The sequence below is a fragment of the Schistocerca nitens genome, chromosome 2 (assembly GCF_023898315.1).
Source record: "Schistocerca nitens isolate TAMUIC-IGC-003100 chromosome 2, iqSchNite1.1, whole genome shotgun sequence".
NCBI classification, from domain to species: domain Eukaryota; kingdom Metazoa; phylum Arthropoda; class Insecta; order Orthoptera; family Acrididae; genus Schistocerca; species Schistocerca nitens.
The window spans coordinates 764,057,411-764,185,749 of NC_064615.1; the positions used below are offsets into that span (position 1 = coordinate 764,057,411).

Consider the following 128,339-nt stretch of genomic DNA (forward strand, 5'->3'; position numbering starts at 1 on the left):
GTTAATGAATAATCTTAGTGATGTATGTCTGTTATACGAAATTTGTACATATAGAAATATCTGTGAGTATATTGTTTATGAATATGTGCTAATCAATACTGTCGCCACAGTGGAGGAAATCCAGAAAGATTCATGATAGTTTATACATAAAGAAATTATTTAGAGAATCTGTTCTTTTGTATGTCACTGAAATTTTGTGGCAAGAGAACGTGTTTCACTCTGGGCGACAGCCTGTAGTCAGAAGATACTAGTGTGTAGTATATACAATAATATTTTTAGTTGAAGATTGAAGAAGAGCATTGCTATATACTTATAACTAGCATTTTATAGTAAACTGTAGGCTTTCAAACATTGCATTAGGACAAAGCTATAGTTAATGTTGTTGGAAGCTGAGTTGATTCATTCTGGAGAAAGAAATCGTTATTATGATTATTTACTTGCAAATGGGACTCATGTAACATAGGATTCATATGACACATATTGTGCACCCGGTAAGATGAAGAAAAGCAATTTTAATTTTTTTTATTTTATAAGATTATAAGTTTAGCAGATTAACATAAGTTAGGTGGAATCCACTTATTCAGCGTTCATCTCTGATGTTGATAATTCTACCATGTTAGCAAGTTATGGAGTCAATAGCAACTTTAATGAGTCTTGGTGCAAGATTGGTCATAGACAAGGAATAGGTAACGATGTATGATGTAATGTATTACTGCCTGAGCTCTGTATACAAAAGATTTATATACATAATTATTTGTAACAACAATAGTAAAAGCTACAGATTCACTAAAAATGGGTATGATTCATCATATGTTAGCACTTGATAGCAGCTATAAATTGAGCATACTTGATATATTTATAAACAAACTATCTATTTATTATAAAGGAAAATATTTGTATTATTATCGCTGAATTCCAAAACAAAATAGATCTCCACAGTTACACAAGAAGTTAGCAATAACATGAATTGAGTATACTGTTGCATCTAAGAGTCTATGTACATTTAATAAGAAATTTGTGGATCAACAGTTATAAGAAAGTTATTGGAGTACCATAGTGCACAAGTAGCAAGAAAAAATAAAAAAGGCCATTTGATTATAAATCGCTGTTAAAGTTTGTGCAGAATATAAAATGTAATTTATGTTAGTAATTTAACGAAAATCAAATGATTTTCAGTTACCGTCGTTCAAATATGTGTATTGTACATATGTTGAATATCTGAAGGACTGTATATAATTGTATGTGGAGTAGTAGTCAGGCATTCAGTAACTCTTTTACTAATGATGTCAGTCACATGAGATACTTGAGAATGGAGCAGCCACAACTGGTATCAGGATAAGTTGGCCACAATTATTGATAGGGTAAAGTAATAACAGGTAATAGGAGTTGCACCTGTGGCCTAGGTGTAGCGTCTTTGACTGATGATACCAGGTTCTAACCTTGCCACTGCTTAAATTCTGAATAAAAATGCACTAGCTATCGCGGCCAAAGAATTCTGGCATAACAAGTCACCCTCGTTCTACCAATGACTTTGTCAAAGAGGGCAGAGGAGCGGGCAGAGACTCACGATATTCTGTTGCCCATCACGTGGGAACAATCAACAATGATCATTGGTATGAGGAAGCAGAAGGCAATGGACAACGTTGCATTAAAGACATGTAATGTATATCCACAGGCCATTTCGCCCATAATTGAAAAAGTTTCGTAAAGATCTCTCGGTCGGCACAGTTCCGGCCTAGTCCTCCACTCAGATCTCCGGGAGGGTCTCTTCCACATCACGGACGAGACTTCCTGGCAAACGTAACGATTGAACACTTGAATTCTTTCTCGCATGCTATCTCCATGAGGGGCTCCATCACCCACCTAACACTGGACCTCCCAATGACAAGCATACCCACCCTCTGTACTTGTCCGGACTGGGCAGGAAAATCGACCTCTGGCCCAACAGGAGAGGCATCCCGTGCTGGCTCAGAGTTATCATCAACACTGGGTAGCACCTCGTACCTGTTGCTAAGACGTAGGAAGCCAGCGACACGGCCTGCTCCCTCCTTCACCTTGCGCCCAGTGGCACGCGAACCCACCACTGTCTGCCACCCACTCTGGAGTCAGGAAGGACCGGTCAGATGTTGCGTATCAGAAGCCGCAGCTACGTCCAGGTTACCAGGGGTTTCCAGTGGCACCAAAGGTGTCGCCGGTCTCGTCACTGGCGCCACGACATTACTGCAAGTTCAAGCATTAGCCAGCGGTAGCCAACACAGCTTCCAGCTGTTTACGGACAGAAGCCAACTCTCCTTGTGTCCGCACAGTCTCTAGTAATATCGTACTGTGTATAAGATAGATGTAAGGGCTCAAATGTCGCTACTGAATTTGAAATGTATACAAAATATACCACAGTAGAATAAAGTAGCACAAAAATTGCTGTGCAGATTTTTAGCTATAGTCTGAGACCGCAAGCTATTAAATAGAAATAAATTTGAAACTTCCTGGCAGATTAACACTGTGTGCCCGACCGAGACTCGAACTCGGGACCTTTGCCTTTCGCGGGCAAGGCAACGGTCCCGAGTTCAGGTCTCGGTCGGGCACACAGTTTTAATCTGCCAGGAAGTTTCATATCAGCGCACACTCCGTTGCAGAGTGAAAATCTCATTCTGGAGAAATAAATTTCTGTATAGAAGTTGATGTATTTATAGATACCTGTTATTAGAAACACTGTTTACCGAAAAGTTAATGCACGAGATAAATATTCAAACTAGAATGCACTGATCTAAACTGCAGGCTGTCCAGTAGCGCAAAATTAAAATTTAATGGCGTGAGGGAGTTTCTGGCGACGGGAAAATTTACACTAGGAAGCCGAACTACACAAGGATACTCACAAGACTTACGCAGAAACAAAACTACGATTAATTTTCTAACCACCAATCTACACAGTAAGGTACACACGTATTTTAAGATAGATTGGTTAGGTTTAAGTAGTTCTAAGTTCTAAGGGACTGATGACCACAGCAGTTGAGTCCCATAGTGCTCAGAGTCATTTGAACCATTTTTTTTGTTCTCAGTTTTCATTTCCATTCTTCTGTAGATTGTTCTTGTCAGTACCTTCCACGCATGAGATGTTAAGCTGATTCTGCGATAATGTGGATGACATTTTCCCGAAACTCTGATGGTACATCGCCAGTCACATACATTCTACAAACCAACGTGAATAGTCGTTTTATTGCCACTTCCCCCAATGATTATGAAAATCCCGGTGGAATGTTTCTGTTCCCTCTGCTTTATCCGATCATAAGTCTTTTAATGTTCTTTTAAAATCTGGATAATACTGGATCCCCTCTCTCTTCTGTATCGAACCTTGTTTTTTCTTCTATCACGTCATCAGACAGGTCTTCCCCGTCGTAGAGGCCTTCAATGTTCTCTCTTCTCCTCTATCCGTTCTCTTACCTGCAAATCCTATTTACTCGTATTTCATTCCTAAGTCACTTTTATTTCTGATTTCCTGAATCGCCATATGGCTTCTGTTAACCATGGTTTCTTCGCATTTATATTCTTGTATCTATGCTTTCGTTTCCAACTCCTGTAATTGCCCTTTATACGTTTGTCTGTGCCTATTAAACTGAACCGCCTACTGACTCATTCGTTATCGCAGTACCTATAGCCTCCGAGATTTTTAACCGTATCTCTTCATTCCTTAAGACTTCCGTATCCAACGTCTTTGCGTATTGATTCTTCCTGTCTAGCCTCTTAAACTTTAGACTACTATTCGTAATTAATAAACTGATCTCAATCTATACCTGCTCCTGGGTGCGCCTTACAGTCTAATATCTAATTTCGGAAGCTCTTCCTGAGCACGATGTAATCTAACTAGGAACTTCCAGTATCTCGAGGGCTTTTCTAAGTGTCCCTCCTCCTCCTGTGTGAACGAAGTATTCGCTATTACTAGCTGAAATTTATTGCAGAACTCAATTAATCTCGCTCCTCTCTCATACCTACTAGCAAGCCCATCCTCTCCTGTAACCCTTTCCTCTACACCCTCTCCTACACACACATACCAGTCGCCCATGGGTATTAGATCTTTATATCCATTTACATACTGAGTTACCCACTCAGCATTGTCATATACTTTAACTCTTCATTTTCTGCATGCTATGTCGACCTGTGTTCCTAAACTACTGTTATCAATGTTGGTTTGCTGTCAGTTTTGTTGAGGACAACCCTATCACGGAACTGTTCACAGTAGCTCACTCTCTGCCCTACCTTCCCGTTCATAACTAATCCTACTCCAGTTGTATCATTTTCTGCCGCTGTTAATATTAACCTATTACTTGTCCGACCAGAAATCCTCGTCTTTTTTTAATTCTGTTAGGGAGACAAATGATATAAGTTTTGGATGGCAACAAATAACGACTAGGTAATAGCAAGGGATAGCTCGCGTATTACGTTAGTGTTAATCATGATCAGGACAAAACAGAATATACTGTACGATAATCTAATGCAGATAGTTTTTAATGGTTCATACTGGCAAACTGAGATGGTACTTTACTAGGGAAGGAGGTTTAGTGAGATAGTATTTGGAGATTTCCAAGGACTTCCATTATTAACTGATAATTAGAACCAGTGTCAATGAACATTTAACACGAAGAAAGAGTACATGAAACTCTTTTATTTGCACTATGAGATTACCACATGCGTTAATGGAGTGAGGACGGGCTATGTGGCAGCACACAAAAGGCGTGGGTCATTCGTGCGTTCATCAAAAGTTCACGGTCAAAAGGTTTCTCTGATAAGAGTTTCAGAAGCATGCTCGACAGAGACGTAAACGGTGTCCACAACAAATATGTACCGTAATTCATGAAGACATGTGATCAACCCAAGAAATGAGTAACTTAGTGAAATTCACCATGCGTTCCGCAGCGAACAGACTTTGAAGGTGCAACTCTGTTCATTAATAACATCGCCGAGGTCTAAGCAGTGTCTGAAGGGCACGTGTTTGGCCACGAGTGAACTCAAAACTCATTATCCACATAAGCGGATTTTAAATGAAGCCCTGAGCTGTAAACAGTTGTAAACGACATTTTAGTTGTTTCGAGAAACTGTGCAGTAAAATTTCAATAAATTCTCATAAATAAAATACTGCATTTGTATATCCAATGTGATTTTCTTATTCAGATACATCAACGTTACCACAAATATCTATCGTAACGACGTATTTCGAAAATGGTAAATTCTACCCTCAATTCTGCTCTTAACACGTTGTCCTGGATTACTTAACAATGCATTGCTGCAAATCGAGCGCACTTAGTATCAGTTATTATTGACTCACCAACTAAATGTTACAATGAAACCTGTCCAAAATAAAAAAAAAATTAAGAGGTCTTTTTACAGATAACGCTTTTTGATCGTGACCAACTTGTAGGTATACATCTGGCATAGCATAGAAATTCTGCTGGCAGAAATTCTTGTATATGTGTCGTTTGTCTTCTTCACTTATGTGCTCGATACACTATACTTTCGTACAACACCACCCCCCTACTCCTGTATGACCTACATTCCTCTCCTCAATTTTTCTTTTTCTTAATTTGTAACTGGATGCCTCCAAGTTTTACCTTCTTCCGATCTCTACCGTCTCCACTGATCTTTTGCGTCCGTTGTATCTCCAGAATGTCACCACCTGGTAAATCTTCGGAAGGAGGTATTTCTGTGATGCTCCCCTGACCCTATAAAAATTCGGAGCTGTAAGCTTAACATCCTTCACATATCTTAGAATAATTTCAAAGGGAAAATAGATGCATCGACAATTTGTAATACGAGGGCTATTCGCAAAGTAAGGAACGATAGGGAGCGAAATGGAAACCACAGTGAAAATCAAAGTTGTTTTATTTGCAACAGTTAGCTACAACTTCCAGCTACTTATCTCCATAGTCGCCGATCAGACTTAGACGTTTGTCGTAGCATTGTACCAACTTTCCAATACCCTCGTTATAGAAGACAGCCTCCAGCGCTTTCCGCCAATTCTCTACGCTGGCCTACAGCTCGTTGTCTGTGCCAAAATGTTGTCTTCATAGCCAGCGGTTCATGTGAGCAGATATGAAACTCAGAGGGGGACAATTACGGGCTGCATTGTGGGTAATCAAACATTTACAACTGAAAACGATGCAGGAGCATCTTCATTGACCCTGCAGAATGCGACTGAGAATTGTCTTGAAGAAGAAAACGCGCAACCGTTGTGTAATGTTGGCTGCATAGCTTCAGGAGGAATTTCTCACCAGAACTTCGTACTTGCCGGGAGACACTATCGTTCTAGGTATCTTTATGTGCTCCGTGTGTGCTCAGAACTGAAAATAACGACGTAATGCGATCGACGGGCATACTAGAGACACAACCCAACACACCTGTGTAAAACTTCATCGGATTTTCACTCTGGTTTACATTTCGAGACCGATAGTTCCTTACTTTCCGAATAACCCTCGTATGTACTCGTCAACACGCAACACGCGTAGTGCAGTAATGACGTCCGTAAGCAGGTAAATACATAAGTGAAAATTGTGTGCATGATCCCCAAGGTATGGATACTGCTGCAGATAAAGCTTTATAAGAAACTAATGCAAGCACCTTACTACAGCACATCCACTGGATTGTCACGTAAATGCACGCGAACTGTGAAAAGCGATGCGACGTAATATTGTGTACTCGCTAAACGAGATATGAAAATTTACCTGACCAGTAGTGGTGCATGCAGACTGCATGTAGATTGTCGCTTCCCATTGTTTACAGCCGTAGTTTTCAAGTGGGGTTAGAACGAAACTCCTTGGCAGATTAAACTGTGTGCCGGAGCGAGACTTGAACTCGAGACCTACCTTGAAAGGTAGGAGACGAGGTACTGGTGGAATTAAAACTGTGAGGACGGGTCGTGAGGCGTGCTTAGGTAGGTCAGCTGGCAGCCGCACGGTAGCTCAGCGTGGTCGGTCAGAGGGTTAGCTGCCCTCTGTAATAAAAAAACTGAGTGAACGGATCAACGATGAATTGGAACGGGTGTCATGGGACGTCTGCCCCGAACAAATGAAACGAACAATAACGAACAAATTGAGATAAAAAGAGTCGGTAGAGTACCTGTACGTGAAAGGCAGAAGTCCCGAGTTCGAGCCTCGATCCTCACAAGGTTTTAATCTGCCAGGAAATTTCATATTAACGCTCACTCGGCTGCAGAGTGATAATTTCACTGTGGGGGGTTGGAGTGTATTGTTCTGCTTCATTAACACAGAGGCCTACAAAGTGTCTGAAGCAAACGTGGTTGATCATGAACTAATAACCACAAAGAGTAGACCAAGTATTCCAAAACAAAATTCCATACGAATTTGAGCATTAGACACAAATTAAATAACTGAACCAATCATTAATGATTTAAAATCACTCGGTATGACCTCTAATGCTACACACACGTGAACATGAGATCGACACCAAACACAACGTCTTAAGTCTCCTAATCCACAAAATATCAATAATTTCGATTTGCGTTGATCGTCTCAGAGTGAGAGCGAATTTAGTTTGATAATCTTTAAGGAAAAGTGCGGTTCCTTTGAGTAATCGAAAACACTTCCGTGAAAATGGTAAGAAATGGTTTAGTTACAGCATCACAAATACTTCAGCAGTAGGGAAGATGGCTAATCAGAATATTAGTTTGTTTAAATAGTATTATAATTCCTTGTACCCCATAGTGAATGGGAAACACATCTGTCTTACCTCGAGTCCTCCGGAACATTGTTGGTTTAAACCGTCTACAGTTACTTGGCCTCTCAAAGGCGGGGAAGGGGAAAGGAGGCCCTCCGCACCCTCGCCAGCACAGCGGGACAATCATCAACCGCTACACGTATCGTGCCAGAACAGCTAACCACTTTGTACACACACTAGCACCCGAAAGACTGGAGAGGATGAGTTAGTAAAAACAACTAGTGAGAGGCAATAACAAGATAAATGCAAGATTAATTGTTAATAAAGCTATATAAGGGATACCTTCCATGAGGAGGTGCCAACTAGGCCTCTGTAAAGAGAGCAGACGCAGAGGGACGCAAAAACTGATCGAAAAATGGGAAGATGGACGGTTCAAGAATTAACCGAGAGACGTTGTGGGTTTTACTACCCTTAGCTTTCCAGTCTGCTTCATAAGAGAAGACGCCTTTTCCTTGGTACGTTACTTTCAAGACACGTTGTTATCAGTGTCATTTGTACAGTGCCATTTAGTAGAAATAGAGTATAAAGATACGACAACAACTAAACCGTCGTCCATCGCTAAAGTGATTCATATGGCAACAGTGCGCTTGGTTCAACCATCAGCCGCCCATACCGCACACGTATCAGACTTTGGAACACTTGTTGCTACATCGCTACGTTGTTTTAGTCTCTCAAAAGCGTGTGCTGAAATAAATATTCCATTTGATCGAAGGCTTCCGCTTTTTGCCGATTTCTGCCGACTGAGGACTAGAGCAAGACAAGACGGTTGGGGAAACAAGCATAAAAAGTTGAGGGGATATGTAATTTTCATGTCACTCAAACCAGTATTTTTGCTGCACCCACGTTTCAGCTGGTAGGGTCAGTTGTATAAATAAAAAAAATCAAGAATACGCTGTTTGTGGATGATTAATAATGTTACAGGAGTTATAAATCGTTAACTTTTCCGGCCGGAAATATCACAGTTAATAAAAGACCCGAGGCTGGTATGCCGTGGTCGGACGGATTTAGCATTAAAACCCAACGTTTCGTCCTCATCTGCGGTGGACATTATCAAGGGTGATCGCAGTTTCTTTGACTGTCCTATTTACACCCTGGCTAGCTCTTGACTGCAGCAAAATTCCATTTACGCGTGCTTCGGAGCAATGGGATGACGTCACATGCTTTGAATACCCGGTCGTGATTTTCCGTTGTCGGTTGCCGTCGTCCGCTGATGCTATCATCCCGTGGTGGAAGACTCGTACACATCTTCTTCCGCACTTACCGAAAACTCGCGCACGTAGACCGTTACCCAGTATTTGACCATCACTACACGCAACAAAAAGCGAGGAACCATAAACACGTTGGTTCGTAGTGCAAGGAACATTTGCGAACCAAAGCTACTTGACGCGAAAGTAAAACACTCCACCAATGCATTGCTCCAGAATCGTTGTTCGTCCACTGCCGTGAAAAGAGCGTTAAGACCGCCTACTAAAACCATCGCGATACACAGGCGCCTGTGATATCTAAAAAATTTTTGCCTTTGATTAAGGATGTTACTGACCGCATAGGGAAAATCTTGACAAAACGGAACAAAGATGCTGGCAAACCGCTGCAAAAAGCAGGAACTTAAAGGATTCCATGTGTTTATCGGGAAGTGTACGAGGGTACTACAAAAAGAACGGTCAACAAACGAGAAGAGCACAACAGCAACTGTAGAAGGTGAGAGACTGACAGATAGGCTTTCGCAGAACACGCTTTGCAGCAAGTAGACCACCACATCGAGTAATAAGGAGGAGAGCGTGAAATTGAGCGACACCCGGATCCTAGTGATGAAGATGTGTACAAGTCTTCGCCAATGTGCAGGAGGAGACGTAAACGGAACTTTGCGAGACAGGGTGTGAACCGGACACTCAAAGAAGCTACGATCCTCCCTGAAAACGACCTCCGCAGATAGGAATGGAACATTGGATTTTAATGTAAAATACACCCGACCTCGGCTTAATAGCCGATATACACTCCTGGAAATGGAAAAAAGAACACATTGACACCGGTGTGTCAGACCCACCATACTTGCTCCGGACACTGCGAGAGGGCTGTACAAGCAATGATCACACGCACGGCACAGCGGACACACCAGGAACCGCGGTGTTGGCCGTCGAATGGCGCTAGCTGCGCAGCATTTGTGCACCGCCGCCGTCAGTCTCAGCCAGTTTGCCGTGGCATACGGAGCTCCATCGCAGTCTTTAACACTGGTACCATGCCGCGACAGCGTGGACGTGAACCGTATGTGCAGTTGACGGACTTTGAGCGAGGGCGTATAGTGGGCATGCGGGAGGCCGGGTGGACGTACCGCCGAATTGCTCAACACGTGGGGCGTGAGGTCTCCACAGTACATCGATGTTGTCGCCAGTGGTCGGCGGAAGGTGCACGTGCCCGTCGACCTGGGACCGGACCGCAGCGACGCACGGATGCACGCCAAGACCGTAGGATCCTATGCAGTGCCGTAGGGGACCGCACCGCCACTTCCCAGCAAATTAGGGACACTGTTGCTCCTGGGGTATCGGCGAGGACCATTCGCAACCGTCTCCATGAAGCTGGGCTACGGTCCCGCACACCGTTAGGCCGTCTTCCGCTCACGACCCAACATCGTGCAGCCCGCCTCCAGTGGTGTCGCGACAGGCGTGAATGGAGGGACGAATGGAGACGTGTCGTCTTCAGCGATGAGAGTCGCTTCTGCCTTGGTGCCAATGATGGTCGTATGCGTGTTTGGCGCCTTGCAGGTGAGCGCCACAATCAGGACTGCATACAACCGAGGCACACAGGGCCAACACCCGGCATCATGGTGTGGGGAGCGATCTCCTATACTGGCCGTACACCACTGGTGATCGTCGATGGGACACTGAATAGTGCACGGTACATCCAAACCGTCATCGAACCCATCGTTCTACCATTCCTAGACCGGCAAGGAAACTTGCTGTTCCAACAGGACAATGCACGTCCGCATGTATCCCGTGCCACCCAACGTGCTCTAGAAGGTGTAAGTCAACTACCATGGCCAGCAAGATCTCCGGATCTGTCCCCCATTGAGCATGTTTGGGACTGGATGAAGCGTCGTCTCACGCGGTCTGCACGTCCAGCACGAACGCTGGTCCAACTGAGGCGCCAGGTGGAAATGGCATGGCAAGCCGTTCCACAGGACTACATCCAGCATCTCTACGATCGTCTCCATGGGAGAATAGCAGCCTGCATTGCTGCGAAAGGTGGATATACACTGTAATAGTGCCGACATTGTGCATGCTCTGTTGCCTGTGTCTATGTGCCTGTGGTTCTGTCAGTGTGATCATGTGATGTATCTGACCCCAGGAATGTGTCAATAAAGTTTCCCCTTCCTGGGACAATGAATTCACGGTGTTCTTATTTCAATTTCCAGGAGTGTAGTTTATTAATTGTGATTTACGGGAGTTGTTAAAATTTGTGTCTATAAACAGTTATAATCTCGTGTAAGCAAACGTGTGCCTGCCACTGGTCATCAGCGGCATTGCTCAAACATCTGTTGTTGTAGAGCCACTAGAAGCTAGCTTGACTTCTGTGTTAGGTGTTTTGTTATTATTCTAGCTCGAATCAAACCTAGACACAAACTACTGGATCGAAAGACTTCATATTTTTTTTACTACACCTTGAACCCATACAGTTCTCGTAAGAAATTTCACTGGATCCAGTGGCTAGGTTTTCATTGGGGGGTGGGATGGGCGGGGGTGGGGGGGGGGGAGAGGGGTATATGGAATAAGCTACAAGTACGAATGAACCGACAATAACCACTAGAAAATTTTGGAGACTTAAGTCTGAAAGCTAGATTGCAAAGAACTTTTTCTAGGAGATTTAGAAGACGCAGGTGCATTTTTTGAGTGGGGCTGAGGGAGTGGGCGTGCGGTCCTCTATGATGCATTTCGCTTCTGTTTTAGACGTATTACACAGAGAAACAACCCCCTTGTATTGTGACAGTAATTTGAGTAACCATACAGACGACACTGAAGGACTCACAATGTAAGTGGAGTGCACATCTTTGTGGTACACCATGTAATACCAGAATTGTTCATGTCGAAAATTTCATTCTCCTTGAATAGGTTGCTTCTTGATATACTGCGTGTGACTTAACAAGCGACTGTTGACTATTATGAACTTTACTCGTAAACGTAAAATTACGATACCGATGTGTATACCACAGTAACTGCAATCACTACTCTCATGCCCACGTGATGTGTTGCGTAGCAGCTAACAATACAGCATTCTGTGACTGCTATATATCATGGAAAAGTTCTTTTATACCGTCTACAATTTCTCATCATAATAGCGGAAGAAATTTTCATATTAGGCATGTGGGATACAACTTGTCGAAAAGCCGGCCGAAGTGGCCGTGCGGTTAAAGGCGCTGCAGTCTGGAACCGCAAGACCGCTACGGTCGCAGGTTCGAATCCTGCCTCGGGCATGGATGTTTGTGATGTCCTTAGGTTAGTTAGGTTTAACTAGTTCTAAGTTCTAGGGGACTAATGACCTCAGCAGTTGAGTCCCATAGTGCTCAGAGCCATTTGAACCATTTTTTGAACTTGTCGAAAGGTGGTACGTTCAGTTGATGATTACCCGGTTCCTGCACTAAATTTCGGATTCTTCTGCATTGTGTTGTTCAGTAAAGACAGGATAGAAAATACACTAAGGAAACAGGGAATACACATTTCTTACAGATAAAGAAACACATTGCAGTCACATTTGCAAATAACAGCAGACAAACAGCATAAATACCAAGGAACAGTCAATTCTCAGTTGGAATGCCAAGAACGTGAATCATTGAATCTGATGCTGACAGGCTGGAATTTCAAAACTAGATACAAAGAACGTATAAGAAGCAGGGAAATGAGATATCCAACGTGAAGCATGACATGAAAGTTATGAGAATGATCAATTCCGTTAGAAAACTCCTCACATTACAGAAAAACTCTCTCTCTCTCTCTCTCTCTCTCTCTCTTTCTCTCTCTCTCTCTCACACACACACACACACACACACACAAATATACAAATATCCGTTTCCACAAAGAATGATGTCCCACAAATTAAAAAAAGCGTTTTCTCAAGGAATGAAACGTTTACATATAACAAAATACAAAAACAGACACATACACATAAAAGTAATGAAAAATATCAAACCACACACAGAAACAAACAAAAGACGGAAGATAAACACGCAGCGACAGTTGGCAGCACTGCACACTGTAAACATACACATGTTGATCGCACAATGAAAAGTTCAAGTGATGTGTTGCAATAAATGTGGGTGGAAAACGACGGAAATCGGCCAGCTGAAGTGTGGGGACCGAATGAACACGTCTCCAGTACCACAATCATGGATTAGCAACACTTTAAATCGTATGTAACGCTAAACAGTAATTTAACCACACAAAACCTGTCCTCCAAAAGAAAAAAACATGAGAAAAAATAACATAGTAACATATGTGCAACTACTTCGTAACACATTTATGATATATATGCAAAATTAAGAGGGTGTAACTGGCCACTGAAAATGCTTCATAAATCAAAGAAGCGGAACGCGTATGGGAAAAAAACAAACAGATCGTCATCTAATTGCGAATACGAAACATGCCTCCATGAATTTTGAAGCAATTAAAGAACGACGGAAATCGGAAAGAATGAAGAAAAGACATGAGAAATTATTAACGAATATGCGTCCACGATAAGGAGATGTTAAATTCAGAGGTAGCAGTGCGTTGTGTGTACTGATAAAAAATTTTGCCATCTCATTCTCTTCCACCTCCATAACAGTACAGCATACAATACCAAAAGTGATGCTTCATGAAACCCTAAAACAGACAGCTACACTCGACCCAACACTTTGATTATATCAGTATGTCTCACGAATAACCATGCAAATGGGAGACCATTGACTTCACCTAACAACTGATAACAAAGGCTTGTATTTGTTGGTGTTACACTGGTGTTAGTTCCTCGTTTACATGTTCTGTGGATCGCATTTAAGACAACTTGCTGCGTCGTAGAATGTGCCAGTAGGTTTAGAAGCATTCAGTGTTTTCTTGGTGAAAATTTTTGAACATACTGGCCATTTACATAGCTAGCTTTTTCACTTAATGTTCATATAAATGGAATTTGATGAAGATAATGCAACCATGCAAACGTATTATCCATTCAGGAGATCATTTACAGAGCACAACGAGTTGTCAAGAAGAAGTTATTTACATCGTACGTCATCCTCTTCAGTTCACAAGGGATGAGATCAAATATTTTAGTGGTTGCATACTTTGTTTCCGTGCAAGTGCGCAGAGCTATTTGTTGGGTAGCCAAGGCCATATTTATTCCTAGTTTTATATTTGTAAATGACAATACTTTAAATGGTGTCTGGTGTATCACAAAAAAATCACAAAAAGCAAATGTGGCATATTAGTATGTCCAGTGTTTTAAACTGTTGTCCATATTAAGTTGGATGACGGTCAGCAGATATTATCGGTTGTATCCAATTTAGATCTGTTGCAGTAACTTGTGCCACTGGACGTTAAAAAACGAACATAAGAAAATGAAACCAAATTTCTGGCCATTTGACCTCCATTTGCGTATCCAACAGATGTCGCTGAATGCAAACGTTGCAGACCAGTAATACATGATTTCCGCTTCAATTTCTCAGCTGCATCCACTCAAGGATTTTCGACATTCAATTTTACCTATTTCATTTTACTCGGACTATATTGTTACTGATGATGATATATGCTGCCTTGCGCTAAACTGAGAACGAATAAATAGCATATATTTATAAGAGGAAATCGTTCTGATACCTCCGACAGTGGAGTGCAGGTGCTGCTGTTGCCAAGAGTAGGGTAGAGAACTTTCAGAGGTGTTAGTAAGGGCCAAAATAAGAAAAAAATGTCTAGTAAACATGGGCTCTAAAAGGCATACCTGAAGAACTATGGGCACTTGTTCATCTTTCCTACTGTGAAACACATCTCCTCTACTGAACAGGTGCTTATATCTCTTAAGTTATGCATTTTAGAGCCCACTTTTAGTACACATGTTTCTTGTTTTGGTCCATACACTACTACCCCTGGAAGTTTTCTCCTCCAAAATCTTAGCAACAACAGTACCGGTACAAGTAGCCCACTGTCAGAACTATCAGAAGGATTTTCACTTGTAACATTTCCGGCCCAGGATCTGTCACAACAAATTGATACATTTATCCGTCTCCATGATCCCTGAAACTTTGTAGCGTCATCACGGAATGACCCTGTAGCTTCGACGCTCTGTAGCGTCGTTGGATCGTTGGATGACGTTTCTGAACACGGTGATCTGTCCTCATTTTGTTCTTCAACACACCTTCTATACCCCCTCGAAGTTTGTTGGTGTAATTTTGAAACATTATATATAGCGTCCCAAAAAGACACTGATAAACTTCAGGGTCAAGTTCCTCGTAAAGAAAAATGTCTAGTAAACATGTTCCCTAAAATACATACTTTAAGAGTACACTTGAATGTGGCACGAGAATAAGATAATACTATTAATAAATTAAAATGAAACTAGTGTACTGTAAACAATGAATGTCTCTGATAGGCTCGATAATGTGGATCGCTGAACCACAGAGCCAAAGATACTATCCTGCTTTGTTGGAGTAAGAGAGCTCTTGGCGCTCAGTCGTAGGCAGCTGTTTGTGAGGGAAAGGCGATGGAGTAGGCAGTTTCTTTGGTGTGCTGTGTGAAGCCACTAACAGTTAGATTAATTTAGGTATGTCAGTATTGTTGAACATGGAAGCAGATGTCTTCAGGCAATAAGGTAAAGATTTAAATAATTATGATGTTTATTTTTGCCAGCGCGTTAGTATAAATGAATTAGCTGATATTTTGTAATTGTTGAGTAACCGCAGAATGAACGTAAACAGTTTTGATATAAGGGCTAGTTAGATATTCCATTTTTGTAATGCTTTTAAGATTTGTTAACAGAGCTATGTGTAATTTGATGATTTGCGTTTATGTTGTACAAATGAAGTTAGATAATACTTGCTGTTTAAATCTCATTGTTTGTGAATCACTTGTGAGTAATGTATCTACAATTGTCAGATGTTTTTGAAAAAGACAAACATTACTTGAATTATAACATTGCTAAAAAAAATGAGTGTTAGTAATTCACCATAATCACTACCGTCTCCTGGCCCAGGTCATGTATTTTTTAAAGACGTTGGGTTTTCTTAAATGTTATGGTTTATCAGCCAAATGAATTTCATGTGCATTTCAAGTATTATGGCCAGCATTGCACACTGCTTAGCATGAAGCTAGCATTCATAATTTTTATGAGAGACCAGAATATATCGCGTTACTCCGTTGACATAAGACAATTTAATTTATTTGTTATGTGAACAGGACCGTAGTATTCAGTACTTAAGGGGCTGAATGTATATTTATTTATTGGTAGTGTGAGTTGTATTGCCCAATTGATTCGTAAAGTTTTGCTAACAATAAGACAGAGAAGCACACCACTTCAGTTACAACACGCCACACGACAATTCGAGTGTAATATCCTTTCCACAGTTCAGACAATCATTCAAAGTAATCGTAAAGATTATCATTTTATATATCTTCAAAGAACGTTACACATGGTGACAGCTCTACCAGTCGTTCACTTCGTGAAATCTTTGATATTTAAAGTAGTCAGATAAATATATTCTGTTCCCTCAACCACTCTGTAGAAATAATAGTAGTTAGATTTTTTGGCGCAACACAGTTCACTAACTTGTATAAAATTTTTCAACAGTTCATCGGCATTGTTACGCTCCGCCTTGTATTTTTTCATTGAGTTGAGTGTTGAATTTTTGTCTTTGGATTTGTGCTCTGTATTTGATTTACGATGCCGCGAAAAAGTGTCAAGATACCGAAATAGTCGATTTTTCTATTATTTACTACAATGTTGAGATTGATAGTGACTAGTCTGCGGTGCAACAGTTGCAAAGCACCACAGAAAACGTGAATTCCGTTTCTAAAAATCATGAACAAATTCGTGACACTACAATTTCTTTGACTAATTGGACTAGTAATCAGACGGTAAATTTCAGTATTGCGGACTCCGCTGATTTGCACGTGGCTGATGTGCACAATTCAAAACTTGATTGTTACCGAGTGAGTTCGGTGATTTGCCTACTTCTCACACAATTGGTCCGATTGGCAATAGTATGTCAGAGGAAGCAACAGTGCAAAGTGCTCCGTCTTTTCATGGAAATCCGTCGGATTTTATTAGCAGTAGTTGCGCAGGTGATGCAACAAACGAGACGTCCATGGTTGTAAATGATGTCTCCAGACCACAAAACGCAACACAGGTGACACCCGACGCATTAATTGAAAAGAATACGGAAGGGATGCTTCAAAACCTCATGCAAATGATGGTTAATCTGAATACTCAGTTCAGTAAACAACTTTCCAGCATACGAAAACAACAAGATGAAGAATTTTCCAGCGTACTATAAAAACAAAAGACAACTCCATTGTTCAATGAACGATTTAATAAAAATGATGAACAATTTTCCATCAAACGCGACGAGCTTAAATCGTACACAGAAACGACTGATAACCGTTTTAAACAGGTTAAGGCCAGTGACAAACGTCTTTGCCATAAAATTGAAGCGATAGCCAGACAATGCGCAGACAGTACCAAATCCTTTTAGATGACATTAATACTTTAAGTTATCAATGTAGTGAAACCTATAAAAAGCTTACGGATGAAATCCAATCAGTTAATGAAAGAATAGATCAATAAGACACTCGACTAGATGCACATCTTAAAGTTCACATTGAGACCTCAGAAAAGCAATACAAAGACTTTATCCGTAAACACACAGAGCAAAATAATCAGTTGTTACAGTCATTAGCACCACAAAGACGTGAAGTAGAACAGCAGTTGCTCACTACTCGTACAACCCATGTTAACGCTAGTATAAATTCCGTTACAGACGAGCTTAACACAATAAAGCAATCACAGAAACAAATACAGACAGTTGCAACTGATTTCAAAACCACTGTTGACCCATTAATCCATGAAGTTGAAGGAAAGTGTACCGATGGTATCGAGTCGTTAAGCTCCGGTCTTGAACAAATAGAGCTGGTGCAGGACCCTCACACAATTAAAGCAGATTTAGAAAAGATCAACAAAACTACACGCAAACTGCAGAAGCAAGTCGACGCTTTAGATTCAAACAATTCCACACACATTATTATGCTCAGGAAAAGATGTGATGATAAGAGGCACCCACATGCCTTGCTCATACTGTGGCATCAAGCAGTCAGGCCTGCAAGTTGAGTGGTCCACCAAGCGAGTGGATTTATTGTTATTTCTCGAGTAACATCAATGACTAATTATGAGCTCTAGTACCCACAATTAAGCTACAAATTATTCTCCTGTTTGAATATTACGCAACGGAAACGGATACGCACTTCTGACTATTAGTAATTTACACAACTCTGATTGTTCACTACGCTCTGGCAATACCACATTTTCTTTCTTACCCAACGGCTTTGACCAACACGTGGCCATCGCACTGAATATGAATGGCGCACACATTATAAATTCTGGGTATCATGACGACACACTATTCGAAGAACAAGGTCACCAATCTTTTTCTTTTCACTTTCTTTTTTATTCCGATAAATTCTATTATGATTCAAAGATAACCTAAACACACCATTACATTTTATACAACAATTACACATGCGAAATTCCGCCCAGTGGGCATGGCTTTACATTGGTGATTCTCTATCTTATGGTCTAGTAGTTATCTAATGCTACAGTGCACTTTCTGGACAGGATGGTGGATCTTTTGCTATCTCACACTTCGACTCTCACACCCATCATCACGAAAATTTACTCCAGACCGAGCGGTACAAAAAGGAACATGCATAACCCACTGCCTCTGAACCTGTCTTGCTACTCTCCCATGCAAACCACACATACTTAAATTAGATGAAATACATCATACTGGCAACATAGAATACAATCACAAAGAATAGTCACAACGTTAGAATCACTTCACTTTCATCTTTCCAACTTCAATTAGTGTTCATCCCAGTTTCACACGACACTGCCCCACTTCGTAACTTTTCTTTCCTACTACGAACTCTGGAGGATATATGCACGTCTTCCTGTGCAATGCAAGCCAAGTGGCGTTGCTGGATAGTCGGATGACTCACCTTGCTTCTCTCTCGGAGTATTATAGTTTGAATCAAGGGTTACACGGAAACATAACACGCAAAGTAATATTAAGATTATATTCGTCATACACGCGAATCCTCAACTGATACCGTGTACGAGTACTTCTCTTTATCCTTTGTCTCATACACAGATTGAGACTCACACAGTACTCACCACGTGGAAGTGCTCGTCTCTAATTTCAAGTCCTGCACACACCATTTCTTAAATATTTCCAACTTACAGTACACATGCCAGTAATTCAGCTTCACTTTAGTACTCGGAAGTATTTCAACTTAGTACTAGCACTCGTAAGTATTTCAACTTATTGCAATACGTGATTTCATTGTGACCGTTGGTAACTTCTGAACGTTACTACAATCCCCTTAATATTACCTACCTGTCATTTAATTCTCTCCCCAAAAGTTCCTGAAATAGAGAAATTATTATTCCAAGCTACTCTTAAGTATTTCACATCCATACCATTCTCTCCACTCTTTTGTCTTTACGGAACACACCTATGACAGATCTTACCAACACAAGATCCAGCGCCAGAGTGCTGAAACATGGCCGTTCTTCAGGTCATCTCGCACCTCCGCCGAGGTGGGGGAGCACCATGCTACCGTATTGGTCAGCCTCATTTTAGGTGCTCAAAGCTCAGGTAAATTTCATCTCTTTGGTTCCACTAAAGGTGACCAAAGGACCGTCTCAAAGATGATAGTATATTGCACATTCACTATCTTTGGTTAGCAGACGACCATACATTCATTCATTTCACAGATCTCACCAAATTGGATGTAGGGATTTATTTTGTGTGAGTGCACATGTGATCAATTAGATAGATAAATTGTGCTTCTTTCCTACACGGCTTCGGTGCATTAAGTGAAACTGAGTTATTATTACAGAAAATATGATGTTCTGACAAGAATAACGAGGAATGTTGTACCTATTTTCAATGTCGGGCGGTACTGTACCCTTTCAATGAGACCGAAAATAAATCAGACCACACAGCTCCCATTCCGTTCACCGAATCTCAAGAATATCAGTACAGGCAGCAAACTTTAAACCAACTTGGTGCACATAATAGTTGTCTACATCGGAAAGTTAACAGTTTACGTCAGGAAGTGGACAATATCAGAAAATTTTCTCCACGTAATCAGTTTCAGACTGACGGGCCACGGCAACAGTCGCCTACTTTTCAGCCTCACAATAATATGAGCCGACTACAAAGAGTGCGTGACTTTGATACAAGCCAGTCATCTCACAGTCAGTTCTTTTACGGTGCCGAACCCTCTCAAAATCTACAATGCGAAGGATTCTACTATAAACATTTCCTATCGGTAAAGAAATTCAGGGTGTTTAGAAATAACCGTACAGATCTGCCTCCCCTTGAAAGGATGCAGCAATTTTCATTTTCGCTACCACCAAACTGGCCGGTGACACACAAGCTCGAATTTATCTCAAACTTTTTAGAGGGAGAACCTTCGATGTGTATGAGACCCATAGCAAGGCAATGTCACTCCGTCGAAGAGTTCTAAAATGCTTTTCTATCTTCGTATTGGTCGGACATGACTCAGTGAAGCATTAAAGACCAGCTAATCAGTTAACCCTATTTTGAACACTTTAGTATTCCAAAAATCACCCAGTTTTTTAATATCCAGTAAAGCCAATCTGCGCTCAAACAATTATGTGTCTCAAAACTTCCGCGGTCTTAACGATTTTCCCTTCTCACCGGACAGAAAAAGGAAAGCATTTCAGCTTTCAGGGACTTATTACAATTATTAGAAATTCAGCAATCGGATTATTCATTGGTCAATACTTACTTTAATATCAGTCATCAAGGTAACAATTCATTCGGTTACAATGAGCAATCTCGCCATTACATAGCAAAAGAAATAAAAGATTTGGTTCCGATAACGAATTTCATGAACATTTTAATAAGAGACAACATTTTGACAAGCAGTATATTCAGCTGCAGCCACTACATCAGAATTTCGACGCCAACAATCACAGTTTCCAGCCGCAATTCTTGGCGCAGCTGCAGCAGCGCGGAAATATCCAACATCATTACGGTCGAGAAGCACAACCGAATGTTAAAGTGCCACCGCCCAGCTATGCCAGTACAGCCCATTCCAGTAATTTTACGCAACCACAAAAACCAATGGTCGCAGTCACATCGAAACCATCAGCAGCAAAGAAATTTTAACCACAAGTATGAAGAGAATCATCAACAATTTAAGCGTAATTTTGGCAACAGCAACTTCCATCACAATCAGCCCCAGCAGTCTCAGTTCATTCTTAATTAACCTAATGTTCGTTTCCACCCACCGCAGCATTCTACAGACCAAAACAACCGTACAGTACATATAAATGAACCATCACAGCAATCTTCTGCCACCAGTCAGCCCACCAGTAATGCATGACTAGAAACTACCGACACTGTTCAATCGTAAAACGTGCAATCCGATTCTTCTACTCATAATACTGTTCCGCAAAACGTCGTAACCTTCGACGACATTAGGGACACATTATTACAAGAGAAATACCAAGCTCAAAAGAAAATTTCTCACCCCGTTGTTGAATTTCAATTTGGTTTGTATTTATTTTCTTCAGTGATCGACTCTGGTTCACCAGTAACAGTAATAAATGAAACAGCATGCCAAAAATGTAGCGCTCACAATACCTGTCCTATCTTTCCACTTGGTAAAACGAAAGTTCGGGGCGCAGTCGCTAACAAGGGAGCATATGTGAAAGTACAAATCCACCTATCTTTTATACTTGCTGATCACACATTTCATGTCAATTTCTGGATCGTTCCTCTCTTAACAACCGACGTCATCCTTGGTAGGGATTTCCTTGTCGAACATGAGGCTGTTATCAACTTTAAGAAGTGACTACGAAGGCTTTCCCGGCGTAATAATTGATAAAATTCTTCTCGGGTATGCAGCCGGATCATGACGTCTTCAAGACACAATATTTCTGCGGTCCAACTGGCCGCCATCATCAGGTGAGAGCGCTGGTGCACAATCTCGCCGGAACTGACTTCCCAGCGCAAGCGGCAGCCCATATATAGGCCGCAGAAGGCCCACAACGCGTGCGCGAAAAGGTGCCGTAGCTGCCCTCCAGTGCAGTAAACATGCCGCGCCGCCGGTGGTGGAAAGAGGCGAAATCGAGATATCGCTGTCAAAAATAAAAGAAATTTAAAAAATTCTATTCCGACGATTGAGACGCGGACCGTTGTTTTTTAATGTCGGATAACACCGGGTCCCAAGTCTTACTTAAAAGATAGCCTTTGTCTGGGACACAGTGTTTATCGAAAGCCTACGCACACGGACCGTTACCTGCATGCTTCTAGCTGTCATCCATCGTTCCAGCGTACAGGGGTCCTGCGAACGTTGGCGAGAAGAGCTTATGCCATTTCAGATGGAGAAAGCTTGACACAAGAATTGGACCACCTTAAGGTTGTGTTCAAGCAGAATGGCTATACAGATAAACAGATCCGTCGTGCTTTCCAGTTTGGACCATCGCCTGAACCACCAGAAGATACCTGCAAATCGGTGGCTTTTCTGCCTTTTGCTGGGAGCATTTCCTCGAAGATAGGAAGAATTCTAATAAGATATCACATCAAAAGTATTTTTCGTCCGCCGGCCAAGCTTAGAGCGTTTCTTGGCTCTGTTAAGGATGACTTGGGTTTGAGGAAGCCCGGTGTATACAAGATCCCTTGCCACTGTGGGAAGGCTTACATTGGTCAGACGATCCGGACCATTCAGGACCGATGTGTTGAGCATCAGCGGCACACACGGCTCCTTCAACCCGAGAAATCCGCAGTGGCGGAGCACTGTCTCACCCAGGGACACAGAATGCAATATGATGCGACACAAATGGTTGCCCCTGCATCTCGCTATTGGGACTGTGTTTTAAAAGAATCAATAGAGATTCATTTATCTGACAATCTTATTAATAGAGACAAGGGCTATCTTTTAAGTAAGACTTGGGACCCGGTGTTATCCGACATTAAAAAACAACGGTCCGCGTCTCAATCGTCGGAATAGAATTTTTTAAATTTCTTTTATTTTTGACAGCGATATCTCGATTTCGCCTCTTTCCACCACCGGCGGCGCGGCATGTTTACTGCACTAGAGGGCAGCTACGGCACCTTTTCGCGCACGCGTTGTGGGCCTTCTGCGGCCTATATATGGGCTGCCGCTTGCGCTGGGAAGTCAGTTCCGGCGAGATTGTGCACCAGCGCTCTCACCTGACGATGGCGGCCAGTTGGACCGCAGAAATATTGTGTCTTGAAGACGTCATGATCCGGCTGCATACCCGAGAAGAATTTTATCAACTTTAAGAAGTCATTGCTTATACTGAAATCCGTTGAGCAACAGCTATCTGTCTCTTTTCAGAATACTCCGTCAGCTGAGGAGCAAGACATTAACACAGTAGAGGTGATTTCAGCATGTAAGAATACTAATTTGCATACAACATTCATTACAGACATGTATCTCCTTAGGAAAAATATCCCCGAGGAAGTAGATTATGACATTGTGCAGACGATCAATAGGATGTTGAGTGAATGTAAAGCTTCGATGGACGAAGAGCGCCAACAGTTGCAGGATATTCTTTTACAGCACATTGAAGTATTTAATAATGTACCAGGAAATATGTCCAGTTTTGTTTACGAATTTCAAGTAAAACACTATGGCACATTCAAGGCAAAACATTCCATTCCGTTCACATATCGAGATCAAGTCAAGCAAGAACTTCAGGCTATGTTAGACCATCACTGAATCAGCCGCTAGTCAATATATTAACCATCTTCACGTCGTTAATAAGAAAGATGGCTCAATTCGCCTTGTGTTGAATTCAAATCAGATCAACGAAATCATCATTACTGAAACCGATCGTCCGCAAACGCTGGAAGACCTCCTACAAAAATTTCATGGAACGTCAATCTATTCTACTCTGGACCAAAAATCTGGATTCTGGCAAATTCACCTGCATCCTACTTGCAGAAAATACACTGCTTTCCTTTGTATCGGTAACTGCTACCAATTTTGTAAATTGCCTTTTGGTTTAACAATTAGCTCCGCTGCTTTTATCCGTGCGATGAATACTATTGTTCCAAATGAATTAAGAGACAGAATTACCACTTACATCGTCGATATTTTAATATCAGAACCTTCTTGGTCGAAACATAATTCTGTTCTTCGCATTCTATTGCAAAAGGTGTTACCGTGAACCTCAGTAAATCTCATTTTGGCAAGATTTCCATTAAATTTCTAGGTCTCGTAATTTCAGCTGACGACATTACGCCCGATCCCAACAAACTACAAGCCATCCGTGACATTACAATTCTTTCTACCAAAAAAACATTTAGCAGCTTCCTCGGTCTGATCAATTTTTTTCGCTGTTTCACACACCACTCTGCACTAGATACCCCTTGATTGTGTCATCTTACAGGTAAAAATACTATCTGGTCATGGGAAGGCCAAGCACAGTCCGAGTTTTTTCAATTTAAAAAATGCTTTACTTAACGCTCCAATTCCATCACATCCTGATCCGACAAAGAATTTTTCGATTGCTGCTCTTGGTCCATGTATTTCAGGAAATAGAAGAAAATGGTACAACTATCAAGAAGAATAGCGCGTTGGCTAGTCGCATCCTCCCATCGGCTGAAAGTATTCTATCACCGAATTCGAAACGTTGTGTGTTGTTTGGGCTTTCACTAAATTTCGTCACTTTCATATGGCAGATACACAACACTATACACGTATCACAGAGCTATTCAATTTCTTTTATCTGCTAAATTCACACATGACGGACTCAATCATAGGAAACTTTATTTACAGGAATTTGATTTTACCATGTCCACATCGCAAGAACCCAGAATACTGTATGAGGTGCTCTTTCTCGCTCACTGTGCAGTAAACAGCAAGAAATCGCCGCTAATTTTTGTCAAACTAATTTCAGCCTCCTGTATATTAAACAGGTAGCTTTTGAAAATTTTGTTTCGGCACCGTTAAAAGACATCGCCAGAAAGCAAAGCAAAGACGATGTCTGGAAAGAGATCAGACATCTGTGGCGTGACACGAGCTCGACAACAATCAGAAATTACTACACAGTGCACAATAATTTCGCCGCGCTCGCTCTGACAGCGATAATTGGACTCTCTGCGTACCTGAAGAACTTGTCAATAAGTTAATCTGGTATACACACTTGAGTTACGCTCATTACGGTGCTCGCAAATGTTTTTTGATACCATGACAGAACTGTTATTTCACAAACATGGAGAAGCGTATTCGACGAGTCTTGGCTACTTACAAAATTTGTCAAAATATCTTCTACAATATCTCACATTATCCCTCTGTATCCCATTGTATCCATGAAATTAAGATATATGGCAGCTGATGATTTATTTGGACCCATTCTACGAACTAATAGAGGTTTCCGTTACATTTTCGTTGCTGTAGAATTAAGTACGAAATTTGTATCTTTCACTCCCTTACGAAAAGCCACTGCTACAACTGTTTCTAACACTTTTACTACGCAATTTTGCCTCATGTTGGACATGCTCGGAAGGTAATCTCAGCGAATGGACCGCAATTTCGATCAGTAATCTGGAAACGCACACTGCGATCTAGAAATATTACACCCATTTTTATTTCCAGATACCATGCTTCTTCCAAACCATCAGAGCGCATGATGAAAGAGATTGGAAAACTTTGTTGTATCTGTTGTCATAAAATACACATTGATTGGGACAAGCTCATTTCAGATTTTCAAGACATCATCAATTCAATACCAAACGACTCCACCATGCTTTCCCCGCATCTTGTGTTGAAAAATATAAATTCACCTAATAAAATTCGTAAAATTGTGTCTTTTCCTACTATAAGAAGATTACGTCACCATGAAATTATAGACATCGTACTTAACAATATAAAGCAGACAGCACAACGCAACAAACGTCAACAAAAACAGGTGAGTAACCTCCAGAAATTTCGCATGGGACATGTAAGCTTTTAAGTAATTATGATGTATGTTTTTGCCAGCGCGTTAGTATAGATGAGAGTTGGCTGATAATTTGTAATTGTTGAGTAACCCCAGAATGTACGTAAAAGATTTTGAAAAAAGGGCTAGTAAAATACTTAACTTTGGAGTGCTTTTAAGATTTTTTAACAAATCTATGTGTTATTTGATGATTTGCGTTTCTATTGGATTAATGAAGTTAGATAATACTTGCTGTTTAAATCTCATGGCTTGTGAATCAATTGTGAGTAATGTAACTTCAATTATCAGATGTTTTTCAAAAGCCAAACTTAACTTGCAATAACTTTGCTAAAATAAATGAGTGTTAGTAATTCACCATAATCAGTACCGCCTCGCCTGTAACCGAGCGGTTCTAGGCGCTTCAGTCCGGAATCGCGCTGCTGCTACGGTCGTAGGTTCGAATCCTGCCTCGGGCATGGATGTGTGTGATGTCCTTAGGTTAGTTAGGTTTAAGTAGTTCTAAGTCTAGGGGACTGATGACCTCAGATGTTAAGTCCCATAGTGTTTACAGCCATTTCTAAGTACCGCCTCCCACTCCAGGTCATATAGATTTTAAAGAGTTGAATTTTCTTAAATGTTCTCGTTTATCAGCCAAATGAAATTTACGTGGGTTTCAAGTATTACGGCTGGCATTGCACACTGCTGAACCTGTAGCTTTTGCATTCATAATTTTTATGAGAGACCAGAGTAGATCACATTACTCTGTTGCTGCTTTAGAGGTAAGACAATTTAATTTATTTGTTACGTGAACAGGGCTTTAGGATTCAGTGCTTAAGTGGCTGAATGTGTTTTGCAGAGACTGTATTTCTTTATTGGTATTGCGAGTTGCATTGCCCAATCAATTCGTAAAGTTTTGCTTACAATAAGACAGAGTAAGCACACCACTTGCAGTTACAACACACCACACGACAATTCGAGTGTACTATCCATTCCACAGTTCAGACATTCATTCAACGTAATCGTAAAGTTTATCATTTTATATTTTTTTAAAGAACGTTGTTTATCTTTGGAACTGTGAAACAGATATCTTCTGTTGCAAAGTCCCGCAAAAAGGTGGTCTAAAATGCATACTTTAGGAGTTGTGAAAAATTGTAAATGTTCACTAGTGTGAAACACATCTCTTCTACTGAACAGGTGCTCATAGCCCTTTAGGTAAGAATTTTAGAGCCGAGGCCTTCTCCACATTTTTTTCTTCTTTTATTCCGTACTACTTCCTCCCAAAATGTGGAAAGCAAAGAGCTTGCACTAGAAGAGATCTATTTCGTAGTATCGAAAATGAACAAATTTTCGTAGCTCTTAAGGAATGGGTTTTAGAGCCCACATTTAGTAGACACTTTTACGTGTTTCTGTATAAGGAAACTGTCCCTAAAGTTTCTCGGAGTTTTTTTGGGGGGGTACGCTGTATATGTAATATACAAGACCAGGAGCTGTCTCAATATTAAACCCTGTGGAGAATCAGTAGTAATGCGTTTGCACCCACATGAAGATTCAATGTGAAAATAGTGCGAACTATCAAAGTGACCGTTTACTCTCAACAAGTGAAATACTTTATGAACCTGTTACTCAGTATACCTGAAAGCTACTCTCGGATAGATTCATCTTGTAAAACTAGAATGGGTGTTGAGAGTTAAGAAGCGACCCAGTCGCAGTTTAGGCCAGACGGACCATCCGGAAGCAACGAACGGTGGAGAGGGAGAGAAGCGAACCGAGTCTATATAAGTGGGCGCAGCTGGCTGGAGAAAGTGCTGCCCGCCGAGCAGCCCGTGCAGACAGACACAACGTGGACCGCCAGCATGCTGCCACGCCGGACACCCGCGGCTGCCACTCTGCTCCCGCTGCTGCTGCTGATGTTCGGTGTCGCGTCCGCAGCAGACGTTTACGGCCGCGAGTTCGGTGCGTAACACTGTGTCCCTATCACTATACAACACGGTATACGGGTATACTCTGTGAAGTCATTTTATTGTGACCTGCTGTACTGTCTAGCGTATAACAGCAGGTTTAGCTAACCAGAAGCGTTAATTTCAAGCGGCAAGTCTCATTGCGTGTTCAGAGTCACAGTGTATATGGCGCATCCTGCAGCGTATGCAGATTCACACGGTGAAGATGGCGACTAAAGTGATTCCTAAGAAGACCCACGCCTTTTGGGCTACCGAAAAGTAGTTTTTTCAATGTTTCATCGTTGTCATGCAGCCGACGACTGTTCTACCCGTGATACAGGGAGCGTCATCTTGCTAACAATGAAGACGGCTGTTTTCAGGTGAACGTCAGCTCTGAGATTATTGCCAAACCGTTCAACAGTGCCTTTAACATGGAATATGATTCCAAACAACGTCACGAAAACGTTCCATAGTTCTTCCCGTTTGCACCGCCTTGTTCTCGTTGAACACCGTTTGCAGTTGTTTCCTCCATGTTTCACGCCAGTCGACTAGTCCAGTTAAGGAGGAGGTGTGGCTCGCAAGACTAGCCTATACGGCACCAGTCTGTTGACGTCCAGTTGCGATATTGCCCATTAAGTCATACTGTATCACGGTTGTTACATTCGAAGAGCCATAAGCAACGATGATGGGAGAAGAGACTCATATACCATACTATAAAGATTATCGGTCAATACTCACACAAGCTTTATTAGCTACGCCAGTTTTTAAATTCTGGTCATTTTCGATATTCCATAATGCGGCTTGGCCAATGGCTGCGTCAGAAAGTGGTAAGAGTGAGCATCCTTTCAAGGCTCATATAAGATGACGATTTTATGGGCTACTGAAAATGCTTTAAGTGTTAGAACTGCTATACAACTTGCGACATTGTCACGAAAAAGTTTCCAGTCATCCACGAAAATATATGCTTTATTATGTTATAGATCATATATTAATCCAGTCTTGGATCACAATGTTTATTTGCAGTCACGTTATTACTTTCGATATTTAATGACCATCCTCAGACTTGAGTAAAAATTTATTGGAATTACCGATCGAAATTAATAACCTGATCACGAATAACCAATGTGATCCGAGACTGGAATTATAATGACGCAAAAACTGGTATAGCCAATGAAGAAAATTTGTATCAGTGTTTCTGATAATCTTTATACTGAAATTTCGTGAGCTCACGGTCGCCCTCCACTAACAAACAACACGGCAAATATGTACTTATGCCAGGAGTTTTTAATGAGTGTTGTCTTTCGTGAATTCCCGAGTTTATTATCGTCTTGGTCTATTCTAAGTGCGATTATTTGGTTATTCTTACATTTGCTTTGAATTGTAGAAAGTGGCTAGTTTTACGGAGCAAAATTAAAGTCAGTCTCTAGCTTCGCTGAGAGTAAACACCCCCATATCAGTTTCGTGAATCTATTTAATACTATTGAAAATATCAGCTCTAGTGCTTTGTTTGAATCAGAAACTTCTTATAGAAACTGAACAATACCGTTTAAACTGATCATCCAAATTAACTGGTGGTTTCTCTACCTCTGGCAGAGTTATCATTCTCGTCCATTCTTTGTTTCACAAGGTTTCTTTGTTTCCTCTATGGTCCTCCGTGGTTAATTTGTGTCGCGTCAATAACTTTACTCAACACTTCTCCGACACATTTTTCCTGTTTGTGAGTTTTCTCCTTTAGACTAGAAATATAACAACTACTTTTAGGGATACTTACCATTGAACCAATTATTAGGCCATCTTCCGGTTCTATGTGCGTATAGAGTGCGGCAAGAATGATGGTTTAAAGCCACTGTGCGTGCTATATCCGCCGTCCCTACAACAGTAATGTGTAGGGGTCGTAGTGTGTTCCTAAATACCTCACTTAAAGCTGGTTCTTGAAACTTCGGAAGTAGACGTCGGTGGGATGGTTATTGTTCACGTTTAAGTATCTGCAAGTACAGTCCAACATCACCTCGACGTATCTGCTGCCCTCCTTGTACACTTCCAGTATCCCCTATTAGTCCTGTGTCCTGTATGTCTCACATTTACTCGATATTCTAGACGGATCGCACGAGTTTTGTTAAGCGTTCTCTTTTTTTGACAGACTGTATTTTTCCAGAATGCTACCAACGAACCGTAGTCTGACACGTCTTTTACCTTCGACTGAGCGTATGAAATTTTTATGTGTTGACTGAACCCAATTGCGAGTCATTAAAAGAGTAGTTGGATGATACTACGTATCTGCATGTTTTAAAGTGCACAAGTTTACATTTATACATTTCAGAAAATTTGAAGCAAGTTGCTAATATTTGCATCACTCTGGGGTCTTATCAGTCCTCGAGAGAACATTTGTACAGATTTTTTCAGATTGTACTTAATTATAAATAAGTGTATCATGTGCGAAAAGTCTGCGGATACTATTAATATAGCCTGTCAGTCCAGTAATATAGAAAATGAACAGAAAAAGGTCCCAACGCTGTTCCCTGGTCGACGCTTGAAGTTTTACTTCTGTCATCACAGTCCATCCAAGATAACGGGCTGCGTCCTAACAGCCATGAAATTTTCAGTCCGGTCACAAATTTCGCATGATACCACTTATAACTGAACTTCTGTTAACAAGCGATGGTGAGGTGCCGAGTCAGATGCGTTTCGAAAGTCAATAAAAACAACATGAACCTGTCATGATCCATGGTCTTCAGGACGTCATGTCGGGAAGGCGCAAGTTGTGTTTCGCATTTCCGATGTTTACGGAATCCATGCTGGTTGGCATTCTGTTTGAGATAAGTCACTTTATAAAGTTTTATTCTACAGCAAATGGATGTCAAAGACATTGGGTGATAGTTTTGTCCATCAGTTCTATTACGGCTGTGACCTGTGCCTTCTTCCAACTGCAGGGAAGATTGAAGTTTTTTCTCGAAGTACCTAGGGTGATAGCGAGTAAGAAAGAGGCGCAATCAACTGTACATCTTGTGCATATTATGATAAGTATTTAAGTATTACATCGGGACCCGTAACTTTGTTCTATTTTAAAGAATTAAACATTTAATGTTGGAGTTCAGCATTTCTGTTTTAGCTTTTAGTGCTTGTGTCATCCATGAGAGTCTGCGCACTAACTTTAGTTCCACTGGAAAAATTTACACATGAAAAGAATTTCTTTCGGGTTTTTCGATGGTTATTTCTATAAGATTACGCCACATCAGTCCTTTGGACAGCCCAACATGTTGCTTCAGCATTCCTCAAGTTATAGTCCTACGCTTTTCATCTACTGTGTAGAAGTCGTTATTCCTTTAGAAGTTTGGTAGAGAGATTGTATGGCTTGGACGGTCTTTTCCATGACGAATTGTTCTACTAGGTATGTATGTTTCCACTGATTAGTAAACTATTCTGCTATGCTACAGCTGTAGTTCCTATACGTGCTCCTGCTCAAAGCTGACTGTTACAATTTCCTCATTCAGGTATGACACTACATCCTTTTTATCTAGTTCGTTAAACTTTTAAATCTTTCTGTTTATTATAGTTGGATTTTAAATTGCTCCTACAAGTGCCTAAAGGTCAATGATACCAGTTTAAAAGTCGACACCCTATATGAGATCATGTCTATTCGTTGCCATTAGATCTAATATATTTTAGTCAGTAAATGGACTTTCATTCAATTTGTTCTAGGTAGTTTTCACAGAAGTCATGGTATTGTTCCGCAGGAGGTCATGTTACGCCACCACTTTCAAAATAATAACTATCCTAGTCGACTATTGCATGACTGAAGTCTCCTCCAATTATGACACGATGATTGGCGAACAACATACTTGCGAGCTATGATTTTCTCTGAAGTATTCGGTTACATCTGTCTATGAGTCTAGTTACCGATAAAAAGATCCAAGTGTAAATTTATGCCCTCCCCCCCTCCATCCCACCACCATTGGCACTGAGAATTTAGATCGCACTTTCAATTTCTATTTGCCTATGGCGTCTGCAATTTTATGCATCTTTATTCGTCCGTGAGAGGATGTCAATTTCGTGAATACTATGGATGTTCCAGTAACTCGCTCATCACTGAACTCCCAAGTATTTACATCTTGCTGAAGGACATTGCAGGCGGTTCTGTTAACCTAATGAAAGATGATTCACTTTTCCAATAAAGGTTCGTCTCATCCCTTTGGTGCAGAAAGCTTGCGTATAATTCATCTAAATCCTTGTAAGGCCATCGGTGAGAGCAATACACTCTGCATTCCAGAAAACACAAGCTGGACGATGAAAGCGACTTCGCATCTTTTGAGGCTGTGCCTTCAAACCACTTACGTGATTTCAGTTTCGTCTCTGCCTTGAAGGTGGGTTCATATCACATCTACGATAACACACCGACAAAGATAATTACATGGAATCTTATTAAATAGGTCAAAATATTGACGAGAAATTCGTTTTGACCAGCGACAAAGCGATAATTCTTCCGCACTGCAGGTTCTAAGGTGAGGTACTTGAAACTGCCACACTGTGTTTAGAAGTAAATACACTTACGGAAATAGCAAGTATTTATCAAACTTTTTGGAGATGTTTACAAAAGGTATTAAAGAATTAAACTTAACATTTTTCCGGAACTGACGTCTATCACGTACCATTCAGTGTGACGTGAGACCACCAAGGCCTTGAATAGACTGTTGTGCTCGTTGTGGGATGGATGCAAGCAGACTCAGAAAACCATCTTGAGGATTTTCCTGCCACTCCTGAAACCTGTTGATGAGGATTATTCACTGGAAATGGTATGAAAGCACACATCTACCCACTGCACCCCAGATATACTATTTTTCTTTTTTAATTCATCAGTCATCTAACTGGTTTGAAGCTGCCAGCCACGAATTCCTCTCCTGTGCCAACATTCACCCTTTTACTGTCACAGTAGCACTTGCAACCTACGTCCTCAGTTATTTGCTGGGTGCATTCCAATCTCTTCCCTCCTCTACAGTTTTTACCCTCTATAGCTCCCTCTTGGACCATGGAAGTTATTCCCTGATCTCTTAACCGATATCCTATCATCCTGTTACTTCTTCTAGTCGGTGTTTTCCATATATTCCTTTTTTCACCGATTCTGTGGACAGCTTTCTCACTCCTTACCTCATCAGTCTATTTTAATTTCAACATTCTTCTGTAGCACAATATATCAAATGCTTCGATTGCCTTCTCTTCCAGTTTTCCCGCAGTATATGTTTCACTACCGTACAATGGTGTACGCCAACCATAGATTGTCAGAAATTTCTTCCACAAATGAAGGCGTATATTTCATATTAGTATTCTCTTGGCTAGGAATGCCCTTTCTGTCATAGCTAGCCTGCTTTTTATGTGCTCCTTGCTCCGCTGTCTAGGGTTATTTTGATGCCTAAGTAGCCGAATTCCTTAACTTAATCTATTCGTGATCACCAATCCTGATGTTAAGTTTCTCGCTGTTCTCATTTCTGCTACTTCTCATTACTTTCGTCTTTCCTCGGTTTACTCTCATTCCATATTCTGTTCTCATTAGACTGTTGATTCCATTCAACAGATCCTGTAACTCTTGTGCCCTTTCACTGAGGATAGCAATGTCATCAGCGAACCTTAACACTGGTATTCTTTCACCCTGAATTTTAATCTCACTCTTGAACCTCATTTCCATTGCTGCTTCTTCGAGATATGGAATGAACAGCAGGGGCGAAAGACTACATCCCAGTTTTATACTCTTTAAGCCCGTGCACTTCGTTCTTGGTCTTCTACTGTTATTGTTGCCTCTTGGTTCTTGTACATTTGTACGTTACCCTTCATTCCATATATGTTGACCATATTTGTCTAAGGATTTCGAACATTTTGCACCATTTGACATTGTCGAACGCTTTTTCCTAGGTAAAATCCTATGAACGTATATTGATTTTTCTTTAATCTTGCTCCCATTATCAGCCGCAACCTCAGAATTGCCTGTGTAGTGCCTTTCCCTACCCTATAACGAAACTGATCGTCTTCTAATAATCTGTGGGTAACAAATCAGAGGACGAGACTGGCCTCTCAAGCATCCGCGCATTCCTATGGGGATTTTAGTTACATCTACATCTACATCCATAATCCGCAAGTCACCTGACGGTGTGTGGCGGAGGGTACCCTGAGTACCTCTATCGGTTCTCCCTTCTATTCCAGTCTCGTATTGTTCGTGGAAAGAAGGATTGTCGGTATGCTTCTGTCCGGGCTCTAATCTCTCTGATTTTATCCTCATGGTCTCTTCGCGAGATATACGTAGGAGGGAGCAATATACTGCTTGACTCTTCGGTGAACGTATATTCTCGAAACTGTAACAAAAGCCCGTACCGAGCTACTGAGCGTCTCTCCTGCAGAGTCTTCCACTGGAGTTTATCCATCATCTCCGTAACGCTTTCGCGATTACTAAATGATCCTGTAACGAAGCGCGCTGCTCTCCATTGGATCTTCTCTATCTCTTCTGTCAACCCTATCTGGTACGGATCCCACAGTGCTGAGCAGTATTCAAGCAGTGGGCGAACAAGCGTACTGTAACCTACTTCCTTTGTTTTCGGATTGCATTTCCTTAGGATTCTTCCAATGAATCTCAGTCTGGCATCCGCTTTACCGACTTCATATGCTCATTCCGTTTTAAATCACTCCTAACGCGTACTCCCAGATAATTTATGGAATTAACTGCTTCCAGTTGCTGACCTGCTATTTTGTAGCTAAATGATAAGGGATCTTTCTTTCTATGTATTCGCAGCACATTACACTTGTCTACATTGAGATTCAATTGCCATTCCCTGCACCATGCGTCAATTCGCTGCAGATCCTTCTGTATTTCAGTACAATTTTCCATTGTTCCAACCTCTCGATACACCACAGCATCATCTCCAAAAAGCCTCAGTGAACTTCAGATGTCATCCACAAGGTCATTTATGTATATTGTGAATAGCAACGGTCCTACGACACTCCCCTGCGGCACACCTGAAATCACTCTCACTTCGGAAGACTTCTCTCCATTGAGAATAGCATGCTGCGTTCTGTTATCTAGGAACTCTTCAATCCAATCGCACAATTGGTCTGATAGTCCATATGCTCTTACTTTGTTCATTTAACGACTGTGGGGAACTGTATCGAACGCCTTGCGGAAATCAAGAAACACGGCATCTACCTATGAACCCGTGTCTATGGCCCTCTGAGTCTCGTGGACGAAAAGCGCGATCTGGGTTTCACACGAACGTCTTTTTCGAAACCCATGCTGATTCCTACAGAGTAGATTTCTAGTCTCCAGAAAAGTCATTACACTCCAACATAATACGTGTTCCAAAATTCTACAACTGATCGACGATAGAGATATAGGTCTATAGTTCTGCACATCTGTTCGACGTCCCTTCTTGAAAACGGGGATGACCTGTGCCCTTTTCCAATCCTTTGGAACGTTACGCTCTTCTAGAGACCTACGGTACAGCGCTGCAAGAAGGGGGGCAAGTTCATTCGCGTACTCTGTGTAAAATCGAACTGGTACCCCATCAGGTCCAGAGGCCTTTCTTCTTTCGAGCGATTTTAATTGTTTCTCTATCCCTCTGTCGTCTATTTCTATATCTACCATTTTGTCATCCGTACGACAATCTAGAGAAGGAACTACAGTGCAGTCTTCCTCTGTGAAACAGCTTTGGAAAAAGACATTTAGTATTTCGACCTTTAGTCTGTCATCCTCTGTTTCAGTACCGTTTTGGTCACAGAGTGTCTGGACATTTTGTTTTGATCCACCTACTGCTTTGACATAAGACCAAAATTTCTTAGGATTTTCTGCCAAGTCAGTACATAGAACTTTACTTTCGAATTCATTGAACGCCTCTCGCATAGCCCTCCTCACACTACATTTCGCTTCGCGTAATTTTTGTTTGTCTGCAAGGCTTTGGCTATGTTTATGTTTGCTGTGAAGTTCCCTTTGCTACCGCAGCAGTTTTCTAACTCGGTTGTTGTACCACGGTGGCTCTTTTCCATCTCTTACGATCTTGCTTGGCACATACTCATCTAACGCATATTGTACGATGGTTTTGAACTTTGTCCACTGATCCTCAACACTATCTGTACTTGAGCCAAAACTTTTGTGTTGAGCCGTGAGGTACTCCGTAATCTGATTTTTGTCACTTTTGCTAAACAGAAAAATCTTCCTACCTTTTTTAATGTTTATATTTACGGCTGAAATCATCGATGCCGTAATCGCTTTATGATCGCTGATTCCCTGTTCTGCGTTAACTGTTTCAAATAGTTCGGGTCTGTTTGTCACCAGAAGGTCTAATATGTTACCGCCACGAGTCGGTTCTCTGTTTAACTGCTCAAGGTAGTTTTCAGATAAAGCACTTAAAAAAATTTCAGTTGATTCTTTGTCCCTGCCACCCGTTATGAACGATTGAGTCTCCCAGTCTATATCCGGCAAATTAAAATCTCCACCCAGAACTATAACATGGTGGGGAAATCTACTCGAAATATTTTCCAAATTATCCTTCAGGTGCTCAGCCACAACAGCTGCTGAGCCAGGGGGCCTATAGAGACATCCAATTACCATGTCTGAGCCTGCTTTAACCCTGACCTTCACCCAAATCATTTCACATTTCGGATCTCCGTCAATTTCCTTCGATACTATTGCACTTCTAATCGCTATAAACACGCCTCCCCCTTCACTGTCCAGCCTGTCTCTGCGGTATACATTCCAATCTGAGTTTAGGATTTCATTACTGTTTACGTCTGGTTTCAGCCAACTTTCTGTCCCTAGTACTATGTGGGCGTTGTGGCCGTTTATTAATGAGAGCAGTTCTGGGACCTTTCTATAGACGCTCCTGCAATTTACTATTAGCACATTAATGTTGTTATTCCCTGTTGCATTTTGCCTACTCCCACCTTGCCGCGTCTCAGGAGGTGTCTTGTCGGGCCTAGGGAGGGAATTCTCTAACCTATAAAACCCCCATGTGCACTCCACACGTACTCCGCTACCCTTGTAGCCGCTTCCGGCGTGTAGTGCACGCCTGACCTATTCGCTAGTGTGAGGTGGTGGGGGTTATACTGCTGGCAAGCACTCGGCCTCCCTTTAACAAATTTACAAATCAGTTCTGTTACAGTATCCAACTGCTCCCCAATCCTTGGCTCCAGTAGTTGGAGAAATATGGGTTTTTAGAATCACTGTCTCCTATGACTTTTCACCTGATCGTCTACCGGTACGGCGACACCAGTCTTGCCGCCACAGCCAGAGGAAACATTCACCGGTGAACACCACAGAATGCCATTCATTATCCCATTTGACGCTACACTGTGGAAGTCTCTGTTGTTTATGATGTGGTGTCAGCAGCAAACGACGCATGACTAATTGAGATCTGAACACAGCTTAAGCCGATCGGTCAGCCAGCGGATTGCTAAGTAAAGGTTTCAGGGTTCGATTCGCGGCTGGATCGTAGATTTTCCCCATTTGGGGACTGGGCGTTGTTTTGTCCATACATACCTTTCGTCATAATTGATATTCTGCTATGGAGATGGGGGAATAGGCACAGCCCGAAAGCCAATAAAAATAACAAAAAAAGAAAAAAAAACCAGCTAACAGTAATGTGTTCCCAACAGTTCGTGGTGACACTGTGCCTGCAACCTCCATACGGACTGCCGTCATCCATCTATTCGTGAGAGCCAGTCAAACAGCACTACGTCGTGTAGTCTATCTCGAAGGAGCGGCCTATTCTTTCTTGCCACACTGTTGCCGAGAGTCCATCTCGTCGCACTCATTCTGCTGCCAACTATCTGCCAGGTCTGCCGATATGATGCGCCGTGTCCCTCATGCCAATGAGTAAACCTATCTCAAAGCCTGAACGACGGTGATAGTGCCACGGGTGAACGTCCTCTGGGTATGCTGTGTTGGGATTTCCACCTGAAACTTTCCAGTAACTTTTCTAACGATCAATAGCAGTAATGTAGTCACACTGTTCTTCGTGTGGATGGATGGCTTTTATAAACTGAAAATACTTTCTCACAGGAATTAAATTTTAACCAACATGTTTCACAGGCACTTAAATATAGGAGTACGAATCTGATAGGGTACGGTCAAGCTGTTCTAGGTGCTACACTTTCAGTTTCCGTCAGCGTATAGACCATGAGTCTCCAACCTTTAAACTTACCTGGACCATAATGGAAGAAAAGGAGTAATTTTTAGGCCGCACATAATATCCTTAACAGTAACACCTGATAAAATGTGTAGAGAGGGACGGACGGTCGGAGGTACATAGTTAACACATTTATGCAATTAACAATTTATTAATTTGTGATTCTATAATCTAAAAAGCTAGATAGAATTAATGATATTTCATTAATTTCATAACTCTATATAAACCGAATTTTATGGATTTTTTATTGCTCATGTAACAGATGCTCATTTCCTGGGCCCATTGATATACGCTTTGGGCAGCATGCCTCCCGCCCCCTTGCATAGATAGTGCGGGTGATGTACTGGCACTAGTGTACTTTGCGATACAGTTTACGTTCTCATTTGTGTGGGTCATGCAATGCGACAGTTTTGAGTCTATACTAAATGGCCACTGTTGCACCTATATATTTTGTTAGTTAGAAGTGTTTCGAATTCGCGTGATTAATGAACTAAATTATACGAGATAATTTACAAGGTGGTTATGATTAAACTTTCACTACTTGAGCCAGTTTAAAGGGAAAACTATTTATCGTATGAGTACTCAACTTTGTTGGTATGATGTCCAGACTGTGTGCAGCAGTATTTGCGTGTTAAGCTGTGCTACTGATACGGCGATATAGGGTTGAGCTGTCTCACGACAGTTGAACATTCTATGATCCACCGCTCGAAAAGTACTGCGAATCATTGTGAAACGGTATCACTAGTGCGGTTCAAAACTTGTGAACTACTGACAGCCCTCTCTTCCTTATGTGAACTGAGAAGAGGGGTGAACTGGCTGGTGACTAGTGAACTTTGGACCGAGGATTTGTCAGCTAGCTAGCGTTACCTGGGAGATCCTCGAGGAGGTTGGCTGATTATCTCCCATACTCGCCACCGAAATAACAACTAAAACATCATTGACAAACATCAATTCGTCAAAAATAATCCATCCGGTTTCTTCTTCTTCAGTTCTTGAGACAAAAACTTGAACCTAACTCTTTTAACAAAGCCGAAGCGGTCGGTGACTCCTCCTTTACTCAAGTGTTCCATCGGCTCCGGTAAAAATGTTTCCTGCTCTCTTTTGTTTTCTTCCCCTTGGCACAACAGTGCACTCCCAATTTTCAAGTATGTGCGCGTACGTGAAAATCAGGAGTGCGAACAGTGCCAAGCATTCATGTGTGCATGAGACGTGAGCAGTGAGTGAATGAAAGTAAATAAAACTGAATAAAAATAAGTGACTGAGAAGAACGACGTGTTTATCGAGCGTGAGTAAATGTCTGTCTGCAGCTCACAAGTTTCGACAGCTAGATTCTAATGGCGATTATCTGATTAGTCGATAAGCCGGCGCGGTGCGTAGTTCACATGGCATCAGGTGTACACAACTCACGTGCAATCGTGCGGTTCCAGGCTGTCGTGGACGCAGATGGGCGATACACTGAGCAACCTTTGGAACCTGGAACGTAAACATGGTACGCAATAAACAAATGTTACACTCTCATGTGGAAATTAAAATTCGTTTCTTTCAATGGTTTATTCGATATCTCCCTTCCGCATGTCCTTACAAATGTTTACACAAAGTTTCGTAGTCCTACGATCATTCGTCTTTCATGGGGCCCTCCCAAGTAACGAAAACTTAATTGTAACCACTGTGTACATCCGGTATTCGACTGCAGTTCAGCAGGAATATCTCGTGACTGGACTTCCGATAGCATACAACAGATAAAAAGCTTCATTCGTTTCAACACTGTCTATGAGAAAGGCAGAGGTTTTGGTCTTCTGTGAAACAATGCAAGGTGCCCATAAAGTCCCGCTATCATTTTAAAAAATCATTTGGAAACTATTAGAGATAGAAAATCGTCGGTTATTTTAAAAAGCATGTCACAATTTCGTTGCGTGCCCCACTTCTACATAACAGTACATCCAGAAGATATTCGAGTTCTACCCATGTAGTGCCAAAATTGCAGCTTATATAGTTCTGATTGCTTCACTGATTCGCGCTCGAAAGGTAGCAATTTCGTTGACGTGTTGTGTACACGCGATACTTGACGTAACCCCATAAAATAAGTGTAAGGGCGTGACACAGGGAGAGCGTAGGAGCCGTGCTATGGGACCATCACGACTCATCCACCTCTCAAATATGGGTCACGCAGCACACACACTCATTGTGGGGATGGCACGCCAGTGGTGGAATATGAGGTACGCCTGCAGCATTTCGCTCTGTCGTAACAATGGGGTTTCAGCTTCGAGGAAGGCCTTTGACGCTGCCCGTCTCCTTAATGTTTTCAAGCCATCCGACTATGCTTCTCTCTGCTGGTGGTACACTCCCATACTGGCGTCGATAACTCCGCGGTAGTGTTATCACTGATTTAGATTCCGCATAACAGGTGATAGATTGAGCCTTTTCCTGATCTGTGATCATTTTGGTGCACTCCATGTAAAATTTTCAACAAAGGACAAAGGAAATAATAACTGAGAAATGTTAATCGTTTCACCGTAAATGACGATTCTCCCTCTGTAACAGGTTCCAAGTTATGTTTTTTGAAGTGATAGCAGGGATTTATTGACACCCTACAGTTGTACATTGTGCAATGACATCATTCCGCTATCGATTGTAATTGTTCTTTGTTTTCCATTAATGTCCAATAATGACTACTAAGCCATTTTCAAAAATGGCTCTGAGCACTATGGGACTTAACATCTAGGGTCATCAGCCCCTAGAACTTAGAACTACTTAAACCTAATGAACCTAAGGACATCACACAACACCCAGTCATCACGAGCAGAGAAAATCCCTGACCCCGCCGGGAATCGAACCCGGGAACCCGGGCGCGGGAAGCGAGAACGCTACCGCACGACCACGAGCTGCGGACTACACCATTTTCCAACGGTAGTTGAAGTGCACGAGGACAGACCACCAATTTAACCAGTCAGCAGCCTATGGCGAGCAGACATAATGTCATGTGTGAAACCGGTATAAAAATAATTCGAAAGTCGAGCGCGATCCAGTCTCAGTCAACTGCTTTGAAAATGTTTGCATACCTGTTTCACACATAACTACTTGTGACAACTTTTATGTTTTCCCGCCATATACTGTTGTCTGGACAGCAATTTACGCCTTCCTCACGTACCTCAATATTAGCCAATAGTGGGAAATAAACTATGATTACATTTTCTTCATGGTCGGTAATTTATTAAAAGAAGGTGGCACTTTTCCGGTTCTGCTGCTTTTACTTTGTTTCTTCACGGCTATTTTCTGCCGTTTAGGCCATTCTGAATGGAATTTCTATTTAAAAGAAAGCACAATATTAGATGTACAAGTAATAAAGCCAATTATATAAATGTAACTTATTTGAAAGATAGTTTACCCGCATCAGAAAATTATGCCACATGCACTGAAATAGCATCTCCTTTAAATTTGCGTTTTCTATTCGATTTTGTTCACATAAATAGCAGGAATTTTGTCATTTCAGACACATTATTCATCTCTTGGTTAGTTGGTGAAGTGAGCGAGAAAAACCTGTGCTAAGACATTGTGTTGCGGAAGATGTCTGGTTATCGGACCAACATTACCAACTTGTCTCACATTGGGCTACATTTATTGACAATTGTGGCAATTAATTTTGAAATAATGAACAGTTACTCACTTTTTCCCATCTGTCTCGTTTTTGACTGTGCCTTACATTACCGTTGCGCTATGCGCTCTACGTCGGTAATAAGTCATCGTAGGGGCTTCAGGTATGAGAGCGTGGCGAAAATGTGAAATCCACTGTAACCAGCCACTGAGAGAGAAGATGGCGCTGCGGCCCTTATCCACGGCAAGATGCGGGCGCCACGCGGTTACGCGTCTTCCGGCAGGGCGGTATGTAAGCCAGCGGTTGCGTCAGCGACAGCGCCCGCTCCCAGTGAAAACGCGTCGTCCTCGCCCGTGACGTAAGGCGCTGCTTACGGGTCGGGACCAGCGGCTGCAGAGTGGACTGGCCGGTGTCGCAGGTGGCTGCCGTGCGCCACCGACCAAATCAGCAGCAGGGGCGACCGTCGCTGGGGAAAGTGCGAAGGTTACATCACAGAACACTGCGTGTCGTTAACGCGTTAATGAAACTATGTGTAATCGAACTAGGTCAAGGGAATGACTGCTTTAGCAGAAAGAAGATTAGGTATTTGTATCATCTGGACCTGCTGATCGTATATGAGAACGAACCGTGTTTCGGGAAAGGCTAAGCAACAATGTAGTTGCAATGTTTATATCACGTGATATACTTCCACTATTTAGTTTCATTGCAGTAGCAGAAGCATGAAATCTGCTGACATTTCGAGTATTGTAGGACAGAGCCCATTTGTTTGAAGGAAACTGTGAAACTAACTTCCAAACACTCGGTTTACTATAAAGTTAAATATATCATGAAGTTTCATAGCGGCGTGTTTCGAGATGAAAATCTTCCAATGAGGCTGCTTTTAGTTACGCATTTTAGACAGTAAATATAACTAATATCCTAATCACTAGTATTTCCCGGCAGTACATGGGACGGAAACCAACAAAACTATTGTATTAAACGGGAACTGATGGGTTCTCCCGCTACGTGCCCCTATTGTGTACATACAAAGGTACTCTTGCAAACCAGCTGGCTATCATCCTCTCTGGAGGAACAAAAATTAAGTCGGAGAATTGAGTTTTATAAGAGCTATTTAAAGTTATGAAAACTTTGACAGTTGCGAACATGACAATCGAAGAAAGTAAAAAACGCTAGAATCACCTTGAAAACAACGTTGGTTCCTTTGAGAAAGGGGAGTACATTAGCCATAATTACAACCTTCAAGTACCAAAATGATTGCCGGAGGCAAGGTGATAAACAGCAACCAAATTTGTTCTGGTTCTCGCAGCACAATAATGTTCCTGATCACGCAGTTTCGAACGCCGAGTTTTTCCAAACCAAAACCAGAACGTTACGCACTACCATGCCGGATATGGCCCTCTATAAAATTTTGCTGTTACTAGAATCAAAACGGACAGAAATATCTATCTTCATCACATAAAACAAGTAGAAAACTACTCTCTGTAGACACCGTGCCAAATAACTTTAATAATTTTTTTATCAATGGCGGAAAACGTTACAACATGTGTATTAGGTACGACGTAATAATATTATTTCAAATGGACAGTACTTCGGAGCTGATGGACTCGTAATCTTTAGGTTTCTTCTTCACCTTTGCTCTTCCCTCAGCTTCAAATCTCTAGATTCCAAAATAATGTATTGTAACAGTATTTAATTTATTTTTGGATGCCTGTGTAACATTTATCTATATAACAATTCTGGCAGAATTACATTTAATTTAGGAGACACCGGTGTGGCTGAACGGTTCTAGGCGTTTCAGTCTGGATCCGCGCGACCGCTACGGTCGCAGGTTCGAATCCTGCCTCGGGCATGGATATGTGTGATGTCCTTAGGTTATTTAGGTTTAAGTAGTTCTAGGTTCTAGGGGACTGATGACTTCAGATGTTATGTCCCATAGTGCTCAGAGCAATTTGAACGATTTAGGAGACACCAACCATTATGAAGACAGTGCTGTTAAAGATTCGATTTTGCAATCACGTAGCGTACAGTATTTTCAAAAACTGACATAATGTCTGTAGAGAACAAATCTGCAGTCATTGGTTTTGAGACAGATATGCGCTATTTTTTTTTTATGTCCGGTTTCTGTTCAAGGTGAACCATCCTCCGAACTGAATGTGTTGGTTAAAAGAGTAACCCGTCCCAATGTCAGCATATTTACATGGTTCTTCGCATTAAAAAAAAAGAATGTAACGTAACATGCAGATTTGCTGATAGTTGGACGAGTAATTCTAAACCGATACATCCAGATCTGCTGGCCGTTGTGGCCGAGCGGTTCCTAGGCACTTCAGTCCGGAACCGCGCCGCTGCTACGGTCGCAGGTTCGAATCCTGCCTCGGGCATGAATGTGTGTGATGTCCTTAGGTTAATTAGGTTTAAGTAGTTCTGAGTCTAGGCGACTGATGACCTCAGATGGTAAGTCCCATAGTGCTTAGAGCCATTTGAACCATTTGAACCATCCAGATCTGAGGATGATCCATATTGAACCCAAACCGGTCATTTAAAAAATTGATACGATCATGACAGATAATAAACCCGTTTGAATGGTACAATACATTTAGTCTACGGAGATAGTGACTGTCGTAATACGTTCGCAGTGAAGCATACAGGCATTTCACATTTGCTAATTATCATTTCACTGTATATGCCTATACAACTGCATGTACGGACACTCCATAAATACTGCAATCAGAAAGAGAAAGTACTGCATCTTTTCGTCCGCGAACGCAACCCCACATTGTGGGAATACCCCTCATCAAATTCAAAACAACATTGTCAGAGAGAAATTACGATTTTTGCTTTTTTTTTCAATGTTAAGCGTAAAATGAATTAACAATATACGCGAGATTCACCTTGCCGCATATTAGCGTAATTTACAGACTCAAAGGGAATGGGATGACTTCGTAGGTTAGAGTATAAAAACCCCATACCACTGTATTGATGAAATTAACCAAATGAATGGAATTTTACAGAAGAAATGATGTTCCATGAACATGAGTTTCAAAAAACACTGCATTAACGGAACAAGGTTTCATTCTTACTTCGAAGGGAAAAAATGTAGCACTAAACATATGTAATAGACTCATCGTTCACTGAAGATAAACATCAGGCATAGCCTGTTGAGAGTATCTCATATGTGATCTGCAGATCAGACACTGCTTACCGCACCACTCATCTGACATGGTATTCCGGGTGCTGCATGACTGTGGGGTTGCCTCACAGTGCATTGTCGTAATGGAAGCTGTTGCTTCAAATCTGTTCGTGAGCGGATTCTCTGACATGAATATTCAAGAAATCACTTCTTAAATTTCCGGTTCTAGCACTATAATTCTAGTAATCCATTAATAATGATGTTACTACAAGGAGACATATCTTTCATAGCGACCACTGTTGCGACAGAATGGATTATGTGTATGATTTCTCCGACTGTCTCGAGATCAGTGCACATCAAGATGCCTTTTTTCCATCATAATTCTCACTAATGCGGGCCACCATGAGTTACTCTCCCGTGCCAACCTTTTCATCTCAGAGCAGCACTTGTAGCAAGCGTCCTCAGTTATTTGTTGGTTATATTTCAATTTCTGCATTTCATTACAGTGTTTACCCTCTACAACTCCCTCAAATAATATGGACGTTGTTTCTAGAACTTCTTAAGACATATAACCCTGCCCCTTCTTCTTGTCGATGTTTTATACATGTTCTTTTTCTCGCTAATTCAGCGCAAAACTTCCCAATTTGTTAAAGGTCGACCCAATTTTGAACATCCTTGTACAGCACCACATCTCAAACGCTTCGATTCTCTTATTTTATGATTTTCCAGTCCATGATTCATTTTCAAACAATGCTGTGCTCCAAACGTCTGTTGTCCGAGACTTGTTTCTCAATATAAGACTGATGTTTGACACTGGAAGACATCTTTTGGCCAGGAATTCCCTCTTAGCTTGTGCTAGTTTGCTTTTTATATCCTCCTTACTTCATTCCTCATATCTTATTCTGCATCCAAGGTAACAGAACCGTCTAACTTAGTCTGTATCGTGGTCCCCAAGTTTTTAACTACTCTAATTTATGCTGCTCGTGATTAATTTCGTATTCCTTCGGTTTATTTCTAATTCACAGAGCGTGCTTATTGGACTGTTCACTTTAACGGGTCGAGCAGTGCTTTATCATCACCAAACGTCTATCGATATAAACCCGTCATGGCGATATCAGCGTCACCTGACGAGGAATGACTGCAAGCCAGACACATGCACGGTGCATGTAGTAACAGTGAACAGGATGTCAGTGTGTATAATGGGGAAATCGCGCGATCTAGGTGCATATGACCGAGGGTAAATTGTGATGGCCGGAGGCTCGGCACCAGAATTTTGGAAACTGCACGACTTGTCGCGTGTTCGAGAAATAATGTGGTGAGTGTCTTCGACAGGTGGCGAAACCAAGGTGGAAGCACGTCCAGACGTGGAGGGGTTCGGCGGCCACCCCTCATTACAGACGTCGGCACTCGTAGGCTAGGCAGACTGATAAACATGACAGTTGGCGAACTGTGGCGAAACATAAGTCAGACTTTAATGCTGGACGGAGTACAAGTGTGTCTGAACGCACAGTGAACCGAACACTCCTAACGATGGGCATCCGCAGCCGACAACCCATGCATGTGCCAGTGTTAACACCACGACATCGGCGACTACGACTGAGAAGAACACGCGACCATCGGCACTGGACGTTGGCGCAGTGGCAGAGCGTTGCATGGTCTGATGAATCCAGATACGTTCTCCATCATGCTGGTGGGAGGGCGCGAATCTCGTCATCTAGGGAAACATCTCCTTGACACCTGAACTGCGGGACGAAGACAAGTCGGCGGCGGCTCCGTTACGCTCTGGGGAACATTCACGTATGTCCAGTAGAGCTCCTGCAAATCACCAGTGCCGTACAATGGTTCCAGACCACGTACACCCATTCATGACGATCATGTTCCCCGATGGCAGTGGCATTTTTCAGCAAGATGATGCACCATGTCACAAGGCCGTGAGTGTGATGGAGTGGATCGAGGAACACAGTGGCGAATTCCTGTTGATGTGCTGCCCCCCAACTAGCCAGATCTGAACCCGATCGAACACATGTGGGATGTGATTAACCGTGGCACCAGAGCTCATCGACCCCTCCCCTTAATTTACGGGAATTAAGCGACTTGTGTGTGCAGATGTGGTGTCAACTCCGTCCAGGAACCTACCAACACCTCATTGCTTCCATGCCACGACGCGTCGCCGCTATTATCCGTGCCAGAGGTGGACGTACCGGCCATTACGTAGGAGGTCATAATGCTCTGGCTGATCAGTGTATTTCTAGCGGGCAGAAAAAACGCCCGCTGTCACTAAAATTATGCGCTACATTTTTACTGTAGTACCAACGTTTTATATATCCGATTGAAAATAAAAGTATGAAAACCGCAACGATACCCACTGCCCGCCTGTAGTTCCCATGCCCTCCTACTGCAGTTCAAAGGACATAAATTGTTCCTTCGCCGTTTGGAAAGTTTGCACTAACGTGCACATTGCAAAAATTTGATTCAACAAATTCTTACATGTTTAAATGCATTTTTCTGCTAATCTCAGTAAAATATCCAAATACTTATATGAGTGCCGAAAGGAAGAATTGTATTCATAGCATCTCCTGTATTATTGTCAGTGTGCAATTTTTAATTGCAAATATGGGTCCTTTAGAAGAAAAAACTCGAGTACGAGCATGTAGCACGTTTCATTTTCATGACCACACTCAACAAGACTGTCCTGAGGTGACAAAAGTCATGACATACCACATAATACCCTGTTGGAGCTCTTTTTGGCCGACGTGGTACAGAAACTCGATGTGACATGGTCCCAACAATTCGTTAGAAGTCACCTCCAGAGATATTGTGCCATGCAGCCTCTATAGCTGCCCTTAATTGCGAAAGGGTTGCCGGTGCAGGATTTTGGCACGAACTGACCTCTCGATTATGTCCCATAAATGTTCGATGGGATTCACGTCGTGCCATCTGGGTGGATAAATCATTCTTCACACCAATCGCGAAAACTTTGGCCTGATGACACGGAGCATTGTTATTTGGTAACATGAGGTACATGAATGACTGCAAGTGGTCTTCAGGTAGCCGAACATAACCATCTCCAGGCAACGATAGGTACATTTGGATCAGAGGACGCAGTCCACTCCATGTAGACACAGCGCACACCATTGTGGAGCCGCCAACAGCTTGAACTTCGCCTTGTTAACAGCTTGGGTACATAGCTTTGCAGGGTCTGCGCCATACTCGAAACGTACCATCATCGCTTACCAAATGAAATCAAGATCAGCTGACCAGATCACGGTTTTCCAGTGGTCGTAGGTCCAACCGATACAGTCAAAGCCCAGGTTGGGCGCTGCAGGCGATGTCTTGGTGTTAGCAAAGGTACACTGGTACGTAGTCTGTTGCCATAGGCTTCAACGCCAGAATTCGCCGCACTATCCTAACGGATATGTTCATCCTACGTCCCTCATTGATTTCTGCGGTTATTTCACTCAGTGTTGCTTGTCTATTAGTACTGACAACTTTACGCAAATGCCGCTAATCTAGGTCGTTAAGTGAGTGAGGACCATCGGCCGCTGCGTTACCCGTGGTGAGAGGTAATGCAGTGCCATTTCGAGCTTGTGTATGCGATACTACCACCATATGTATACGTGCACATCGCTATACCACGGAGGAATGCAACATAAACTCAGCCTCCTAACAACAAAGTAAAATGCGCACGGCACGACACCATGGTATCAGTATGCTATTTTTTTTAACATTTGGTATGACCAGATTAGCCAATTACGAAACTGAACGAAATACAGCTTAGATGGGACGAAATGAAAATTAATGCATCAATAAAATACTCAGAAATCCAGGTTAGACCCTCGTTGCTCTCTAGGAACTATACGTACCTGAAAACAAAAGTCTAGAACACAAAATCTCTTCAATTTAGAAAGATAAGCGGTCGTGTGAGAGGCGGCTGCAGGTAACGAAATTTTTTCTATTAGCTATAAACGGTGTTACAGAAATATCCAGTTTTCGGCTAGACAGTTATCTGCCTGGTTGGTGAAAACTTTTAACATAGTTTTATGATTATCTGATAATGTAATCTCTCTCTCTCGCATACGTAAAAGACTGAATAACATTTTTTCACTCTTTTTTTCAGATGACTATTTCAAGGACTGCCACCGCAAAAGCCCAGACTTCGATTCCTGTGTTCTCAAAGGCCTCAACGATGTACGCCATTTCTTCCCAACAGGTGAGTGTTCACTATAACTGCGTTATACTTACAGAGAAAATGAATTTTTGCCTGCATTGTGGTCTTCGGTGATTCTCATCATGCTGTTTGTTTGTGTTTTCTAATGTCATCTACTTTATCTACCACGCGCCTTACGTTATATAATCGTCTCAGTTTGTTCTTATCACACCCCAGCATGATTCAACGATTACTACATATTAGAAGATGTCCTTATTATGTAGTATTTCCCCATAAATTCCTAGGACACCTGACACGCCTAAATCAAAGCTCAAACTTTAGTGGCCTGAATGTTCACGAAATTGGAGAAGTCTCGAAACCCAAAAGGGGAAAATGCCACCCAAAGTGATCAGATTCGGCATCTCAAGCTACTGGAAAACAAGTCCCCTGACACTTCTTTCTCGATCTTAACTTGCTCGGTATGTTGTGTAAGCAAGAAAGTGATGTTCCTGCTGTTCCGGTGGGGAAGAATAGAAAAACCTTATCTGTACTAATTGGCCCTGGGTGCTGTGGTGATTATTTCCAATATATTCTCGCAGAATGTCAGGCCAACGTGTGGTTGGTCTGTGACGTGGTTTGTGATCCAGTTCTCGGACTACCCGGTTGCGGTATTGCCCCATTTTCTCTTAGAAGGACCTCGCGATGATCCTGAATCCGTCCCGCAGTAGTGGTATGCCAGTGTAGTAGACGACTGGAGTATTCCCTCAGAAAACGTAGAGAGGTCTTCAGAGCTTGGTTCTGAATCCTTTGCAGTGTTACGATGTCTGTATTTGTGGACTTGCCCCACACTACAGCTACGTACGTTAGGTACAGCGTGATGGCTTCTTGCGGCTACAGTGTCGAGCGCGAAGGCACCTTATGGCTCTGCTTCTGCATGTCGTGTATGAGGCGCCGAGGGTGATCTAGGGTAACCCCTAGGTACTTTGCTGTCTTACTGCTTGGGACAGATGCTTCCAATATTTCGCCTGGCGGGAGATCTGGTGGCAGCAGTCTCCGGGTTAAGATCACTGCCTGGCTCTTCGCTGCGTTGAATTTCAGCCTCCATTTCGTTGACCGTGATCTCAGAGTGTCGCACCCGAGTTGGAGACGGTGTCGCATCGTGTGCCCGTTCGTGCTTCGTGTATACAACGCTGCATCGTCAGTGTAGAATGCTAATTTGACGCGTGCCACCCGCTATGTATCGGCAGTGTACAGCGATTATAGCAAGGGACTAACTACCAACCCCTGCTGTACCTCCGCACGCTTCTGGCAGTCTGTGAACGTACCATCGTCTGCCCTGACATCGAAGGGCTGCGATAGGTAGCATCTGAGGAGGACCCCGTGCGACGTCGGCAGTCCGAGTGCGAAGAGTTTGTCGTGCCAGAGGGAATCGAAGGCTCTGGACGCGTCGAGGAACACCGCTCCAAGGTGTTCTCTTGTTTCCAATGCTCTCATCGCACGTTCTACCAGTAGCAGAAGCTCGTGAGAAGTTGAACGACCGATTCAAAAACTGCTAGTCTGGGATGACACCTTCCTGGATGACGTGTTCTATCAGCCTCTTCATTTACAGCCTCTAGAAAACTTGGATGACGAGGAGAGCAGGCTGATGGGCTGGTAGCTAGTTATCTGGCGTGGATCTCTGCCGGTTTTCAGGATGGCTGCTGCGACTTCAGCATTTCCGCATTGTAGCGTAGCCACCTGAGTGGTGTATCTCGTTGAACACGTCAACTAAATGTTAGTTCTTAAGCAGGTGGTTTCTGACACCATCACTGCCTCCTGCTTTCCTAGTGCTCAGGGAACGATGTTCGGGGTGGCCAAGCGGTTAAAGGCGCTACAGTCTGGAACCGCGCGGCCGCTACGGTCGCAGGTTCGAATCCTGCCTCAGGCATGGATGTGTGTGATGTCCTTAAGTTAGTTAGGTTTAAGTAGTTCTAAGTTCTAGGGGACTGATGACCTTAGAAGTTAAGTCCCATAGTGCTCAGAGCCATTTGAACCATTTTTGGAACGATGTTGCACCGCGACTTCTCCCTCTGTAATCGGCTCGATTACGTCTTCTTCTTTCTTGGCCACTACGGAATTCGGGAGTTGCTCGTTGACTTGACGCCTGCGGGCCTCGGCCAAGACATCGGTCGCCGGCGTGAAGTTTGCGGCGAATGCATCGACCAACATGCTCGCTTTTTGCGTCATACTCGCTAAAGATTGGTCGCCGACTTGCAGCGGTGGCACGCGCTGTCGGTGTTGCAGAAGGCTTTTCACGATTTTTCAGGCGCTAGCGTGGTCTGGATTGAGCGTGGGCATTCTCTGTTCCTGTGTTCTTCGACTGCTCGCATGCGTCTCCTGTCGCATGCGGTTCTGCGGCGTTTAGAGACTCGTTGGCGAATGAACTGCCATTCACAAAACAGTCGTTTCTTCTCAGTGATAGCCTCCAGGATGTACAGCGGTAGCTGACGAAAGAGGTCTTGTGCTCGCTGTGGTGGTCTCTGAATAGCAGCATTTGAGGAAGTCTCGGGCTGCATCGGCCCCGACGACATTGGAGTTTGCCACGTCTTCGAGTGATTCGAGTATTTCCTTGTGGAAACGGTCGCAGTACAAATTTATTTAAGTCTGACGCTAGTCTGGAAGGGAGGTGCCGTCCATATCCATGACTGCAACATTCTCGGGTGATAGAAAGTTCCGCGTTTCCGCGTATGTGAATTGTCCGATGCCCTCCAGGAATTTGCATTCAGTCACGTCCTGTCGGGCCCGGCTGGGTAAGTGCGTGGCGTCAAACGGTTCTAGGCAGACTGCGTTTGGATGAGCGATGCGGGGGAGTCGGCGCCCTTTGTTGTCGGTGGGACCAGAGTTCTATTCCGGATTTATCGCACTGAAATCCCCTGTAATGAAAAGTCGCATCTCCAGTGATAGCAGAGCATCCAAATCTGGTTCGTGTATCGGTCTACCACGCCGCAGATATACCAACCCGAAGAGAATCTTCCTAGTGGTGGTGCTGACGCCACACCTGTGGCCTCCAACATGGCGAGCCCCGGCAAGTGGATCCTATGATGCCGTAATGATCTCTTGAGGTAGATGGCAACGCCGCCCTTGTGGGTGGCTCTGTCCTCTCTTTAGCAGCAGTAGTTCGCTGCCCGTTCGTTCTCTCTGGATTGCTTCCTGCACCAGACAGGTGTCAACATCGTCGTTCTGAAGGAAATGGCGAAATTCGCCCCCTTTGGGGACACTGTCCGTTTGCGTTGAAAGTATATGTCGCCAGGCCATGGGTATGGGCATTATATTTGATTGATTTCTGACGGCACTGGCCTGTAGGGCCGCCGTTACGGCTGCAACGAGTGATGGGAGTCGTCGCATAAGCTGGCTCAGTGTCCGCAGAAGTGTACTGAGCTCGCTGGCCTCCATTCCGGATGCTGCGACGTTGTTCGTCGTCGCTGGAGTGCTGTCCACTGGCTGCTGAGGGTGTTCTGCATGCTGCGATTTGACGAGTTGCTCTGTCTGACGTCCACACACTCCTCCTGCGGCCTGTGGCACAGTTTACGGCTCAGGCCGGTGGTGCTTTCCGCCTGGCGGCGTCGGCGAAGCTGCGTCCTGGTTGGACCCTTCTGGTGGCTGTCTTGAAGCGGAAGGCGTCATAGCCCCTGTAGCGTGCCAAGTGCGGTTTGTCACATTTGCAGCAAGTCGGCGGGTCTTCTTTCTTCTTCTTGTACTCCCTTGTCTGGTGCAGGCCGGCGCATTTGTCGCAGTGAGTACGCTTGTGTCTGTAGCACGCCACATGGTCTATACTTCGTCAGGAGTAGCACTGGGCTCTCCTACGTTTTACATGAAGGAGCTCCACCTGTACTGTAAAGTCTGCCATCTTGTCCACCTCGAAAAGCAACAGAGATGTTCCTGTGTGTCCAAGCGACTTCATCAGGCCGGTGGAGCAGACTGGGAAATCCTGTGCTCCGAGCTGCTGCTTGAGAAACTCTGGCTCCATATTCATTGGAAAGTGGCAGAAAACCATCTTCACCTGCTTCTGCGGCTCGGCATTGTGAATAAAACGATGCCACATTTCTTCTTCTACAGGTTTAATGAGCTTACGGTAGTTCCCACTGTAGAGGTCGGATCCTCCCCCACGAACACCGCAGTGCTTGGCGACTTAGTGGATCTTCTTGTGGAAGGTCTCGCAGCGTCTTAACCACCGGATTGTCGTTGCTGGTCGGCGAGGCGGTTTCTTCAGTTGTGGCTGCGTCGTCCCTACTGGTTTGCAGTCTCCACTCCAGCCAGTCATACTTGGTGAACCTCAACAGCTCTGGCAGTCTGCTTTCTGTCAGGAGCAATGAAACCTCCTTCGTCTGGATGACATGGGATTGCGCCACACCTTCACTTCGCTCGTCTAATTTGCTGTTTCGGCCTGTGCAGACTAGACTGGTGGGGCAAGGTTCCCCTAAGGCTGCGGGAAGGCGTTTCTGTGAGGTTTGAGACATCTCCATGTCCTCATCCTTATCGTGCGGGTTTTTCCCACCTTGCTTCCGTCCTTCTGCTGCTGAAGCGTCGAGCGCGGTTGCGGCCGATGCTGCTGCTGCAGTCACATCGGTTGCGGTCGCGGCCGCTACGGTTGGCTTATTGCCGGTCGCTTGAGGACGCAGGTGGCGCCATAATTGGCGGCAGCAATCTGCAACCACGGGGAGTAAGCGGTACACCAAGTGGGAACAATGGCCATGTCCCACTGATGTCGGTAGAGGTGACCGCCATTAGCAAGGCGGTGCAGAATAACCACAATGTCTGTAGGCCGTACCGACTGAGTTTGGCCTCGGCGTTGTGTCGCCATTGCTTCTACCGGACGACCCCCGAGAAATTCTCGCGTTTTCCGTCTTCAACTGGACGGTGAGATCTTTTGCTGACAGGCGCTTCTTCCTTCTGGGAGCCGATATCGCGGTGAATCCGTGACCTCTGGCGTGAGTCCAACTCGTTGCCTGAATCGTAGCCCGAGTCGTAGTCCGTGTCTGGATGAGCGTCCGTCGTAAGTAGGGTGAAGGGTGGGGGGGTGGGGGGGGGGGGACAGATGGGGCCGCTGGCAGAAAAATTTCCGCGAGACGGCTATTGTCGCATCGTTCACCTTAGCGGCAAGAAAAAACTCTTTTCGACCGCTCTGCCGTGACAAGATTGCGAAAAACACGACAGCGCGCTTCGAAAGCGCACGACAATTTGCTTTTTCGGAGCAAGAAGCCTTGCCAAGCAGAGTTTGTCTCCAAGAGTGTCCTAGCGGAGAGTGCATGGGTCTGGACCACAGCGCTGCTATGCGAATATGCGAACTAGCCTAGTGGCAGACTTCCCGTCTCTTTTATAGACGTCATTTTATCTTTCGTTACAGCCAGAGTTAAAAACTTTAGCTCCAGAACTAATGGGCCAATGGTAAAGATATATACATAGCTGGAAGGATTCATGAGCAAACTGATATCTTCCATTGCATCCCTATCTTAATAAACAATGAATTGAGGCTAATCATAGCGTGTAGGCTTTCACGGCCGGCGTCTTCAGTAATTAAAACTTCCGGGCTAAGAGGCCGTGGTCCAATAGTAGAAATACTTCTCCCTGACGTTTCGTTGCCAGCTGCGGGCAACATCATCTGAGTCGTAGACTCACCTCAGATGATGTTGCCCGCAGCTGGCAACGAAACGTCAGGGAGAAGTATTTCTACTATTGGACCACGGCCTCTTAGCCCGGAAGTTTTAATTACTGAATGAATTGAGGCTATTGACAGATGTTACAAAAGCAAGGACATACGATTAAATAATAATTAACGTAAATTTAATTCTTACAAAAAGCACTGTATGTCGTTTATGTTCGATTTTAAACAAATATGTACACGGTATTCTTTGATAATAATTGGCAAGTAACTGGTTCATCAAATGAAATTTTACTAATACTTACTCGTAATTGCAATGCTCTTACCAAATGAAATCGTCCGCAGCTGGTGGTTTAGTAGTCAGCGTCGCTGTTTCTAAATGGTTCAAATGGCTCTGAGCACTATGGGACTTAACATCTGAGGTCATCAGTCCTCTAGAACTTAAAACTACTTAAACCTAACTAACCTAAGGATATCACACACATCCATGCCCGAGGCAGCAATCGAACCTGCGACTGTAGCGATAGCGCAGTTCCGCTGTTTCTAGGTCCTGGGTTCAGCTACCGGCCAGGTCCGAAAATTTCTGCGGTCGACAGCTGGGTGTTTATGTCGTCCTAATAATTTCATCTCACCTTCCTCGATGAGTACGTCACCGTAGTGGCGGCAAATTGAAAGAATTGCACCTGGCAGCGGGAGAATCCCAGACGTGTTCTGCCGGCCATTAATACCACAATATCATTTTATTATACAGGGTGGTCAGAAACAGTCTCAAAGGCTTGTAAAGGTGATGTAGGGGAGTTGCTGAGAAATAACTATTAAAAAATTCGATGCATTGCGCCGTTTCCGAGTTATCTAGCATCATGCGCAAAAATGCGGTAATGCATAGACATCTGTGCGCCCGTAAGCTACCACTTGTTGAAAAGCTAATTAGTGTTTGAAGTGTGACTTTTTTGTAAATAATAAATTTATGCTAGCTGAATAGGAACTACATTTGTTCGGTTTCATGAAAACTAACGAAGAACAAGTTTGGTGACACTGTCTCTGACAGGCTTCTTGATTTTACGACGACCTGATTGGCTAACTTCGATGGAAAATAACTCAGAAGCGCTGCAACGAATCGAATTGTTTTCTTAACAATTATTTCTCAGCACAAATTCCCCTGCAGCACCCTTACAAGCGTTTCAGACTGTTTCTGGTTATCTTGTTTATTAATTTGTGTCCGATCTTAATATGTATTCATGATACTGAGGTATTTGGTATATAGAGAACATCTGACTCATAATTATCTCATTAGTGGATGGCCATTGTATTTAGGACTGCGTTTGAATTTGTGTGTATCTTCCGATCGTCTGATATCATTCGACAGTGCTTTTTTACCCATCCGAATGGCACTTTCTTTGCAAAAACTGCATGACGTGTTCAGGAATTACTCTAATTATTGACCACATCACCATGCTTACACGAGCGTTTTCTACACCGCGGCCCATACAGAGCATTTCTTGGCACTAAACTGTATTCATTCCTCAGACCCTCAGCTTGGTACTACTGACCGCACAGTATCTTTTACGGTACTTGAGATTTCTTTGTTCCTTTTGTGATTTAGCTCAGGCGCATTCTAATTCGCGTGTCTAAATTCTGTCGTCACTCACCCCTAGTCAGTTGTCAGTCGATCGGGTCATTCTGGAAGATAAGTCGCGCTACATTTGATTACCGTCATTCAACGGGTCCCTCATCTGTCACCACGGCTGGGCCGCAGAAGCTGACGAAACATCAACTCGTTCAGTCAGAGGCCAATGATGTGGGAGAGTAACTACTTTTAATGTCACAGCTGGTGACACATTGCATATCGTATAAGTCTCCAGTTCACATTCGAGTAACCATACCAACCATAGAGATGGTCTTTTAACGGATTAGGAAACCATGTTGACACCCACGTTCCGTTCCCTGCCTACTTCACAACGCATACATAGTCGCATGGGAGCAATAATTTCACTACTGGACACACCAAATTTTAGTAAAGTCGCCCTGAGTAATTATACTAAATAAAGATGAGAATGTGTCATAAAGCACGTTACAAAATAGATGTCTCTTTTCAGTGGTGCATAATACGAGGGTTGTCCAGAAAGTAAGTTCCAATCGGTCTCTAAATGGAAACCACAGCGAAAATGAGAAACATTTTATTTGCAAGAGTTAGCTACACTTTCCAGGTACTCCTCTACATAGTCGCCGCTCCGACTTAGACATTTGTCTTAGCGTTATACCCAATTTCCAACACCATCGTCATAAAAGGCAGCCGTTTGTGCTTTCCGATAATTCTCTACGCTGCTCTGTAGCGCGTAGCATGCGCCCAAGTATTGTCTTCGTATCCAGCGTTTGATGTGAACAGAGATGATACTCCGGACGAGCCAATTAGGGCTATGTTGTGGATGATCGGACACTTCCCATCCAAAAGGCTGAAGGAGCGTCTTCACTGCCGCTGCAGAGTGCGGCTGAGAATTTGCATGAAGAAGGAAGTGCGTGGCAGTTGTGTTAGGTGGGCTGCATTCATTAAGGCGAAGCCTCTCAGCGGGCCCTCCTACTTGGCGGGAGACATCGTTGTTCTCGGCACCTTTACTCGTTCACAGTGCCCTCAAAACATAAAGGAGCGTCTTGATGCGATAGACGGTCATACTAGAGACACTACCCATCACATCTGTGCAAAGCTTCATCGGGTTTTCACTGTGGCGTCCATTTCACGACCGATCAGAACCTACTTTCTGGACAACCCTTTTACTTATTGTCTGTAATGGGATGTGAATCAGAAGGTATGATTATATTCGATTTCATCTAGCGTGCCATAATTTTTGTGGTCTACCACAAATCACCACAGACATAACAATGATTTTCAGATCACTGTAAAGGAGTTATACATACAAAATTTAATCCTGATGTTAAAGGTAGGACCTATCTGTTAACATCTTGGCAATCGAATTAGTATCGTAACACCTAAGATATCGAGAGATTTCCATAAACAATCACATCAGCTATTGTTGTTGTTGTGGTCTTCAGTCCTGAGACTGGTATGATGCAGCTCTCCATGCTAATCTATCCTGTGCAAGCTCCTTCATCTCCCAGTACCTAGTGCAACCTACATCCTTCTGAATCTGCTTAGTGTATTCATCTCTTCGTCTCCCTCTACGATTTTTACCCTCCACGCTGCCCTCCAATGCTAAATTTGTGATCCCTTGATGCCTCAGGACATGTCCTACCAGCCGATCCCTTCTTCTAGTCAAGTTGTGCCACAAACTTCTCTTCTCCCCAATCCTATTCAATACCTCCTCATTAGTTATGTGATCTACCCACCTAATCTTCAACATTCTTCTGTAGCACCATATTTCGAAAGCTTCTATTCTCTTCTTGTCCAAACTATTTATTGTCCATGTTTCACTTCCATACATGGCTACACTCCATACAAATACTTTCAGAAATGACTTCCTGACACTTAAATCTATACTCGATGTTAACAAATTTCTCTTCTTCAGAAACGCTTTCCTTGCCATTGCCAGTCTACATTTTATATCCTCTCTACTTCGACCATCATCAGATATTTTGCTCCCAAAATAGCAAAACTCCTTTACTACTTTAAGTGTCTTATTTCCTAATCTAATTCCCTCAGCATCACCCGACTTAATTCGACTACATTCCATTATCCTTGTTTTGCTTTTTTTGATGTTCATCTTATATCCTCCTTTCAAGACACTGTCCATTCCATTCAACTGTTCTTCCAAGTTCTTTGCTGTCTCTGACAGAATTACAATGTCATCGGCGAACCTCAAAGTTTTTATTTCTTCTCCCTGGATTTTAATACCTACTCCGAATTTTTCTTTTGTTTCCTTTACTGCTTGCTCAATAGACAGATAGAATAACATCGGGGAGAGGCTACAACCCTGTCTCACTCCCTTCCCAACCACTGCTTCCCTTTCATGCACCTCGACTCTTATAACTGCCATCTGGTTTCTGTACAAATTGTAAATAGCCTTTCGCTCCCTGTATTTTACCCCTGCCACCTTTAGAATTTGAAAGAGAGTATTCCAGTCAATATTGTCAAAAGCTTTCTCTAAGTCTACAAATGCTAGAAACGTAGGTTTGCCTTTCCTTAAACTTTCTTCTAATATAAGTCTTAAGGTCAGTATTGCCTCACGTGTTCCAACATTTCTACGGAATCCAAACTGATCTTCCCCGAGGTCGGCTTCTACCAGTTTTTCCATTCGCCTGTAAATAATTCGTGTTAGTTTTTTGCAGCTGTGACTTATTAAACTGATAGTTCGGTAATTTTCACATCTGTCAACACCTGCTTTCTTAGGAATTGGAATTATTATATTCTTCTTGAAGTCTGACGGTATTTCGCCTGTCTCGTACATCTTGCTCACCAGATAAGCTAACCAGTAACAATTATAAGCAAATATTTATGTAACTTAATTTTTGGTGTAATAATTAGTTTACATCTATTAAAACATAATGGGTGAATTTCATACTGGAAAGAGCAGCAAGGGCTATCAATGACTTCCCCAGATACAGGAGTAGCTGTACCTGAAAGCTCATCTTGATGGCATTAGCCGTTAAATATTTAATGAAAAACCACAAGGATGGTAGCTAAGATGGAGAGACTGTTGCCCAAGTCGAAAGCGGCTACTTAGAAGCTCCCTTACACCAGATGACTACCAACGCTAAAAGTGATCTTTTCGTTGAAAATTCCCCCTGCGCCCCCCATAAGGGATGCCAGCTGAAGGCTTTTTTCAACGGTCGTTCTTGCACCTTTTGTGGGACGGAGAAAGGCTCTGGTACCTTGGTCACGATATAGTTGATAACATGTAGGTTTGGGCAGTCTCTTGTTTTTTCCTCACACCGAGCCGATAAAACTTCGAGCACAACTTAGCTCCCTTTCACTTGCTGCTTCCCTCACGTCGGGATGATCATGGTATATACGAGTCGCCCTCTATAGGACAAGAAGATTGACCGTTAGGCGAATTGTCTTAGCATAGGGCGCCCATTTTTGCTGTTTTTGACAGATGTTATTCGCAAGTGTTGACAAGCTGATGAAATCAAGTATTCCTGTCACGTTAAGCCTTGTCGGACGGGACATTAATCTTGACGACTCAAGCAGCGGGATTTTTCGTAATCCACTGCCGCGGACGCTCCTGCGACGACGGGTGCCACTGATTTTCGTCAACAGCTGGCAGGCAAGTCAAATAGGAATGTACGAATATATCGGGTGTTCAGTTCTCCACAGTTCTCATCCCTGCTAAGCCCTCTTGCTCTTCTAACTTTTCTATATCCTTCGGCGCTGGGTTGCTATGCATTAAAATTTGTCCTTCAAGTTAACAGCATGCTAGTGGTAGAAACCGTGGTAATTGTGCTTCTTACCTTATGTGCTAGAGTGTTGAACCGTATTCAAATGTTCAACAGAATCTTTGCGAGTATCATAAAAGCCAATGCCTTTCCTGTACAGTGGATGGTGCCGATATTTTATGATTTACGTTTTCTGTATTTCTCATCGGTTTAAACAATACATCTGTGTTGTTTTCCCATGTCTACCTGATTATGTTTGTTGTACCCGCCAACATGATGCTCCCGTATTTTCTGCTGAGTAGTTAATCCAGCCGCTATCATATACTGGAACGAAATACCATACTTACAAGAAGGAAATGTTGCAGATTGCACAAAACCAGCTGTTTGGCAGATAACTATAGCTGCCAGCTTACAGACACCATAGGGAATCATAACGTCAATTTTTCAAACTGAGTACCAGTTCAGCATCTGCGCACCATTAGTCAAAGACAAGAGTCTCTACTTGTCATGGTCTCGCTGTAGATATTTAAATAAATTTTTCTCCCTTAAATATGCTATTGTCAACGCATCTACAGGTAATGTGTCTACGAGGTGTATGAGAAAAGTAATGAGGCCTATCTTTTTGTCTACCAAAGTCTTAATTTTTCGAAGCAATAATATTATCCCCTTCAAAGTAATTCTCTTCGGCAGCTACACATCGGCGCAGACGTTGTTCTCTGTCTTGTATTTTTTTTTTAACTATCAGCCTTCCGACTGGTTAGATGCATCCCGCCACGAATTCCTCACCTGTGCCAACCTCTTCATCTTAGAGTAGCACTTGCAACCTACATCCTCAATTATTTCCTGGATGTATTCCAATCTCTGTCTTGCCCTACAGTTTTTGCCCTCTACAGCTGCTTCTGGAACCGTGGAAGTCATTCCCTGATGTCTTAACAGATGTCCTATCATCCTGTCCCTTCTCCTTGTCAGTATTTTCCACATATTCCTTTCCTCTTCGATTCTGCGCAGAACATCCTCTTTCCTTGCCTCATCAGTCTATCTAATTTTCAACGCTCGGCTGTAGCACCACACCTCAAATGTTGCGATTCGTTTCTGTTTCGGTTTCCCCACAGTCCAAGTTTCACCACCATACAATGCTGTGCTCGAGACGTAACTCAGAAATTTCTTCCTCCAATTACGGCCTATGTTCGATACTACTAGAATTCTCTTTGCCAGGAATGCCCTTATTGCCAACGCCACTCTGCTTTTGATGTGCACCTTGCTCCGTCCGTCACTGGATATTTTGCTGCCTGGGTAGTAGAATTCAAATGTTAACTTTATGTACTTCGTGACCATCACTTCTGATGTTAAGTTTCTCACTGTTCTCATTCCTGCTACCACTCATTACTTTCGTCTTTCTTCGATTTACTCTCAGTACATATCCTGTTCTCATTAGACTGTTCATCCCATATGAGCATATCTTGTAATTCTTGGAGGCATGAGCTGTTAAGCTGACTGTGCGATATTTCTCACTCTTGTCAGCTCTTGCAGTATTCAGAATTGTGTGCATTATATTTTTCCGAATGCCTGATGGTATGTCGCCAGACTCACGCATTCTACACACCAACGTGAATAATCGTTTTGTTGTCACTTCCCCAATGATTTTAGACATTCTGATGGAAAGTTACCCATCCCTTCCGCCTTAGTTGCTCTTAAGTCCTCCAAACCTCTTATACGAGGGTTGGAACTTTAATAGTGGCAACTATTATTTACAGCTCGTACAAAATAGATACGTGTTTCAAAGTTTTCCTGACCTTTAGAGTAGTCACCAGCATTTTGTATAACCCTTTGCCAGCGATGTGGAAGTCGTAGGATACTCATAGCAGTGCCAGTTGTGATGACAGTTCGAGCAGCGCCGTTTATTGCCACACGAATTTGTAGCAGTTCAGAAGCGAATGCCGTGAAGTGTTTCCTTCAGTTCAGAAATAGAATTGAACTCACGATGGCTTAAGACAGGGGAGTGCAGTAGGTAGTATAGCACTAAGCAGCCCCGTAAGTCAAACAACTCAGTAACAGCTTGCACTGTACGTGCTTGAGCATTGTCCCGCAAAATGATGGTCAGGTCCTGGAGGAAGTGTCATCACTTCTGTCTCTTAGCTGGTCATAGATTGTGTTCCGAAAATGAACAGCATAGAGACAGAAGTGATGACACTTTCTGCAGAACCTGACCATCATTTTGCAGGACAATGCTCAGGCATGTACAATGCAAGCTGTTATTGATTTGTTTGACTGATGGGGCTTCCTAAGTGCTATACTACCTACTGCACTCCCCCTGACTTACGCCCTCGTGAGTTCAACTCGATTTCTAAACTGAAGGAAACGCTTCGCGGCCTTCGCTTCAGAACTGCTACAAATTCGTTGGGCAATAGACCGCACCGCTCAAACTGTCAACACAACTGGCCCTGCTAAGACTATCCTACGTCCTCCACATCGATGGCAACGTGCTATACACAATGCTGGTGACTACTTTGAAGGTCAGTAAAACTTTGAAACACGTATCTATTTTGTACGAGCTGTAAATAAATAGTTGCGACTTTTAAAGTTCCAACCCTCGTAATTTCAGATTCTAATAGTCGATCCCCTATCTGTTCTAAATCGACGTTAGTCCTTCCGGCAGTCTTTTCTTTTTCGATTTCTTCACAATGTTATGCAGCAATTTCGTCTTAGCTTCCCTGTATTCCCTATTTATTTTATTCGTCAGCGACTTGAATACTGTACTTCTGAATTTTGCAGAACGTGTTTGAACTTCCTTCTTTATCGATCAACTGAAATATTTCTTCTGTAATCAATGGTTTCTTCGCAGTTACCTTCTTTGTACCAATGTTTTTCATTCTGACTTTTCTGATTGCCCTTTTTAGAGAGATACATTCCTCTTGAACTGTACTGCCTACTGAGATATTCCCTACTGCTGTATCTCAAGCCTTAGAGAACTTAGGATTTCCGTATTCCAATTATTTGCATATTGATTCTTCCTGACCATTAGCTTAAACTTCAGCCGAGTCTTCATCACTACTACATTGGAACTCAGTCTATATCTGCTCCTGGGTACGCCGTACAATCCAGTATCTGATTTCGGAATCTCTGTATGACCATGGTGTAATCTAACTGAAATCTTCCCCTATCACCCGGCCTTTTGCAAGTATACCTCCTTCTCTTGTGGTTCTTGAATAGAGTATTTGCTATTACTATGTGAAATTTATTAAAGAACTCAATTAGTCTCTCTTTTTTCTCATTTCCTTGTCGAAGACCATATTTTACTGTAACCGTTTCTGTTACGCCTTCCAGTCCCCCATGACTATTAGATTTTCATCTCCCGTTACGATTGTGTTACCTTTCTGATTACTTCATAAACTTTCTGTATTTCATCTTCAGCTTGTGACGTCGGTATGAATACCTGAACTATCGTTGTCGGTTTGGTTTGCTGACGATTCTGATAAGAACAACCGTATCACTGAACTGTTCACAGTATCACACTCTCTACCCTACCTTCCTATTCATAACGAATCCTACTCCCGTTATATCATTTTCTGCTGCTGTTGACATTACCCTATACTCATTTGACCATAAATCCTTGTTATCTTCCCATTCCACATCACTGACCCCTACTACATCTAGATTGAGCCTTGCGCTTCCCTTCTTCAGATTTTCTAGCTTCCCTGCCATGCTCAAGCTTCTGACATTCCATACCCCGGCTGGCAGAACGTTATCCTTTCAATGGTTATTGAATCTTTTTCTCATGTTCATCTCCCACTTGGCATTCCCCACTGGATATCCGAATGGGGAACTATTTCTGAATCCTTTGCCAATGGAGAGATCATCATGACACTTTTTCAGTAAAAGGCCACATGACCTATGGATAGACATTATATGTTTAATGCTGTTGTTTCCACTGCCTTCTGTGTCCACATGACGTTGATCATTACTGATTCTTGCGCCTTAGGTGCAGTTTCCCACCCCAAGGACGAGGGAGTGCCCAGAACCTCTGCCCACTGCTCCCGTCTCTTTGACAAAGCCATTGACAGACTGAGGATGACTACTGATACAGAAAGTCTTCGGCTGCTTAAGTTGATTATTAATCAAATTTAAAGAGCTGGTGGGTTTCGAAGCTAGGACTGATCACGTTTTGATTACTAATCAAAGACGTTGCCCCTAGACCATAGGTGCAGCACTGTAAAGCTTCAACGGGTAGGGCCTTTAACATGTCGGTCACGTTGTCTTTAATGTTCTCCATAGTCCCAAAATAAAGTCCATTTAAGTCATTTATCAATTTTGGGAAAAGAAAATGCCACATTGACTCAGACCAGGTGAACAGGGGCCTGTGGAACACCAGGACTGCATTTGGAAGTCAAAAATTCCGTGGTGGACGTAGCCGTGTGACAAGGGGTGTTGTCACAATGCAGCATCTAATTGTCTGCAATGTCTGGCCCCAAGCGATCACCCTTTTCCTGAGCTTTTCAAGGACATCTTAGTAACATACTTGGTTGACAGTTTGTCCCGAAGGAACAAATTCTTTATACATGATATCCCTTTTATCCAAAAAGTAAATCAGCCTTGTTTTGATCTTTGATTTGCTCATTTAGGTTTCTCGATCAAGGAGATGTCTCAGTGTGCCACTTTACCGCTTTGTCTGAGGATCGTACTGAATAATGCATGATTCATCACCTGTTTGATCACACGACTCAACTATTCATGATCATTGGCAATCCTCCAAGAAGATCAACGCAGTGGCCGAGCGGTTCTAGGCGCTACAGTCTGGAACCGCGCGACCGCTACGGTCGCAGGTTCGAATCCTGCCTCGGGCATGGATGTGTGTGATGTCCTTAGGTTAGTTAGGTTAAATTAGTTCTAAGTTCTAGGGGACTGATGACCTTAGAAGTTAAGTCCCATAGTGTTCAGAGCCATTTGAGATCAACGCACACTTTTCTTCGCTTGTCCTTCACAACTGTGAGGTTTCTCAGCACCATTTTCGCATGTGCAATTTCTAGTTCAAATTTGATGTACAGTGAAGATGTTGAAGTTCACCAGGTCATCCGTCACCATTATTGTTTAGCGTCGGTCTCATCTCACAAGAGTACACACATGTTTGACGTTTTCGTCGTTTTTGAAGTTGAAGTTTTCCCTGAGCGATGTTCATCCGTTATATGTTTTCGGCTTTTAAAAATCGTTTTTGCCTGCGAAAAACTTGTGATAAGGAATATTCACCATAGACCCTCAAAGGTCTTCAAAGGTCACACTCGTGGATTCCAAAGTTTAAGACAAAACTTATTTGCATAACGTTGCTCTAAATTTAACTATTCCAACTTTACTGATGACGCTCTCAAAAACCACCTGATGGCCGTACGGAGCTGAAACTCGGACTGAGCATATGCAAGGGACGAACACACCGGTCTACACAAATAGAACAACACAGCGTTGCCAGATCGTTCACAGTGCTGCCAGTCGCGTTACTTTCCTCACACACCATGTACACCGAATAACGTTTCTCAGCCATTGATCATGTGCTATAGATTAAATAAATAATGGCTTTCAACAACATTATTAATACAAATAATTCTCACAAAGTTCAAACAAACCAGAATTCAGAATCAAATTTCTACAAGAAATAGTTTGATGATAAATAGTATCATAGAAGTAAAAGGGCCATTTATCGACACTTTCATGTCAACTCTCTCATTCAGTACATCCACACAGACCGTGAAGTAATTCTAGAAATATTAATTACTAAAAACTACTTACCTTGTTAACAAGAAACTCAATGATGAGATGCAATGTCGTTAACGACAATTAACAGTTTAGCTAACATGAAGCAACAGGACATCTCAAATATATTTTAACAAAAATTGTGATATTGGTTACAGATTACTTTAAAATAATGTACTGAAATAACTGTAATACAAATGATTGTTGGGAATATTGAATAGGAATACTGAAATAATTTTAGGTGACTGTAATTACTATCGAAATTGGAGTGAGCGGCAGGAATTTACAAATCTAATCTGTTGTGACTATTGGTGGCTGCTACATTGCTCCTATTGTTGGCTCGTGCCTTTTCGTTCGCTGTCAGAAAGAACCCTCATGGATGTGTTTGCATTATGTGCTGCAATTTATTAACGAACCCAGAGATGTTGTGAGTGACACTTCTCATAGTGATTTTTTCCTCCTTTTACTTTTCTCTCAACGCTGTACATTAAAACTGACTGCATTGAAAATGGCTGATACCAAGCCTTCATCCATAAGAGGGAAGACAGAAGGGATACCAACGATTACCAAGGCACATCTCTACCTCCAGTCGCCTACAAAATTATATCCAAAGCTCTACTGAATAAGACAGAAGACCAAGCAGAGCATACAGCTGGGGGAACACCAAGAAGAGTTCAGAAAAAGTAGATCGTGTTCACACCAAATCTTTAACTTTGAAACACTCCTCAGGTTCAGAACAATGCGGAACCTCTACACAGTCATTACATTCTTTGATTCCAAAAAAGCCTTTAATTCTGTAGATATACAGTGTTCTTAACACTGGAGGAAGCAGATATCGACAAAACAGCAAGCTAATAAATGAACAGAGACTCAGAGACACAACTTCATAAGTTAAATTCCTAGGAGAAGTTTCTGATACCTTCAGAACTAATACCTGTGTTCGGCAGGTCGATGGTCTCTTCAATCTGCTCTTAGACGAGGTCATGAGGGAGTGGGATAAAGCTGTACAAGAGGAAAACATTGAAGGATTATATCTACAATAAGGAAGAGGAAGATTCGAGATGAAGTGTCTCGCTTTTGCTGACGATATTGCAACAATTTCGAAGGACAAAACAGACGCAAAGATAATAAGAAAAACACTTCACAAAATTGAAGCTAAAACCAGGTAGCAAATATCGTAGGAAAAAACTGAACACATTGAGCATAAGCACAACAAAGAAAAATATATACAAACAAAACACCGAAACATCAAAAGAACTGATCCGTTTAAGCATTTGGGAGAATTGATAGAATCAAATCCATTAGATAACACCACAAGTAAGGAAAGATCAAAGAAACTGTAAATAGCATAAAAACTCACCCAAAACCCATGTAATAAAAGATCAGTATCGTTCCAAGCAGAAGTTAAACACTATGCAATAGTAATTAAACAGAAATCACTATACAGATATGAGTGCCTTACACTGAATGAAAGAAGCGGACAAGAAAAAAGAATGGCAACCACTGGGAAAAAATTTAGAACCTCAAAGCAAAAAACAACAACTGGACGAATGGGACAAATGAAGATTTATACATTAACGTAGAAACAATCTCATACACGAAAGGGAAGAGCAGATTAATGTTTCACAGAAGGAGGCCAGCAAAGAAAATTTTGTAATTTCATTTCCAAATTTAAAAAACCCACCAGTTGCCTAGAAGAGACAAGAAGCGATTGAAAAAACGTAACATCGCAGAAGACACCATGTAGAACAGGGAAAACTTAAGGCTACTGATCAATGCTACAAAATTTTCTGTCTAATAACACAAACAGCCAACTGCTAAGGTAAGAGGCAAAAGAGTCTTAGGTTCTAAGCAATCAAATTCTGAAAAAAAAAAGAAATACAACTGTCTGAAGTGCCCACTCTTTGCCGTTGTGGGGCCGGCCGAAGTGGCCGCGCGGTTCTGGCGCTGCAGTCTGGAACCGCGAGACCGCTACGGTCGCAGGTTCGAATCCTGCCTCGGGCATGGATGTGTGTGATGTCATTAGGTTAGTTAGGTTTAACTCGTTCTAAGTTCTAGGGGACTAATGACCTCAGCAGTTGAGTCCCATAGTGCTCAGAGCCATTTTTGAGCCGTTGTGGGCTGTAGAATTGTCACAGATGATTTACACGTAATACGAGGGCTGTTCCGAAAGTAACGTCCGACAGGTCACGAAATGGAAACCACAGAAAAAATAAAAAATTATTTATTCGCAACAGTTAGCCAATCCTTCCAGCTACCTCTCTAAATAGTCGCCGCTACGACTTAGACATTTGTCGTGGCTTTGTACAAACTTTCCAGTACCCTCGTCACAGAAAACAGCCGCCTGTGCTTTCTGCCAATTTTCTACGCTGGTCTTCCTTTCGTTGTTTGAACCAAAATGTTGTCTTCACAGCCCGACATTCATGTGAGCAGAGATGAACATCTGAGGGAGGCAATTAAGGGTTGCATTGTGGGTGATCAAACACTTCCCATCGAATACACTGCAGGAGTGTCTTCATTGTCCCTGCAAGATGCGGCTGAGAATTGTCTTGAAGAACGAAACGCATGACATTTATGTTATGTGGGCTCCATAGCTTCAGGAGAAATCTCTCGCCAGATCCACATACTTGGCGGGAGACACTGTTGTTTAAGGTATTTCTACGTGGTCACTTTGGTCTCTGAATTGAAAAGAGTGACATGAAAGACACTGCCCAAAACATCTGTGCAAAGTTCCATCAGATTTTCACAGAAATTTCCGTTTCGCGCCAAATAGAACATTATTTTCCGAATACGCTTCACATACATGACGTTGAGCTAAAATACAATCTCAACCGAAATAAATATACACATCTGATAGATGCATTTGTGATTCGAAATATTAATTTATTAAATCCTTGCAGATGGCAAGTATTCCATTGCATCTGCTAATGTCACATATGATGTAATTTCTAACCACACTTACGATCTTCATCGACAAGTACGGAAAAGTGTATTACTTGCGTGATATCATTTCAAGTCCTTTGCGTGTGCTCTAATTTGAGGCCTGTCTAAAAAGTATACAACTTTTGGCTAGAAAAAATACTTCGAATACCTGACGGGATTGGGACGCTCTTCCCCTTCAAAGTAGGCCCCTTGTGCTTGCATGCACTTAGCCCACCGATCCTTCAATTGACGGAAACACCTCTGGAAGTCTTCTTTTGGAATCGTGTTCAGCTCCGTAGTTGTGTTCCACATTATCTCTTATCTACCCTCAAAACGGGATCCTTTCAGAGGCGTGTTCAATTTTGGAAACAACCAGAAGTCGCAGGAAGCCATGTCTGGAGAGTAGAGAGGTCGGCGAACGACTGTAATTCCATGTTTGGCCAAGAAATTTTGGATCAGGTGGGATGAATATGTGGGGTTGCTGTCGTGATTCAGTTGCAAGTTTTACGCCGTCCACATGTCTGGTCTCTTGCGCCGAATTGCGCCACGGAGTCGCCGGAGAACAACTTGATAGTACTCCTTTGTCACTGTTTGTCCTTCTGGTGCGTATTCGTGATGCGCAATTCCACGGACATCAAAGAAGACAGTCAGCATCACCTTGATTTTGCTTCGCACCTGCCACACTTTCTTCGCCCTTGGAGACTCGAGATGCTTCCATTGCGACGATTGACTTTTTCTTTCTGGGTCATACCTGTACAGCCGGCCACGGTGGCCGAGCGGTTCTAGGCGCTTCAGTCTGGAACGTCGTGACTGCTACGGTCGCAGGTTCGAATCCTGTCTCGGGCATGGATGTGCGTGATGTCCTTAGGTTAGTTAGGTTTAAGTGGTTCTAAGTTCTAGGGGACTAATGACCTCAGACGTTAAGTCCCATAGTGCTCAGAGCCATTTGAACCATACCTGTACAATTTGAACCATACCTGTACACCCATGACTCATCTACCTCATCTACAGTTATCACGGTGTTCAGAAACCCAGGATCAGTGTTGGTGGTGTCTAAAAGGTCCTGTGCAACGTCAAAACGGAGGTCTTTTTGTTCCGATGACAACATCTTGGGCACGTTCAAATCATCACGCAAAATCGCATGTTCAGATGCTTTGCTCACTCCAACCACTTGGGCAATCTCCTGCACGGTCAAACAACGATCTGTCATCACCAAATTTTGCACCCTCTGAACAACTCCTTAATATGTGTTAATCCATCGCATCTTCTCCAAATACCTTCTGAATCTTACGAATTGTTTCGCTTTGAGAATCATCAAGCTTTTGACAAAATTTGATGCAGTATCTTTTCTCAACACGTTCAGTCATCTTGAGAGAATCGGTAATCCGACGAACACGTTGTGTAGCACCTCACGCAGCGCCCGACAGGCAACGACTAACGCGCTGGAAGGTGGAGACAAAATTTACGAATGCGCATAAAGGTCTCTTCCTTTATTGTGTACAGTGGCACCGCGTTATCGTCTCTATTTTGCGCGGAAATATCAAAAGTCGGATACTTTTTAGACTGACCTCGTATTATAAGAGTCTGAAACTGAATCCTTTCTTTTAAGTTTTAATATCGCTGAAGTTAAAGGCTACCCAGATCTGTAGAATGATGCCATCTGTAAAGTAACTCCGCAAAGCAGAAAACAAATGATTCACAGAACATGATTATCGTTCTGGAACGAGACACGATAAAACTCTCGTCGAGTAACATAGTATGCAGTGCATCTTTTTCTCAAATCTTACACAGAAAATGTACTTGTAAAAGGGTGATTCTAACATATAAGATCGAGTAATTGGATTAGATCATTTTCCAGCTAACGAATATAATCCATTGTCAGTGATTTCAGCTTGGTTCTTAGTTTTAAAAACTATCAATAGTGAAATTAAAAATTTTTAACCTGTGATAGCCAGTGCTACTATCCCATTCATTGTTCTGAAGAAATAAGAAAAATAAGGATTGAAGAAAAATTTGAAAAGACAGCGAGAAATGCGTGCTTGAACATACGTGAAGATGCTAGGCAAGCCTGTAGGCTGTTCTGTTCTATTTGACCACTAACGGTACATGTGCAACGCGCTCAAACGTTGCAAGTGTCAGTATTGGTCAGAATAGCGTTCTGTGTAGTCATGAATGCATTATGTCGGAACTCAGTGAATTTGAACGCGGGCAAATTGTTGGTGCTCGTATGGTGGATGCTTCCGTACCCAAGGTAGCCAAAATGTTTGGTGTTTCAAGAAGCAACGCATCTGGGGGGAGCGGGAAAACATCATCCGCTAAGCGACAATGTAGAAGAGAACATATGTTGAGTGATCGTGGCAGACGGTCATTGAAGAGGATTGACGAAAAATGCGAGGATGGCAGCTTCAAAAGTCGTTGCAGATCTGAATGTCACAGTCGCAAACCATGTCAGCACGAATACAGCACGAAGGGAGCTGCATAAGCGAGAAACTCCAGGGCGAGCTGAAGTTCTTAAACCACACATCAGTGAAGCAAATGGCAGTACAGAGAAAACGTAGTACCGAAGCCATAAAACATAGGCTACGAAGCAACGAAAGAAAATCGTTTGGCCAGATGAGTTCAGTTTCACGGTGTTCCCAACTTCCGGACGAATATCTATCCAGGATAGAAACATGGCGGGGTTTCGCTGACGATTTAGGCAGCCATATAGTGGTATTTGGTAGGCCCCATTGTACCAAGGATGGTTATCCATTTGGCAGGTCAAGTCCACCCCATCGTACAATATTTGTTCCTCTGTGGTGATACTGCGTATTCCAAGGTGACTGGGCCACTGGTCCCACAACTCTAATCGTCAAGGACAGGTGTTAGGAGCACGAGGGTGAAATGTCACATCTCCTTAGTCACCACAGCCACCAGATCTCAATATTACTGGGGTTTTGTCGTCTACTTAGCAGAGAACGGTACGTGTTCACCGTCCACCTCTATTACTGTTACCTGAACTTGCACCTATTTTGCGGGAAGAATGGTTTGAGATTCCCATGAAAACATACTGGATTTGAATGAGATCTTCACTCCGCTGCGGAGTGTGCGCTGATATGAAACTTCCTTTCAGATTAAAACTGTGCGCCTGACCGAGACTCGAACTGGGGACCTTGACCTTTCGTGCAATTGCTCTACCAACTGAGCTATCCAAACACGATTCACGCCCCATCCTCACAGCTTTACTGCTGCCAGGTACCTCGTCTCCTCCCTTCCAAGCTTTACAGAAGCTCTCCTGCGTACCTTGCAGAACCAGCACTCCTGAAAGAAAGGATATTGCGGAGACATGGCTTAGCCACAGCCTGGGGGGAGGTTCCAGAATGAGAGTTTCACTCTGCAGCGGATTGTGCGCTGATATGAAACTTCCTGGCAGATTAAAACTGTATGCCGGACCGAGACTCGAACCTGGGACCTTTACCTTTCGCGGACAAGTGGTAGAGCACTTGCCTGCGAAAGGCAAAGGTCCCAAGTTCGAATCTCGGTCCGGCACACAGTTTTAATCTGCCAGGAAGTTTCATACTGGACTTGTATTTATGCATCCGGAGACGACTGGAAGCTGTTTTGATTGCCAAAGTGTTTCCCATAACCTATCAGGCATGGTAATGTGTTGTGGTTTTGGTTTTCGCGTACTTCTTTCCTTGTTGCTCTCCTACCCGGCCTCTTATGTGTTTCATATGTAGCATAGCGTTATTCTCGTTCTGTGTTTCCCGCAGGAATTCCCGAGTACGGAGTGCTGCCCTTTGACCCGTTCTTCGCCAAAGAGGTAGTGCAGAAGCGCGGCGGTCCCGGGGCCAGCTACAAGCTGCGGCTCAGGAATGTCTACGAGCGGGGCTGGACGCGCTCCAACGTCACCAAGTTCAGGTAGTACTGCGTACTGCGGCAGGGCGCACAGAGGCAGCATGCTAGCCAATGTCGACGCGCGAAAAACCTTCCACCTCATGTGAGCCACATAGGCATTCGTTGGTCGAATATTTGAAAACATACATGTGAAAAATGTGTATCGACAATGCAGGGTACTTTCTGTAACACTAAAGCATCACTAAGTAACGGGGTCCAAACCGGCCTCTTGATATCCTCATATAAATTTTAGCTGTGCTCCACAATCACTTCAGGGGAATGTTATGATAGACTTCCTCAAAACAATCTCAGCATATTTCTTGCTCCAGCGTCGTTCAGCTGAGCTTTTGGTGTATCTAATAACCAATGTGTTAGTGCGGTGCTCAGTTCTAATCTTCTTTGCTGCTTTGCTACAGAAAAACTCGTAAATGGACTGTTAAAGGGACTAAACTTTTCTGTAGACCTCTACACTAATTTGGTTAAGAATAAATTTTCCTATTGTTTGTGTGTGAGACAATTCATACGTTGATAACAGTTGAAGTATACACTTCACCGCCTCTCGTAACAAGATTATTGCAGTCACTTCGACGTTAATGTCTCTCATCCGAGAGAGGCTGATGACTCTGGACGAACGTGCATAATGAGGTGACTGCTATTCCTGTGAGGCGTCGAGCCATCACTTACGACACCATGAGAAGCAGCAGAGCACTCAGACCAGGCAGACCGAACCATCGTCTACCGTAACAATGGCGGCACTCCGTCTCGTTACTCACAACGATAGCAGCGCCCCTAGAGGCCAGCAAGCAACACATCTGAATACAATATCAGATGAGTGCTAATACTAACTATTAAACTGATTTGTAGCAGCTTTTACAATAGGGAGTGTATGCAATGGCTGAAAAATCGGTAATAATCACATTTGTCATTCTTTAGTTTCCTAAAGACCTCAGGAAACACGAAAAGGTACACCACAGAACAGTTTATTTACGTTTGTCTTGTATATTACCGAGTAATATGGTTTTCCTTAAATACAAAAACTGCTAGTAAACACCAGAAGACCTGACACTCATGTCGAAAAAATGCGTATATCTACCCAGCAAAGTGGATTAAAATCAGTGAATATGGAACGTAGGAAAAATTATATAGGATATAATACCAACATAATTTAATAAGTTACCACAGTTGTAGCCCAAGGGAAAACCACACAGATGTGATGATAAATCGTCAAAGTCCATAATAATGGTTCCCAACACAGAATAAATCAGATCTAGAATTCTTGCTAAATATGAGCCACAAACGACAAGAATTTTCAACACATTCGTTTCTGAATGAAAGATAATTACATTCACAAAATTATTCGTCTAATGTAACCCACAAACGACAAGAATTTTCAACACATTCGTTTCTGAATGAAAGATAATTACATTCACAAAAATATTCGTGTATTGTAAAGTGGAGTGAAGTGTAAGAATGGGCGAATCATTAGACTTCATAAAATTTTTAACTAGCAAGAAAAGTGCCTATGATAATAACAACAGAAAACAAAAGAAATATGTACTTCTAAATATAAAATAAGTGTTTTTATTCTGTTGCTTCCAGCGGAGATAGATGGAAATATAGCCGTATTCGAAAGTATTTCTTCATGAATTAGTTGTAGCTTTTGTCATTGAATCAATATGATTGAGCTGCTTTTACATGTGTTTAAGTACAAATCATGGCTGTTGGTAACTTACTGAGGCATGGAATGCGGAAAAATAACAACTGTTACATTAATTACATACAAAATACCTAAAAATGAACATTATCCTTACGATGCATGCGACAGCTTTTTTTCTCACCGTTTGGAGCGCTGGTGCCGCTCCAACTGTCAAACGGTAACTGATTTTGCACCACAGTGTGTCGTGACTGTACGTATTAGTCCGTGGACTGAACTCTGGGCAGATTTTTTTCCTTCTAGCCAGCGGATGAGATAGCAGTTTCACGGCACACAACACTCTTGTTTTGCAGGAAGGTAAGGGCTGAAGATTTAGCAGTGGCTAAAAAGGTGAGAAGGCAGATAACACAAGAAACTGCCAAGTCATGGACATAGTACGTACTATGTAACGAAATAACAACCAACCATCTGCATGAAAGAAATTTAGTTTCTTTAGACAACAAGAGAATAGAACCTTTCGAAATGTATGTTACAGAAGAATGCTGGAGATTAGATGGGTAGATCACGTAACTAATGAGGAGGTACTGAATATCTGGTATCGATACCTACGATGCCACAACGTAAGTGCGCTCTGCTAGGTTGGCACTGCGACAGACACCGACGAGAGCGCACTCTAGCCGGAGCGGGAGAGCTCTACGAGCTCCGCTCCAGATTCTCCCCATTTCATCAAGAGCAGACGGCCTGGAAACATCGCTTCAAACTCATCTTCCTATTGAGAATATGTATCTACTTACGACGGGAATACGGTTTCGTACCTACGGGCTCTTCAGTGTAAAGTTACGTATCTCTTTGACTAATAATTAAATGTACTTTCACGTAAAAAGCTGTACTGAGAATCTTACCTCACCTGCTCCTACTCACTTCTCACATTCGGCCTACCAATTCCGTTTACAGGAGCAGACCCACGCGCCGCCTTGCAGGCGGGATACAAAAGAATAGAATTGGGGGGGGGGGGGGGGAGGAATTTGTGGCACAACTTGACTAGAAGATGGGATCAGTTGGTAGGACATGTTTTGAGGCATCAAGGAGAAGGAGGAGGAGATTAGAGTCCCGTCGACAACGAGGTCATTAGAGACGGAGCACAAGATCGGATTAGGAGAGGATTGGGAAGGAAATCGGCAGTGCCCTTTCGAGAAAACTGTCCCAGCATTTGCCTAAAACGATTTAGGGAAATCACGGAAAGCCTAAGTCATGATGACCGGAGACGGGTTTGAACCGTCGTCGTCTCGAATGCGAGTCGACTGTGCTAACCACTGTGCCACCCTGCTCCGTGGCATCAAGGGATTACCAAGTTAGTATTGGAGCGCAGCGTGGAGGGGAAAAAAACCGTAGAGGAAGACCAAGAGATGAATACACTAAGCAGATTGAGTTACAGTAGTTACTTGGAGATGAAGAAGCTTGCAGAGGATAGAGTAGCATGAAGAGTTGCATCGAATCAGTCTCTGGAGTGAAGACCACAACTACCGGGTTACTGGTTCCTTATTATTTCGTTACATACAAATATAGTTGCTGAGGGTGGATAAAATACTAAATATTAAGTACTAGTACCATTAGTTTCTTGATAGCTTCTGACTTACAAACAATTTAGAAAGAAAATCAGACGTTTGTAAGGAGTCGTACGAGGGTAATGGCCCGCATCTCGTGGTCGTGCGGTAGCGTTCTCGCTTCCCACGCCCGGGTTCCCGGGTTCGATTCCCGGCGGGGTCAGGGATTTTCTCTGCCTCGTGATGGCTGGGTGTTGTGTGCTGTTCTTAGGTTAGTTAGGTTTAAGTAGTTCTAAGTTCTAGGGGACTTATGACCACAGCAGTTGAGTCCCATAGTGCTCAGAGCCATTTGAACCATTTTTGAGGGTAATGCTCAAAGAATGGCTCCCAAAGCGAAAGTATACAATATTAACATGAGTAGGAATCCATACGTCAGTGCTAGATACGTACAGTGATGGGAAAGACATGTGCACAAGAGCGTGAAAATACAAAAGTGAAATGTCTCATGAATTAGGGAGGTGTGTGTGTGACTTCTGAAAAGTGAAGAAACAAATGTTTGGTACTGGTCTACGTCATTTAACGCCTTCGACAGCCATATTAAGTGTTAAAGAAAGCAGTAAATGGTCATTAATTTAGAGGAAGAAAAGTATAAACTACAAGTCGTAGCAGTGTTTGCGGCCTATGTTAATAGCTTAAATATGTAAACTTAATCAGAATGTAGAAATCGAGGCCTGTGTGTAACAAAACCAAAACTAACGTCTAAGAAAGCGTTAGTGCAGAAAACTATTGTGGGGTCCTGCCCACTCGTCTCGTACAGAGTGCCTAAACGATGCTGCGTTCTCGGAATGCTATACAACGATTCAAGCAAATCACTTTGATACTTTTTATTACAATAAAGCAGACTGGCAATACCTAACTCGGTATTACAAGAACGAGTCGGACGCGCTGGACGACATGCAAACATTCAGTGTCTTTCTCTATATACTATGTCCATACAAGCAATGGCTAATAACTGCTATCGCAGTGCTCTCGTAGTGCCGGTCTAGTATTGTGCGGCCAAGGGTGGCAGGAGCGGTGCTTATATTCTCTCCTTGTAGAGGCCGTTCCTGTCGTGGTGCGGTCCTAGTCAGCGGGCTATTGGCTGACGTCGTCTCGCAGCCTTCTCTGCTCTTGTGTTCTTCACCTTCGTGCCGGCGCTTGTCGACACATCGAAACGACTATTCCTGAATTAATGGCCCAGACATATTTCTTAAATTCCTTTACTTACCATCAATGAACTTACACGATGTGGATGTCGATAATTTGAAATACGTTATGAAGGGAAGTTCGTTGCCATTCTTTCAGATTTCGTGAATCACTTGAATGCCTTGTTTTATGATGTCTGCGTCCATCTGGAAAAGAGCAGACGCGTTCCGATTTTTGCTGACTGTACTTCTTACTTTCAGGAGCGACCTGGACAACAACCGCATCGTGTACTCGCAGTTCTTCCCGGAGAAGAGCCTGGACGGCGAGTACGAGATAGATGGCGACGTTCTGCAGTACCCCATGACCAACAAGGGCAGCTGGAACATGACGCTCTGTGAGCACCGTCTTCCTTCTCTTCTCGAATTCTATCTAAAACCAAGTGTATATTACGATAAGTTTACGTTATTTTGATTGAGAAGTATAGTACATTCGTTTTATGGCTGCAGATGGAGATACGATTAGTGAACCCACTTCTTGTTGTTTTACCAAGCAGTCCGCTGTCTATTGCACCTGAACTGATTTATTGTAGAGAGTACCAGAAAACACTGACAATAGAATTAAGTAGAATAACTGAAGAGTATTGTGCTTTGTCATTATTAAATGAAGTTTGGGAACATCGTGATGGAATCTGAAATACATATAATTCATGCAGACTGCGATATTAAATAAAGAGGAAGTCAAGTTGTCATAATTTACGGAGCAGCAATTAAATGTAGTCCGCAGCTCGTGGTCGCGCGGTAGCGTTCTCGCTTCGCGCGCCCGGGTTCCCGGGTTCGATTCCCGGCGGGGTCAGGCATTTTCTCTGCCTCGTGATGACTGGGTGTTGTGTGATGTTCTTAGGTTAGTTAGGTTTAAGTAGTTCTAAGTTCTAGGGGACTGATGACCATAGATGTTAAGTCCCATAGTGCTCAGGGCCATTTGAACCTTTTTGAGCAATTAACTGTCGGCTGGAAATAACTCATGTACAGTCTAATTTACTGTGGAGCAAGTTTTGCTTCAAAGTAATCCGTTAGAATCTCATGTCTTATTTCAGAATCACGGCAGCTATAGACTCTCTTCCCCGGAACTCAGTGATGTCACACAAATATATACGCACGTGAATTTAATAGCAATGTTGACAACATATTCACAGGACTGCTTCTTGAAGTTATAATTATGAAACATTTAGGTTGATATGAGTATATTGTCTTGTGTAATGTTGTTCCCATTTAGTTTTTTCTGTTGGTGCGTGATGTTTGTTACTTGATGTTGTACCACCACGCTTTAACAACGATATCTTTTACTCTAAAACATAAAAATATTACAATATGTTTCGAAGCTTCTTCCGTCGTCATGAGTCAAAATTTGCTTCCAATGAATATAAATACATGATGGGGCAAGTGATAGATCTCCTGATGTGAACTGATAGCCATTAAAATGCTACATAAATATGTACAGTCTGTGCCATAAATGTTGGGACAAACATCAAGTGATTGTAGAGAGTGTCTTGAGGAACAAATTGAGGATAGGAACGCAGGTCTGGAAACGTAATCCAACGACGCTACAGAGCGTCGAAGTTACAGGCGTTGGCGCCTTCCATTAGGGCACCTCTTCGGCAGCAAACCAGACTTTGTACGCTGACGGACCGTATTCGCAGGGTCTCGCAATGATTGCCACGATCACCAGAGCTGCCAAGCAGAACAGCCTTGTCACCTATGAATATGATGCTTCCTTGCTTTGGTGAATGGGTGTCCAACACAGGGTTTCCCACCGCGCTAATTTTTCTCCTGTATACCGATGAAACATTGGAAATTTTAGACGGTTTCATGAGAAAAATAAACTGCCGCTGGATACCTGTGCTCGAAACCGTCATCCTCCAAGGCAACGGAGCATCGCGTTCATAGGAGGCAAGGCCTTTCTACGCGGCAGCTAGCTCCACCTTCTCCATTGGCGATCACTGAGTAGCGAACAGCATTGTGGGATGTGCTGCCTACAGTCCATCAGAGTACAAAGTCACGTTTGCCGCCAAACGGGTGGCCTAGTGCAAGACACCTGCGCCTATAAGTTAGACACACTGTAGCATCGTTGGATGACATTTGTGGACATGGGTTCGTATCCTCGATTTGTTCCTCTAAATACCCTCTACAACCCCTCCAATTTGTTGCAACATTAATGGGACATTCTGTATAGCAGCTAACCAATTTTTACTTATTGTGAATGTCCTGTAGGAAGAATACATTATTAAATTTGGCGATGTAGGGTTACATGTTGTGTGATATTAAATACACACAGCTTCCACGTTTGGTAGCTGAAACGGCTGTAGCATGGCTGGGCATCAGGTTGAATTGAACTGAGATGGCTAATATGGATACCTCATTCCGTGCTGGTTCAATTCCACGGCAGAGTTCATCAACTGTAGTGGCTAGCAAGCAGAAGCATGACAGTATGTTGGCAATTCATAGCGAGCTCTGGAGAAAGTGCGGGAGGATAAGCTGCTGACTCGATAGCCCACAATCGTGCCGCTATCAAAATCCGTATCGTACTGGTAGACGTTTCTCTGTCTCATAGAAATGTATTCGCACTTGCCAATACGAAAAACCACAAGCTGTATAAGAGAACGACGAAGATGAAAATTTGTGGCGGACGGGGAATCGAACACGGATTTCCCGCTCCCAGTGAGCGTTCGCCTTAACCACTTCGGTTGTCTGTGCATGAATCACGGCCCGACCCAAACTTCTAAATGTCCTCGTTCCTGCGTCACAACCTGTACCCGTGCGCACATTATGTAAGTCCCATACGGGAGAATACATTTTAATTGAAAGTCGATGTACATGTCCGAAGGAACATTGCATCGTTCTTCTTAACAGCACAGGCGCTGCAGTATCGTGTTTCTCTTTCTTCTACGAGAAACGATTTGATCTTCTCCTAAACAACTGTGATTTATGACTGAGAAACATGCTGCGTAAGCTTCCAATGTACAAAGAACATAGATGCTGCTAACCCTGTGTACTTTGTGCCGTTGTGCTGAAAATAACGACATTTTTTGCACGCCGCCCACATGGTGCTGTAATTTTAATGACCATCAGTGGAATATCATACAAGCGAAGATAATAAGCTTCATGATTTGTTAATAAGACTCGTGGTTTGAGTTTATATACACTGTGAGTCAGGATAAAGGTACATGCACTGAAAGGCGGTGGGAAGAGTGATTCTGAGCGAAAAACGTCATATGAACACATGTCCTGTTCTTGACCGTTTCCGAGGGTGTTCTTAACAGTTTTCGAGAGTGTTCTTAACAGTTTCCGAGGGAACTAATGAAAAACATGAGCTATAGGACAAAATATGCAAGTGATAGTAAATGAAACATTAGCATGTTTTGTTTAATTGTGTACATTTCCGAACAAAAGATGTACAAAAAGTCCACCGTCGACTGCAATGCATTTTGGAGCTGGTGTAGATAGCTGCTATGTTGCTGATCTGAGCTCATTCGCACTGTCTGCTGAAGCACAGGCATGTAAAATACGAGCGACACATTCTTCGTAATAAAGAATATCTTTCCCGTTGTTTTCCTCTAAATATCTGTAACTGGAGAAGCATCAGTCCAAGTGATGTACAAATCAGCTGAACATAGTAGGTATGCTAAGACAACGTGCATGTAGGAAAAAAGTGACGTTTTAGAAAAATTACCTACGCTCATTAAAGACAGCACTAGGTAGCCTAGCGTCGCTTTTTTGCCAAGGAAGATGGTTAAAGAGTCGTATGTTCAAATTTGTCTGAAATCTTATGGGACATAACTGCTAAGGTCATCAGTCCCTAAGCTTACACACTACTAAACCTAAATTATCCTAAGGACAAACACACCCACCCATGCTCGAGGGAGGACTCGAACCCCCGCCGGGATCAGCCGCAGAGTCCATGACTACAGCGCCTTAGACCGCTCGGCTAACCCACGCGGCTAAAGAGCCGTATGTTTTGAGAAGTTATTTTATTTAGACAACCAGTTTCGGCATCCCATTAATGCTATCTTCAAGCCCCTGTGCACTTCTTGTATATAGATTATCAGATATATCGATACTTGCATAACTCGAGCATAAATATCTGGACTGTGTAATATCGTTCTTTGAAGCAATATCGTACTTTGAAGTAAACACTCCAAAAACGAATTAACGGAATCCAGATACTGACAGCTCCAGTTATACAAGTATCGATGTATCTGATCGTTTGTACATGTAGTGCATAGGGGTCTGAAAATGGCATTAATGAGGTGCTAAAACTGTTGTTCTATATATAATAACTCCTCAAAAAAGTTCACTGTCTGGCGATTTTCCTTGGTAACTCTTTGATAGGCAGCTGTCCCGGTTCCCCAGTGGATCAACAAGGATTAATGTCGCTTTGCTTGTATTCTCAAGCGGGTGCTGTTGAAGGACATGCGATTGAGACCTGTGATTTTCAAACAACTGTACGTCGGGCAAGCTTAAGAAAAGGCGTATGTTCATTTGAAGTTTTCTGTTCAGATTTACCAATATTATCTCCCCACAAAGCAAGTACCTTTGCTCCTGACTCACACTGTAGATAGTCGCCCCCAGGGGCTCAGCATTCATTTGCTGAGTACGGGCTTGGCGACCCCGGGGTTCCTGAGCTGGGGACTGGTAAGCGCCGCCAGTCCTCTGTCACCGTAAGCTCTGGGCATACTTCAACGACCACCGTGCGGCGCGGCGGTGGAATGTTGTGTGTCTCAGGGAGTGGGGATCTTGGCTTGACCGCCCGGATCGCGAGGATGGAATAAACCTCTATAAACAACCCCTCAATCTCAAGGTGTGCTGTGCGCTGATGAGATGCATGGCTGTTGAGGTGGAACAGTCGTTAGCGGGCAACCTCTGGGGAACCCGCCGCACCTCAGTTGTATAAGGCTTACCTAGGCACGCGGGGCTCTGTCTAGGTGGACTTGTAGTTCCCTAGATGCTCGTGGGACCGAGATGGATCCTTCGAAATCCTCTTTTCTTCCTCCCAGCGGAAAGGGTGGGCCGCTGGAAGGTTCTCACACCCAGTCTCTTAAGAGGGCTCGTGCAATCAGTCCCCCTGACTCCGGCACTTCTTTGACAAGTCCAGTCTTAGGTAACAGAATGCATTCTGGTAATTCGAATGTGTTTCTCATTGTGAAACGGAAGGAGGGTGGTTTCGAGAAGGTTTCGCCCTTCTATATACAAAAGGGATTGGAGGGAATCAGTGGCTCCTTAAAATCGGTGAAGCGCTTACGTAATGGGACCTTGCTAGTGGAAACTTCCACTTCCCAGTAAGCGACTAAACTTCAGTCTGCTCAATGCCTTGGAGAGTATGCCATAGACACTGAACTGCACAGCACCTTGAACTACAGCAAAGGTGTTGTGACGTGCCGGGATCTAGTTGACATTCCCAAGGAAGAACTGCAACGTGAGTGGGCTCCGGCAGGTATCGTTGATGTTCAACATACCATGAGGAGGGTTGATGGCAATCTTGTCAAATCCGACTCCTTTATTCTAACCTTCAGTAGCACGAAACTTCCTGAACATGTGAAAGCTGGCTTTCTTCGCCTTAGTGTGAGGCCTTATTTCCCGACCCCAATTCGCTGTTTCAAATGCCAGCGTTTTGGGCATACCACCTTAGGATGCAAAGGCGACGCGACTTGTGGCAACTGTGGTAAAGCTGCTCATGAAGGAGTTGGTTGCTCCTCTCCAGCCAAATGTATCAATTGCTCTGGGAACCACTCTGTTTGGAGTAGGGACTGCCGAATATTTTTAGAGGAACGCAAAGTCCAGGAAATAAAAACAACTAAGCGTATCCCCTATGGTGAGGCCAAGAAGATCTTTAAGTCGATGCAACCTCCCACATTTGCTACATCTTTTGCCTCCCTGGTTCAGAAGCCTACTCCAAAAGCCGATGCCTCAATGCAGACAGAGGTGGTGAGTGTTGCCACTAATACATGCAGCTGTCAGTGCAATTGCAACGCAGCCAGTGTTTCAGAGCCAGTAGCCCCTATTCGAATGGCAGACAAATGTACAGTGGCGAACCTGGGCCAGACCCTGACGCCTCCAACAGCTGAGGATGTTCCGAAGCCCAGTACAGCCATTACCACTCCAACATCAGCTCCCCAAAGCCCACCAAATCGCAGAAAGCTCCCATACAGCAGCACCAGCGGGTCAAATCCCGTAGTAAACCGTCTGACCATGCAGATGTTGTTTTCTGTGAGGCTTCATCTGACTCTTCCCCTGAGTTGATGGAATCCGATGTATGTGTGGGGAAATCATCTCGCCCCACGCCTGCCCCTCCATCTGCTGCAGTCTCCCCGCCCCGTCGGAGAGACAGGATGAAGGTGCTACCCCCATCATGGATGGCTCCCATACTTCAGTGGAACTTGCAAGGGTTCAGGACGCATGTGGAGGAACTTTGTCTACTATCGCAGGGTAGACCACCGTGTCTCTGTCTCCAGGAGACTTATTTCCATCCATCATACTCTCCTGAGATACGAGGCTATACACTCCACATAAAGGACGACCTGCGCGGAGAGAGAGCTAGAGGAGGCGTAGGTATTTTCGTCAGGACGGACTACCCCTCCTCGCCTCTCTCACTTACGATGACTTTACAGGCCGTCGCTGTGTCCGTGCACGTGCGTCATCCATTGACTGTACGTTTGCTTTACTTGCCCCCACATTATTCACTTGATGAAGCGGCCCTCACCGACCTTCTTACACAGCTCCCCCAGCCTTTCATTATTTGTGGTGATTTTAATGCCCACAATGTGCTTTGGGGCTCTGCAATTACCTGCCCCAGGGGTAGAGCAATTGAGAGGCTTCTCCTGTCATCCTGTGCCTACTTGCTCAATGGAGGACAGAGTACTCATTTCTGCACAGCGACTGGGTCGTTCTCTGCCATTGATCTCTCGCTTTGATCTCCAGCTCTTGCCCCCAGTGCTCACTGGGAAGTGGTCGCTGACTTACACGGCAGTGATCATTTCCCAATCTGGATTCACCTGCCAGATGGCCTGGGCCCCGAACAGAGACCACCACGATGGGTGGTCAGTGGAGCTGACTGGACACTTTATAGCCAGTTGGCCCAATTCGAACACTGTGCGACTGTTGAGGTGTGGGTGGATCATATTACCAAAACGGTCCACCACGCCGCTGCAGCATCCATTCCACAGTCCACAGGCCACCGGAAGAGGCCACCTGTGCCTTGGTGGAGTGCCGAATGCCGCTCTGCAATCAGGACGAGGCGTGCAGCTCTGCATCGGTTCAAGTGTCGGCCGACTGCTGAGAATCTTGCAGCCTTTCGGGTGGCGAGGGCAAGATGTCGCCGCATTATTCATGAGAGCAAGAAGAGGTCATGGCAACAGTTCCTGAACACCATTAATCGTTCCACCAACAGTTCCATTGTGTGGGAGACCATCAGGAGAATTTCTGGCAGAGGAGGGAGGTGCCCCATAGCTGCTGTAATGGATAACGGCACTCTCCACACGGATCCGCGAGACATTGCCCGGACTATGGCAGCGTATTTTGCCACAGTTACTGCAACAACCAGTCAGGATCCAGGTTTCCAGCGCCATAGAGCCGTTGCTGAGAGATGTAGCCTGGACTTCCAGTCCACTTCTCATGAAATTTACAACTGCCCATTTTCTATGTGGGAGCTGGATTCTGCATTGTCTGGAGCTCGTGACACATCCCCTGGTCACGACAGGATCCATTACAGTATGCTATGGCACCTCACAATGCGCAACAGAGAAATCCTCCTCGCACTTTTTAATGCCATTTGGGCGTCGGGTCACTTTCCTGACGCGTGGCGTGAGGCAGTTTTAATCCCTCTTTTAAAACCTGGGAAAGACCGCACGAACCCAAGTAACTACCGTAGTGTTGCCCTCACTAGTTGCATAGGGAAGACCTTGGAGCGGATGGTCAACCGCCGCCTTGTCTGGATGTTAGAATCCCGGCAACTCCTTAGTCGCTTTCAGTGTGGGTTCAGGAGGTCGTTCCACCTTCGATAACCTTGCCCTCCTGGAGGCGGCAATACAACAAGCTTTCCTACGCCGTCATCACCTTCTAGGTGTATTTTTCGACATCGAGAAGGCCTATGATACCACTTGGAGGCGTCTCATCCTGGAGCAGCTTCACGAATGGGGTTTTCGTGGTTGTCTTCCTCTTTTTATTCAGTCTTTCCTCTCGCCACGATATTTTAGATACCGAATTGGTGACGTCCTGTCTGATCGCTTTGAGCAGGAGAACGGTGTCCCTCAGGGTAGCGTTTTAAGTGTGACTGCTCGCATCTCGTGGTCTTGCGGTAGCGTTCTCGCTTCCCACGCCCGGGTTCCCGGGTTCGATTCCCGGCGGGGTCAGGGATTTTCTCTGCCTCGTGATGGCTGGGTGTTGTGTGCTGTTCTTAGGTTAGTTAGGTTTAAGTAGTTCTAAGTTCTAGGGGACTTATGACCACAGCAGTTGAGTCCCATAGTGCTCAGAGCCATTTTAAGTGTGACTCTCTTTGCCATTGCTATTAATAGCATTACGTCCATAGTGAAAAGTCCTGTCCAGTGTTCTTAGTTTGTGGATGATTTCTCTTTGTTTTGCTCTTCTTCAAGCCTTGCAACAACAACTCGTCAGTTGCAACTTACGATTAGGCGTTTGGATGACTGGGCGCAGAAGAGTGGTTTTAAGTTTTCCACCGAGAAGTCTGTATGTGTTCTTTTTAACCGTTCTCGTTCGATTTTAACCTTTCCTGAGTTGAGCATGAGCGACACTATTCTTACTTTTAAAGACACGGTGAGATTTCTGGGGCTCATTTTTGACTCGAGGCTCACGTGGTTACCCCATCTTAAAGACCTGAAACGGCGGTCGCTTCAAGCTTTAAGTATTTTAAAATGTCTTAGCCACAGTACATGGGGAGCTGACAGGACTTGTCTGCTCCAGTTTTACAGGGCGTTTGTGCGATCTCGGCTCGATTATGGGTGCACAGTGTATGGGTCTGCGAGGCCTTCTTACTTTAATATGTTGGACGTTGTGCACCATGAAGGGCTTCGGTTGGCCACTGGGGCATTCCGAACTAGCCCCATACCAAGTGGAGGAACTTTGTCTACTATCGCAGGGTAGACCACCGTGTCTCTGTCTCCAGGAGACTTATTTCCATCCATCATACTCCCCTGAGATACGAGGCTATACACTCCACATAAAGGACGACCTGCGCGTAGAGAGAGCTAGAGGAGGCTTAGGTATTTTCGTCAGGACGGACTACCCCTCCTCGCCTCTCTCACTTACGATGACTTTACAGGCTGTCGCTGTGTCCGTGCACGTGCGTCATCCATTGACTGTATGTTTGCTTTACTTGCCCCCACATTATTCACTTGATGAAGCGGCCCTCACCGACCCTCTTACACAGCTCCCCCAGCCTTTCATTATTTGTGGTGATTTTAATGCCCACAGTGTGCTTTGGGGCTCTGCAATTACCTGCCCCAGGGGTAGAGCAATTGAGAGGCTTCTCCTGTCATCCTGTGCCTACTGGCTCAATGGAGGACAGAGTACTCATTTCTGCACAGCGACTGGGTCGTTCTCTGCCATTGATCTCTCGCTTTGATCTCCAGCTCTTGCCCCCAGTGCTCACTGGGAAGTGGTCGCTGACTTACACGGCAGTGATCATTTCCCAATCTGGATTCACCTGCCAGATGGCCTGGGCCCCGAACAGAGACCACCAAGATGGGTGGTCAGTGGAGCTGACTGGACACTTTATAGCCAGTTGGCCCAATTCGAACACTGTGCGACTGTTGAAGTGTGGGTGGATCATATTACCAAAACGGTCCACCACGCCGCTGCAGCATCCATTCCACAGTCCACAGGCCACCGGAAGAGGCCACCTGTGCCTTGGTGGAGTGCCGAATGCCGCTCTGCAATCAGGACGAGGCGTGCAGCTCTGCATCGGTTCAAGTGTCGGCCGACTGCTGAGAATCTTGCAACCTTTCGGGTGGCGAGGGCAAGATGTCGCCGCATTATTCATGAGAGCAAGAAGAGGTCATGGCAACAGTTCCTGAACACCATTAATCGTTCCACCAACAGTTCCATTGTGTGGGAGACCATCAGGAGAATTTCTGGCAGAGGAGGGAGGTGCCCCATAGCTGCTGTAATGGATAACGGCACTCTCCACACGGATCCGCGAGACATTGTCCGGACTATGGCAGCGTATTTTGCCACAGTTACTGCAACAACCAGTCAGGATCCAGGTTTCCAGCGCCATAGAGCCGTTGCTGAGAGATGTAGCCTGGACTTCCAGTCCACTTCTCATGAAATTTACAACTGCCCATTTTCTATGTGGGAGCTGGATTCTGCATTGTCTGGAGCTCGTGACACATCCCCTGGTCACGACAGGATCCATTACAGTATGCTATGGCACCTCACAATGCGCAACAGAGAAATCCTCCTCGCACTTTTTAATGCCATTTGGGCGTCGGGTCACTTTCCTGACGCGTGGCGTGAGGCAGTTTTAATCCCTCTTTTAAAACCTGGGAAAGACCGCACGAACCCAAGTAACTACCGTAGTGTTGCCCTCACTAGTTGCATAGGGAAGACCTTGGAGCGGATGGTCAACCGCCGCCTTGTCTGGATGTTAGAATCCCGGCAACTCCTTAGTCGCTTTCAGTGTGGGTTCAGGAGGTCGTTCCACCTTCGATAACCTTGCCCTCCTGGAGGCGGCAATACAACAAGCTTTCCTACGCCGTCATCACCTTCTAGGTGTATTTTTCGACATCGAGAAGGCCTATGATACCACTTGGAGGCGTCTCATCCTGGAGCAGCTTCACGAATGGGGTTTTCGTGGTTGTCTTCCTCTTTTTATTCAGTCTTTCCTCTCGCCACGATATTTTAGATACCGAATTGGTGACGTCCTGTCTGATCGCTTTGAGCAGGAGAACGGTGTCCCTCAGGGTAGCGTTTTAAGTGTGACTGCTCGCATCTCGTGGTCTTGCGGTAGCGTTCTCGCTTCCCACGCCCGGGTTCCCGGGTTCGATTCCCGGCGGGGTCAGGGATTTTCTCTGCCTCGTGATGGCTGGGTGTTGTGTGCTGTTCTTAGGTTAGTTAGGTTTAAGTAGTTCTAAGTTCTAGGGGACTTATGACCACAGCAGTTGAGTCCCATAGTGCTCAGAGCCATTTTAAGTGTGACTCTCTTTGCCATTGCTATTAATAGCATTACGTCCATAGTGAAAAGTCCTGTCCAGTGTTCTTTGTTTGTGGATGATTTCTCTTTGTTTTGCTCTTCTTCAAGCCTTGCAACAACAACTCGTCAGTTGCAACTTACGATTAGGCGTTTGGATGACTGGGCGCAGAAGAGTGGTTTTAAGTTTTCCACCGAGAAGTCTGTATGTGTTCTTTTTAACCGTTCTCGTTCGATTTTAACCTTTCCTGAGTTGAGCATGAGCGACACTATTCTTACTTTTAAAGACACGGTGAGATTTCTGGGGCTCATTTTTGACTCGAGGCTCACGTGGTTACCCCATCTTAAAGACCTGAAACGGCGGTCGCTTCAAGCTTTAAGTATTTTAAAATGTCTTAGCCACAGTACATGGGGAGCTGACAGGACTTGTCTGCTCCAGTTTTACAGGGCGTTTGTGCGATCTCGGCTCGATTATGGGTGCACAGTGTATGGGTCTGCGAGGCCTTCTTACTTTAATATGTTGGACGTTGTGCACCATGAAGGGCTTCGGTTGGCCACTGGGGCATTCCGAACTAGCCCCATACCAAGTGGAGGAACTTTGTCTACTATCGCAGGGTAGACCACCGTGTCTCTGTCTCCAGGAGACTTATTTCCATCCATCATACTCCCCTGAGATACGAGGCTATACACTCCACATAAAGGACGACCTGCGCGTAGAGAGAGCTAGAGGAGGCTTAGGTATTTTCGTCAGGACGGACTACCCCTCCTCGCCTCTCTCACTTACGATGACTTTACAGGCTGTCGCTGTGTCCGTGCACGTGCGTCATCCATTGACTGTATGTTTGCTTTACTTGCCCCCACATTATTCACTTGATGAAGCGGCCCTCACCGACCCTCTTACACAGCTCCCCCAGCCTTTCATTATTTGTGGTGATTTTAATGCCCACAGTGTGCTTTGGGGCTCTGCAATTACCTGCCCCAGGGGTAGAGCAATTGAGAGGCTTCTCCTGTCATCCTGTGCCTACTGGCTCAATGGAGGACAGAGTACTCATTTCTGCACAGCGACTGGGTCGTTCTCTGCCATTGATCTCTCGCTTTGATCTCCAGCTCTTGCCCCCAGTGCTCACTGGGAAGTGGTCGCTGACTTACACGGCAGTGATCATTTCCCAATCTGGATTCACCTGCCAGATGGCCTGGGCCCCGAACAGAGACCACCAAGATGGGTGGTCAGTGGAGCTGACTGGACACTTTATAGCCAGTTGGCCCAATTCGAACACTGTGCGACTGTTGAAGTGTGGGTGGATCATATTACCAAAACGGTCCACCACGCCGCTGCAGCATCCATTCCACAGTCCACAGGCCACCGGAAGAGGCCACCTGTGCCTTGGTGGAGTGCCGAATGCCGCTCTGCAATCAGGACGAGGCGTGCAGCTCTGCATCGGTTCAAGTGTCGGCCGACTGCTGAGAATCTTGCAACCTTTCGGGTGGCGAGGGCAAGATGTCGCCGCATTATTCATGAGAGCAAGAAGAGGTCATGGCAACAGTTCCTGAACACCATTAATCGTTCCACCAACAGTTCCATTGTGTGGGAGACCATCAGGAGAATTTCTGGCAGAGGAGGGAGGTGCCCCATAGCTGCTGTAATGGATAACGGCACTCTCCACACGGATCCGCGAGACATTGTCCGGACTATGGCAGCGTATTTTGCCACAGTTACTGCAACAACCAGTCAGGATCCAGGTTTCCAGCGCCATAGAGCCGTTGCTGAGAGATGTAGCCTGGACTTCCAGTCCACTTCTCATGAAATTTACAACTGCCCATTTTCTATGTGGGAGCTGGATTCTGCATTGTCTGGAGCTCGTGACACATCCCCTGGTCACGACAGGATCCATTACAGTATGCTATGGCACCTCGCAATGCGCAACAGAGAAATCCTCCTCGCACTTTTTAATGCCATTTGGGCGTCGGGTCACTTTCCTGACGCGTGGCGTGAGGCAGATTTAATCCCTTTTTTAAAACCTGGGAAAGACCGCACGAACCCAAGTAGCTACTGTAGTGTTGCCCTCACTAGTTGCATAGGGAAGACCTTGGAGCGGATGGTCAACCGCCGCCTTGTCTGGATGTTAGAATCCCGGCAACTCCTTAGTCGCTTTCAGTGTGGGTTCAGGAGGTCGTTCCACCTTCGATAACCTTGCCCTCCTGGAGGCGGCAATACAACAAGCTTTCCTACGCCGTCATCACCTTCTAGGTGTATTTTTCGATATCGAGAAGGCCTACGATACCACTTGGAGGCGTCTCATCCTGGAGCAGCTTCACGAATGGGGTATTCGTGGTTGTCTTCCTGTTTTTATTCAGTCTTTCCTCTCGCCACGATATTTTATATACCGAATTGGTGACGTCCTGTCTGATCGCTTTGAGCAGGAGAACGGTGTCCCTCAGGGTAGCGTTTTAAGTGTGACTGCTCGCATCTCGTGGTCTTGCGGTAGCGTTCTCGCTTCCCACGCCCGGGTTCCCGGGTTCGATTCCCGGCGGGGTCAGGGATTTTCTCTGCCTCGTGATGGCTGGGTGTTGTGTGCTGTTCTTAGGTTAGTTAGGTTTAAGTAGTTCTAAGTTCTAGGGGACTTATGACCCCAGCAGTTGAGTCCCATAGTGCTCAGAGCCATTTTAAGTGTGACTCTCTTTGCCATTGCTATTAATAGCATTACGTCCATAGTGAAAAGTCCTGTCCAGTGTTCTTTGTTTGTGGATGATTTCTCTTTGTTTTGCTCTTCTTCAAGCCTTGCAACAACAACTCGTCAGTTGCAACTTACGATTAGGCGTTTGGATGACTGGGCGCAGAAGAGTGGTTTTAAGTTTTCCACCGAGAAGTCTGTATGTGTTCTTTTTAACCGTTCTCGTTCGATTTTAACCTTTCCTGAGTTGAGCATGAGCGACACTATTCTTACTTTTAAAGACACGGTGAGATTTCTGGGGCTCATTTTTGACTCGAGGCTCACGTGGTTACCCCATCTTAAAGACCTGAAACGGCGGTCGCTTCAAGCTTTAAGTATTTTAAAATGTCTTAGCCACAGTACATGGGGAGCTGACAGGACTTGTCTGCTCCAGTTTTACAGGGCGTTTGTGCGATCTCGGCTCGATTATGGGTGCACAGTGTATGGGTCTGCGAGGCCTTCTTACTTTAATATGTTGGACGTTGTGCACCATGAAGGGCTTCGGTTGGCCACTGGGGCATTCCGAACTAGCCCCATACCAAGCCTCAGTGCAGAGGCTGGTGAACCGCCACTTCATATGCGGCGACGGCTACTTACAGTGCGCCAGGCGTATAAAACTTTGTCCACACCATACACCCCTGCATACCATACCGTTGCTCAGCCTCCTCTGGCACGATTGTTTCATAACCGGCAACGTGCGACGCAGCCCTATGGGATTCGCGCACAGGATTGCCTCGGTGCGATGTCTATGGCTGGTCTTCGTGTTTTACGTCGCTGTTGGAGCAGATCTCCACCTTGGCTCCTCCGGAGACCCAAACTTATTTTAGATTTGACTAATTTTAAGAAAGATGGCACACCAGATTTTACGTTCCAATCTCTGTTTTTTAACATTTTAGATGTGCATCACGGTTTCACTGTTGTTTATATTGATGGCTCCAAACAGGAGACTTTCCTTGGCTGTTCTGTGGTGTTCCCTGATCATGTTACCCGGATTCGCCTCCCTGCTGAATGTACCGTTTTCGCAGCGGAGCTCCACGCGATCCTGAAGGCACTGGAGCAGATGCATCGTGTTTGGGGCGATCGATTTCTTCTCTGCTCCGATTCTCTTAGTACCTTACAATCACCGCAGAACCTATACCCGGCTGAGGAGATGGTCCAGCTGATACATGACCAACTGTACTTGCTCCAACGGCGGGGTAAAGAGGTATCCTTCTGCTGGGTGCCTGGTCATGTCGGCATATGGGGCAATGAACAGGCTGATCGGGCTGCCAAGGAGGCCTGCAGAGAGCAGTATGTGGTCCAGTGTCCTATCCCCTTGCAGTCAGTCATCGCTGCACTCCACAGGAAGTGCATGGAGTTGTGGGAGGACGAATGGCTGGCGGTGACGGCCAATAAACTGCGGTCGGTAAAGTCAACCACTCGGCCGTGGCGTTCCTCCTGCCGGCTACTCAGGCGGGAAGAGGTGGCCCTCATACGTCTTCGGATCGGGCACTGTCGTCTGACGCATAGCTATTTATTACGGCGGGAGGATCCTCCGTTTTGTGATGCTTGTGGTGTGCCAATCTCTGTCCGGCACATTTTAACAGACTGCATTTTATACCGTGATGCAAGGGCAGAAGCACAAGTTTATGGGAATCTGCCTTGTGTTTTAGCTAACGATGAGACGTGTGTGTCTAGAGTTTTTAAGTTTTGTGATGTGTCTGGACTCTGGCCTAAGCTTTTAGGCTGGAGGTTTTAGTGTATTGCAGAGTGGCTGACTCCTCCCCTTTTTCCTTGCGGTCAGCCAGCCACTTCCATCTGCTACATTGTTTTAGCTCCCTCTACCTTTTTCTTCCCGTGTTGTCCATGTTTTACTGCTGACGCCCTGCTTCATCCCACGCTTCGGTGTGGGTGAGCACATATTTTTCAATGGTTGTTCCCCGAGTTTTATGTTCCGTTTTATGTAAATGTTCTGAGTTTTTTTCTTGACACCCGTCTCACTATGATACTGAACGGGCGCTGAAGACCTTGCTGTCGGGCGCCCACAAAACCTTTCTACTACTACTACTACTGTAGATACTCGTGTGTCAAACTGTTTAGACTGTACAGTAAACTGGTGGCATCAAAGGTGTCAATACCGCGGCTATAGTTGAAAAGGATTAACTGCTCATGCCGTTATTATCTCTGCAGTATTAAATGTATTGCAACAAGGTCTCTGAGATTGAGCGTGTGTAGTGTACGGTGAGTGAGCAGGTGTCGGTCCGGCTGTTGCAGACGACTACAGCCAGACGACGACCATCACGCGGCGACCGACGGCGCGCGGCGGCCGGCTGTCGTTCTCGGGGCCTCTCAAAGTGCGCGTCCACGTGGACCACATCGGCAACATGGACCTGCACGTCGGCAACCTGCTGCGCGGCCGCGCCGTCATGGGTGAGCCTCCTAGCACCAGTGCAGGACTGCAGTGCGACGACCTAACCACGTGATCTTCCAGCGACGACGTACACAGATACGTCTCAGCACAATGACTGACTTATATCTATAACCCTTTAGGAGGGCGTTTAGTCACAAGCTACTGAGCGGTACCACAAACTGGTGAATGAAACGGGATGAGTTTCGCTATCACCATTGATAGCTGGGATTAATGTTAATATGGAATAGGGTGATAGAGGTTTTCTTGGTCTTTCTTCTGTTTCAGAAAGGCAGAGACCCACATTCCTAAATTGCTAAATTCACCCATAATATGAGGCCTTCCTTCAGTCAGAACTTTCGATTATTTCAATATAATAGTTATTCGAATACATTCTAAATAACAGTTTCTTATGTGCGCGCCAGAAGGTCTAGCACAGGCTCTAACATGTCTAACATCCTCAAAATGCGAATAAGTACGTTGAATATTCCGTTTGTGTGGAATTTATGGACAATGAACTTCGTACAGACCCACGGCCTGGCTGTTGCTTGTACCACACACACATATTCCGCAAGCCATCGTACGGTGCGTGGTGGAGGCTGCCCCGTATCACGACTAGTCGTTTGGTCTGCTGTTTCACTCGCAGACAGAGCTAGGGAAAAACGACTGACTATAGACCTTCATGGTTCCTACGCGAAATGTATGTTGGCGAAAGTGGGATCGCTCTGCAGTCAGCTTCAGATGCCGTTTCTCTAAACCTTTTCAGTAGTGTTCCTCGAGAAGAACGTCGCCTTCCCTCCAGGGATTCCCATCTGAGTTACCAAAACATTTCTGTAACACCTACGTATTGTTCAAACTTGCCGCTAGCAAATCTAGTAGCCCGCATCTGAATTGCCTCGACGTCTTCCTTCAATCCGACCTGATGCGGATCACAAACACTCGAACAGTACTCAAGAACAGTTCGCACCAGCGTCTCATATGCGATCTCCTGTACAAACGAACCACACTTTCCTAAACTTCTCCCAATAAACCGAAGTCGACTATTCGCCTTCCCTTTATACAGAGGTTAGGTTAAGTTATCGCTTCGCAACGCTACTCCCAGATATTTAAACGACGCGATCGTGTGAAGCAGTACTCTACTAATGCTGTATCCGAACATAACGGGTTTGTTTTACTACTCAACCACATTAACTCACATTTTTCTGCATCTACAGCCAGATGCTATCCATTACACCAACTACAGATTATGTCTAAGTCATCCTGTATCACTCTACAGTCACTCATCTTTGACACCTCCCCTTACACCACCGAATCATCAACAAAGAACCGTAGATTGCAATCCACCCTGTCCTCCAGATAATTTATGTATGTAAAACTACACGAAAGTTTACTTTGGTCAGTTGCAAACGTATTTAATGTGTTATTTTGAAGCAAAATATCAGAAATCTAGAAGTATGGAATCCGCTTGTTGCTGTTCAACTACAGTTTGCAGTACAACATGTGAGAAAAGGGCAAGCAAGCTGTTACAAACGAGCAATCCTTTCTAAAACCGCGCTGATTCGTGGGAACAAGCATTTCAGTCTCTAGGAAATCTATTATATTCGATCTCAGAAGATGCTCTAGAATTCTGCAGCGAACCAGTGTCAAGGATATTGGTCTGTAATTTTACGAGTCCATTCTTTTATCACCGAGCGAGGTGGCGCAGTGGTTAGCACACTGGACTCGCATTCGGGAGGACGGCGGTTCAATCCCGTCTCCGGACATCCTGATTTAGGTTTTCCGTGATTTCCCTAAATCGCTTCAGGCAAATGCCGGGATGGTTCCTTTGAAAGGGCACGGCCGATTTCCTTCCCCCTTCCTTCCCTCACCCGAGCTTGCGCTCCGTTTCTAATGACCTCGTTGTCGACGGGACGTTAAACACTAATCTCCTCCTCCTCCTCCTCCATTCTTTTATCGTTCTTATATACAGAGATCACCTGCACTTTTTCCCAGTCGCTTAGGACTATGCTCTGGGAGAGAGATTCGCGACAGATACAAGCTAAATGAGGAACCAATGCCGTAGAAATTGCTCGGAAATGCCTGGCAGGGCGTCAACGAGGCCCTAGAGATTCTTTCTAATACCGTATTGGGATTTCATCGGGACATGGCGAGTTATTTGTGTTTAAGTCTTTCAATTTTTTTTCTTTTTTTTTATCCTACGCGAGGGGTGCTTATTACTATGTCGTCTGTAAGAGACTGTGCAATGGTCAAACGACTTTATGTTTGTACGATTCCCCTGTGTTAAAGATATCTTAAACACCGAGTTTGAAACTTTCACTTTCGTTTTGCTGTCCTTAACTGCCACATCGGACTGGTCAACGAGTGACTGAATGGAAGGCTTAGGTCGTCTTAGAGATTTTACATAGGACAAGAATTTTCTCTGGTTCTCGGTCAGACCGTTGCCAAGGTGTGACTGTGGTAGTTGTACGCTTCGCGCATAGATCTTTTCACAGACGCATGAATCTCTATTAACTTTTGCCAGTCGTAATTTGTGTGTTCCCTTTTGAACCGAAAGTGCAACAGCCTTCGCTTCCTCAGCATTTACCGAACTCCGTTGGTAAACCACGGTGAGTCCTTTCCGTCCTTAAACTGTTTACTGGGCACACACTTGTCCACAGCACAATTTCCAATCTGTTTAAACTTTGCCCGTATTTCGTCTATGTCCATCATACTCGAACTAAATGACTGTCATTCATTATCTCAGTGTCAGCCTCTATAGCTGAGTGGTAGCCGGCACGGTAGCTCAGTGTGTTCGGTCAGAGAGCTGGTTCGCCTCTGTAATAAAAAAAACTGAGCGGGAGGATCAACAAACGAACTTGAAGGATGTCATGTGACGTCCGCAACGACCAAACGCAACGGTCAATAGAAACAAAACAAAAAAGTGGTCAACGCGACGGAATGCCACGCTAAGGGGCCCTGGTTCGATTCCTGGATGGGTCGGAGATTTTTCTCCGCTCAGGGACCGGGTGTTGTGTTGTCTTCAACATCATCTCATCCCCCTAGGCACGCAAGTCGCCGAAGTGACGCCAAGTAAAAAGAGTTGCACCAGGCGACCGGTCTACCTGACGGGAGGCCCGAGCCATACGAAATTTCACTAATTCATATGGTAACAACAACTGCTAATGTGCTCTTTCTAATAGAAACACTCTGCTTGCCCTCTTGACTGATTTATTAACTTACGTAATCATAGTCTCTATGACGACATTATGATCAGTAAACCCTGTCTATATACTGATGCTGTCAATTAGGCAGCTACAGGGTCTAAGGTATTTCCATTGCCTGTGGGCTGCCGAACTAGCTGCACAAGACAATGCGCCGTCTCGCCTGGGCACACATTTTCATCTACACGAATTCTCCGCTGTTCCCCAACTTCTCTCGCCACACATACTCTACTCCCAGAGGAATCTACGTAATCTGTCTACGTAATCATCTACCACGTTCATCCGACCAAAACTATAAGGCCATCATGGAAGAAGGAAATCTCTCAAAAGATACTCAACAAAAGCCTTCGTAAATGATACGACAATAAGACTGTTTTTTGCGCTTTTTAGCTCTAGGTAAGGTTTTGGCTTAGATTAGAAGGCTTGTGTTTTCTGTTAAGTGTACGATAAGTGGGGTGCGTTTGATGCCTCTGGAGAGTTTGCACTGTTCTTAACGTCGTCACATCTGTAATTGCAGTACAATAGGCAGAGTGCCGCAGAACTATCTTGGTCAAGCAGCAAATCTGTAATGCTTTTCGGGAACTTAAAACGACTGAAGAAAGTCGTTACAAGTATAAAAGCGCACGAAAATGTATTGAGGTGAATTACAGACGTACTTAAAGTGCGGCGGATAGAACACTAGGCTCGCGTTTGGGAGGATGGAACGTTAAATTCTAAACTTCCTTCTTTCCTTACTTCCTTCGAAGGAAAATCCGAACATATCTGATGTTGAAATGCCGCAATCAGCAGTACGTACTACGACCAATAGAACTGTTGGCAAAAGCAACACACTGTAGCGAAATATACTCAATACATGTTATGTTTTAATGAAACACGCTTTATTACTGCAGTAGTCCGCCTCCGTAGCGCAGCCGTAGCGTTACTGTCTACCACGCAAGGGGGGCCCGTGTTCGATTCGCGGCAGGGGACTGGGTTTTGTGTGCTTCATCATCATCTTCACCATCATTAACACGTAAGTCGCCAAAGTGGCGTCGACTAAAAAGACTTTAATACGCCGGCCGAACCCCAAAGGGGATATCCCGGCCAATAAATGCACTGCAGTCCACAATACTACTGACTGTATGAGGGATTTAATGACACCTTCACTTTCCAGGATAAAGTTTTCACTCCGCAGCGTAGTGTGCGCCGATACTAACCTTCCTGGTGGATTAAAAGTGCGTACCGGACCGAGACTCGAACTCTGGACCTTTGCCACTGCCGAGCAAGTACTCTGCCACCTGAGCTACCCAATAACGACTGATGAACCCTCCTCACAGCTTTAATCGGCCAGTACCTAGTCTCTTACATTCGAAACTTCACGAAGCTCTCTTAGAAAGCATCCCCCGGGCTGTGGCTAGGCCATGTCTTGGCAATATACTTTCTTCCAGGAGTGTTAGTCTTGCTAGTTCAACAGGAGAGCTTCTGTGAAATATGGAATGTTGGAGACGAGGTACTAGCTGAAGTAAAGATGTGAGGAGGGCTCGTGAGTCATGTGTGGGTAGCTCCGTCGGTTGAACACTTGCCTGCAAAAAGCAAAGATCCCGAGTTCAACTTGCGGTCCGGCAAAGAGTTTCAGTCCACTGGGAAGTTTCACTCCTACTTTACCACTTACGTGAAACATTTGTAGATAGTATTGGTTTTGTGTGACATGCAATATGTGTACTGGGCCTCTTACTTTATATACTCAGCTTTGCAGTTGTTTCTTAGAATTCAGCTTCATGGCTTTCTTCTGAAAGTAGAATTTTACAAATCACGATTTAGTGATCGGACGAACCAAGTTTCATCTTAAACCATGCAGATCATTTCCAATGAAGGTAGGGTTGCTCATAAGACATAACGTTATTTTTGTTCTGTTGTTGCAACTACAAAAGTGCGTGATTCTTTTTTTCGCCAGACGCGTTTCGCTTTATTGAAGTAAAGCATCGTCAGTGGTCAGCAAATAAAGTATTTACATTTTGATTTGCTTTTAGATTGAAAACCAGTTCGTTAAGAATAAGTTGATTTGTACTTACGGTGATTTTCGGTTGATTTCTCGCTTACAACGGGAAATGGCGTCTGATAGCCCGTCGTTGTTTTTCTGCATTAGACACTGATAATTTAGGTCTAATTTGTAGTTATTCTGCAGCACTGTGCGTTTCATATCTTTTTCGCAATCTGCTTTCATGCACACCACTGTATTCTGTTCGTTTTGTACTTCTAAGTATGTGTTGTGGTTTGTGTTTTGTAGTGCTGCCAACATAACCTTTCCACAACTTTGTCTTGGCCTACAACTTTTTTTTATTTATATTGTTGTAAGTGTGTAATTCTATTTAATTATGTTTCTATGTATTTATGTACTGTATAAGAATAGGGGAGGAATAGCGGCGGAAGGATTTTTTTGTTTGGGCAGGAGAAAGCATTAGGAGTAGACATAAGTGTATAGCAGTGTGATGAAGCGTGAGTTAGAGGAGTAGGTCAGGAGCGCGAACACAACTGAAATGAAACTGTGAGCGGGGCGGGGCGGGGGGGGGGGGACGTTTTTGGGAGAGTGGGAGGGGGTGACCGATGGAAAAAGGCTCTTTTCTTTATCATGTAATTTCATCAATTATTTTCTATAGAGTATGATTTCCTATATTTATTTGGAAATTGAGCAATTGTTTATTTTGTAATGCCTTTTATATGTGGAAATTTTCATGGAAAGAGAGGAGGTGTCTGTATTCACTGATTTTTGTGATAGTCATATCTTTTCAATATTGCTTGGTATATGGTGTTCTTATTTTAGATGATGCGCAGATGTTGAATGATTTGTGCCGACAGTTTAGTATCTATTTGAACACCTAGAAATTTGAACTGTTCACTTTCACTAATCATATGCCCACACTGTGAAATTGAAACGTCGGGTTTTGTTGAATTGTGTGTTAGAAAATGTAAAAATTGAGTCGTACTGTGTTTTAGCATTGGTTTATTTTCTACAAACCATGAACTTATGTCACAAACTGCACTATTTGAATCACAGCCAATGTTGCATACAACAACCTTTACTACAAAGCTAGTGTCATTGGCAAACAGAAGTATTTTAGAATTACGTGTAGTACTAGAGGAAATATCATTTATGCAAATAAGGAACAGGAGTGGCCCCAACACTGATCCCTGATCCCTGGAGAGACCCCCCCCCCCCTCACTATCACCCCATTTGATGTGCTCCACTCAGACCCCACATCACAGATATTCTCAGCGCTGTGAATAATGACCTTTTAAAGTAAGAAGCGAACCAACTGTGTGAGCTACTCTCCCTATTTCCATAATTGCCCAACTTCTGGAGCAATATTTTGTGGTGACACAATCAAACGCCTTAGTTAAATAAAAAAATATGCCTAGCGTTCGAAACCTTTTGTTTGGTCTAACCAGTACTTCACAGATAAAAGAGAATACAGCATTTTCAGTTGTTAAATTACTTCTAAAGCCTAACTGTATATTTGATAGCAAATTATTTGATAAAAAAATGATCAATGATTCTTACATACACAGCCTTTTCAATAAGTTTAGCAAACACTGATGGCGTAGAAACAGGTCTAAACGTGTCTACATTATCCCTTTTTCCCTTTTTATAAAGTGGCTTTACTGCTGAGTACTTTAATCGTTCAGGAAACTGAACATTTTTAAAGGTAAAATTACAAATATGTCTAGGTACAGGGCTATCGTGTGTGGCACAGTGCTTCTGCATTTTGCTAGACATTCCATCATATCTATGAGAACACTTAGTCTTCAGTGACCTGTTTATTAACTGAATCTCCTTCTTGTTAGTATCATAGAGGAGTATTGCAGACATCAATCTCGGAAAGGCCTTTTCCGAGAGAGTTATATGATTTCCTGTAGAAATTAAGTTTTTATTTAATTCACCAGCAATACTCAGAAAATGAGTTCAGGGATTTCCTCTCTATCAAATTGGACCTGTATCTGAGTTGTCAACACTGTTGGGCTGTCATGGTTCAGTAAACTCTCAAAATATTTTTAAATAGGTTTTCCTGCTCCAGTGGTGGTACCACGTCACTAGTCTCACTCGTTAAGTACATATATTTGACTTATCAGTAACAGAAATATTCCTACTGCGAACTGACTTTATATCATCTATCTCATGCTGCTGAGGAGACACTTTCTTCACAAGTGACAATATAGTTTTAATTTTATCCTCTGAATTAGCTATTCTATTTTTTTTCCACATACTCTTTAACTTCCAAATAACATTTTAAGTACACCTTGCAATATGTTTGTAATGGAGTACTGTAGCTTGATTTTGACTACTTCTCACATTTTGATATTATTCCCACTTTGTTCTACATGATACCCTTCATGAAGGCTGCACTCCATCCAGTATGTTTGATACACACTCTTCATTACAACTACTAATACAAAAACTAAATGAGAAGGGAAGGACACTCAAGGTATGCCTCGGAAACAGGACAGAATTTACTGGGACAGAAATTGGCAAAGTTACAAGGATTTCTCTTTTGGTACGTGGAATGTCAGAAGTCTATACCGCCCAGGAAGCGCACAAATACTAATAAACGAACTAGGGAAATACAAGTACAACTGGTAGCGCTCCAAGAAATAAGATGGCAGGGAACGGGATCAATGAAAATAGGAAACGGGACAATAATGTATGGAGACTGCGGTCAGCGCCATGAATTTGGAACGGGCTTTTACATTCATAAAACAGCAATTGACACAATAAAGGAATTCAAATCAATTAATAACCGAATATCACACATTACAATCCAGGCTCAGTGGTGTGATATTACATTTATAAATGTTCATGCACCCACAGAAGATAAGGAAGATGACGTGAAAGAAGAATTTTGTAGTCAACTGGAACAGACATATAATTCAATAAGTAGACATAACGTAACAATAGTGTTAGGAGACTCTAATGCCAAAGTAGGAAAAGAAGAAATCTACAAACCAACCATTGGGAATTACAGCTTACATGATGAAAGTTCAGAGAATGGTGTGCGACTCATAAACTTTGCAATGGCAAATGGTCTCACATTAAGCAGCACAAAATTCCAACACAAACGCATTCATTTAGGGTCATGGATATCACCAGATGGAAAAGTAGTGAACCAGATTGACCATGTCGTCATCCAAAGACGATTTCAAAACAGTATTAAAGACGTTAGAACTTTTAGGGGAGCAGATTGTGAGACAGACCATATGTTAATCATAGCCCAAATGAAAATAAAGCTAAAAAAGAAACAAAGTTCAAATAGGGTTGAAATTAAAAGGTACGATGTAGAAAATCTGGCAGAAGAAAAAATAAAAGAAAACTTTAGGAAAGAAATGGAAATTAACCTATCGGAATCTAGACTGACACATAGTGACCAGCAAGACGTGGAAAGTAGATGGAGACACCTCAGAAACAGTATTCAAGATGTAGCTTCCAAAACTATAGGTAAAAGAAAACGAACTAACAAAATCTGGTTTAATATAAAGTGCCAAGAAAGAGTACTGGAGAGGCAAAATGCGAGGAAGGCATGGTTACAAGACATGGACAATATTACACTAAAGGAGAGATACTATAAAATCCGCAAGGAAACACAACGAACTCTAAGACAAGAGAAGAGAAAACACTACAACAACATGATAAGAGAAGCGGAGGATGATTTCAAGCATCACAGAGCAAGGTAGATGTACCAGAATATAAAAAAGTCCTTGGGAAAATTCACTAAAAGGGAACAGTTTATAAAGGACCATAATGGGAAATTACTTACAAACAAGAATGACATTCAAGAAACATGGAAGACATACTTTACACAGCTGCTCAACTGCAATGATCCACAATATTACTTTACATTTGAAGAACCAGATACAGTTGATATACAAGTCACCACACCATCAGTAAATGAAATAAGACAAACAATAAAGAAATTAAAGAACAACAAGGCCTGTGGGGAAGACCAGGTATATGCTGAGCTTTTAAAAAATGGAGGACCACAATTGGAAATAGAACTACATTCCTTAATTGAAACAATTTGGGAGACAGAAAACATACCAGCCGATTGGAAAACTGCAATTATATGCCCCATCTTTAAGAAGAACGATCCCCTTGTCTGTGATAACTACAGAGGAATTGCCCTACTCGATGTCACGTATAAAATTTTGTCGATGTGTATACTACACAGACTGATTCCCATAACCGAAGAACTAATTGGGGACTACCAATGTGGTTTCCGCACTAACAGATCCACTTTGGATCACTTATTCACACTGAGACAAATAAATGAGAAGGCATGGGAATTTAATGTAGATATCCATATTCTATTTATAGACTTCAAGAAGGCCTATGATAGCATACACCGACAGACACTCTTAAACACCATGAAAGAATTTGAAATACCATTAAAATTAATCAAATTAGTTAAAATGTGTTTGGAAGAAACCATATGCAAAGTTAAGACACCTGCAGGAGAGACTGAAAATTTTAAGGTGTACACTGGACTGAGACAAGGGGATGCCATCTCACCTATTCTATTTAATATTATCTTAGAGAAGATTGATAGAGAATTCACCAAAACTAATCCACAAGGGATCCAACTGCAGGGACAGAACATTACTAGACTTGCTTATGCAGATGATGTAGCCTTAATAAGCACTTCAAAAGCTGAATTAATCAGGATGATGCAAAATTATTACAAAATAGCTGAGAAAGCTGGACTTCATGTGAATGAAGAAATGACAGAATATCTAGTCATAAGTAAAAAACTCCAAAAGGATACACCACTGACCGTAAATGGTCTCACTTTCAAGGCAGTTGACCACTTCAAGTACTTAGGGAGTCTTTTTAGCAGAGACAATAGAGCAGAAATAGAAATAGACGCCCGTCTAGCAGCAGCTAATAGAACTTTTTACAGCTGTATCAAAATTTTAAGGATGAGATCACTTAGTACTGAATTCAAAATCCGTTTTTATCAGTCAACTATTGTACCAGTAGCATTATATGGATGTGAAGCTATTACATTCAGGAAAAAAGATGAAGAAAAACTGTGGATATTTGAAAGAAAAATACTAAGAAAAATATCTGGACCAATCTTCGATGAAAATGTCATGGAGTGGAGGATAAGGAAAAATGAAGAACTACGGGAGCTGTACAAACATAGTACCATTGTGGATATGTTAAAGAAAAGAAGACTGAACTGGGCTGGTCATGTAGCAAGGATGCCGGAGAACAGACTACCCAAAATAGCATCCACTAAGAAATTAGAAGGAAAGAGAAGAAGAGGAAGACCTCGAATTAGGTGGATGGAGAATATCCGGGAAGATGCAGCTAGGATGGGCATCAACTCTGATTGGACAACAATTTCCCTGGATAGAAATAATTGGAAGAGGCTCGTAGAGCAGGTGTATGGTCGATAAGGCCTTAGCCACGTGTAAAGTAAAGTAAAAGTAAAGTAAAGTAAATGAGAAGGGAAGTGGTATTTTATGTTAGTTGACTGTACAGTAGATAAAACGGAATGATAGAAAAAGTGTTTTCTCTTTATATTTTAGAATACTGAATAGCAGTTAGTTACCACAACCCACTGAAATATGTACTGGATACGGAATTGAGTGATAGTACTTTCGTGCAATCTACGTATTGTTAACACGTAATTTCAGGAATATTAATAGAAAAATCATTTATATCGTGATCGTTCGGGATAAGATTCCACAAAATTACTTTGTTTGAACGTTCAATTATACAATCTAGTCGGTGGCTCTTATAACTTCCAAATAGTACATGAAGACTGGCTTGTACATTATTTACTGCTAAACTGGTCCGAATTTTCCTAAGTAATAGCTGCCATATACAGTGATCGTTGGTTAGAAGTAACGAATGGACACTGCATTGCCACAGCCGAATTCTCAAACAGCTTTTGGGCCCATACTGGTTGAATTGTTGTTCTAGCCCCGATTATCATGTTTATCTGAAGTTTTGTATGTCTGAGAAAAGCAGGACAGTTTTCTTAAAGAGGTTATTCCTCACAACCTTAAGGAATCCGTAGAAAAAGTTTCTAATACACTAATGTAAACAAAATTTGCTTAGGTCAATGTCAACGTGGAAGCTGTTGACTTTAGATAACAGAATACCGATTCAAAATAGCGCAATGCGACTTCACAAACCAGACGGGAGACAAGGCTTATAGATACTGAAGGCTACTACTCCCTTGAGTGCCACTTAACCATAGTCCATCGGAGCAGATGAGCGGAAAATAGTCGGTTATGTTCCCACTGTTACCGTGTACAAGGCCTCAAAGGCGCCTGTCGCTGCTCCGGATGCGTGCGTAGCTTGTACTGCATACCAAATGTTGTCCATCCCAAACGGAGATCAGAAATAACTATAGTAATACTGTAACAGGTCCAATCTAGGAGTACGCGCTCATCGTCGTAATTATTTGTTCTTGAAACAGCACTGGCTAGCTGAAAATTTTATAAATCTCAGTAATTGCGTGGATCACATTGTACTGAAGTATATTTTAAAACAGGGTTTATTCCACAAATAATGTTATAGGTCGGGCAACCACAGCCAAAAACTTGCACATAGTGTGAAGGAAAACCCAACAATTTTAAATAAGAAAAAATGGTTCAAATGGCTCTGAGCACTATGCGACTTAACTTCTGCGGTCATGAGTCGCCTAGAACTTAGAACTAATTAAACCTAACTAACCTAAGGACATCACACACATCCATGCCCGAGGCAGGATTCGAACCTGCGACCGCAGCGGCCGCGCGGTTCCAGACTGTAGCGCCTTTAACCGCTTGGCCACCACGGCCGGCTTTTAAATAAGAGATGGTAAAATAGTCTATATTAAAACTGAGTGAAAGTCCAAATACGCAGTAGCTGTTTATCATGTTTTCAGTGTATGGCGTCCCCTTTCATACCCTGGAGGCATATCTTCAGATCATATCTGCATGTAGAATAAAACTACATAAGTAAAGCGATGTACTCAGAAAACTAATACTTCGTGTGCCACGAATTCCAAGGTACAAGTGTTCGTAAAAGCATGTCATTCCTCGCTAAAACCCTGGATTAAACTTTAGATGATAACTAACACATATCCAAAGCACAGTGAAAAGAAGAGCCAGGACAGAACATAACAATCTAAGAATGACAGGGTAAAACCTATGAGCATAAAACATGGCACATGAAGTCTTAGTTTTGTGAGTACATCGCTTTACTTTCTACTTTTTCCGGTAGGTTACGTTGACTATTAGTGTTTTCAATTATTTTTGTTCTATATGACCTGAAGATATACCTCCAGGGTATGAAACCGATTGTCATACAGTGAAAACACAAAAAAACAACTATTGCGGATTTGCATTTTCACATAATTTTATTACACATTATTTTACCATATCTGATTTAAAATTGTTTGATTGTCGTTCATATTATGTACAAGAGTTTATTCCACTAAACGGGAATCTTGGTATCTTGAAGAAATGTAGACTGCGAAGAGCTGTATGACAACCTATATTGGGACACGACCAGCTTCGTCGTCCATAGCCGTAGTCTCAGGAATATACCTAAACTGAAAAATTCTTAATGGTAATCTATATGGTTCAGCAAACCCACGTCATAATATTACAATCATAAAACACTAACAATGACAGAATGAGATTTTCACTCTGCAGCGGAGTGTGCGCTGATATGAAACTTCCTGGCAGATTAAAACTGTGTGCCCGACCGAGAATCGAACTCGGGAACTTTGCCATTCGCGGGGAAGTGCTCTATCATCTGTGCTACCGAAGCACGACTCACGCCCGGTACTCACAGCTTTACTTCTGCCAGTATCTCGTCTCCTACCTTCAAAACTTTGCAGTAGCTCTCCTGCGAACCTTGCAGAACTAGCACTCCTGAAAGAAAGGATATTGCGGAGACATGGCTTAGCCACAGCCTGGGGGATGTTTCCAGAATGAGATTTTCACTCTGCAGCGGAGTGTGTGCTGATATGAAACTTCCTGGCAGATTAAAACCGTGTGCCCGACCGAGACTCGAACTCGGGACCTTTGCCTTTCGCGGGCAAGAGCTCTACCATCAGAGCTTCTGTAAAGTTGGAAGGTAGGAGACGAGATACTGGCATGAGTAAAGCTGTGAGTACCGGGCGTGAGTCGTGCTTCAGTTGCTCAGATGGTAGAGCACTTGTCCGCGAAAGGCAAAGGTCCCGAGTTCGAGTCTCGGTCGGGCACACAGTTTTAATCTGCCAGGAAGTTTCATATCAGCGCACACTCCGCTGCAGAGTGAAAATCTCATTCTGGAAAAATCCCCCAGGCTGTGGCTAAGCGATGTCTCCGCAATATCCTTTCTTTCAGGAGTGCTAGTTTTGCAAGGTTCGCAGGAGAGCTTCTGTCAAGTTTGGAAGGTAGGAGACGAGATACTGGCAGAAGTAAAGCTGTGAGTACCGGGCGAGAGTCGTGCTTCGGTAGCTCAGATGGCAGTCGGCTCTCAGCCGTGGCAGCGTGCGGACGGCCTCGCGCGCCGGCCAGTGCTCCGCTGCAGGCGTTGTTTACTTCCGCGTCGTAGCTTTAAGGCTTGTGTCCGTCCATCGTGAACAACATGTCGAGCGCTTACCGCCGTGCGACCCTTAAAGTTTCCTTCCCAGCTGAACATGCGCGACCTCGTGCACATGAAGTTGAAACGTTCATACGTGAAGAAGTTCGTTTATATCCTAACCACGTTATCGGAATCCACTTTTCGATCACGAGTAGTGTCGTTCATATTAAAATGACAAACACCGAGGTGTGTGAAGATGTTATTCGCCGCAATGCCAATGGACATAAGTTCAAATACTCTGATGGTCACGTCGGAGCTGTAACACTTGAACTCGCAGAGTACGGTCAACGCACGATTAGGGTGTTTGAACTACCTTTTGAAGTGCTGAAGGCCGAAGTTGTCACTGCGTTACAACCATACGGTAACGTCATCGGTTACGTAGAGGAAAAATGGCAAACCTTCACGACCTACCATGTCCTTAATGGTGTGCGTCAGGTCAAAATTGAACTGAAAAAACATATACCATCATACCTGACAATTGGCGGGGTGCGAGCCATTGTCATGTACGACGGCCAACCCCGAACATGTGCTGGTTGTGGACAAGAAGGCCACGTCAGATCCGCCTGCATGCGACGCCGCCTGATCCAGACGCCGGTCGGCGAGGAAGCGTCCCCAGCGGTGATCACTCAGATCCCTGTCACATATGCCAAGGTTGCCCAGGAAGGTAGCACCTCTACACAGGGACTTCCTGCTCCGTTGACGTCGTCTGATCAGGTAGATGCAACCGCTCCTGAAATTCGTTCTGAGGTGCCACAGATACCAGATCCTCGCCTGCCGAATCATCGCAGCACTGTGAATGAAAATGCTACTGAGATGGACGTTGATCCGGGAGTGGTACCTACTTCTGCTTTCCTTCAGACTGGTCCGGAGTCAGACGAAAGCCACCCGCCATCGGACACTGAACGACCTGTTCGAAAACAAGGGTCGACACGAAAGAGAAAGAAACGTAGCCGTACACCCCCTGATGAATCCATTCTACAGATGGATACCAGGGATGCAGACCCGAAGATGGACGACAAACCGCTCTTTGGTGTCCAAAAGTCTGATGCGAAAGACCCGCCACAGGCGACCACTGGCAACGAACACCCCTCCTTACTGGCGCCGTCGCCCCCACAGGTCGACGTTGAAGAGAGCCTATCCGATGAGACGAAAACTACGTCTCCTCTGCACGTGGATGATGTGCACAGCCGATGCCCTACCGCAGTATCAGTCTCCTGGGCAGACGACGTGGAGATCGAAGGGACTGGGGTGGACGGTGCTGATGATGGGGCACCCCCATCGGTTGCTCCCGCGCCCGCAAACTCTCCACAATAGCAGCCTCTTCGGTGGACCGGCAAGATCGACGACCTGTGCCTGTGGGACTCCAACACCACCATTATCGTGTCGCAACGATTAACCTCGCGACCATTCGTGCGCCCCACAAACTAGCGCTGCTCCGCGATATGATCTATGATGCGGACATAGATATTGCGCTTTTTCAGGAAGTGCATGTCGCCGATTTTTCACCACCACATGGCTTCACGGCGCATCTTTCTCCCGCTTCGGACACCGGTAGTGGTGTTGCCATCATCTTACGCGAAGGTCTTCCTGCCGAAGATGTCCTACACCTCCCCAACGGCAGAGGTATGGCCCTTACTCTCTTTGGTGTACGCATCGTCAACATTTATGCGCCGTCGGGCTCCAGCTACCGTCGTGAACGCAATGCCTTCTTCGCGAATGAAGTTACACCCCTTTTTATGGGACCACACGATGACTGGGTCATGGGTGGAGACTTCAACTGCACCCAGCGACCTCAGGATCAATTGCCATGTCACTCACCATGCGCATCTCTCGAAACAGTAGTCACGCGGCTACAATTTGTCGACACGTGGAGACATGTTCACGGTGATCTTTTGGGCTTTACGTACTACACTGCGCACTCCTCTAACCGACTGGATCGCATCCACATCTCGCGATCCCTAATTCAACACACTCGACAGGCTGAAATCTGGCCTGTTGCTTTCTCAGATCATGAGGCTTACTTCTGTGATGTTGTTCTCACAAGACAGGCAGTATGGCACGGACGTGGTTTATGGAAACTGAACACGGCACTTCTTAATTCACCTGACTGTCGACTTCTAATAGAAGACACTTGGATCACATGTAATAGACGCCGACCCACGTATCCGTCTACCAAATCCTGGTGGATCCAGTGTGCAAAACCTACACTTAGAAAAACTTTAATCCGGTATGGCATAGATGTTGTCGCCTGGAGGAAGAGCACTATGGACTTTTACTACAGGATCCTACGAGAATGCTCCAGGATGCCAGCCTCCCCTGAGCGCCATACAAGGATGAACCATGCTAAGGCCCAAATCTCCAATCTCATGCGAAGGCATTTGGAAGGAGCGATAGTACGATCTCGTACTGCTGATCGCATGCCTCATGAACATCCGTCGATGTACCATATCATCCAAGAACGCCAAAATCGACGCCGAAAATTGATTCACGTCCTAACAGATCAAGAAGGGCGTCGCTACGTAACCCAATCTGCAATAGGGAATGTGCTTCACGCCCGCTACCAGCAGCTATACGCCGCAATTCCACATTCCCCAGAGTTTATCGAGGAAGTCACACAGCTCAACTTCGGTGGTATCCCAGGAGATCCGGCGATTGACTTTATGTCAGAGGTGACTGATGAGGAAGTCCGCGATGCGATCCGGGCAGGAACCATCAATCGCTCCCCAGGACCCGACGGTCTTCCCCTCAAATTTTATTGCACTTTCAGTGATTTGTTAGAGTCCATCTTCACCTCCATATGTCGGGAACTAATGTCTCCGGAAGTACCTGTGCCGGACGCTTTCATGGAAGGAATTATTATTCCTGTACATAAGCCGCATGTGGCAACAATATCAGTGATTATCGGCCCCTCACCCTCCTTAACAGTGATATGAAAATCTTCACTCGCCTTTTGGCAGCACGACTTAAAAATGTTGCCCCATATGTTGTCTCGCCAGACCAAGCATCTTTGGGAGGGGACAATAATATCCGCACGGCTTTATGCCGCTACAGGGATATGATCGCCGTTACCCAGGCACAACGCCTCTCTGGGGCACTTGCGTCTTTGGACTTTAGTCAAGCTTTTGATAGGGTTGACCATTCGTTCCTTACGGCCGTTCTCCACCATATGGGTTTCCCAGTCGCCGTTATCACGGTAGTGATGCGCCTTCTGCGGGGTGCCTCATCCAGGATTATTTACAATGGCAGACTAACTGCACCGATAATAATAGGTCGATCGGTACGTCAAGGTTGCCCTCTATCAGCGATTTTGTACGCCTTTTCCTTGGAATCCTTGCTATGTGGACTAAGACAACGTTTGGTAGGGTTGTCCATAGATCGCTACCGATTCTGTTGCACGGCCTATGCTGACGATGTAGTCATCTGTTTACGTAATGCCGACGAGGTTCGAGCGTTTTGACGTGGGTAGCGACTTATGGTGAGGCATCGGGTAGCTCTTTAAACTTACGTAAGTCACAAGTTATGTTCATTGGCACGGTACTTCCCATGGAGTGCGTTACACCTCTCACCACCGTTTATATCATTCGTTGTTTGGGAATCGATTTTTCATCTGGTCTCCGGCGTTCAGCCACCATCAACTGCCGACGCCTCCTTTCAATGATCAGAGCAGGTCTTCTGGACCATCGCCTTCGATCCCTAGATATTCTCCAACGAGCTCGATATTTCAATATATATATCGCATCCCGAGTTCCCCATGTAGCACAAGCTCTACCTTTCCCACTTACTGTGGCACGTCGCATGTTGGCAGCGATGGCATCTTTCGTCAGCTCTGGGCTGTTGTTCAAAGTTAACTATGCAACCCTTACTCTTCCCCGGGAACGAGGTGGGATAGGTGTGTTTCACGTGCCGGATAGAGCTCGCGCCCTGTTTGTCAGCTCCCAGATGACGGTATGGACACGTTGCCTAACAAGCCTCACTGGTCTCCTCCTGTCGGCATATTCGCCGGTCTCACTGTCAGCCCCAGTGATGATCTCGGATGTTCCGGCCCAGTTCCATTATATACGGTACTTCTTTCTTGAACTCAGTTATCTACGCCTCACCTTACCAAGACAGCTTTTACTCAAAGGCAGTATACAATGTCCTCCAATTAGATCGTCCATCTAACCCGATTGAACAAAAGTTCCCCCAGGTTGATTGGCGTCATGTATGGCGCGCGGTGTTCTCCTGTTACCTTGACACGAATGTTCAATCTGTCTGGTACCTAACTGTCAATGGTAAGCAAATCAACCAATTTCGCCTTCATCGTATCCACCTCGCCCAATCACCTCTATGTTCCACGTGTGGAGTGCCAGACAATGAAGAACATCGGTTTGTTTGCGGACCAGCGGCGGAGGTTTGGCACTTGGTTCGACGTATTGTGGCTTTTCTAACGCGGGACATTCCGGATCGGATTACTCCCCTTTCATTATTGTTTCCGGAACGTGACTATTTTCCTCGGACAAAGACCAATGCTGTGAATTGGATTCGCGGACATGCGATTCACTACTTATTTGGACAAACTGTAAACTCTGTACTCGACTTTTGGACATACCTCAATGACCGTCATTATTGTTGTGACTTGGCAAGACAGCCAAGCCACTATGAGATAGCCGAAAGGCATGCGTTTAAGCTCACGCAGGCTGGCGTGAGGTCTGGAACAGGAGTTGAGTCTAGTAAAAAAAGTACGTAGCTTCTGGAATACTTAACTTTAATCCATAATTGGTAAACATCGGTCTGACGGTACATGCATCACAAGATAAATAGCAAATGATAATGGGGCCTTGCTAGGTCGTAGCAAATGATGTAGCTGAAGACTATGCTAACTATCGTCTCGGCAAATGAGAGCGTAATTTGTCAGTGAACCATCGCTAGCAAAGTCGGCTGTACAACTGGGGCGAGTGCTAGGAATTCTCTCTAGACCTGTCGTGTGGCGGCGCTCGGTCTGCAATCACAGACAGTGGCGACACGCGGGTCCGATGTATACTAACGGACCGCGGCCGATTTAAAGGCTACCACCTAGCAAGTGTGGTGTCTGGCGGTGACACCACAGTTATGTCGTTGTCCGTCACCCAAAATACAGACAATGTTTCTCGAACTTCCTTGGGAGTGCTTTCCACGAGCCGCCTCGCAGCTGGAATGTGTTAAGCCAAGAGAGAAGAAGGTTTCCTGTTTGAACCAATGATCATTTCTGAACAACTGAATGGAACACATCAATTTCGAGAAGACGTGACTCAACATATTACCAGCGGGGCGCAGAAGGCCTCTGATCAATTAAACAACAAAACTAAACAAAAAATAAATAAAATAAAATAAAATAAAAACAATAATAATAATATTCAGAAAAAGGAAGATTTTGTTTTGTTTGTAAGGATAGCCCTAACCTTGATTTCCCATATTTCCCCTGGTCTATAGGCAGCACTCTGGGGTAGGTTAAATCAGGAGCCAACGCCTGAAATGGACCAGATTTTTTTGTTATAGGATGAAAAGTGGCGGTCGCACTTGGTTTTTTTAGTTCCATTTTATTAAAGGGTTTTCAAAAAACATGAAAACAAGAAAAAAATTTTAAAAAAGGAAAAAATAAAAGGAAAATAAAACAAAAAAAGAAAAAAGTAAAAAAAGATGGATAAAAAATAAAAAAAAGATGGTAGAGCACATGCCCGCGAAAGGCAAAGGTCCCGAGTTCGAGTCTCGGTCGGGCGCACAGTTTTAATCTGCCAGGAAGTTTCATATCAGCGCACACTCCGCTGCAGAGTGAAAATCTCATTCGGGAAACATCCCCCAGGCTGTGGCTAAGCCATGTCTCCGCAATATCCTTTATTTCAGGAGTGTTAGTTTTGCAACGTTCGCAGGAGAGCTTCTGTAAAGTTTGGAAGGTAGGAGACGAGATACTGGCATAAGTAAAGCTGTGAGCACCGGCCGAGTGTCGTGCTTCGGTAGCTCAGTTGGTAGAGCACTTGCCTGTGAAAGGCAAAGGTCCAGATTTCGAGTCTCGGTCGGGCACACATTTTTAATCTGCCAGGACGTTTCGTATCAGCGCACACTCCGCTGCAGAGTGAAAATCTCATTCTGGAAACATCCCCCAGGCTGTGGCTAAGCCATGTCTCCGCAATATCCTTTCTTTCAGTAGTGCTAGTTCTGCAAGGTTCGCAGGAGAGCTTCTGTAAAGTTTGGAAGGTAGGAGACGAGATACTGGTAGAAGTCAAGCTTTCAGTACCGAGCGTGAGTCGTGCTTCGGTAGCCCAGATGGTAGAGCACTTGCCCGCGAAAGGCAAAGGTCCAGATTTTGAGTCTCGGTCGGGCACACAGTTTTAATCTGCCAGGAAGTTTCAGTAACAATGACAATCACTAATCCTTCAATTCATTAAGTCATTAAATAAATCGATATGTCAAAAAAGAGAAATTCAACCTTCACCGTTAAAACGTCATTACTCGCCAAATGTACTTAGTTATAAAAGGGGGCGTATGGTGCTTACATCATCCTCTATAAAAGCAAAGAAGAGCGTATAATACTAATAATGGCTCCGAGCCCTATGGGACTCAGCTTCTGAGGTCATCAGTCCCCTAGAACTTAGAACTACTTAAACATAACTAACCTAAGGACATCACACACATCCATGCCCGAGGCAGGATTCGAACCTGCGACCGTAGCGGTCGCGCGGTTCCAGACTGTAGCGCCTAGAACGGCTCGGCCAGTAATAATAATAATAATAATTTAGAGTAGAGGAACACTGCACAATAGCCAGTACAAAGCCAACTGTATATCCTAGAGAAAGCTCCCACAAACAGCAACAACACACCACGCACACTGAGTGAGCAGCAAAGCACAGGCACTCAAAGCATAGAACTTGCGTCACTGAAAGCGCCGCATCCCTAGTACTTACAAGAAACCAAGAAAAATTTTGGGGCTTCCGTTACGAGAAATAATAACACATTTCCCCTTTTTCATTTCATTAGCTTTGTGTTTGTTCTGTTCTGCCCGTTGCATGCATATTGGCACCTTGTTTAAGACGTACCCCATCTATAGTATTAAAGGTGTGAGGGTGGGGGTGGGGTTAGCGGTATGTGTTGTACGTCTCTGGGCTTCCTTCTGTCCTCTTGTGTCTGAGACCGTGCATACTTTATTGTGCGATATGTAATGTTTTATAAAATAAAAAAGTTTTTGCCTACACCGCAATTTTCCTGTTACAATCAAAATTCGAGAAAGTTTAGCTTGCTATCTGCAACCATCTTCAGATCGTTCAAAATATGAAATCATTGGAAAGCATCATTAGCTGTAGTGATGCAGCGACATGCATTCGTAAGTCCCAAAACAATAATAGTACGTCGGTAATTTCGCAAATTTCCCAGTTGCATGAGCTGAAGTACATGCAACTGGTCAATTTCCTATATGACCGTCAACCTGCGAAATTACAACCTGGCTTGCTCACTGTGACGTTTTCGACTATTTACTGTTATCGTTTTGGTACTTACGAATGCATGTTGTTGCAACACTACAGCTAATGAATCTTTCCAATGATTATTCACCGCGTTTTCATATTTCGAACGATCTGAAGATGGCTGCAGACAGCAACCGAAACTAGTTATCGAATATTAATGCTAACAGAAAAATTGCGGTCTAAGCATTAAAAGTTTTTACTTTTAAAAATTATTTTGTTTAATAAACCGCGTTAAGATCGCCGTCTTGCCCCTGACCGTGTCAGGCTTCATTGGTAATGTTCAAGCCGGCCGTTGTGGCCAAGCGGTTCTAGTCGCTTCAGTCTGGAACCGCGGTACCGCTACGGTCGCAGGTTCGAATATTGCCTCGGGCATGGATGCATGTGATGTCCTTAGGTTGGTTAGGTTTAAGTAGTTTTAAGTTCTAGGGGACTTATGACCTCAGCTGTTAAGTCCCATAGTGCTCAGAGCCATTTGAACTATTTGTAATGTCTAATGCTGTGGTTGTTAACGAGTAACGCTTGGTTGTAGGAGACCACAACCCCTCCTGTCTGCGTATAGGTAACCGGGATGTGGTTAATTTACTGCTCGTTCCACCTCGCGGTGACGATCTCAGCGACGCATGCTCTTTGGTCTGTGTGCCAATGTTTCACTGGGCGCTCAGTGTGGAGTATTATCCACGCTCCATCTATCCCATTTTTTATTATTGTTGACTGTAGGTTGTTTCTCGTTTTTATGGAGTATGATGTTCGCATCAGTTGCCTCCTTTTATAACTGCATTTGGTGGTTAAAGCCATTTTAAAAGTCAATGTTGGATTTCACTTCTTTAATGCACTGAGGTTCCTAATGACGTAAAGTACTGTGATTATGTATAGTGATCGTCTTTATTATGGTTTTGTGATTATAATACCATGACGTGAGTCCTCTGGACCATTTGAACAGTCATTCTGCTTTCTTCGGTTTAGATATACATCTGAGGATATGGTTACAGGCCAGGAATGCCTTCATGTACCAATAAAGATTGTCATACAGCACAAACGATGTTCTTCTTGCACGATGCATTACCACATCTGCGGGTGCTCGGAGCGCAGAGTTATTTGCAAAGAATCGCGAGTCAGTTCAAAGAAGGGAACATCGACTCGATACAATTAGGTTCACAATAAAATATAAACGATCAGCTCCACTTAATACAAAATCGTTAAGGCGAACAGGCAGTTTGTCAGTTCCACTGAAGTTCATATTCAAACCCTGTGCGCCACTGATTTACAAAAATCCTGACGAAGTTCTATAACCGCACTCCTGTCATCAAACTAACTTTACTGCTATTCACTGTTCAACATAAGTCGCGGTATTTACGAATTCGCGCACAACACAACAGTAAATAAACTGTACACACTGGACGCCATTTAATTGCCACAGGGTGCTCTTGAATTCTCTTCCGTAGCTTGCACTGGTCATCTTGAAAATTGTAAAGCGGGGCAGCTACCTTACACAAAAAGCTGTAGATGGAAGTTTCCGTTTGACTCCATAAATGCACAACCTGTAATGAAACATCAGTTCTCCTTCCTAGTGTCTGGAGTAACATCAAGAAATTAATGTGTACATTACTTTCAGTGATTGTCCCTGCTATTGCCACTAAGAGAAGGGTCAGTACTTGTGAGAGTCTTTCTCGTTGCAGAGCGCATGCTGGACCGCATGATCAACACCATGTGGCGCGTCGGACTGGGTGCGGTGAAACCGCTCGTCAACGATCTGGTCAGCACAGCCTTCACAGAGATCTTCAACAACGACTTCAAGGACTTCCCCTTCGACAAGATATTCCCACCATAAAAAAAAAAAAACGTCAAAATCAAGTGAAGAAAAATGGTAATGGAGGGTATTTATGGCCTATGTTCACCGAGTGTAAATATGAACTGATTTGTCTGGTTTCATCTGTATGTTTCTGGGAACGTCGGTTCTGTGTCAAGGTTGTTTGATGGTTGTTAGAACTAGAAAAGATAGAAAAACGTGACAAGGGTTTGCTTATATAGTGGTGTTCGACGTATTGTATGAAAAAATATCACAGAAGAAAGTAATTCTACCTCACGTTCTAACACTAATTACCTTCACTAATAGTCATGATATTTTAGAGTAGGAGTAGAAGTTGAAAGTTTGGTACTTTATAGCGATCAACAATATGTTACTTATAAGAATAAGAAATAAATTAAAACGAGGAGAGTATGATAAGAGTAAGTGTGGTAGAATTAAGACAGGTGATGCTCAAGGAACTAGATTGGGAAATGAGATGCTGAAAGTAATAGCCGAGTTTACAAGAAGACATAAAATGATGACCATCAACAACAAGAAATTCTTTTTTGGCGAAGAGACGTAACATAGAATACAATTTAAATATTTTCTGAAGATATTTGTGTGCAGCATAGCCTTATATGGAAGTGAGACATGAATAATAGTAAGAACTTTTGAATAGTGGTGACACAGAAGAATGCTGAAGATTATGTGGGTATAAGTGGTAGCTAATGAAAAGGAACTGCCGCGCGGAGTGGCCGCGTGGTTTGAGGCGCCATGTCACGGATTGCGCGGCCCCTCCTGCCGGAGGTTCTAATACTCCCTAGGGCATGGGTGTGTGTGTTGTTCTTAGCATAAGTTAGTTTAAGTAGCGTGTAAGTCTAGGGACAGATGACACTAGAAGTTTGGTACCCTAGGAATTCACACGTATTTGAACATTTTAAAAGGAACTGAATCGAGCAGGAGAGAAAAGAGCTTTATTACAAAACTTGATTAGAAGACGGTGTACATAGATCAGTCTTGTACTGGGGCATCGGGTGGTTGTTAATTTGGAATTGGAGGGAAGTTTGATCGACAAAGTGCGTGTGGAATGCAGTAGATATGCAGACATTAAAAGTGTTACACAAGAAAAGCTAGTGTTGAGAGCTGCATCAAGCCACCTTTTGTACCGATGACCAAAACAACAAAAATAACAGAGAAAGAACAATATGTTACGTCAAAAAACCATGTGGTGAATCTTGGATGCTTTAATACGCGCAACGTTAAGTTCTATGACATAGAAGAACACGACAGTAAGTGATAGTTGCAGTCAGCTGAAACAGTGGTGAAGACTTTCAAACTTTGTCGAGACGTAGAAACAGGCAATGTCGGTTCGTCAAATTTGGCAGACAAATAGACCCAATAGTCAACGCCTTTTTGGACAGTTTATGCTTTTGTTGTTTCCTAGATAAATCTGCAATAACAGAAGACCGTAAAATAAAACTATACCACTCATTAAGTCAGAAAAATACCTACTACAATTTGTTTTCATTGGAATATCAATAGGTGTTTCTGGTAATCTATAGTCTGTTCAGTATCATGTTAAATTATTATTTAATTTTTCACGCCACTATGGCGTTGCAGTGTAAGACCCTGAAAGTTGTAAGACTGTTTACATTTCTTAATGCGTCTTACGACACATGCGCGCATTGTGTTCTGCCCCTGAGTAACACAGAACGGCCCATATCGCCTTCTCACGTTGACACTACTACTACTTTTTGCGACACACGATGTGATGGTACAGCTGTCGTTGCCATATAACATAATAATTTTGCGCAAAGTACATTTTCATAGTATTTTAAGAAACTTTAATACAGTGGGAGGCATCGAAGAGCTCTAGAACGCCAACTACGAGTACATTAACGGCAAGAAGTTTATGGACCGGAGAAAAAGAAAAAAAATTAATATAAATAGTATGTCTTTAATGTAATAAGACAGTGCTAGAATGTATAAAAAAGTATACGCTAAATGAAACATATGAAAACGGGATCACTAAAGGAAACTGTCTTCTCATGAACGTGTATTACGAGGAATGAAAACTTTCATCAGGATGACTGTGCGGGCAGTCTGCGCCCACGACGGATTTTAGGCCCTTGTGTCATAAGCGGCCGTTTGGAGCGCCAATATAAGAGCAAAATTTGTGTCCATGGTGTATCACAATTAGTGCCGAAACGTTTCGGGGGTGAAGGTAGCCGATGACAGAGGCAAATATGGGAGTAAATATGGAAGTGCTAATGATTTGTTTGCGAGGTATTTGCGATTGTGTGGTTAACAACCGCTACTAACGTCGTTATCGAATATAGTGCTAGTTAGTATAAAGCCTTTTTCCTATATCAACATCAAATAAAATATCACTTCAGCACCCTACATTTTACAATTCATTGTACATTTTGTTGAATCTGTGGATGCTACTTAGCAATGACAGTTACATAAGCACAAAACCTTATTGTACCTGTGAATAATTTCAGATGATCATATGCAGATTTGCTGGTTTTTAATCTGGTGAAACTTGTATTCTTGAAAATGCTCTGACTTCAGGTAATGATTTTATCGTTTTTTACTACAACTAGTGAAAAACGTTAAGCTCTGTCCACTATAATGCTCTTAATCAAACAAGCAGTGTTCAGTTAACGATTCTTAAATCACTTTTGTAAGAGAAAATTGTGTCTTTTCAGAAGTGAGAGACAAGAAATTCTGTCATTTCTGTAACAGGAAGGCTCAATGAATTTCTTTCTGTAAATTCTAGATTTAAATGAATATTATTATCTTGAGAATTCTGCGTTCACCAGCACTGCATATCTACAGTACATAAAAATTGCGCTAAGATCGTTAGCGAAGCGCTTATCTTCGGATTTAATTGCTGCGTTTTGATAAAAAGCAGTGGACCCAGACATCTGTGTTAGTACGAAGCTCAGCATGTATAGTGAAAGGGTTTTAAACCTGTTTTAACGTAAAATGCAGTTACATTAATGAGGAAATCGCACGAAATAGTGGGGACTGTGGAGCAGAAACCGACTAACCGGTCAACTTCCTCACAACACAATTTACGTTGACAAAATTCGTTAGGAATGAAATATGGGGTCAAGGGAGCATAAGAAAAATTCGTTAAACGTCCCTTGGGAATGTATAAATATTTAACAGTTCACAATCTCTAATAATTTCTTTCACAATCGTTATCGTGAACACGAACGTTTTTCTTCAGATTACAATTTTTTGTACAACGCCATTCGACAACACAATGCATTACAGATATCAATATCGTTCACACGTTTACCTTGTAGTATGTATCGTACTAAGTTCAAAAGAAGTCCTGTGAATAATCTGCTTCATATCCACATTTTCACTCCAAGGAATAACCTCCCTTCATTGTCAAAAGAGCATAACGATAACCTTCCAAAATAATGCTACGACATAGATGGACGCGCTCTACCGCATAACGTAAATTTACACGAAATATGAAAAATGAAATGTTCTCAGTGAAGTTACAGTTTATGCATATATCCGTTCACACATATAACCTGTTACATAAGAAATAAAGTTTTCTCGAAGATCGGGATAGAATAACTTTTATATGGTAAAGTAATTGTTTGACATGTCGTACTGACATTTGGAAGCAACACTGCACCTCTCGCTGTGTGACGTGCTCTGACTAGCTGGTGCAACCATCCACCTCTCCCTCCTCACCGCGTAGCCGACAATGACATCAAAACAGTGTGGCAGTAACATTTCACTCCAGGCCGCAGTGTTTAGTTGGCCTCCTGAAGGTGTCTTCTTCCATGCTAGAACATCGGTTTGTGTCCGCTTGTCCAGAACTTTTGGGAAGCTTCTTTGTTTTTTATGGTCTTCATAACGACAAATTAACTGACAAAAATGTGTCGTAAGTAAACAAAATCCATCCGGAACACGTAATCGGAACGATGAAGCACACGAAAGAAACAAAACTGAAGAACAAGGTGAGGCTATGGAAGTTTCTTTGCCTTGCGTTCTTCAAAAAGCGAAAAATCTTGTAAATTTGCTCTTACTCAAAGTAGAAATACTTTCAGCTAAAAAAATCTCTTCAAGAGCTGAACCATAGCTGATGCTGATAAGATCTTTTGTTTACTTGTTACCATACTTATGTCCTTGCTTTTAAAAAATTAGGAATTTTATTGGGGTGTATTTCTTTATTACTGCAAGCGGCCGGTTGGTAGGAATCCAAGCGTTGTCTTGTAACGTTAGTTAAATATCCAACAGAAATTTTGAGACAACCTTTAACCATTTATGGTCGTTTTTCTGGCGTACACCGCCATAACGCAATGTGACTCGAGTAATTCAGCGATAAACAGTCAAATTTCAATGAAATTTTTCTGAAGGAAACAGGTTAATCAATATTAATATCGAAATGTGCAAAGCTGGACGATCCTTCGTACAATAAGCTCATTCTTATAGATTAAGGTTCGTGCAAGGCGAGTGTTTTTTGCCATTTTTATGGCCGTAATGTAAGCATCTAAGAAAATGGACTTTGAAGCCATCATTATTATCGACTAAATTACGATGACTGATCTCAAACGGTTGCTGCCAACGGAACGGCTTTCAGCGACAAACTGTAACGGTAGTACTTACCGCGTATCTGAAAATTGTATGTAAGACCAATTCTAGGTATTGGCTGTACAAAACGTGTGCAATTCTCGTAGGAAAACAGCAGTTAAAAGGGACACATAGTCATGAGAAATCCAGTATTTCTTGCGGACAAGCAAAAGCACGTAGCTTCGTTCTCACACAAAGCGAAATTTTAATATAATGAACACAGCAATGCTAATACTTTTGTGAAGGTGAGATAATATTCAAAGACTGATTACAGGATAGCCAGCCCTATATAGGTGACTGCAGACTCTCTCAAATATTGCACAAACCCATCAATAACTAATTTTACTACACAAAATGCTTGAACACACCAATTTTCTTAGTTTGTTACATGTTCTATAAATCATTTGAAGAATTATTTTATCGAAATAATGTGGAACGTGTCAGTTTACATGATATGTATACATGATTACTGTTAACGTTAATAAACACCTTATCATTTTATTCCTACTTATGCATTTGCATTTAAAACGAACTTTTTTTTCCACTGGCTACCACGTTTTAAGTAGAAATTCGTTAACGGAATAGAAGGAGCTGTCAAGGAGAAATGATATAAAAAATAAAGTTAGATTTAAAACTTGATTATCTTCCTGTCAGACATTTTATGTTATTGGACATACGATCAAAAATTTTTATTGCTGCGTACTGAACTTCTCTTTGAGCTATTGACAGCTTTAACAGTGAGTAATACAGGTCATTTTTTTCCTCTAGCGTTGTAGGTATATACATCACTGTCCTTATCAAATTGTGGTGGATTATTTTTCACGAAATTCATTAACGAAAATACGTACTGGCATGTACAGTTAAAATGCCTAGCTCTTTGAAGAGGTACCTACATGACATCCGTGGGTGAAAACCGAATATTATTCTTACTGCTCGCTATTGTGCAATCAGTACTATCTTTCTAAGTGATGAATAACCCAAGAAAATTATTTCGCACGACATTATTGAGTGGAAACATGCAAAATATGTCAAGAGGTTAATATGTTTGTTTCAAGGACTAGCAATTATACGAAGAGAAAAAATAGCTGAAATCAATTGTTTGAGAATCTCAGTAATACGCTTGTTCAAGTTTTCATCAATATGTACACCCAAAAATTTGGAGCATTCTTACCTACTTACTGACTCCTGCTCATGTGCTACATCATTTGTTGAAATGACTCCATTTGTTGTACAGGACTAAATGTAGTTTGCTTTTCAAAATTTAGGGGAGCTCATTTTCAGAAAATCACTTAATAATTTTTTGGAAAACGTCGAATACTAACTCTTCTCTCTCTAATCGGATTTATTATGTGTCGTTTGCCAAAAGTACCAAATTTGCTTGTCGAATGTTAAATTTTATTAATATCTGAGCGAGAGAGAGAGAGAGAGAGACAGAGAGAGAGAGAGAGGGACTGATTGTCACGTGGTCTCACTGGATATCGGCATCCATTTGGCCCCATGTCTCCGAACCTAACAGAAAGCAATGCTATGTTCCATTACAATTTAAACAAATATCCTAGAATTGACTCTGCCTGAATAAAACAATACGTCCTTCAAAAAACTTGAGTGAAACGCTTGGAAAGCGTAATTTAAGCTAAGAGCATGTAGTTACCTCAACCAAATAGGTGCTAGAACAAGACGAAACACTGTACCTCAGCTAGCGTGAGGTCTGCATTGTCTAAAGTAATTCCCTGCACACCACTGACAGTGTCGACATTCCCAACAATGTTTCCCTTCACACCTTTGCCAATCCTGAGCATGGGTGTTAGCATAACGGAACGCTAGACTGCCGACGGTAGCCTATTCCAAGAAATAACCTGTAGGAAATCTGCGAAGTTGGCTTTGAAATCCTGAATGATTTTATACCATTAAGAAACCAAGATGTGTTTTGAATTATAATGGATCAGGAAGTGACCAATTACAGAATTTCAAACAATCCGAACTTTCTGTTATTCTTTGTGCCCTGTCGCAACGTTATGGTAGGTGGCCATATATACTAACAAAAGATTGAATACTCCGTTTAGGTAATGTATTATCCGTCGTACTTGACTCCCCTGTCTCCACCACCCCTCCCCCGACCACCACCCTTCTTTTTGTTAACACTAAGGGCGACAGCTATTTTTTTGAACTCCTGTATTTGAAACAAAATGTTAGGTCTTGAGTCATGAAAAATATTTTTATCCCGTAGTAGCACTTATTGTAACAAAATTAGTTACCAAGAAATAATTTTTGTTGCTGTAATGTTTCGTCCCGTATGAGGCTCACTCGTTCAAATTTACACGAACGATGTTCTGCTGTGAACATTTTCAGTACAGTTCAATATGTTTTCAGTTTATTTTGTAGTCTACTTATCGATGGAATATTGTGAAGCAGCGTTTACCTGTTCATAAAATGTTTCAGCAATACTCGCTGGGCTATTACATTGAGCTAGTGTATGATACAGTTTATGAAGCTAGTGAAGAACTACAGTAGGTATTTTAGAAATAGCATGTTTCCTTGGTACTGCAAGAATTCTACAAAAGATTATATTATTTAAGAATCGATATGTTGTCAAATGAAAGCACCCAACATTAAAAATATCTGTATAATGATTTATTATGTTAAGTTCATTTAATTAGTACGAATATTAAGATTATCTGTTTCAGCATAATATTTCCACCTAAAAACGTGATAACTAATCCACTAACAGTTTCTAGAAGGCATATGAAACCTAGTTATTTGCATACTGAGTGTCGTGAAAACTGTACGAAATATGTCGATAAAACATGTATCAGGGCGTCACAAGCTCCAAGACTGATATCGGAATATTGTCATCCGTCCTTTATGTGGGTTTTATGGAAGAGAATGGCGGGGGATATGGAGGAGTGGGGAACTCAGCTCATATTATTCACTTCGTGAAGCTTTTCACTCACCCCACGGACCTCCTGCTATCAAGCCCTGAGCAAGTTCTGACAGCTTTCTCGAGGCTGACCTAATCCTAGATAAATTAGTACCGTAGCTTACCAGCAATAGTAGGCAACGCGCCTTCCCACCGGCGGTGCTAACACTGCTGTCAGGACGTCGAATGAATTATCTATTACATTTGCCCGACTGTCTCTGAAACAGGATTTCTTTAAGACTATATGTTTAAAAAACGTACTCTCAAATCTGACTTCTCTTTCTCAGGAGACAGTGCTGTCCAGTTTTTCTGTGGTCCATAAGACAAGAAGATTTTTCGAAGCCAAATTACGAAATCTATTGCCTGTGGTTGGTTGGTTGGTTTGTGGGATTAAAGGGACCAGACTGCTACAGTCATCGGTCCCTTATTGCCTGTGCAGATTCTCATTTCTTGAAGTTTAACCCACCAAATGGCGTCTTCTCGCAGTGAGACTCGAAAGCATCGCTCTCTGCTCAGCATACGATCACGTCTCGGACTTTCCTTTTCAACTTCGGTTTCATTTTTTTTCACAACTATATGCCATGTGTCTCTTTCTCCCTCCTATGAATATTCAGTGTACTTCGCCGTTTTTTTTCCAGCTGTTATGACACACTCATGTAGAACAGCTTTCATAGGTGTTACTTTTTTCAGCTACTATGGCATTCTCATGTAGAACAGTTCTCATCTCTGGTTTTGTCTCTCCCTGATCAAAGCAGAATGAAAACTGTTCTACATCAGAGTGCCAAAGCAGCTGAAAAACGTAACGGCGGTGTATAAAGTAAACTGAATATTCATAGGAGGGAGAAAGACACATAGCTTAAAGTAGTGAAATAAAAAATGAAACCGAGGTTGCAGAGGAAAGTCTGAGAAGTAATCGTTGTTTATTGCTGAAACATCTCCTTCCAGTTCTTATTTCAAATTGCTCTTTTGTTTCTACTCCTATGTGATAGTTTCCTGGCCCATATTTATCACCTCAGTGAAGTCTCATTTCCCTCATCTATAAACATTTTCTCCACTTCCACTGCCAGAGCAAATAGAACATAGTTTTCTCATCCCTTCGTTCGATGCATGAATGTTACCTTCGATCTTCGTGTTCTTGTAATGTTCCGGAAACACGATATTCCTTAACCGTTCCGTCCATCCCTGCTCTTCAACTTACTTATTACTGGTGCGATCATTGTCCATTCTACAAGCCGGTCGCACGAATCTTTTCAGATCCCGGTCTACTGGCGTCTTTTTTCTTTTCTTTTTCTTTTTTATCCTACTTATTGAGTGTGTAAACATGCAAACAGTAATAAGAACACCGACCTTGAATTCTGAAATTACTGTTATTGATAATACGTGAATAATTAAGTACAAGTTTTATTTTGTTTATTCGTTCGGCACGTATAAGGCGAATATTAAAAAAGGAGATTACGCCATTAAACAATACAAAATTTTACACTATAAGACTTTTCTTCAAAGCCAGCCAGTGACATTGTCTGTGAGTTTATGTACGTCCCCAAGTACATCCCTTAACCATGCATAGTGCTCTCGACCTGGTGGTGCACCGATTGGCTGAGTCCACTATCTGCACTGGGGGTCGTTCGAGAGTCCCAATGTTGGCATCATCTCCTTTCATCTTTCGAAGATTTGGGTTCAACAGTTTTTTACTATATTCTTTCGGTAGTAACTGACTTTCTGATTTCAGTTGATGCTATGTTAATTAGTACGAGTAGCCAGTAAATTACTATAGGTGGGAGCGTTTCAGAAATTATTCTCATTATTACTCTCAGGTGAGTTTTGATTTTTTATACGTGTGCACCTCCGGTCTATACACATGCACAACACTTGGCCGCTGTCAAGACTAAAGTTCTCAATACATTTGCATCACATCCGCAGGTTGTTCCAGTGAGTATGGAAAGGATGGTAATTCTAGATTTCAGTCTTAGTTTTGTTTCCTCTATATGGCTATGTATCTTAGGGGCTCGATACTCCTCACGCGTTACTCCAAGATACCGGGAGTTATCTTCAGGTTTATTGATCTGGTTATTCATTCAGATGTTCAAATTTTTTTTGGCTTCTCTGTTATTAAGATGCTTCATGCCGTCACATGTTTCTCTTATTTTTCCTCCATTTAAAATATCCATCAGTTTATAAATATGGTCGCACTGAGTTTTTCCATCAGTTTATAAAGTAGGCCATGCCTCCACTATATCGTATACTGATGTTACTGTCATCAGGACAACGCCCGTTTTTTTTTTACCTCAGCTTCTTTCCATGTAACAGGTATTTTGTACCACTTGGTGCACTCAGAAGAGTTTTGCTGGCCAGTACCTTCTTACTGGTCATTGATGTTTCAGGAATTTATCTACTCCTGCTGCTTTGCTGCCTTTGACCTGTGTCAATGCTTCAGTGATCACTTGGATCTCAACGTCTTCTGTTACTTCCATGTCCACCTGCTTATTATATGTTATCATTTTTATTATTTAGAAATTTCTTTCTTTTCAGAAATTCTTAAACAGATTTTTGATTTCTGTTTCATGTGTAAAGCTGTCTGACTGTGTGTCATTCTCGTACTGTGTCGGTGTAGGGTTGTGGCTCCAATTAATCTTCGTAGAAGATTCCAGCTCTTGCAGTTAGAATGAGTAAATTCGATGCGCTCCATCATTTCAATTCATCTGCCCCTACATTCATTGTTTGAATCAATTCTTGCGCGGCCCCTCCCGCCAGAGGTTCGAGTCCTCCCTCAGGCATGTGTGTGTGTGTGTGTGTGTGTGTGTGTGTGTGTGTGTGTGTTGTTTTTAGCGTAAGTTAGTTTAACTAGTGTATAGGTCTAGGGCACGATGACCTTAGCAGTTTGATCCCTTAGGAATTCATACACACTTGAATACCAGCGTGGAGTGTGTTCCTTCTTAATACCGCTTGGAAGTTTTTTCAGTGCAGATTATATATCAGAGTACTAAAACGCGGTGGTATGTAGCGTTATGAGATAATATGGGGACATATTGCTGAATAAAATAATTGGTAAGCGGATCATGAGGGCACAGTAACCTATGTTTATAAGTTTAGATCATGGTGGAACTATCAAATTTAATAAATGAGTGACATTTCTGAATGATCGGAGTTACTGAACAGTATCACTGACTGCCACCGCTGCGAAATGCATCTTCGACTTCTCTGACTACCATGAGGACGCATATCATAATACTTAAATCCTTATGAAAAGGTGGCTCGCATTACGTCCTATTAGTAAAAGTGTTATATACATTCACCGACGCAAATACACCAATACAGTACGGACACTGAATAACGACTGCGCTTCATTCATCAACTGCCAAACAGCTTCACTTGATTTGTTGTACAGGTCGAAAGGAAACAATTATTTAGTTTTAGTACACTAATAATTGAGTCTCTGTGTTGCCAGCACGTCAGTATATACGTAGAATGGTTCAAGAACTTACATTCCATTTGCTACACAGAACGCATAAACACAGGAATTCTATAAATAGAATTAAGGTATGAGAATCGTTTAACAATCCGATCGTAAGCCAGCGTGATCGGCGGCTCACACGCTCTCTATCGAAATAGTGGAATGTTAACGTGGTATGATATTTTACATAATCTATCTATTGAGAATACAGGGTTGCTTTATTACATTTCCTTATTTGCAAGACACGATGTGCATACAGTGTTAGTAAAAGAAATAATGCACCTATCGATCTTCGTATACATACAAATATGAGTCAGATGTGACATAGTGTGTTGCCCTCAGTGGCATCACTGCCTGGCTCATTGTTGTGAATTTCACTAAGAAAAAATTTACTCCTTATTATCAGATATTGTCTTCTTGCATGAGTACATGTCAATGCAGCGAAGTGCATTTTCATTTAAAAGCGTGGCGGAGAGAAATAGAACTAACCATATACATTTATTATGGAAAGTTTTTAAATAATTTAAGGAATATACGATTGAAATGCCGTTTGTAAGTTGAGAAGGTTACCAACAATCTTTTGGTAGTAGACTGCTAAGCTGAAACATGAGTTAAGCTTACTGTTTCGATGCATGTGAAATGAAAGAACGAAACTGTACTTGTAATGAAGAAATCCTGTTATTTACGCTACATAGCACTCTTTATCTTGAGATAAATACACATTCCACACTTCTACATCTACATCTACATCTACATCCATACTCCGCAAGCCACCTGACGGTGTGTGGCGGAGGGTACCTTGAGTATATCGGTTCTCCCTTCTATTAAAGTCTCGTATTGTTCGTGGAAAGAAGGATTGTCGGTATGCTTCTGTGTGGGCTCTAATCTCTCTGATTTTATCCTCATGGTCTCTTCGCGAGATATACGTAGGAGGGAGCAATATACTGCTTGACTCTTCGGTGACGGTATGTTCTCGAAACTTTAACAAAAGCCCGTACCGAGCTACTGAGCGTCTCTTCTGCAGAGTCTTCCACTGGAGTTTATCTATCATCTCCGTAACGCTTTCGCGATTACTAAATGATCCTGTAACGAAGCGCGCTGCTCTCCGTTGGATCTTCTCTATCTCTTCCATCAACCCAATCTGGTACGAATCCCACACTGCTGAGCAGTATTCAAGCATTGGGCGAACATGCGTACTGTAACCTACTTCCTTTGTTTTCGGATTGCATTTCCTTAGGAT

At 43.2% G+C, this 128,339-nt stretch overlaps 1 protein-coding gene across 1 annotated transcript; it reads left to right on the forward strand.

The window, feature by feature from the left end:
- The first annotated feature begins 27,750 nt into the window (after positions 1-27,750).
- Positions 27,751-116,282, forward strand: LOC126234612 (uncharacterized). The gene is made up of 6 exons (XM_049943337.1): positions 27,751-27,882; positions 48,863-48,955; positions 72,272-72,419; positions 77,039-77,172; positions 92,939-93,094; positions 116,020-116,282. The coding sequence occupies exons 1-6, from the start codon at positions 27,783-27,785 to the stop codon at positions 116,169-116,171; spliced, it is 783 nt and encodes a 260-aa protein (XP_049799294.1). The 5' UTR covers positions 27,751-27,782; the 3' UTR covers positions 116,172-116,282.
- Positions 116,283-128,339: the final 12,057 nt, after the last annotated feature.

Excerpts from the sequence above, each read along its gene's own strand:
- LOC126234612 (XM_049943337.1), top strand. The coding sequence starts at position 27,783 with ATGCTGCCACGCCGGACACCCGCGGCTGCCACTCTGCTCCCGCTGCTG. Across the intron at positions 77,173-92,938 it reads CAGCTGGAACATGACGCTCT|ACGACTACAGCCAGACGACG; the intron begins GTGAGCACCGTC and ends CGGCTGTTGCAG. Across the intron at positions 93,095-116,019 it reads GCGCGGCCGCGCCGTCATGG|AGCGCATGCTGGACCGCATG; the intron begins GTGAGCCTCCTA and ends TTCTCGTTGCAG.